General features: G+C 40.2%; 3 protein-coding genes across 10 annotated transcripts; all 3 read left to right on the top strand.

Annotated features, from left to right (window-relative positions):
- The first annotated feature begins 18,355 nt into the window (after positions 1-18,355).
- Positions 18,356-98,681, top strand: kif6 (kinesin family member 6). Of its 8 annotated transcripts, none has more exons than XR_013970314.1 (24): positions 18,356-18,511; positions 21,617-21,726; positions 24,072-24,146; positions 32,836-32,983; positions 33,132-33,241; positions 36,036-36,165; positions 40,406-40,612; positions 42,431-42,574; positions 42,847-42,933; positions 48,793-48,896; positions 51,759-51,864; positions 56,674-56,833; positions 65,232-65,420; positions 77,759-77,861; positions 81,512-81,567; positions 89,288-89,338; positions 89,968-90,055; positions 90,178-90,313; positions 92,036-92,118; positions 92,769-92,855; positions 92,978-93,082; positions 94,024-94,136; positions 94,911-95,018; positions 97,391-98,681. XR_013970314.1 is itself a non-coding variant. In XM_080871208.1 (23 exons), the coding sequence occupies exons 1-23, from the start codon at positions 18,452-18,454 to the stop codon at positions 94,925-94,927; spliced, it is 2,469 nt and encodes an 822-aa protein (XP_080727334.1). In that variant the 5' UTR covers positions 18,356-18,451; the 3' UTR covers positions 94,928-97,356. The 8 variants fall into 8 exon arrangements, 5 of the variants coding, with proteins under 5 accessions (XP_080727334.1, XP_080727333.1, XP_080727332.1 ...); XR_013970316.1 differs by lacking the exon at positions 97,391-98,681 and adding an exon at positions 96,516-97,354; XR_013970315.1 differs by lacking the exon at positions 97,391-98,681 and having other exon boundaries at positions 92,978-93,050; positions 94,911-97,357.
- Positions 98,682-99,797: 1,116 nt separating this feature from the next.
- On the top strand, positions 99,798-107,860 carry LOC308389709 (potassium channel, subfamily K, member 16-like). The gene is made up of 5 exons (XM_080871211.1): positions 99,798-100,717; positions 102,419-102,533; positions 102,615-102,781; positions 103,614-103,782; positions 103,882-107,860. The coding sequence occupies exons 1-5, from the start codon at positions 100,505-100,507 to the stop codon at positions 104,088-104,090; spliced, it is 873 nt and encodes a 290-aa protein (XP_080727337.1). The 5' UTR covers positions 99,798-100,504; the 3' UTR covers positions 104,091-107,860.
- Positions 107,861-109,488: 1,628 nt separating this feature from the next.
- LOC308389708 (potassium channel subfamily K member 17-like) lies at positions 109,489-118,691 on the top strand. Its single transcript, XM_080871210.1, has 5 exons — positions 109,489-111,701; positions 113,169-113,283; positions 115,846-116,012; positions 116,110-116,278; positions 117,881-118,691. The coding sequence occupies exons 1-5, from the start codon at positions 111,486-111,488 to the stop codon at positions 118,141-118,143; spliced, it is 930 nt and encodes a 309-aa protein (XP_080727336.1). The 5' UTR covers positions 109,489-111,485; the 3' UTR covers positions 118,144-118,691.
- The last annotated feature ends 3,205 nt before the right edge of the window (positions 118,692-121,896 follow it).

A 121,896-nucleotide genomic window follows, 5' to 3' on the forward strand; every position in this document is an offset into this window, starting at 1 on the left:
GCTGCCTGGTTTTGGACACTTTAAAGCCTCAACAATAGCATTTATCAACCGCCATGTACAAATACATCAATACTGTACTTGAGTAGAATTTTTGAGAACTTTGAGAGTTTGCTTTTTGCAAACTTTTTGCTTTTACTCCCCACATTTTAACAGAAATACATCTATTTTCTACTTTTCAGAATAAAAACAGTTATTTTTTGAGACATGTCAGATTTAAAAACATCAATGCCACATAAAAGTTATCTATCACCAGTGCTGATAGCACAATGATGAGATGAAAAAGAAAAAAACTATAAGATCTATGCATCATAACACAGTACTCTGAGTTTAAAGTAAATGCTCCTTAATATTCTTAAATTATTATTATTATTATTACTATTATTATTGTTGTTGTTGTTGTTGTTGTTGTTGTTGTTGTTGTTGTTGTTGTTGTTGTTGTTGTTGTTATATTATCTACTGTTATTATATTGTCTACTAAGCAAACTCTAATCCTAAATGGGTCACTAGTGATTAAGTGGATGTTAAATAAAAGGTCAAAAAGGAGAAAAAAGAGAAAGCATGCGGCTTACACCTGAAGGACGCCTTCTCACGCCTTCCTGTTACTCCTCACCTGACATGACTCAGATGAGTCACTCATTAAAACAGAGGCCCGGCTCTCTTCGACTGAACTGCATGCTCTGATAGATTCTGACTGCTGATATGACGTAGACTGTAGGCACAGACATGCAGAGTATCTGTTTTTCCATCTCTGATGAAGGGTGAAAGACAGAAGCAAAAAGTGCAGCTCAATTAGCTCTCCAACCAACCTCTCGTATTAGCTTTCAACGTGGAAGGATGCAAAGTCATCTGGATGTGCTTTTCATCACCCTTTCTTTTAGATTATCCTCTCTTCTTTCTCTTGCTTCATTTATTGTGATGACTACAGAGTCTGAGAATCAATAAGATAGCACTCTGTTCTATTTTTGCCTCGTGTGATACATTCCCTTTCAATTCCTGACTGTCATCAAAGCCTCTTTGCGTTTCTCTGTCTTTGGCTGCAGAGCCGTAGAGCTATTATCTTCTCCTGTTTATGGTGGAACACTGTGTGCATGCTTTAATGCGTGGGTTTCAAGAAAAAAATATCATTGCAGTGCCATTACATGAACACTGATTTGGGCAAAAATAATGATTCCTGATGACAACTAGAGAAGAAACTGACTTTGTCTTGCTGTAAAGCAGCATCCCACTCCACACTCTCTGATCTCTTTACTTTGGTCTGATTAATGGTGACACATTGCTGCCAATCAATGCACAAATCCATTGTTGTGACCAACTGTCCCCAGTCCTGCTTGTGGATTTTAAAGCATTATGTAACCAAATGGTCAAATGACACAAAGCAAATATAATTTTATTTGCATGGTAAAACATTTTAAAACCCTTTATGGTTTTCAGTGTGGTCCAACTATTTATTCTGTTGCCTTGTTTTGTTTTGGGCTTTTAAAAAAAAAAAAAAAAAAAAGCAGAATGTGTTTGGCAGCTACAATATCACCATGGACTCTCTGACATAACATGACATGGCTTGCCAGGGGTAATAGTGACAGCCCACAGGTTATTGCGTGAGGAGTGGCACGCAACAACAGCAGCCCTAAAGCTCTGACTATAAATAAAAGATAAAAGTAGTGTGTAAGTGGTTTATTAAGCCCTGTGTTTACTGTAAATGTTAGCGCTGTTTTTTGTTTGTTTGGTTTATTGTTATTGTTCTTGTTTTTGCTTTGAAATCAGAAGTGACCATATTTGGATGAAATGGTGAAGTGCTATGCTTTTAGCAAAAGCTAGCTAGCTTGTTTAGCAAGAGACGCTACACAGATACCTGCTAATTAGTGCTAAGTAACATGTCACCACCTGATCCGTACCGGAAACCCGATCCATACCACGCATGTGCAAAAGGTGTCCACTTCCGGTTGAAGCATTTTACGATAGTTATGGGTCAGAGTATCTGTTAAGATGTTAAGAATAATAAGTATGTCTTGAAACGTTTGCAATAATGAAACATTTCAATATAATGTAGACAAAAGCCGAAGGCTGTCCAAAATTCGTAGACTCCTCCGAATGCAGCCGACAAATGCGTCCTCCTTTTCCCCAAATTTGAAGGATGGGTCGGGTGTGTCCTTCGTGGCCCACCATATCCCAGAATTCATAGTGCGGCTCAGCCAAACTCCAGTTTCCGGCAATGGTGGCCGCTACTAAGTTTTAAAATTACTCTTATTAATCTTTCTGGGTCACAAAATAAACTTTTAACATATTTTTAGGCAAGAATGTGGGTGTGTAAACTTCAAATATCTGCTCGGTTTATCAAGATATCGCATATTTGCAAAAGTGCTTGGACGTTTTCGGAGACGTCTGTTACCCACCAGCTCGACAGCTAGCCGGGAGCTCGAGGGTCACTGGAGCCGCAGAGAACGGCACAACGCCCGGCACAACTCCCGGACTCCCAGATCACCGCGAACTTTCACTACTCAGGTTAAACTTAATATATAAGTCACTTAGACAACCTAAAAATGTTATTGTTGGGCTTTTTTCAGTGTTTTATTTGTTCGTGAGTAAATCAGTTTGGCTGAGATTAAAGTTATTAGATTAGATTAGATAAAATAAAACTTTATTAATCCCCGGGTGGGTTCCTCCTTGGTTTTCACACAGCTGAATAAACGTCAAACAGAAAACTGATTAAACAGAAGTGTGAGATGGTCGAGAATTTACGCCAGTGTCCTGTCATATTTTAGATAGCAAGGAGCAGACGGCCGATTTTATTAAACTCCACCGAGAATCTGAAGGCTAGACCGTCCAATTTCACAGATGTTTACTTCCGGCCTACCCGACCTCCTGAGGACCCGGCCCACATAGACCGCGAAGGCCGGGTCCTCAGGAGGATGCAGCCCATGAATTTGGACACAGCTACAAAATTTATTTGACCAAAACTGGAGCGCAGCATGCCTGGTAGTTTGTTAACACAAATAACTGCAATACAAGCCACATTATTTGTTAGATAATTGCATTTAAAATGCTAAATAAACAAAACCCTAACACAAATACAGTAACATGAATTCATGGCATTAACTACAAAGACCCAAACAGTTTTAGTAGCAGAGTGTAAACTGGTTTATTTCTAGGTGGCCCCTATAGACAAAGCAGGTACAAACTCCAAAACACGCACAAATTGCAAAACTCATGCAAATTCCGAAGCACGTACAAACTCCAAAACACATGCAAACTCCAAAACACACCGGAAGTGCTCCAGGACGCTAGGGGCAGTGTTGAGCTATTGTTACCTAGTGGCTACACAAGCCAGGAAGTACCAACGACCGGATTTGGTGTGTGGTAGTTTTTTGTTGTTGTTGGGTTTTTTTTTTTACATTTTTTAAAAAATTATTTGAATAGATATTAGTGTGGTTGTTCTATCCTTGCAGGTGTTTTCCACCGGTACCCAACTCTATGTGTTTGCAACAAACTTGCCGTTTATTTTGCAAATCGAGTTCAACACTGCCCCTAGCGTCCTGGAGCACTTCCGTTGTGCTTTGGAGTTTGTACCTGCTTTGTCTCTGGGGCCACTGTATATTTCTGTTATAAAGTTAGACATTGTAACATGGGAGTTTGTGGAGACTGCCTTACCTTTGGAGAAGATTTAGTTATTCAGCAGACATATTTGTTAAAATATGAATGTATGCCTTGGTCAGGATTTGAACCCACATTACATTATTGTTACATTATTTACGTGCCACGACTCCAAGCTACCCAATGCCAGGTCGCATAGAATGAGAAAAAAAAGCATCTGTGAAGGAGAGATAATCAACATTACCCTGACATCTGGCTAATGAGCATCCTCCATAAGCACAACCCAATCCCTCTCTTTGTGAGTCTTTAAGGGAGAGGTAACAGTTTGGCAAAGCAGCCCTAAAGCAATGAAGAAACAAACTCACAACTCCAATTTGTAAGTGCTACCACCACGCACACACTACACACAGGCTACATATACATTGCTGTGCTGTGGTGGATGGAGCGTGATTTACTGATTACCCACCACCTTTTACATACTTTGTGTTTATACGGCTAACATTTTTGTTTGACCCCACAGTTTAACATTTTAACATGGGGTCTATGAGGATTTTGGAGGCAGTCTCAAGTGGCCATTGGAGGAACTGCAGTTTATGGCAGCTGTTTCATTTTTTAGTTTTTCTTTAAACATGACTTTAAAGGTCGTTGAGTTCAGCAGTGCAGGTTAGTGAATTGTAAGTCTCCCGCATGAGGAGATTAATTTGGATCCTGGAATATCCTTGCCAGCAGGAATTTTTTGGACCTGCGGGAACTCTCATGACAAATTCCCACTCAACTCATTAGAATCAGCCAGCAAGCATTTCCACAGTTCTTACATAACACTGCACATGTGCTGGACCATCACCTGGACTTGGTTTGTGCTGGGAAGTGGACTTGGACAGAGAGCTGCTGGCTCTTGCCCATCATCACATAAAAAAAGGTGGAGAATGTGGATTTACTGTAGAAATCCTGCCCAGTATTTCCAACTCTTGCAGTTCTTTCAGAGTTTCTCATTCCAGCTGCAGATGTTCTTCTGCTGCTCTTTTCACCCTGTCTCTCGTTTCAAATCCATTTATTTTCCCTCCATTCCTGCACTCCCTATCCTTCTTCTTTCACTGCTGACCAAAGGTTAGAAGGAAATTCCACTTCTCAATAAAATCAGTATGTTTTATTGTACACACATTCTCCTCGCTGCTCTCTGACCTCTTGCCTCTCCTTTTTGCTTGACAGTGAAGTGAAGATGTGGGCTCGCTCAAAACCAAGTTTGTTCTATTTATACGGTGCAGTTAGAGCGGTTAGCTCTGAATTCAGAGCTCCAGGCCTTGGAGGGAGGGATTAAATCCACCCTCTTTACCCACTGCCAAGCATTGCCGGACCAGCAGGACCGCCCAGTTCCACTGTCCAAACTCCTGACCGCATGAATTTGGGGTGGAGAGTTGGAGCAGGAGGAAGGAATGGCCAAAAAGGAGTTGCTTGACAAGAATCTGCTCTAGTGTTTGGTCACTTGCGAGTGAAGTGCAGCCTTTTCCATGAGTAGAAACATCTTTTCCAAACGACGAGGAAGTTGAGGTGACTAAGCTGTTATTTACACAGATGGTTAAAAATGAATTACAGTGGCCTGAAGTGAGAGGAAAGCAAGGTTTGCTGGGCTGCAGTCAATGAAAATGCTTGACATAATGTTCATTATGCAACAACAGTCTAAAAATTCCCCCATATTGCAGGTCTTTTTGTCTTGGAGGTTCATATACAGTATTTCAGGAATGCAGACTGAAGTCTGATATGCCGGGGCCTAGCAAGCATAACAGAGGGCAGAAGCCTCAGAGAATAACACATAGCGAAAAGCCCTAAAGAATTCCCTTGGACGCAGCGACTGACCAGAAAACGGTGCACTGGAAAGGAAGGCAGGAGAGCTGCTGAAACCCCAGACTGAAATAGCAAAAACTCCACTGCTGAAAACGACACTCAACACTTTGGTTTATGCTCCATCTGGCCATAAAGTACTTTTAAATATATTTTTATGATGCACTGAAAGTGATATTGAAAGCATTTGAACTATATATATATATATATTTTTTTTTTTTAGTAACAAGGATCCATCCAAATGTACATCATTCAAAAGCAACTAGTAAAAAGATGTGAAGATGGGGAAATTCAAAACAACACAGACATTCATCTTATGTTATTAAAGCCAAATTAATACACACTTTTATACTGACAGTGGAGTAAAGATGCAATAGAAATTCAGAATCACTTGATTTTGCACTAGAGCGTTCACCCTGTTCTGCTGCAGGCATTTCCAAATTTTGCACAAGGTGTCCGTTGACAGCAGAGAATCAGATTAGAAATTAGAAATTAGAAATTGGAGCTCAGTCGTTCAGTTCTACTGTTCTACACCTCCAAATGAAAAAGAGCCAGTTGAAGTGAGATGCTTCCTTAGCAAAGTGACCAAGTGTCCCATTTTATGTGCAACTATGCAATGGCTCCATTGTGCAACTATGGTCTGCCTGCATTTCTCCCTTTCCTAGCATCGTGTCACACCAACCCTGTGCAGGTTCTCCTACAGTCATGAAGCGGCTGTGTGCAAGCAGGAGAGGACCCAGATGCAGACTCAAACGTGGAAACCAAAACATGAACTCAAAACACTGCTTTATTGCAGGCGTGGAAGATGTCCAAAGAATAAACTACACTGGGAAATGCTAAACTAAAACACGAGACACACAGGGAGACACAGCCATGAGGGATGACGCGACACAGAACTGAGGGAGACTCTGACATAAATACACAGAGAGCTAAAGAGGAACACAGGAGCACACAGGAGTATTGCTGACACGGATAACTATAACGAGACAGGGAGAAGAGCAAACACAACATGACGGACACTGACGGAGACTATCAAAGTAAAACAGGAAGTACAAAGACATAGACTGGAGAGAGAACACAGATGAGCACGAGGGAGAGAGGCAGACATGACGGGCTGGGAAAACAAGACGGAAAACATAACAGACTAAGGGAAACACTGTACAAGAACTCACACCACAAAAACCACAGACACACAGAGGGAGACACAGAGTGCAAAGACACAGGGGGAAAATGCAAAATAATCAAGGGCCTAACGAGGGAACATAACTACCCAAAATACAGAAATATCACAAGGAAACACAAAATGCTGGGCCAGAACAACCCAGAACTCTGACACCTACAGTACATTCATGAATCTCCCCTGAGGTCGTTCTCTTTTCTTCCTACCCTACAGCTCCATCTTCAAAATCATTTGTAAAGTATATAAAATGTCATCTGCACATGTCCAAACCAACTCAGCCTGACCTGAGCTGATATACTCATTTTTAATCTTGTCTATCTCGTCTAACATTTATAATCAAAAGTCAACACTGCAGAAGAGACACTTGGCTAAAGTCGGGCCTGTGATGAAAGCTCAGAGGCTGTCGGTGTGGATCGAATGCAGTTTAACTGCTTTTGCTGTGAGATGGTCGGGGAGAGGGAAATGTGGGTATCTCTGCTTAGACTACTATCCCTGTGACATGGACTCAGATAAGAGGCAGGAAACGGATGGATGGAAGGATAATATATAATGTTTGTTATTATTATTTTAGTGGTCTTATACAACATATCATCACTCTGTACTGGTATAAATCTACCAATATATATATATATATATATATATATATATATATATATATATATATATATATATATATATATATATATATATATATATATTAGAGATGGACCGATCCGATATTACGTATCGGTATCGGTCCGATACTGACCTAAATTACTGGATCGGATATCGGAGAAAAATAAAAAATGTAATCCGATCCATTAAATATCACGAAAGCACCTCACAAAACTTGCAACACGCCGTAACTCACCTCAGAACGTTAGCACGTCGGAGCAGTATGCATCACGTGATAGAGTGGCTGTGGCATGCAGGACCTGTCGGTGGTCTGGATAGCATGTGGAGCTTCGCTAGCAACCCGGCATTTCGTCTCCGACAAAGTTATCCCCGAGAGAAGTAAAGCAAGTGTGTAAGTCCATCTCTGAATGTTTGTAAAGCATTCCTGCGTTAAGCTTAACAAACGATATATGGAGCGACTGCCTCTTCTTGCTGCTACTTCAATCATGAAACTGCTTAACGATCAGCTGATCGGCTTTTCTGTCGCCAGTCGTGTCTCTAGTTTGCTTTTGGCCCACTTTGCACCAGAAAGAGGAAACCAGCGGCTGAACAACAGCAGCACGTTTAAGCTTGATCAGCTGTTGTTAGAATGTATTTAATATTACTTTCTACTCGAGGATCTTTTTCTACGTAGCTGACAGCTGGTAACTGTGCAGGGGCGGATCTAGCAAAGTTTAGCCAGGGGGGCCGATAGGGCATTAACAGGGAAAAGGGGGCACAAAGACATACTTTTCTTTCTTATTCTCATTTAAAATGTCTAGCTTTTAATAAATAATTATCTGACACCCAAAGTTTTAATTTGATGTAAAATGAATAGAAGTCAATTACTGTATATAGTAACTATTAAGTCTAATATACCCTAGTAAGCTATAGTACTTTTTCCTTTGGGAAGGTACCATCTGTGCAGTCTGCAATTTTGTTGAAGAAAGATGTTGAATCTATTTAATATTTCTTGAAAAATAATTGATTTCTGTGCATTTTTTTTCACACTGCATCAAATTAAGGTTGATTACGTCGATTAAGCATCATGAGGTGGCGCGTGAGGGGTGGTTCCCTATTTTTTATTTATTTATTTTTGTTGTTGCTGGGAGTTGGAGCCCTATTAGTTAGGTTGCTTAATATTTATGCTAAGTACTCTTTAAAATACCAGAATAGGGAGGATGGTGTAGGTTTAAGTTTATTAGATTGATCAGTATTGCTGAACTATGAAATTTTTTTTTTTTTTGCATACAGGTATAACAGAATAGCTTTAGTGTAGTTGTTGTTTTAAACTTGAGTATGAACTTATACAAAATGCAGCAAGATATTTAAAAAACAGTTTTGTTGATTAAAAAACACTATATCGGATTCATATCGGTATCGGCAGATATTCAAATTTATGATATCGGTATCGGTATCGGACATAAAAAAGTGGTATCGTGCCATCTCTAATATATATATATATATATATATATATATATATATATATATATATATATATATATATATATATATATATATATATATATATATATATATATATACATACCAGTTAACATCAGTATAGTAAAATAACAATGAATTAGGTCATGTTCACTATCTTTAAGTATAAATATAAATGTAGACAAAGATGCAGAGAAACAGAAATACTCAAACATGTCTGTGTTTGGTTCTCAGGCTACTGTAAGTCCTGTAAGCATGCAGTGGCAAGTAGAGTTAATGTCTCATCCACTTCTGTGCAGTCTACTAAAGGGGTTGGATTTGGATCAGGTACCGAAGCCGTGAGGCAAAAGAGAAAAAATATTCTTTTTTTTTTTTCACTGTTTTGCACGTAGTTAGGAGGATGGGTTTTTAAAAGGAGAAGCAAAAAATGTGAGCTGGATGTAACTCAAGGGAGACTGGGTGATATGATGGCAGGTCAAAGCCACAAACCACAGAGTTTGTCAGCTAAAATTCTCTGACTTGGAGCACACCTTTTTGATCAAGAGCCAGGGAAAAGCACTAGAGAGACAAAGGTGTTCAATGCTGGCAAAGATGACTGAAAAAACTGGTTTCCTTCTTTGCCTTTAAGGACCTATGAGCTTTGAAATGTGCTTGATTGAAGCATGTAGCCTGAGCCTGTGTCTGTAGCAAAACAACAGTCTGTACCTTAGTCTTTTCAGAGGCGATGACGCATGCATTTGCGAGCAAGTCTGTGTGCGTGCGCACGCATGCTTGCACATGTCAACTTGTGTAATCATCACTGAATCCACTGTGAAACCTGTGTACATTTTTATTGTCACTTGATCTGCCTGTGAACTCTGTACAGGAAATTAAAAATATAAAAGTGAAAAACACTGAAGCTGAGTTACTGGAAATCATTCATTAGAAAAATTCATTTTGCATGTATGTAAAACTGAAAACTGTTTAAAGAGTGTCCATCATTTCTTGAGAGCAAAAATGTGCTTGATCCGGACCTGAAGTCTGCTTCCGTGCGTCAGTCTCGTGCAGTGGCTGCTCCATTGGGGAGAAACCACAGCTATGTCAGCTGAAGCTAAAGACAACACACGGACCAAAGCAGGATATTAAAAAAAAAAAGAGTTCACAGCTCCCAAACAAGCCCAGTCCAGCCTTTGGTTGGTGTTTACGGCATGCACTTTTCTGTCCAGGAAGAACATTTAACTACACTGTATGACTGCTGTGCAGAAAGTGGACGTGGCTGCTTCCTTCTTGGAAATGAAAAAAGGTTGCATTTTGCATGCAAAGAATCAGTCCTGGAATCATAAGATACTGTTGACATATTTGTGAAAGAGTTCAGCTGGTCTGAATTGTCACTGCTTTCACATGAAAGAATCCAACTTCCTTATCTTTTTTTTTACCGCATTGAAAGCACAAGAGATTAGCAAGTGGGACAACAGGATTTCAGTAAGGAGTTGTCATTTGTAATGTGTCACACACCGTGATAAAAACACCTCAGTGGTGAAACAAGGGCCACAATCAGATTTCAGGAGCTGTGTGAGAAACTAGAATTGCCTGTCTCCTTCCCATCATGCCGACTCATACTATGTGCAGTGAAGACTTTAAAGGAATTTAATAGGGGGGTATTAAAGATCTGACTTCAGGAACATACCAAAGCTGAAATATGGCCAGAGTCTCTCTTTCTGTTCCTGAAATACTGCGACTAAAATGGTAAAAAAAAATATATGCTTTTGCTAAAATTTATGACACCATGAAGTTCACCTTTGACCTTTTGAATATCACTTTATCCTACCTGAATATTTAATTTCAGTATGATCTTAGAAGTAAAATAGCCTGGAGTATTCAAGGTTCAAGGTTCAAGGTTCTTTATTATTTGTCACATGCATAGTTATACAAGTATAACACACAGTGAAATGTAGCCTGACACACTCCTCGACATGTGCAAAAATTTGGGGGGGGGGTGTAGAGGAAGAACATTATATATATATATATACACACACATATAGTATATACACTGGGTGAATGTGCAGTAGTAGCAGCAAGCAGGTGAATTCTGTACATTAATATGAATAGATATCTGACTATTTTACAGGATAGACAATATAAACATATTTAAAATTAAAGGAATTGAAATGTACATTGAGCCTTGGTTTAGTGTCTGGAAGAGTCCTGTCTCAGTCAATTATAGATGATGTGGGAGGGCGGGTGTGTGCGTTTAGGGCATGGATGGCTTGGGGATAGAAGCTCCTCTTGAGTCTCTCTGTCCTTGCCCGGAAGATGCGGAACCTTCTACCAGATTGCAGAAGTTGGAACAGTTTGTTGCCAGGATGGGACGGGTCCTTCAGTAGCTGCGCTGCTCTAGTCCGGCATCTCCTGGTGTAGGTGTCCTGAAGCGGGGGGAGAGCAATCCTGCAGCAGCGTTCTGCTGTACGGATCACTCTCTGGAGAGCTTTTTGGTCCTTCACACAGCTGTTCCCGAACCACGATGTCATGTTCTGTGTGAGGATGCTCTCCACAGCGCCTGTATAGAAAATCCTGAGGATCTTTGGAGAGACCCTGAACTTCCTCAGTTGTCGTAGGTGATACAGGCGCTGCCTAGCCTTTTTGGTCTGGACCTGAATGTGGGCAGCCCATGTCAGGTCTGAGGAGATGTGGACACCAAGATACTTGAAGGACTGCACCCTCTCCACTGGAGCTCCATTGATGATAATGGGCTTGTAGTCTCTGTGCTGACCCCTTCTGAAGTCCACCACCAGCTCCTTGGTCTTGCTGACGTTCAGCTGGAGGTGGTTGTCCTGGCACCACGATGCCAGATTCTTCACTTCATCCATGTAGGCCGCCTCATTGTTGTTGGAGATGGCACCCAACACCACTGTGTCGTCAGCAAACTTCACAATGGTGTTGGAGCCATGGGTGGCCACACAGACTGAAGTGTAGAGGGAGTAGAGCAGTGGCGAGAGGACACATCCCTGAGGTGCTCCTGTGTTGATGGTGATGCTGTTGGAGAAGCACCTGCCCACCCTCACCACCTGAGTTCTGCCAGTGAGGAAGTCCAACACCCATGCACACAGACGGCTGTTAAGTCCCAGATCCCTCAGCTTTGTGAACAGTCTGCAGGGCACTATTGTGTTAAACGCTGAACTGTAATCAACAAACAGCATTCGCACATAGTTACCCTGTTTCTTGTCCACGTGGCTGAGAGTGGTGTGTAGGACGTGGGCGATGGCATCCTCTGTGGATCTGTTGGATCTGTAGGCGAACTGCAGCGGATCTGTGGTGTCTGGGATGGCGGAGGAGATGATGTTCTTCAGCAGCCTCTCAAACACCTTCATTACTACCGAGGTCAGTGCAACTGGTCGGTAATCGTTCAGGGATGAGGGTTTGCTGTTCTTGGGCACAGGGATGATGGTGGATCTTTTGAAGCATGTGGGGACCACAGACTTCGCCAGGGACTCGTTGAAGATGTAAGTGAACACACCTGCTAGCTGGTCAGCACAGCAGCGCAGCAGACGGCCGGTGATGCTGTCTGGCCCCGCCGCTTTCCTTGTGTTCACTCTCCTCAGTGCCGCTCGGACGTCATGCTCCGCGATGCTGGTCACCGGTCTCTCGCTGATGACGTCACTGTCCTCGGTAGTCAGGCGGTAGATAGCATTAGCCGCCTGGCTAACCTCGAAACGGGCGTAGAACCGATTCAGCTCGTTGGTGAATGCAGAGTCGGCGTTGATCGGCGCAGTGTCCCTGGCTTTGTAGTCCGTAATGGTGCGTAGTCCGTGCCACATACTCCGTGTGTCGCCCTGGTGGAAGCGGGACTCCACACGTTCCCGGTACCTGCGTTTGGCATCTCTCACCGCGCGCCGCACGCCGTATGAGGCCGCTTTGTAGGCGCTCATATCGCCAGTGGCGAGACCCGCGTTGTAGGAGGCGGTCCTGGCATTTACTGCAGTGCGGATCGATCTGTCCATCCACGGTTTCTGGTTTGGGAATGTGGTGACTCTCGCAGTGGGGATAATCTCCTCCGCTAGCATATTGACGAAGCATACTGCTACTTCCGTAAACTCGTTGATGTCGACTGCGCATGCTCTGAACATGTCCCAGTCTACGTCGTTGAGTGCGTCCTGTACCGTAGCTTCTGATTGGGCAGTCCACCGTTTTACTTTCTTCGTGGTCACGTCTTCCCTCCGTATGCTTTGTTTATACTGGGGAATGAGGAAGATGGCGTTGTGGTCAGACTTCCCAAAAGCCGGGTGTGAGACAGCTTTGTAGCCCTGCTTGTATGGCGTGTAGTAGTGATCCAAAATCCGATCCCCTCTCGTTGGACACGAGACATGCTGGTAAAAGTTTGGCATGACTTGTCTGAGGTTCGCTTTGTTAAAGTCTCCTGCTACAATGAGGGCTGCGCCCGGGTCCTTGTTTTGAAGCGAGCTCAGCACATCATGTAATTCGGACAAAGCCATACCTGTGTCCGCTTGGGGTGGGATGTAGACCGCCGTGGCGATGACTGAGGTGAACTCACGGGGCAGATAGAAAGGGCGGCACTTAATGCTCCGGAACTCCAGATGTGGCGAGCAGCCGCTGGAGAGAGTAGAAATGCTCCTGGCATCACACCACTTTCTGTTTACCATGAAACACACTCCTCCACCTTTGGTTTTGTTCAACTCTGCCATTCTGTCCGCGTGGAGCACAAAGAATGAATCCGACGGAGTTACGGCCTGGTCCGGCACGGTGGGGGTCAGCCATGTCTCCGTGAAGCACAGAATGTTGCAGTCCCTCATGTCACGTTGGAAGGTGACCCTTGCTCTTAGGTCATCGAGCTTGTTCTCCATGGATTGTACATTGGCCAGTAGGATACTGGGCAGTGGTGCGCGATGCGCCTGCTGTCTCAGTCTGTTCCTAATACCAGCGCGCTTCTTTGTTCTGCGCCTCGGATGAGCGGCCCATCCTTTGTTGTTCTCCGCGCCGCGTAGAATCTCTGGCGGCCAGGAAGGGTCAGGTTTAAAAGTGTCCAAGATTAGATGTGCAACCTTGGCACCGATGTTTACAAGTGATCCGCTGTCGTATACTATAAGACTAGAGGATTTTGGGATGTAAACCAGAGCAAAAAATAAGTAAAAAACAAGAAAAGTGGATAGTCGGAGCGGAGCGGTCAGGAAGGCGTCTGGACGTGGCCGCGCCATCTTGGAGTATATGTATACTTATGACCCAGCTTCCAAATAAATTGCTGGGTGAGATTCTAATAAGAGCTAAATTGTCAGGGGTGCCGAGGCAGGCCGTGTGGATTAATAACGGACCCAAGATGCAGACTGCTTAAGTGGAGGGTGAGCTTTATTTACAACCAGAGAAGTACAACAAAAAAGGGTGGCGAGAAACAGAACGGTAAAAACTCTAACCTGGGAAAACTAAACTAAACACAAAACCAGAACACGAACGAGGGTACCTTGCAGGGAGAATGACCAGGAAGCCGGAGGAATAAACACAGAATGGCGGCGGGGAAATAACGCAGACAAACCAGCAACTAACAGAGGCAGACATGAGGTTAAAATACACAGAAGGATAACGAGGAGATGAGACACAAAAGGAGGGCACAGCTGGGAGTAATCCGACCTGATGAGACAGGGGAAAAGTAAACTGAACACACTGAGAACAGACACGGACCTACAAAGTAAAACAGGAAACACATACACGTAATGACATAACACACCAACTTAACACAGACTGGGGGACACAGAACATGAACCATGAAACAGAAGAGTATAAACACCCAAGGTACCCAAAACCACAGAATACCAATAAACTAAACATAAATACGGAGTCACAGACTCCGGACTATGACATAAATGCAATGATTTACATTTAAAAACACGTTGAAATGAAAAATATTATTGCTTTTGAAAAGGAAAAAGTCAGGAGAGGTGTAAATAAAAGACTGGAAATGCTACATAGTACTAAAAGAGTTGTGGATTAGGCTTTGAATAATGCAGCACCTCATGTAGGCTGAGTCTTTCAGAAGTAACTATGAAGTTATTTGAATATTCAGGAATGATATTATCAGGTTATGTAATGGAGATTCCAACATTTAGGGTTCATAATCTTGTGAAAAGTTTCAGAGAATCTGGAGAAATCTCTGCACACAATTGGGACAAGCTGCTGAATTAAAAAAAAAAGAAGAAGATGTGACTGTTGTGGAAATCACTGGTTGAAAGATTTGCCTTACATGCTAAATCCACCCTCAGGAGGACACAAGCTTGTGTATTCCTGGTGCCGGTCCTAAATTAAGTGTAAATGGTAGGGTAACATCAAAAAAGGCATCCAGCATAAAATCTGTGCCAAATTAAACATGTGGATCCATCTGTTGAGGCAACCCCTCAGGAAATAATGGAGCAGATGAAAGTACCTGGCTTAGGAACACATCTAAAAACCATCATTAGTGAACACAGTTCGTTGCTGCATCCACAAGTTCAAATTCTACCACAAAAATAAGATGAGAAGGAAATGAGACCCAGAAATGCCACTACATTCTCTGAGCAAAGCTCATTTAAAGGTATACTTCATATGTCTGCCTTCACACACATATGAACTTAAATTACATCCTAGGCTTAATTCATAGAGTTTAATATATGTAGGGCTTTCCACCAGCTTCAGGAGTGTGTTTGAATTTTTGACTATTTTTCCAGAAGTGCATTTGTGAGGTCAGATATTGATGTTGGACAAGAAGTCCTGGCTCGCATTCTCAACTCTAATTTATCCTAAAAGTGTTCTGTCAGGTCGAGGTCAGGACTCTGTGCTGGCCAGTCAAATTCTTCCACATCAAACTTGCTCATTCGTGTCTCTATGGACTTTGCTTTGTGTACTGATGCGCAGTCATGTTGGAAAAGGAAGGGGACATCCACAAACATTTCCCACAAAGTTGGGGGCATGAAGTTGTTCAAATTGTTTTGGTATGCTAAAGCATTGAGAGTTTCTTTCACTGAAACAAAGGGGCCAAGTCCAACTCCTGAAAAACAACCCCACAACATACCAGAATTCGGACTAATAAGTACCGTCTACCTGGAAACCACCAAACCCAGACTCGTCCATCAGATTTCCAGAGAAAGAAGCGCGATTCATCAGTGCAGAGGACACATCTCCACTGCTCTGGAGTGCAGTCCTGGCATGCTTTACCCCACTGCATCTGACACTTTCTGTTGTGCTTGGTGCTGTAAAGCTTGGATGCAAATGTTTGGCCATGGAAACCAATCCATGAAGCTCTCTGCGCACTGTTCTTGAGCTTATTTCAAGGCCATATGAAGTTTGGAGGTCTATAGCGATTGACTCTGCAGAAAGTTGTCAACCTCTGCACAACATGCGCATCCGCTGACCCCACTCTGTGATTTTATATGCTCAATCACTTCACAGCTGAGACGTGGTCATTACCACACTAGAATTCTTTCACAAATATTTGTAGAAGCAGTCTGTATGCCTAGGTGCATGATTTTACACACCTACAACCAAGAATTGGAACACCTGAATTCAATGATTTGGATGGGTGAGTGAATACTTTTGGGAGTATAGTGTATACCCTCACTAGGATATCCATCAGATCTCACTGAATTACCCGGACTTTGTACTATGAAACAAGTTCAGCAATTTTTTTTTCTTTTTTCCATATTTGGCTTCACAAATAAGAAATCAGGCTAAGAGGTCACGTGAAGGTGTCTATCAACTCAACAAGTCAATCCATAGTTTCCTACGTGAAAGAGGCAGAGTCAGAAGTATGTAACCAATCATAAGCACGGACAGGTCTACTGGCAGAGCAGCAGTTTTTACAAAGGAAGATCTCAGAAAAGTATGAACAGGTTAAACACACAATACAGTCTGAAAGGAATTCAAACGCTGGAGACAAAGCAGCAGAGTGCGAGTGTGTGAAGGGAAAGGCATTAAAAGCCCTTCATGAATACAGTATGTGTGTGCATTTCCAGTAAAGCTGGAAAGGTTCTACTATATCAGTAAGCCCTACCATATTAATAAAGTTTAGCCTATTTGAAGTGAGGTGGAAAATACCAGCTGTACTTTACAAGTGAACAGCCCTGTCATCAGAGAATCTGACAAATTGCTTAAATCAATATTTAGAGATAAATAGGCATGTTTTTATTCTTTCAGCTCCAGCTTTGTTGTTGTTGTTTTATTTGTTTTCTTTTTTGTTTTCTAAAAGACAGTAAAAAGAATAATAAAAATTCAAGCCTAAATATATACTCTGTGCAAACTGGATATAAGGTGTGCAAGTATAAATCAGTATCATTGATTAGGATTATATATTAATGCTTATAGAGCAACACAGTTTTTTGGTTTGCAGTCAGCAGGAAAAAAACAGGGATAAAGTTACTACCAAGATAAAAGACAAATACTTTAGACCCTCATATGATTCATGTACAGGGGTTTCACTATTTCCAGAGATCTGACTGATCTGTAGGCGGTGATTTTGTTGATCTCTAACCTGATAAATAAAAGACCACTTTTTTAACACTAAAAACCATTGGTTAAATCTGAAATGATCTCATTTAATCCTGCTTTACCACAAGTCTCTGATAGCCCGCCTGGTGTGCAGCTTTTGGGTGAAATACCACAAACAGAAGGACACATATAGACTGGAACCCGAGACAGCTGCTCAGCGACCATCAACCCATCTCAAACCCATTTTCTCAGAGAGACCCGCAGCATAGTGAAAACCAGCTGATAAGCAAATCTGTGTTTCCATTAGAGAGAAGATCTCGTACTTATTCACAGTCACTAACAATACATCAAGCAAAAAATTCCAACCACAGCAATAAAAGTTAACCTGCAAAGCTTACATAAAGAGATGTAGTATAATATCTGTGCCTGAATAGACTGCTATACACACCAGGTATAGCAACTGCATTTGACTTCTTTGTAGCTGAAAACACACAGTGGGAAAACTGCAGCAGTGTGGTTGTTCACATTTCTCATTTTAACACACTCTGGTTTCTCTGATCTTTCATTTCCGAAAGAATCTGGTCTGTGGTGGATCAAAGAAAAGTTAGTGAAATGCTATGATTTGCTGCTACTTCTGGTCATGTTTTGTTTATGTGTAAAGTAAAAAACTGCAATGCAGCTTTATGATTACTTCCTATTTCCTCTTTATAAATCTATAACTGCCAGACTGGGCAACTGTGGTCACACCTATTTGCATTGTGACTAAGAGCCGTCGGCCTTATGTGTGGGGAGTGCCAACAGTGCTGAATACAATTCTGTCAGTATGCCCACTGAATGAGTCATTGAACCCGCGCCGACCTTTTGTCTTGTATATACAAAATGCATTCTTAGAGGAGAATAAGAAGCATCAGAGCAAAATGGCACAGCTGTGAATCCCTGTTTGTTTTTACCTGTGACTGTGCCACCTAATATATTCATCCACCACACTGTGCGCTACAATAACACCTATTCTTAGCCGCCTGACTCTTTGTTTTGTGGTTACACTTCCTGTATAACTATCTGAAAAGACCAAGAATTACATATTGTGTTACTGATTCAAAAATGTAAACTGTTTCAAAGTGAAATTAATTAAAACTGCCAGTCTGCGAAATTTACTTCAAGGGGGCATCTTGACATCAACAAATGATCTTTGTTGGCGGAACACAGTTGCCTAGCAACCAGATACAACAAACTCCTGCCAGCAGGACCGTGATGCTAACGTTAGTCAGATAGCTATCTGGCTGTGAGGAAAACAAACCGGTTTAGTTTCATTTTACCGGGGGGGAAATGGTGAAAGAGACGATTCAGATATTCGCTCGCATTAAACCCACCAAGAAAAATGTGGCGGTAAGTGCCTCACAGTAACATTTAGTCCAACACTACTGTGCTAGATTCTTTTGCTTAAACAAGGCCTTACATTAGATCATCAAGTCTTATCTACTACACTTGTTTTGCACTAACCTAAATCTATATATTACTTTTATATTAGTGGAGTAGAGTCCAATAAATGAACCAGAAAAGAAACAAAACAGTCTGAGAGACCTGGAGAACAACTGAGCGACAGTGTTGTTACTGCACACAGCAGGCAAACTAAAGGAAATCAGAGACGCCACTAAGGTGGATAGATACAAAGAAAGAAGAAAAAACTCGCTGGGTAAGTTTAGTAACATATTTGGGAAGTAGTTTAATCCTTAATCCAGTGATGACTCAAATGCTCTGTGTAACAGTTCACCTCTGTCAGGTGTAAAAATAGATAGTATTTTATCTTTAGGTCTAATCTTCTCTATGTAAGGCAAATAGATCTATGAAGCTGCTGAGTGTTAAGAAATTCAAAATTTTGGATGCAAGATAGTAGAAAAACTGTTATAGACATGAGACTGTGCACCGTGGACAAATCAACCACATGTATGTGGTTGATTTGTTATGTATAATGAAATCTGGAAAAGGCCTTATTTATTATTTTTTAAAAATGTTTAAAAAAACATAAACAAGATTTTGTTACTGTATAGAGACTGATCAAGCTTCCACGTGTAGTCACACAAAAACCCTTTTTAAAACAGTGGATTAAATTTCAAGAGTATATTTCAGTTTCTTGAATTCATTAAGTCTGCTGACAATAGATGCACATTACAATTCAGATAACGCAGCAGGAAAGACACTAAACTTCAACAGTAATACGATTTTTACATCTTTATGTTTCAAACAACTTGTTTAATACTAGAGCTGGTTTTAACTTTCTAGCTGGCACCGCAATAGGCCCAAAGGGTCCAGTTCGGCTCTCTGGATGGCTCTGGAAGTGTAAAAGTAGCAGTGAAATCATGAATTATTCAAGATAATACTTTTGTATTCCTGGTGCAGTGAACCAGAAAGTTTTTTACACTTCTTTTTAGTTTTAGTTCACCATAATAACCTTGAATTGCATGGACTCACTAGTCAAATTTAATAAAGAAAACACAAGTTTTTTTTTGATTTTCTCACAAAATAGATGAATATATAATAATGATTATGTTTTATAAAAGGAATTAGTACCCAGAAGTTAGGTTGCACTTGTCTGTGTGTATGTTTGTGTTTGTCTTTTATTGACTAGTCTTGTGGGGTGGGGATAAAACCGATCATCACTCTGTTCCCACGTGATTTATGGATCTTGAATCCCCTGCCGGAGGGCACTGGGAGGACAACAGGCTGCTGTTTGGATGAGTTGAGTCCTTTGTGCCTCTCAGTGACTTCCTGAGGCACAGCTGGGTGCAGGTCAGGCAGCGTGCGCTAACTGCTGTGCTGTGCCATCCACACCAGCCTCTCTAGGGCCTCAGCAACCCTTTATCAGGTGGTGAACAGTACCAGGTGGTGCCCTGATGGAAGTCCCTGAGCATATGAGGCCTCATAGCAAAGGTTGCAGAAACACCTGAAGCTTGTGGGCCTGTTGCAGCCCTATTCCTACCGGAAATCCTATTTGTTCTATACATGTGCAAGAGGGCTTCTTCCTGGTCTTGCCTTTCACAATAAAAGTCTACAACACGTACACTAGACTTGCAGCATAAACAACTAAATAAAAACAACAAATAGAAGAGGATTCAGTGATTGGAGTTCTAGCTGTGAAACAGAATATCCAAATATTGTATGTTTAATATTTGGAACTAATGAAACAGTATGTCTAAAGTTTGTGGTTTAGATTAGTTCAGCGCTATATAACAATATGGATGTGAACATAATGCACAGAAATAACTGAAACAACAAACTGCCCCAGTGCAAACTGGAGGTCGTTGATCCTGAGATTACAGAGACTGATACCCTCTGCACGATACCCTCGAAAGCCCTCTCCAAGTCCACAAAACACACTAGTTGGTATGGGTATAAAAACTAATTATTACAATCATTCTAAGTAATGATGTAATATCTTTATAATCTTTTTGCAGAGAGCTTCAGACTCAGCATGATGAAACATGAAATTATGAGCCAAAAGGTATAATCAGCCAACTCACTTGGAGTTATTTTGCAATAAAGTACACACCTGCTGTGAGATGAATGCCACACATATAGATAGATAGATAGATAGATAGAGAGCGCGCGCGCGCGAGAGAGAGAAAAATTAACAGAAAATGTTTAACTAGTTAAAAAAATAGGAAATGATAGTCATTGCACTCCTGGGAAAATCATTTTCCTCTCCTTGTTTTATTGTGTGAGCACAGCAGCTGGTGGAAACAAATAAGCCTATTTCTTTAAGGTTTTCTGTGGCACCCACAGTGAAATGAGAACAGCTACCTCCTGGGGGCTTTTTGAGGTTTGGCACATGGAAGAGGCAGTACTGCAGGCGGAGTGACAGTGAAAAACAATCCAGTTATTTAGGTCTTATCTTTTATTCCTGCAACCTCAGGGACTTGTAATTGCATCAGTGTCCATTGGAAACATATGCCAGAACATATGTTGAAGCTTGAAGCTGAAAAGCGAATGGTAGGAGTGTTTAGGCTGACCTGACTGACCTCACTTTCAATACTCTATATTGGTTTAATGTTATGCCGTTTTTCCTCGCCTCCTCGCTTTGGCTTCAGCTTCGGTTAGTAGAGGTGATTTTGCAGGGCTTGCCAACACTATACGCTGATCGTGATTGCTTGTTCAGTTCTATTTGTTTCCACAGGATATGAGCGCCATAAACTCCACCCTTTTATTTTCAGGGCTCGCAGTACCCAAGCCACAAAACGTCTAAACGTATATTTTAGACCTAACATGATATATTGTCTTTGTGTTTAACTTGGGCCGCATGTATGGCTCCACATACCGTAACAGCATGCACACTGAAACATATAGAAGACTACGAATTCCTGTGTGGCTACTGAGCTGGAACATAACTGCCTGTGCTTATAATCCGTCTGCATAGTCCTGTGGTATGATATAGAAGTCTTTAGGCCTTCCTCTGCTATATAAAACTGACTCTGCTGTTGTCTTTGGCTCCCTCAGGTGTACTCTGTGGACAATGAGAACCAGACAGGTTCCTCTCTGGAGTTTTTTGTGCCCAAGGACCTGGCTGATGGCTTTGTTAACAACAAGAGAGAGTGCTACAACTTCAGGTATGTGACAGCCAGAGATCAAATGGTATTGTTGTAGGGTCTTTCTTTGAACAAGAATCGGTGAAGTGCTAAGTTATCAAACAAAAGCTAGATAGCTTGTTTAGCAAGCTGCATTTATAGACACAGAATCCTGCTACTTAGTGATAAGTAAAATCCAAGTGTGCCCTGAGTAACAAATGCAACCCATGTTATTTGTCATGTAATTGGATTAAAAGGTACAACCAGCACAAATAGCACAAATTGAGAGGTCAGTTCACTGAAGCTTAGCGAGCTAAAAAAAAAAAATGAATGTAGCCACCCTGACATCACCTATCTTTGTGCTTTGAAACTGGATGTGACAAAGGAGGGGCGAATCTGCTCACCCTTTGCAAAAATAGGCGCACTTTGTGCTCATAGAATAGCGACTTGTCAGTCATACATGACTCTTTCATATGCAGTCTATGGTCATATTGACCTTTTAGCTCCTAATACTGCAAATTTGGGCTTTAAGAGTTATATAATTTTTTTTTAAAAGAACTAGTGGTTGCATGTTACAGTGGTTAACCCATTACCGTAAAGACCCCCGTTTTCAATACCATAAAATCTGTACCAAATCAAATATGCAGATCCATCGGTAGAGGCAGCCCAATGGAAAATAACAGTAGGGGCAAAAGTACATATCTACTTCTAAAAAAAAAAACATTAAAGCTATGACAAAGAGAGTTTATTGCTGCTATAACGCTGGCAATTTAACACTGGAGTCTATGGGGTTCAGCCTCAAGGGGATATTAGAAGACCTGGAGAGTTTGTCATTTCCACAGTGGCTTCATTTTTAAACGTGGACGTTACTGCTTGGTTGTGTCTGTAATAAAAGTCAAATTAGCTACAGTCTGAAATAAGGGCATGACATTAAAAATGTCCAAGAAAAAAAAAAATTGAAATAGATCGTGTGAATAAAGACAACACACAGAATTCAAGCTCTTAATGTTGCACAAGAACTTTCCCGTGAATAATTCATCCCCCAGTCCTGTCAGTGAAGAGCCAGAACATCTGTTTAATGCTGGTAGTGAAAGCTGCAGCCTTATATACCCTCTGGGCAGGGCTCATGCCACGCTTCCAAGCCCTAAATTCACAGTTGGGGAGTCAGACAGCACTGGACACTCAGAAGCCTTGAAAACCACACAGTCTTATAATAGCCTGTGGAGGTTCCCTTGTGCCCTTATAGAAATAAAATTTCCACATTTAACAACCTTCCTGGGCGGATTCCTCGCTTCATCTCTCTCATCTTACTGTGGGATAAAACATGACGGGCTGTGACTACTTTAGAAAACAGAATGACCAAACTCCTCCTCTTCCACTCAGGAAACTAAATTCTTGCTGCTTTTTGTGCTTATTCAGTTCTGCTGTGGGTACATGACCCCAGATATACCAGCAACATATACAGCACAAGTTCCTGCTTTCTTGTGTTTGTTTTCCTGTTGTCACATTTACATATTTTAGATTTTTTTATATATATATTAGTCAACAGTATATATACAAAATGCTGGTTTCATTTATTAAGAGAGAAAAAGCTCTCCGAATGTACCTGTGCCTGTTTGCTTCAGGGCACGGAATTCAAGGTTTCACCAATTATGGCAAGTCGTCGAGAAGCAACAAAGCAGCAGTTCTTTTTATAAAATTGTGTGTTCGTTTTACATCAGAAGTAACAGCACAAAAGGTTTGGCATTTGTCTCGTCAGTCCACAAAATGTTTTTCCAAAAGTCTCGGGGATCATCAGGATGTGCTTTGGCAAATGTGAGACGAGTCTTTGTGTCCTTTGTGGTCAGCAGTAGTTTTTCATGGAGGCCATTTTTGCACAGTCTCTTTCTTATTGTTGAATCATGACCTTAACTCAGACAAGTGAGGCCTGCAGTTCTTATATTAATGATCTGGGTTCTTTTGTGACCACCTGGGTGAGTCATCGATTTTGAGTAATTTTGGTAGGAGGGCCAATCCTGGGAAGGTTCATCTCTGTTTTAAGTTTTCTTCCAACTTATAGATAGCCTACTTCACTGTCAGACAACTTCTATTAAAGTGATTTCTTAATTCAACAAGTCGGGCAGTAATCAGGCCTGTGAGTGGTTAATGAAATTGAATTCAACTTTCCCAAAAACTGTGATTAATCAGAGTTAATTTATGATCTAACAAAGGTTTGGATAATTGTCTACCCCTTACTTAGAACTCAGGAAGACAAATAGTTTTTTCACAACTCTGCCTATATTAGACTCGGGGTTAAACACCTGGGGTTAAATACCCCGGGGTTAAATACCTGTTATGCCAAGTTTATCATGGCCGTACCACCTTTTTTACCTCTCACCTTTTTCCAGGTTCCAGAAAGTGTTCGATCAGGTCGCCAAACAAGAAGAGATATTTGAAAACATCGCCAAACCAGTTGCAGACAGGTAAACTTTAAGTGGACGTGGCACTCTAAAGAAAGTTGTTAAGTGTCCATTAGGTAATTATTTTAATGTATAATTTTGCTATGTTATTTACAGATTGTAAAATAAAAAAATGGCACTGTAAGTGAGAAGACATCAGCAGGATATTCACTTCATGGAGGGATTGTTTGTTTTTTTGGAACAAATCCAATCCCACACTGTTTTTCTTTTACCAAATCTTAACCAACAGTAGATCGCCTGCTAACACACACAAATTTCAAGTTATCTCACAAAGCAAAACACTTCCTTGAATGGATAAAGTTGGCTGAATTGACCATTTTCAAATGATTTTATCTGCTAATATTGTGAAATAACTAAACCATCAGGTTAATGTAGTGTCGCTACGTTACAACAACTTGCTTATCTATTGCTATAAAATCATATGAAAATGCTGATTGCCAGCAAGGATCAGTTTTTTAATTGTCATCTTTTCAAGCTGTTGTAGCGCCACTGTCACTCTACTCAAGAATTTCTGTGTCTCTGTGCTGAGAAATCATTGTAACGCTGGTAAAAAACTGACTGTTATGGCCCGTTTAGGCACGGCCAGACCACAACATAAAGGGTGATCCATCCCCGTCCAACCCCAAGCAGCACGTCACACACTTAATATTTTGTGACAGTGATTTATTTACAATGAGTGCAGTTAAACAAAGGAAGGCAGCATATCATAACTTCAGGGTGAACCCAATGCCAAAACAACAAACAAAAGGTAGCCTATCTCAGGAATAAACACAACTTACCTACTCAAAAGAACTAAACCAAACGACAATCACTTTCCTCCCTGCCTAACAAAAACAGGAGAAAACTGATCGAACAAAAAGGCGGTCCACCCCTACATGCTCTTACATTAACCAACATAGTGACACAGTGAACGGTCTGCCGGTTGGGTTGGGCCGAGGATGAATGACCTGGCAGTCCCTGGCAGTCTCTTCTTATCCACTGCCTCCCGGTCCTCAGCCAATCGGTGCGAGCCATCCACCCTGGATGCACCAATCACGGAGGAGCACCTGCACACTCAAATTTACATATGATTACGATCACAGTCATAACACCCCCTTTCCCAAGAATTAACATTACCCCCAAAATGTTTAATTCAAGGAGAAAGTGCTCTAGACAGAGTATCAGCCAACACATTCTCTTTCACACTGACCCTTATTCTTCGTTTGATGTCACATTTGGTGCATGCTGCTGTTTGTGAAAGTGACAGTAGCGAGTATGAACTAGGTGTTAATCACTTAATGGTACAAAGCAAAGCTATATAGCATTTATATTGCAATGGCGGTCAACAAGGGGGCAGTTAGATAGTTGTAACTTGGCATCTATCTGGTATTCATAACTTCATCGTGTCCAAGTAAACTTTGTTGTCGTTTTACCATTGCGCTGATGTACAAGTATGCAGTATATAGCATACAGCTAACTTCGAAACCGCAGCCATCGCTGTCCACCTGTCCTGTGCAGTGTTCCTCTCTGCACACTGAGACCACACATGCTTCAGAGGGCCTTGTTGACAGGAAGTGAGTAGGGCTTAAGATGTAAATGAAGGGTGTCTGTGATTTTTGGCATGCTTTGCATACTTAAACCACTAAGTGGATGGAACTGGCAGGCAAGATGGCACACTGTGCCATCATGAATGTGAGAGCATTTTCAAGCCACAGTACAGAGCTTCACTGTAAACTGTAGCTGATTCATTTTTATTTTGACTCCAATATTGAAGACAGCATTCATAGAACAAGGCATTTATCAGCAGAGCTAATTATTTTACCTGCACTATTCAGTTCCCTTGGATTAATTAGCAATTACCTTTTCCGGCTCAGGTACTTTAGAAGCCAAGGAAACTCAAATCGTGTAGCCTGTAACAACCTAGAGTAAGGTTACCTTAAGTGGAGGTCAAATGCTAATCCAGTAAGCTAATATACATTCCAATAACTTCTTAAAAATAAAGCTGAAGTAGCAGAACAGAGTAGAGCCCAGCCAGTGTAGGATTTTTAAGACTGATACACAGTATCAGCTGAATTCCTTTTTCAGACACACACATAAACCCATGTCTGATTTGAATATTTTTTATGTGTTGTTATTTGTGTACTACATAGTGAAACTATGTAGTACACAGACAATGTACGTGTACAGTAAGAGACACTTACTACATGAATGTTATTGAGTATTTTTGTAAAAAAAATAAAACATGTATTTAAAAACGTACTTTGATACCATTTTTTAATGGATAGTAGTAGTAAGTATTAAGGCTTAGATAAAGTAACTACGATAAAAAAAGAAGAAAAACAGCTAAATAGAATAGAAGTCAATGAAAATGAAATAACTGGAAAAAATAGGATTATCTCATATCGGGCTTTAATTTAAAAAATGATCATGCATTCATGAAATAACCTTATTTGTTGACTTTATAGACCATTTTGTCATCTCCCACAGTGCAGAATGGTACCTCAGTGATAAACTGCAGTTTCTTGCTTCTTTAAGACTCCTCTAAATACACACTGTGTCTTACAGAGCTTTACCCCCTGCCCGCTCTGACATTCAACACAGAAAAACAGCACACAAGATGGAATTTACTTGGAATTTCCTGTCATCAAATGCAAGTCATGCTGTTGTTATTGTTATGTGAACAAGATTCTTCCTCTCCTTGTCGAACCCTGTCCTGTCTCAGTTTCGTTCCTACCATCACTGGTCTTAATCACAATAGAAGCTATTTATGGACTCCCACAAGTGCTTTGAATTATCTTTGCCATTAGCAGACATATAAACAGCACAGTCAGATGTCTGGATTGGTTGACTAAGGATATGGATGCATTTGACCTGACTCACGCAGGTTATTAGGTTGCTCTCCCCACGCAACCTTTCGACAGTTTCCTCTGTGTTCTTGCATATGGTAAAAATCTAGTTAAAAAGTTGCAGTCACAGCCCGGCTTTGTGTTGCTGTATCAGTTTCAAGTTAGCATCTTTTAGTTGTTTAGTCTTTAATCTGATATCAAGGAAGTCCATTTGTAAGTGTCTTCATGTTGGCAACACCCCTCGGCAGTTATTTTGGGTTAAGTTGACCCTCCAGGTGGAGAACCAGTTGGCAATTTAAGTGATTGCTGAGACATACAATTGTATCAATAACATCAAAAAGAGATTTAAAAACTTTTTTCCCAGCTAATGTGACTTGCTGGCTTTTACAAGTATGCAAAAAAACACAAAGACTCATCTCAGTCTATCAGTCAGTATTCTTTCCATATATGTAAACATACAGATGTTTATTAAAAAAGCAAGACAGTAAGGGCTTTGTTTAAAAACTATCAGGGAAATGCAGTATCTTTACATTAGTAACTTAATGTGAAGACATGGCTTTATTCCAACTAGTTATTGCTTAGCTGTCAGACTTGAACCCAGGCGGCTGCTTTTTAGCCATTCAGCATGTGGTCGTCTGCTCACCCACTGAGCTAAATGGTAATGTTAATAGACAAAGGCCATCTACCCAGGAAGCTAGCAATGATGTGGAAACCAACGACCAGAGAAAGTAAAGTCAATGTCATTAATCAGTCCAGACAACAGTGCAAAATAAGTTTGCACAATTATTAAAACTCAATTACAATTTTAATCTACCACAATTAAATTATTAAAAAATACTCAAAATGTGTGTCTCACCAATAAAATTCAAACCAAAAACAAATTAAGTGCTCCCCCAATTACCGCCTGACAACGTGCCTGTCTATCTCAGTCACAGCTCTTGTGAAGCTTGACATTTTCTGGATCTGGAAGAGTAACACTATGCTTAATACAACAGATATCAGACCATCAAAAGAAAAGTCAAATGTCTAGCAAGCCAGCAGGCGATGAGGTTGTCCCTGAAAACACATCAAGGTCTGTTAATTGGAAATCAAGAACACAACATAGGCTGAGTGCTGTAAAGTTCTGTCTGATTTCCAAAGGAACACAACTAACTTCAACTTCTTGAAAACACAACATAAACAGCAGCATAATGAATGCATGAAGGCCGAGCAATGGTTGCTAATATGAATCATCTAACATCAACTCAGACGTACATAAAAGTATGTCTGAGCAGCATGTGAGCATCTAGTGCACAAGCACATTACAAACACATTGCATGTGAGTAAAAACAGGTGTCCAGTAAACATAATGAGTAATGCAGGCTTCAGAAAAATGCTGCTGCACATCAGTCTCGGAAAGGTTATAATGCCATTTCTAAAGTCTATCATTCTACAGTGAGAAAGATTATTCACAAGTGGAAAACATTCAAGACACTGGACAACCCCAGGCTCAGCTTCTTGTTTTGCTTAGACAAACCGCACAAAGCTGACTCAGACTGTACAGGTATCAGTTAGTTGAATGTTAAAGTTCATGGAAGCACACTGAACAACACTGAACAAGCATGTGTTGTTTGGAAGGGAGAAAGCATCTTTTCTCTAAAAAGAACATGGCAGGTTTAGGTTCGCAAAGTTCCATCTGAACAGACCTGAAAATATCTTAGAATTGAAAAGGGTACCTTTTTTTTTTTTTACTGTGACTGTTAGGACTGGGCCATATCATACCATTCACAGTAATACCGGTATAATGTTGGGCAACAATAAGAAAATGAAATATCGCGATAGAGTATGGGTAAAAAGCGCATGCGCAGTGCCTTTGTTTTCGTACGCACATGGCGGAAAAAGCATGGCGGAGAATTAGAAGGGTGAAAGCAGATCGTTGAATGAAATAGATGAACCAGAATTGGTTGTAAAAATGCTGCAATTTCAGTGGTGTGGAACTGGTTTGGCTTTCATCCATCAGATACACAACAAAGCACTATTTTTGGTAGAGCGTGCTAGCGGGCGATCGTTATTACCGTGTTTTTTGGAAAATACACTTAAAATCAATCCTTTGATTTTTCTGAAAATCAAGAGTGCCCCTTATAATCCTGTGTGCCTTATGTATGAATTCTGGTTGTGTTTACTGACCTCGAAACGATTTTATGTCGTACACGGCGCTCGAAAATCTGTCAAATGTTTTAGTACGACTTTGCTAAGCTACGAACTCGCACCGCTTGATGGATTGTCGGAGCATTACGGCTATCGTAGGCAGGAGCCTCGCGGAGTGACACGTACTGTGCTTCAACATAATATTACAGTATTGTGTGTGTATAACCTCTTTAAGTTTTGTGGATATTATACATGGTTATGCTGAGGATACGTACGCCCAATATGAATTTGCATTTGCAGTGTTACATTTTTATATAACTTTAATGCACACAAAAACAGCTGCTTGTTTAAGTGAAAATGCATTGATTTTTTTTTTTTGCACTAATAAAGTTGTGGAGTTGTAAACTAGTTTGTCTAGTGTCAATTATATCGTCAGTTATATCGTTATCGCAAATTTTCAAATGTATATCGTGATAAATATTTTTGGTCATATCGCCCTGCTCTAGTGACTGTAGTAGTAACTGTTCCCTCTCTGTGTCCCCAGTCAGTTGTGTCCCCATGGCTGTTTCTCCCCCGGCCTAAGTGTTAAGTCCTCGTCTCCATATTTGTTGTGGTTGATGTTTTATTTTGATAGTCCCATGTTCTGCGTTTAGGGTATTTAGTTTTGCTTCCTCCCTGTCTCCTTACGTCAGATTAGTTCCAGCTGTGTTTCCCTCCTGTTGCACATTCCCTCATTACCTTCTGTGTATATATTGTGTTAGTTTCCCTTTGTTTGGTCGTCTGTTTGTCATGTGTCAAGCTCAAGTCCCCCCATGTTAGTTTTGTGTTTGTTTTCTCCTGCCTTTCGTTTTTTGTTTTTGTTTGTTTTTTGCTTCCCAGTTTCTAATAAACAGCTCACTCTTTGTGGAAATCAAGTTTTGTTTTCGCGTGTCTGCTTTTGGGTCCACACTTCAACCTTCACATGGTCTTGACAGAGCACAGACCTTGACACAAACAAAATATTTAGCTAAATATAAGAGATAAACAGGCGAAATGCTAGTGAAAAGGAAGTTAACCTACATGAAGGTATTAAGCTGACAGTCATGGTTAAAACGATGAATGGTATTTAAGAAACGGTGATCGTTGTTATTCTGTTTCATTCAGGAATTTGCAGCAGTTTCGCTGTTGTTGCACTAAAACTCGGCTGCCTATCATCTCGGCTAGCAGTAACTGTCAGGTTGCTGTTTTGGTTGGTGCTCTGTCATACTTGGCACACTTCAAGTTTAGCCAAAAGCTCTAACTCGTTTACTTGCACTAAAGTCTGTGTCTGTGCTGTGGTGTAACTGGAACCAGTTATTTCAACTCCAGCACAGTAGCTTAAAAACAAACCAGCATTAATAGCTCCACAAGGGGATGAGCCAGTGAAATGATGTCGGGCTGACACGTCAAACCCTCTATCAGGACAGTAATCTATTTCACAAGGCTGTGAAACCTGCTGCTGAAGTTCAGTTAGGGTCTGTTCAGTTTTATCTTTGCACCTGAAGAGGTTGGACACACAGCTTCGCATTTAAACAACAGAAAGAACAAGGATCTTTTGAGCGATCACTCTCCAATCTCCAGGAAAGTTGAGGTGTAAACAGGAACAAGCATTGGGAAACACCCAAGCCTCAGTGGCAGGGCCCAGGCCGCATCATTAGTACTGACATTAAGCTAAACACTGAGCCAGTGTCTTTTCCCCACGCCTGCCAATCACTTCCATGACTCACAGTAGATTAAATGGACGCCCGTTGGCTGACCAACCAACCGCCGTTCTCATAAGTGGACCCAGTGTTCTATTTTAACTGAGATGCAGTTTTTTCCCTCGCCCTTTTCATACAGGGTGTGGAACACAGGGAAGGAAACCCACACGTTGCTCAAACCTTGGCTCGCCTACACCATTAGAATAAGTGCGAGGCTTAAGTTCGTTTATAATTCATCTCGAAAAATATAGTGTAAAGATATCCTTTTTCCTTGCTATTGGCAGAGTCAGGAGCACACAGGATACCCACACCTTTGATCCAAGCTCGCGTGTCAGAGGCCCCTCTGTCATTTTACCATTACTAGCTGGTTTATTTCCAAGAAGACACAAAATTTGTTTTGCCTATAAATTTTGTCTCATGTGAGCTCTATCATTTTTAGATGTTCATTTCATTCAGACAGATCTGAATACCATTGGTTTCCATGGCCCTGAGCACGTGCAGAAGGACATTTCTGTGCCAAACCAAAATTTACCGGACCTGCTACAGCTGAGTGGTTTTGGGCTCTTTCTGTCACTCCACCACATTCCTCCTTCACCGGCAGATATCTGTCGCCATTGCAGTTCTCTGCTCGCCGTCGCCATCCGTTCCTGTGGATTTGAAGTGTCACATTCAATTAACAAAGGCCTCTGGTGTCTGCTGAAGAGTACAGTCAATGGTCTTTTTCAGATTTAAAATGCTGATGTCATTGGAGGCGTATGAGCAAGAACTGGTGACATTTAGGGAAGTCCAACCAAATCCAGTTTTATTTATAGGACCAAAACAGCAAAGCAAAGCAATGAAAATGACAAGAAACAAAAGGCAAGAAGACACCACTCTCATTCTGAGTTAAAAGGCAAGGAGCAAAAAATGAGGGGATCTTCTGTGGCTGAAAAAACTCAGTTACCTTTTGTTTTGAGTCAAGCTTCAGGGACTGCAAGGAGCAGCTGGTCCACTGACCTCACCGACCTCAATGGGACTCTTGCAGTCAGCAGCTTACATATGTAAGTTGGTGCTGATCTATTAAAAGTTATAAAAACAAATAATAAAACTTAAAATGGGCCCTAAAATTAATGGGAAACCAGTGGCAGGAAGCCACGATGGAGTAAATGTGCTCATGTTTGTGTGTACCCGTTAAAAGATGAGCATAACTGTGAGCATTACTGAGGTTCGTTACTGCTGATATTATATACAGCTGCAAAGGGCCCAGGTCCAAGAGAGGCGCGACACAACCACATCTGGAAGTGAACACAATAACCTCAGTTTACTAAAATTTGAAAAATTTAAGGCCATCAGAATTAGAAACATCCACATTTGGCCAAGACAAGAAATTTGAGTCCAGTTCACTTTGCTGTTCTGCACTGGGTACCAAGCCCCAAGTGTGATCTTGTTCCTTCCAGAGGTCTTTATAAAGGAAAAGTGAGAGTACGTCAGTGGGACAGGACAGGGTGGGCTAAGTTACAGTTTTCTTTAAAAATGAAAAAGTATTGTTCACAGGTTTGTGCCACTTGTTTCCAGACTTCAAAGTGGACCTATTCTGGTCATTCAGAAATATATTTTTATGGCTAGACTCTACTAGAGCAACTCTGCATGATTTACAGTTCAAGAGACAGCTGTCATTTAACTTATACTTGGCCCTTCAGTTCACTCGATAAAGCTGTTTTAGCTTTATGTGAATGATGGCCTTCATATTGATCAGATGAAGAAACTATTGGGAGATATTAGTGCACTGTCCACCACTATCATGTGTTTTGAAAGAATATATTTAATGCCAAGGAGCTTTCTTTTACTTTAATTTGTCACCTGTGTTTATGTATTTGTGTGCCTTCAACTTTTAGAGAAAGGAGTCAAGCACAACTTGAAAAGTATAAACATGGCATTAGTGATAGATATTTAATGGCTCATTTACATGGTAGTACTTTTATTTTTTGACTTTAGCTTGAATTATTCGCGAAAACTTTGCTAATAATGTGGGTGTCTTTGCAGTGTGTTGGCTGGCTATAATGGCACCATATTTGCATACGGCCAGACAGGAAGCGGGAAGACCTTTACCATCACAGGAGGGGCTGAGCGGTACAGCGATCGTGGGATTATTCCTCGCACCCTTTCCTACCTATATGAACGGTTCAGCCAGGTCAGCAAACTGTTGTTCATTTGCCTGTTTTTCAGTTGATTATGTGCAGAACATAACAATCGTCTTTTTACCCATTATTATTATTATTAGCTTCAGAAAAATGTCAAAAATATGTAAGTCTTTTATGTGATTTATTGGTGCTCCACAGGACAGCAGCATGGTTTATACCACACATATCTCTTATCTGGAGATCTACAATGAGATGGGATACGACCTTCTGGATTCCCGACATGAAGCATCTCGACTGGAAGACCTACCGTCAGTGCCCATTTTCTTATTTTTAAGCGGTTGCACATGTCAACAACTAGGGTCATATGGTGTATATTTTAACTTTAATTTAGCCACCTCAGCCTGGCTCACAGTTATTGTGTGGTGAAATATGGAGACTCTAGTGTTTAGCAGCCCACTATGAACTGCCAGCTGACATAATGAGGCTGTGGGACCGCAATGGATGTGGTCAACCTGGTGGCAGACTGCAGGAGAGCAAAAGAGTCATGTGGATAAATAGTTTTTCAAAGCTGGTCATTGCAGCCGGTCTTTTTTTGTCCATCTGCCATTTGTTTGCAGGATTTCATGGGCTCTTTTGTTGCTTTACTCAGAACCTTTTTCTTGTTTGTTTGTTCCTTTCCGTCGTGATCCTCTTTTTTACTTTGCCTCCATCTTTCTTTGCAATCCTAATTTCCATCTGTCTAGACGCTGGTCTGTGCATTAAATTTTTTGCCTATTGTGTTTGTGTCACACACAATATTTATATTCATTCACTTTATTTTACCTTTAGTGGGACCTTCTGAGGTATTGCCATTGAACCCATGATAGGACTTATCAGTAGTTGTGACAATATTGTACCTGGCTCATTCCATGTAAATTGAAGCACATAGTCAGGGGACTAGGTCTGCGACCCAGTATTCTCTCTATTGTTTGTATTTTCTCTCCTCTGTGTCCCTCTCTCGCTCCCTCTCTCTGTCTCTTGTGTCAAGCTTGCACGTCCCAGTTCATGTCTCTCCATGTTTCCTCTTTTATTTTGAAAGTCTTCTGTTTCCATGTTCAGTGTGTTTAGTTTTGCTTCCCCTGTGGCATCTTGTTCATTTGTGTCAGAGTTGTCTCCCCAGGTGTGTCCACTTCCCTCATTATCCTTCTGTGTATCTAAGTCCTCTGTCTTCCTCTGTTCATTGTTGGGTCATCTGTTTACTTCATGTCAATTCTTGTCAGTTTACAGAGTCTTGCTTTCTACTTTTCATGTTCATGTCAGGTTTAGTTTACTTCACGTCCATGTTTCACATGTTCCTATTCAGTTTCATGTTCTCGTTGTCATAGCTGTTTATAACAGTCTTTCTATGACATTTGGTATGATGGGATATATCCTAGATTCAGTAGAAAATTGTACCAATTAAGTGTCCATGACAGTTACAAAAGCGGGCATTGGTACCTTGGGTGCTTTCTATGTTTTTACTGAAGAATTTAAATAGGAATTTAAATGGGAATGACGGTACAATAAAAGTACGGAGACGGAAAGAAACAACTCGTGATCCAAAGCATTCCATATCATCTATCACACATGGTGGAGGCAATATTATGGCACTGGCATGCCAATGCAGCGGAGTGTTTATTGATGATGTGACTGCTGATAGAAGTAGCAGGATGGATTCTGAAGTGTACAGGTCTATGCTCTTCTCAGATTCAGCCAAATGCTGCAATCTGATTGGACAGTGCAAATAGATAATGGTCCAAAGCAAAGTAGAGAAGCTACCCAAGAGTTTCTCAAGGCAAAGAAATGTGATGCTACTCAAAGGCCAAGACAATCACCTGATGTTAACCCAGTAGAGCATGCTTTTCAGTTTAAAAACCGAATGCAGAAAGATCCACATACAACAGGTAACTGAGGATGGCTGCAGTAATGGTTCAGCAGAGCAGCTGATTTCACAGGGTTTATGTATGTAACTTACATTTTACTTTAAATTACATTTCATGCAACTTACGGCAAAACTATTATTTTTTGCTACCTTAGACTGAAAACAGTCGGTCTTGTGCTTTTGCAACTTAAAATCTAGAAGAATCAAGGCAAATGTGTTCCTGCATGTTCCTTTTTTCTCAGAAAAGTTAAGTAATTAGGTTATACCCATGTAGAGGCAAAAATAGACTTTTACTGTCACCTCTGTTTCTGAGAGTGTTATCCAGTATTTTCATGTACTTGCTCGATTTAGGTTTCTCCTCTCCATTCACAGAGAATCCAGCTCAAGGTTTAGATACCCACAAATCACAGTCTTCTGGAAATAGACAGTGCCCGTCGTTAACTGTGCTCTGGCCACACTTGCTGATTCAAGGAGAAGCTGTGGCACTGACTGATGTCTCTCTTTCACTGCCTACAGTACCCCATTCTCTTCTTTATTTATTATTTCCATCGCATACTCAGTTTTCCGCCCTCTCGATGCCAGAAGTCTGCAAATTACCTTAATCCATTCTCGGTTTTTGTAAAAATACAATAAACATTTATATTTCGGGTTGGCGTGGCTGTTTAGGAAAACAACCCTGCCAGGCCACAGCTTTTAATCACATTAAGATTAATTCTGTTTTATCAAACCACCTCAATTGCCTACACATGTTAGTATAATTGTCTGCATGTGTTCGCGTATCATTCCACCCTCTTTGACATGTCAGTCTAGTAGCCATCGTGTCACAGCCCCTGTGGCAGGATGGAAATAATGTGGTGAGATCACAGGGGTTCCTTAAGTGCACCGTATTTCAAAGGGTGCCTGATGTGGGCAAGAACCAATCACCTGTTTGTTTTTAAAAGCAAGCCCTGTCTGTTATCAAATCATGAACTCCCAGATAGATAAAGCACAAAGTGGGTCGCAGCCCACACTGACATGCATGTGTGGTTTGTTTGGATTCAGAGCTGAGCGACGCCTGGTGAAGAGAGGGAAATGGATGACATAACTCAGATAATTCTTTTTTTGTAATTGCTTTGCTTGGAATGATTGGGGGTTTTGTCTGATTTCTGGTCATTTGTCTTTGATAATTCTCCCCATTAAAGATTCTTTTTCTGTTTTTTCAGAAAAGTAATGATTATGGAGGATCAAGACCAAAACATCCATCTGAGGAACCTGTCCCTGCAGCAGTCAGTGAATGAGGAGGAGGCTCTAAATCTACTCTTCCTTGGTGACACCAATCGTATGATCGCTGAAGTAAGAGCAAAAAGGGAAATAAAGGCTTCTGCTTTTTAATTTACATGCTATGAAAGCAGTGTTAAGAATTAGGATTGTAGGCAGCATACAAAAATATCGCTAACCACTACCGGGGTAAGCAGCATAAAAGGCATTTTTTTGTCCACAAATGCAATATGCGTTCTAAAAGGTACCTTAAGACCCATCTAAAATATTATTTTGGTCCCATGTGGTCCTTTTTACCGTTTTTTTCCCCAGTAAAACCAAGCATTCTCTCTATAATTTATGTTTATGTTGTGGTGTTGTTTTTTTCCACACTCAGACGCCCAGACTCCCCACGCTGATGAGACATGCGGTGGGTCAGCTTTTGCTTTGCAACCTGAGCTTTGGAGCAAAAGGCTGATCTCACCTCGTTTGCTCGTTTCGGTAGTTTGTAAGTAAATAGCAGACAGTAAAAGTGAACAGGATAATCAGGTTTCAAACAGGCTCTTTAGTCTTAATGAGAATGTTGAAGTGTGCGGCTGTGATGCTATCATGAAACAAAACCAAAGTAAAAAAAATATAGTAGATGTTTCAGGATCTAAGATTGAGTTTCTGGAACTTTTTAATATGTTTAGTAGGTAGTGTTTCATACGAGTATCACAAAATGAGGGAAAATATGAACATCAAATAATGCAGTTATTCCACTGAGCCTCATCTAGACAGGAATTGTAACACAAACATGTGAGACAGAGAGAGCAGCACCAAAGGCATTTAAAAACCACGAAACAAGCAAAAGGTTCTGCAATAAGGACATTAAGGATTCAGCGGAATTAAAAATACAAGGGAAGAAAAAAAAACTAGAAACAATAAAAATACAATTCAATACAGCACCTGCTCGACTATGACAAGAACAAGTCTGTTTGGCAACAGACGAGGTTAAACATAAGAGTCTAGTAATGAGATGGACAGAATACTTGATCACAGGTGAGACTAATTCAGCAGAGGTTATATTAATGGCGGTGGGACAATCACAAAGAGTGGAAAATAACTCTGTATGTGATCTTTCCGCGACCCCCTCAGTGTCAGAGCCCGGACCCTGAACAATATTACATTTGTTTTGCATCTGTTTGGTTGACACGCTTCCTATGTCAATTGCTGTGAAACCTTCAGGGATATTTCAGTGCAAACACATTCTCAGAAGTCTCATTATAAAACTTTTAAAGGGTTGCGATGTGCAGCAGGGGAGACCCCACCGCTGTCCACCCACATTCAGACTTTTGTTGACTCGTCCTCTTTGGGACTTCATCACAGGAAGGTTTCTCTTGAGCCTGAAGCAAACAAAGAACCCTCCACATGGTCAAATGGTCTCTGCCAGAATCAAGTCCTTGCTCCATGCAGACCCTCCAATAAAGCAATGCTTTCTTTCTTCTGTTACTCCCAGCCATGTGGCTAATAGATGACACATCGGATCACATCGCACTCCACAGGCAGTGAGCTCACTCGGTTTGAGACTTTACAATCCCCTCCACAACTTTATTGAACAGGACTTAAAAAAAAAAAAACACACCTTAGCTTCACAAGGAAAGGTTTCCTCTCATTTGCTCTTTTCTGTTTCGGCTTCACATCGATGTCGGACTTAGACCTCTCCTCTTCTCTCAGATTTCCCCTCCAACTTATGGGGGTGAGCTGGGTGCATAGAACCAGAATAGAATCCAATCAGAATCAAAATTATTTACATGTTTGTACACAAATAGCCAAATTTCAGCTTCCCTCTCAGTATTTTGGATCAGCAAACTCTATATATTTAGCAGTTTGTAGCACCACTTTCTGTTGATCCCCTGCGACACTGTGTGTGGTTAGTGTGAGGTTATCATAAGGTCTGCATGTGTGAGAATAAAGGACATGACTCCATTGAGGACAACTTGTACTTTACTGATGTTACTCCATAGTTTATATGTTTTGAATAGGGATACTTTCCCCTGTGGACACATTGTTTATAACTATTAATATCCATTGTGTCCCCAGTGTGCCTGCATGCTTATATGCTAAGTTACTCTATGACTTCTGGAACTATGATCCATCTGTTCATTCATCCATCCTATCATCAATCCATTTCCCTCCTGTCGGGAAGGGGGGCTGAAGCCCATTCCAAATGCCACAGGGCAAAAGACAGGATATAACCTGAGCATTTATGCTTTCTATATTTAAACATCTTTAGCTTGCTGTGCTTCTGCAAGCCTCCCTTGTGCCAGCTTCTCCCTGTCTTGCTTTTTCTGATTTAATAATCATCCTTACTTATCATTTACATCACTGCTCTGTTTTCCACCTCAAGTTTTCCATCTGTCTACATGGTAGGTCCCACAACATATATCCATATCCACAAGACTACAGATGGAAAAGGGTTCCTGAAGTAAATTCTCTAATTTAGCATGGACACACTATCCCCAACCTTGACCCATTATGCAAAACTATTAGAAATGCGATCCCAGCTCAACATATAAGAGCTGCCTCACGTTACTTTGGGGATACAATATGGAGAAAAGAGACATGTGTAGAGTGAAGGGAATTTGCACTGAGGAAAGGGATGACAGCAGAGGGTTAAGATAGTGAAAGATCTGTCACTAGCTGTCATGACTAGAGATGGCACGATACCACTTTTTTATGTCCGATACCGATACCGATATCATAAATTTGAATATCCGAACATCCTTCTTCAACAAAATTGCAGACTGCACAGATGGTACCTTCCCAAAGGAAAAAGTACTATAGCTTACTAGGGTATATTAGACTTAATAGTTACTATATACAGTAATTGACTTCTATTCATTTTACATCAAATTAAAACTTTGGGTGTCAGATAATTATTTATTAAAAGCTAGACATTTTAAATGAGAATAAGAAAGAAAAGTATGTCTTTGTGCCCCCTTTTCCCTGTTAATGCCCTATCGGCCCCCCTGGCTAAACTTTGCTAGATCCGCCCCTGCACAGTTACCAGCGTCAGCTACGTAGAAAAAGATCCTGGAGTAGAAAGTAATATTAAATACATTCTAACAACAGCTGATCAAGCTTAAACGTGCTGCTGTTGTTCAGCCGCTGGTTTCCTCTTTCTGGTGCAAAGTGGGCCAAAAGCAAACTAGAGACACGACTGGCAACAGAAAAGCCGATCAGCTGATCGTTAAGCAGTTTCATGATTGAAGTAGCAGCAAGAAGAGGCAGTCGCTCCATATATCGTTTGTTAAGCTTAACGCAGGAATGCTTTACAAACATTCAGAGATGGACTTACACACTTGCTTTACTTCTCTCGGGGATAACTTTGTCGGAGATGAAATGCCGGGTTGCTAGCGAAGCTCCACATGCTATCCAGACAGGTCCCGCATGCCACAGCCGCTCTATCACGTGATGCATACTGCTCCGACGTGCTAACGTTCTGAGGTGAGTTACGGCGTGTTGCAAGTTTTGTGAGGTGCTTTCGTGATATTTAATGGATCGGATTACATTTTTTATTTTTCTCCGATATCCGATCCAGTAATTTAGGTCAGTATCGGACCGATACCGATACGTAATATCGGATCGGTCCATCTCTAGTCATGACCCTAACAGTCAGGTGTCTGCACTTTTATGCCGAGAGTAAGTCAGAGTCAGAGCAGCTTTTTTAGACTGTCTATGGTGATCTTTTTTAGCAGTGAGAAAAAGTGGCTCATGTCAATATCTTAGATGACTGAGAGTTACAAGATGAGATGACACCTCCTTTCTAATTAAAAGCTGCTTAATAAAACCTGCATCATGTGTTCAAACTGCAAGAAGTGCATGCTCAGCGCTATGTCAGTGAATGTCCATTTCCTCTGTTTATTCTGTCAGCAATGCCCTCATCCTCCTCTAGTTAATAAAACTTGTTTGTGCAGAGTGACTCATGCTCTATTTCTGTTTCCTTCTGGTCTCAACCTGCTTTCTGCTGTTCCAGTGGCCTTCTGAAAATCAGCCTCAGCTTTTGTCAAGCCGCTACCATGTGTTCACCGCGCATTGGTTGCACATGCTGTGACTTTGATCTATAAATGAGTGGGAACAAGAAAAAAATAAGAATCAAAGGGAACGTGTTTTTTTGTTGTTGTTTGAATTGGAAAATACCAGAAATGAAGAATTAATTCCCCCCTTTGTTTTTCTGGTTTCACCACGTGTGCCAGTTTATCAGGATTCAGGATTATTACTCTCTCACAAACCTGCAACTGCAACATTATTTTAAAATCTGTTCTTGTCACTTGACCACTTTTGTCATCCTCAGACTCCCATGAACCAGGCGTCCACTCGTTCCCACTGTATATTCACTGTGCACCTATGCAGGCGTGAACCTGGTTCAGCCACCCTGCGGCGATCCAAGCTCCACCTGGTGGATCTGGCAGGATCGGACCGAGTTAGCAAGACTGGTTTAAATGGGCAGCTGCTCACCGATGCAAAGTATATCAACCTCTCTCTCCATTACCTGGAACAGGTAGGCTCTTTTTTTTCTTTGTTATATATTAATACAGATTAGAAAAAAGAAAAAAAAAACATGTTTAGTGTAAAGATATAATCTATCAGTTGGTTTAATGTTTGTTTTCTTGTTACTGATACCAAACAGAAATTTAGCTCTTTCCCCAAGGACTTCAGTTGCTTCATTTGTACTACTCCCTGTGAGTTAATAACATTGACTGGATAAAAAAAGATGGAAATAGCCACTGTGAAATCTCCCACTGATTTGTGAAGGCCCGTTTTGAAGCCCTGGGCTGACTCAAAGACACTGTGCACTCATATACTGAGAGTGGCTGCAGTGTGTTTCCTATGATATCGTGCACACTCCGCCAGGTTGACAGTTTATCCCTGGAGATTTTGCAGAGTACTGCAAAACTAGTAGAGAAATAAATTACTTTCTACATCGAGTAAATAAGTAGTGTAGAATATTGCTTTTTTTAAAGAGTAACAATTGATGTACAATTCATTACATTGTTGAGAATGGAGGCAGTTTGGTTAGCAAACTGCATTCATAAACTGAACAGATGCAATGCGCAGACACACATATTGAGTAACAGGTAACAAATAAAGGACTAATAAAATGGTTGAATTTTACTCACTAAACTGAAGCATAGACTGCTTGGATGCGCTATACCAGCGGTCCCCAACCCCCGGGCCTCGGACCGGTACCGGTCCGTGAGTCGTTTGGTACCGGGCAGCGAGAGTTGAGGCTCAGGTGTGAAATGTATAGTTTTCAGGGTTTTTATCGGTTTTCAGCGTTATTTTGTTATTGTTTTTATTGTTTACTCGGTTTTCCTTGGTCTTTTCACGTGTGTTATGAATAAATTTTCTTTTTTTCGGTACCGGTACTAGTTTTATTTTGTTGTATTTATCCGCAACACCTTAAAGGCCGGTCCATGAAAATATTGTCGGGCATAAACCGTTCCGTGGCGCAAAAAAGGTTGGAGACCGCTGCTATATACCACAGATAAGCCATTGAAAATGCTCCAAATGGCATCAACTGCACACACACGCACACACACACACACACACACACACACACACACACACACACACACACACACACACACACACACACACACACACACAAACACTGTGTAAAGATGTAGTTTAATGGCCAAACTAATGGATGAAGGGTGGCAGACTGTGTCAGCACACCTATCTCAGTTATCCATGTTAAGCAGTTATAAATAATATTCACTTGCAAATGTTAAAACGTATCCATAGAGGTCAAAAAAGAGGCCAGGCTTTAAATAGGCTCTTTAATGCTGTAAAGTTGGAAATCTTAACATGAAAGTCTAAAGGGATTTTGGAGCCAGCTTCAAGTGGCCATTAGAAAAACTGCAATTTTTGCCACTTCATCAGTGGCTTAATTTTTAAGCTTTTTAAGCCCATTGGTAATAAACCCAACAATGCTACTCAACACATGACTCTTACCCTTTTTCTGTGTATGTAGTCTTTTAGTCTCTGGCCCATATTTGTAGGATTTGGGCGTGGACATTTCCAGTCTACATATTAAAAAGCTAAACTGTTGGCTGAGAATGCCCGATTTTTGTTTTCAAGCTTTTTGTTTTGCAGTTCGTCCCTCGTCGGCTCTTCATACAGATGTATATCTGATTGGCCAGTAGAATTCTGTAAGCAGCGTACAGATAGAAAGGTCTCATGTAGTGAAGATGTGATTAACACTGTAGAAATAATGCAAAAATAATGGCAGCCTTTTGAATCATGAGCCGTGTGCCAACTTTTCCCTGGTTTGCGTGGTATTTCTCAGTCATGTCAGCACTTTTCTCTTCCTCAGGTCATCATAGCACTGTCAGAGAAGAATCGTTCCCATATTCCCTACAGAAACTCCATGTTAACGTCTGTTCTGAGGGACAGTCTTGGGGGCAACTGCATGACCACCATGATTGCCACTATGGCAGTTGAGAGAAGGAACCTCGAGGTAAGCATGGTTACAATGAGGACATGTTCAGACACAAGTCTCTTAGATTCCCTCAAAAAACAATACTTTATTGTAGTTTTAGGACACTACTTTTGTCGGTGGGCTTCGTAGAGAAACTGTTGTTACCTTTGTTGAGTCTCTGCATGCATTCCTTTGAGGAAATGTACAGTATCACATGATTACTAAATTATGGTGTAATCAGGGGTATTCATTTTTCCCCCTCCTATTGACAGATCAGATCACTGACAGATTTTTCAAACTATTTTCCTCAGGAGTCCATCTCGACGTGTCGCTTCGCACAACGTGTGGCTGTCATCAAGAACGAGGCGATACTGAACGAAGAACTGGATCCTGCGCTGGTGAGACAATCAGACGCTCTCGCTGCTTCGCCAGGCCCTCGGAATTCTGACGCTGAGCTGCACAATCACACCACAGATCCATGACTTAATGTGCCGTTTTATTTTGGCCAGACCCTCCCTTAAGCTTCCAGACCTTAAATTGATCGGCAAATGAACAGCAGTGAGAATCCAGTTTCTAAACTAAGTGTAACCCACCATGTGCTTAAGTGTCCTCTTTGGGTTTCCAGCACCAAGTTAGTTTTTCCATTGTGACACAGTCAGTCTGAAAGAAGCCGTTTTCCACCCTCAACATGTGGACGCCCGTCCATCTTGTGATATTTAGACTGCTCACACGTCCTGTTTGCAATCTCTCTCTGTCTTGTTTACATGCCTCCAATTCTGTTATGGCATATTCTCTCCCAATAATTCCCAGCCTCTTGAGAAAATATTCAGCTGGTGTATACATATGTCCTTCACACAGTCATGCAAGGAAGCAGAAATTACACATTGCACTCCTCACTGAGTAGTGTTTCCCCAGATGTAGTTATGAGGAGACTTTTTTTTTTAAACCAAGAGTGGGTAGTCGGCTGAACATCATTATTTTTATTTGGTATCTATATATTTGGGATTAACTAATAATACTTTTTCAGGGGTGGTACTGGTAATTATTAATTTAGCAAGGAATAAGCAATACCTCAGGAAGTTTTGAATAAATTCTGATTAAAACTTGTAGGGGTGTAGAGTGGCAGCCCGTTCTCACTCCCGAGGCATTATATACTGACGATTTGTCAAGTCCCGCGGCGTTCCTGAGGAACGTGAAAGGTGACCGTCCGCGTTCTTATGCTACATGCCGGGTTATGGATGAAATCTAGTAGAATGACAGTCCCGCGGTAATACACAATCCAGCTATGTATTTCAGCCCTAACCCTAACCTCATCCCTAAAATACACTCATTAATCACATACCTGATAACAGTTCATTTAATTTACTTATAATAACAAAGCCTACAGGGGATATAAACTCTACACAAATAAGTAGCAACACAGGACAAAAACTAACAAAAAAACAGGGCTCATCAGGAGGAGAGGAGTGCCTTACAGTGGACACTATAAATCAGGGGTCCCCAATCCCAGTCCACGAGGGCCGGTGTCCCTGCAGGTTTTAGATGTGTCCTTGATCCATCACAGCTGATTTAAATGGATAAATTACCTTCTCAACATGTCTTGTAATTCTCCAGAGGCCTGGTAATGAACTAATCATATGATTCAGGTGTGTTGACCCAGGGTGAAATGTAAAACCTGCAGGGACACCGGCCCTCGTGGACTGGGATTGGGGACACCTGCTATAAATACACAGGCAAGAACATGAGGGTACGAGGAACAGGTGGGAACACAGCTGGAAGAAATTAGACCTAAGGAGACACGAGGAAACGCAAAGTCAACACACTGACATAAGACACGGACCTTCACAATAAAACAAGAAATACACCTGGCTCAAGGGCACAGACTTGAAACTACACAGAGGGGACAGAAAACAGGGACCTGAGAACTAGAAATACAAAACAAACCATCAACCTATCAGTCAAAACCTAGAAGAAAACAAAGCTCAATGATAACACAAAAAACCAAAATGCTGGATCACCGACCCAGGATCATAACAACTATTAGCTTAAAAGGTAATGCAGCCTAGAGACTGCTTTGAGCTCTTGGGGGCTTTTTTGTTGTTATTTCATTCACTAATAATAGGAAATCACATAATCACAGCCAGGTTAACCTCTGGCACGATGCCCCTCCTTCACTATTTGTGGTAAACTATATAACACTGTTCTTAACAAAGCTACTCTTTGCCTCACAGAAATAATTTATTTAAATTCTCAAAAACAGTAACAAAATAGTAATTCTAGTTATACTAGATACTTTGGAATACCTGTCACACCTTCCACTGTTGCAGTTTGCAAACCTGGTAGTTGTTAAAAAGGCCTAATGGGCAGATATATGGTAGCGAGTCATCACTCCTGTATATACTTCCTCTGCTCCCAACCTATCGACAGCTACTGTATTACTGCTGCTGCTAAGAGTTGGCTGGCCACTTGCAAACCCCACAGAGGTATTTTTAAGAGAGTCTGCGGCCGGCTCAGTAATTGTGACAGTGTCTGGCTGCTCCCAGTCGGGTCCGACACAGTTACAGCTCCAGGCAAACCCAACCTCCATGGGCAAACCTCTTGTCTCTGTTTATGGATTTTTAGTGTATTTCTCATTTTATGTTCATTGCTTCTGTCTCATCTATCTCTCGGCCCAGTTTACTGAGGAAAATGCAAAGCAAGCAGCAGCGCAGCATGCAGAATAGAGTGATGTCATTTATTGTGGTTTGGGGGGGACACACTGACTCCAATCTTTGGCCTGCCCCGTCTGAAGGCGCACTGTGTCTTGGAGTCGCTGGCTTTGGTGATTTAAAACCTGAAGTTTGCTTTTCACAATGATTTGTCTGGTCCTGGTCCTATACTGTAGCCTGCAGGCTTCAAATCCTGAGGAGCAGGAAACCAGCCAGACCAGACAAAACACTGAACACGTCTCTCACTGACAGGCAAAGAATGAGGTGTTGAAAGTGACCTGTGATGATGATTAAGTCAGCCACAGTGGCCGCACCATATAAGGCTGCATCGGTTAGTTCCTCTAAGAGCACTGATGTTGGCGTTAATCCTTCATTTAGACCCGGCTGATCCCAATCTGCATTCATCAGTGGAGATTGTCAGCAGCTATTGTAACAGTCACATCGCACTGATGCATTTATGTGTTAATGCTCCCATTATTTATATTTCTTTAATTCTTAAAAGGGTTAAAAATGTTGGCTTGAGGTTATGCATTTGTGCAGAGGTTAACTTAGGGGCCCTCTTAAACTTAAAGCCAGTATTCACAAAAACGCAAACAACATCCAGCTTTAAAAGACAGCTCTGATTAGCTGTACCCCAAGTTGGTGCTTTAGTAGTATACCCCTTGGGTTACTCGTACTCCTGCTTGGGAATCACTGGTTCAGTGCAGTGCTTCTTGTTTTAGTCTGTAATACCAAAGTAGTGCCATATGACACAAGAAATTCAGCCCATGTGTTCGCATTTTGTTGTGGAGGATGAAAACCTAGCACACAGTTAGTTGTAATGGGAAATTTTGCCTAATCCTCCTTTATAAAAGAGGCCCCATAATAGCAGCATGTTTGTGAGTGGCATACTGCGTAACGCTGCACATATACATTTTTAAGGTGTAACCTGTGGTTATATTGCGGGTTATACTGCAGTGCTTACACTTTAGTGTGGGTGGTTATGTGCACAGGATAGAGGGTATGTTTTCAAGAAGAGGAGGTATAATTTAAAGTTAGGCCTGTTTAATGTTTCAAAGTTAATTGTGTTTGTCAGTACATAGACTGTGACAGACATAAAGGTAGAGAGAAAGAGGGAAAATGAACATCTAGATGTTTCTTCTATCATCAGATTTGTGTTGTTGGGTTTCCATAGGGTTTGCTGACATCATCAGTCACATGGTTTGAGTCCGTTTTTATTCAGAGCCTGCCCTGAAACTGTGGTGCCAGTGTGGGCTTGGCGCTCTGAAATAGACTGCGCAATTCTGCTGACCAACAACTGGTGGGCAGCTTTTGGGGATGCAGCTGGAAGAATTACATCAGACCACGAGCTCCAAAAAGGAGATACAGGGAGCGGCTCTGGTGAAGAGTGGTCAGATGTGGTGTTTGGTGTTAAAGCATACAATAAATACAGGGATGGGATGATGTGGGGTGATCGAGGTTGAAACAGCAAAGTCACGCCTTTCCAAAAACACACAACAGATCTGTTTCTTTTCAGAAGCGTCTCAAGTTGTGTTCGAGTGTCTGGCTGCTTTGGCTTTTCAGTTTGAGGTTGACACTCAGTCTGACCTTTGTCCTTGATTTAATTCTCACTGACCTTTAACTCTTTAGCAGTTCTGTGTCAGGAGTGGCACTGACTAACACTTGCACACAGTCGCTAATTTCTATTCCCTTTGCTCTTTGCTGTTGAGATATTTAAGTAGGATTTACCCTTAAGTAAGGGGGTTTTAGCAAAAAGAACAATGGCCACTTGTGTTTTTAGAGGGTTTAGTGTGTTGTTTCATTTGGGGATTTATGTAAAATTTTTATTACAGTGGGTTTGGCTTCATTTCAGTAATTTCATGATCCATTGACTTTGACTATTTTCCCCACCATTAACATGTAATTGCATGTCTCTGTTTTTCTCTTTTGGGACTGTTTCCTCTTTTTGAACAGATTTCCAGTGTGTAAATACCAAGTTATTGAGCCAGTCATTCACAATGTTTTTGCTGTCCGGATCTACATTTTCAGTTTACCATAGCACTTTACGTTAGGTCGTGGCACATGAGAATTGGACTCACCTCTGACCTCTTGCTCATCATCCTTCAACCTGGTTATTTTGGAGAGCTCTTCCTGTTAAAAGGAGTTTTTCCTTCCCACTGTCCCCAAGTGCTGCTCATAGGAAATCACCTGATTAGTGTTCTTCTCTCTGTTTAATATTGTACTGCCTATGCACAATGTAACTGTTGTGGTGAATTGGTCCCATGTCATTGCATTATTACACATCTGCAAAGTAGAGGTTCTTTTTTTACTTTTATAGAGAAACACGGTCATAATGGATAAAAAATGAATTTGCTGCTGATCAAAGTATCACAGAGTCAAATGTTTATCTATCTTTTGGTGTTAAGATGATGCAAGCATGCAGTAAAATCTTTTGTAAGTTGTAACAATTTGTTCTCTTTCTGCACACAAATCTTTTCCTCGTGTGGAGCCAATTCCCTGATCAGTCTGACACTTTAAGGATAAGAAGCACATTTCCTGTTTAAAATGTTTTTGTGGGTGATTGGCAGTATTAGTTCAGAGGACCTTAAACGATTAACCAAATCATGTCTCATCATACCATTATCCCCAGTATCACCAGAGTCACTGGTATCTCGCGTTTTAGTGAATTAATCAGAGTTAATAGAGCATTAACACATTCATGAAACCAAGCTGAACTGACACTGTCCCATGAGATGAGCAGTGTCCAAATCTGTGATCACTGACTGACTAATCCTTTACGTGTTAGGTAGCCAGATGGCAGTTAATCCTCTGCTAGACTGACACGAGGCTGCTTAGACTGACCTCTTTAGGCATAGAGCCTTTCAAAAGAGGCAGACTTATCTCCAGAGAGTAAAGGTTGTGGTGGTGAATTCACTTTTATCTTTTGTTATTGAGCCTCTTTAATCAAAAAAATCTCTCTAGGAGCCTTGGTTCTCAGTGATAAACAAGCATACTGCTGTCAGTGTAAATCACTCGAACGAGGCTTCTTGCTCTAAATAAAAACACCTTTTTTGATCAGTAGTGTTTCTCAGGCTTATGATTTTTTAAACATTAATATAAATTCTTCTTGTAACTATTTTTTTCCCAAACCTGGCTATCTAAGTACTTATTTAAGAATCCGTGTCTGGGCTTGGTGTCATACTTTTCTTTTTATACGTATATATAGAGTAACCAGACCCGGACAGCCAGCAGCCTGTTGGCTTGCTGAGTCCTTACCAAACACGTGTGGAGAGACAGCCACCGTTGAGGTTTAATGCTATTTTGTGTTTTGCTTTCTGCATTTTTCTTCTTCGAGTATCCACTTGTCTGGAATCACTTAAGTTTGACCTCAGAAAGCATCAGCAACATAAGCCGCAAGATTATTTTCAGCAGGATTGTCTCATCAGTTGGCAGCAGCTGGATAGTTTCTGTCTGCACGTGCTTGTGTATGAGCGTCTGTCTGTGTGGAGTACTGTACTTGCAAATGTGTGCATTAATCCCCACTTTCTGTGTATATGGTGTGTATTTCAGCTGATAGCAAGTTTGAAAAGAGAGATCCTGTCTCTTAAGGAGGAGCTGGCCATGGTGACTGGAGAGCAGAGAGATGACCGACTAACTCCAGAGGAGATCCAGAAGTACGTCACCTCTACTTTTTAAAGTCCTCGTACTTTTAATCGTTGCATCGTCAGATGTTGTTCTCGAGTTAACTAAGAATGTAGAGCAGCTCAAACGTGTATCCAAGCTCCACAGACTGTATGTAAAAGATGGAAGTAGCCGGTGTGACGTCACATAATGATATGTGGGTTCTGCATTAGTGTTATCACCATCATCATGTTGTTTTCTGTGCCAGAAGATGATCAGATGAAGATCACACAGACACAGATATTGCTAATTAGTGCTTAGTTAAAATCTTCGTGCCATTTAGTTTCACTGAGTCAGATATGACCATATTTGGATTAGAGGGTGGAAGGTTAAGCGCAAACACTAAGCGGTTTTGTTTGCAAGCTGCATCAACAAACTGTATAGCTGCATTCTTACCAACCTTGAGACCTCAGAATTAGGGAGACATTCAAAAGGGCTGTTGGGGGGGTGGTATACATATACATATATATACAAAACACTTGAATTTTACAATGTTTATTTATCGGATAAAATAAGTTAAATGACACCATTATCATTGTCCGGCCGGAAACAGCGGGGGTGTCCAAATTCAGAGGCTGCGTCCACCTGACCGGACCCGGCCTTCGCGCTCTAAGTGGGCCAAGTCCTCCGAAAGCTGGGTAGACTGGAAATGAGTGACGGTGAAATTGGATGGTCTAGCCTTCAGAATTACATCACGAGATCTTTCGGTGAAGTGAAACTCTGCCGTCTGCTCCTTACTATCTAAAATATAACCAGACGCTGGCGTAGATTTTCGACCATCTCACACTTCTGTTTAATCAGTTTTCTGTTTGACGTTTATTCAGCTGTGTGAAAACCCCGGAGGAACCCACCTGAGGGATTAATAAAGTTTTATTTTATCTAATCTAATCTAATAACTTTAATCTCAGCCAAATCGATTTACTCATGAACAAATAAAACACTGAAAAAAGCCAAACAATAACATGTTTAAGTTATTTAAGTGACTTATATATCATGTTTAACCTGAGTAGCGAAAGACCGAATTTGAAAACAATGTGCTGGGAGTTTGCTGTTCTCGTCGGCTCAGATATTTGAAGTTTGCACAGCTACATTCTCGCCTGAAAATACGCTAAAAGTAAAAGAGTAAAGAGTAATATTGAGCTAAGTAGCTGCAGTAGTAGTAGCCATTGTTGGAAACTGGAATTGGCTGGGCCAATCTGGGATATAGTTTTTCAATTTTGTTGTCCGAGTGGAAAATCGGGAGAAAATCGGGAGAAATTTGGGAGAATCGTGGTGCTGGGAGATTTTCGGGAGGGGCACTGAAATTCGGGATTCTCACGGAAAAATCAGGTGGGTTGGCATGTATGTATAGGTGCTACACAGAAGTACAGGTACCTGCTAATTAATGCTAAGTAACAAACAATTTCATTGTTTCATCAGCCCCTAATATTATAATCAAATTATTATTATAATTATTAATTTGATCATTGGAGTGGAGACCAAACTATTTTCTGTAGTTAACTGTGAACATGTCTATTTCTGATGTAAAGCTGAATATTTAACATTGAGGTCTGTTGGGATAGTCGTTTTGCATTTCACTGAAGCGTTTCCTTCATTTTCAGGCCTAGAGAGTGCTGTGTTGATCCTCAGACACACAGAAAAGTGCAGAGTATACTTTATGAACTGTAATTTGTATTTGCAAAGCTCAAACCCACAGATTCTTAAGGAAAAATGTCTGGTGATTTATAAGTATTTGGGGACTGCCTAATGTGCGTATATAACTTATGGTGCTGGCTTCACATTGGTGCTGAATTGAAGTCTTGCTCAGTGCGGCTTAACCAGATCTCATGGCGTTTCCCAGCGCTGCTTTATTTCTGCTGCTGTACTCAAGTGGCAGACTGACCCAGGCAGTCGGGCAGGGCCAGGGTTCAGACCAGAGGTTTCATGGAGGATTTGGCAGATTGCTCCTCAAATGCTGATGCATTTCCCATGCCTTCGCCCCCACAGTTCACCCGTTTTATTATTTCCTCTCTACCCAGGTGATTATCCTTGATTTGCCTCTGTTTGTGCCAAACTCACACTGGGAATCTTTAATAGTATCTATTATGACCACATTTGCTGGAGTTTTTTTGTTGTCGTTTCCTCTCTATTTGATGTCCCCACTCATTTCCTGCGCTGATCGATTGCACATATCCTGGGTTATTTACTGTCACAGTTCCAAACGCACACACACCCTCGGGACTGCTGGGCTTTTGTGTTTCCAAAAGACACTTCTGTGTCAGTCCACTTCTATACAAGCTAAAGTCAAAGTAAATGTTTTAACAAGCAGTGTTAGTTTGCTACACTTGCTTGATAACGGCTCACATCACACACAGTTGAGCCACTTCTTGGAAAGTTTCCGATTCCAGTGTGTATTTCTTTCCTCTTGCAAAGTATTGAACATTGCATCCAAGGGCATTCTTAAGGTTCATGAAACCACTGATGTCTTGCAGGACCCTGAAACAGGACCGCTGCGTTTGTTTTAAGTCCTTCATCATGTAAACCTTGCATGTTCTTGTGTTGAACAAAAAATAAAAACCACACACTGTCGTGTCTACATTGGATGGGTTTGGGCACTTGCCTCCTGCTCTTTTCCTGTGGCCGCTTCCAGATCTTGAAGAACTAATGTTTGGACTATCGTTTAATGATAGTTTATCAACAGTCCGGCCCAGTGGAGCTGAAACACAAGTTTAAGTAAATAGTTTTCTTTGACCAGACCCACATTTTAAACTACTCAAATGTATATCTTAACTGTTTAAGTGCTGAGTGAGGAAGAATATAAGAGGGAGTGTGGCACTGCTTAGATGGTCTCTGTGTGTTTATGTGCACGTGTTTAGATTGGAGGAGCTCGTTAAGGCTTATCTGGATGATCCCGATCCAGATGTGACACTGTCACTGGGACCAGACATGAGAAAGATCCAGCACTGCTTCTCCCTGCTAAAGGTAATGTATTCACAGTAACCTATGTGTACAGTCTAAGGAGCTTGGAAAGAAAGTGACTGACTTAAGTTTTGTGAAGACACTCACCTCTCATCCAAGAGGCTTCTTCAGTTTTAAAACCAAATGGTGGAGAGTTTTAAACTCTAGTGGGGATTGTCCCTTAAGAGTGTTGTTGACCCATTATTGATCATCTGCCTTGTCACATGACCCAAGGTGTGAAACAAGGCATCGGTCATTACCCGTATTATTCGGTAAAATCACTGTGAGACTACCATTACTTGGAGGACTGAGAATCTCATATCTCGATTTAAGACATCTATTGTCCCGATAACGATATAAATCACAAAAATTTTACATTTTCTGTAAATTCTGTGAATCTCGGGCAGCTCGATTTGTGTGTTTCCACCTGTGCGTCGTGTAGCTGGAGTCGAGTGTTTTAACCGATGCATGAAACTATACATCTTTAGACAAGTTGTAACGGCCGCCGTTTTCTTTGTGAGTATTTATTACACAGCGTGCTGCAGGGAAAAGCCTGTTCTAACGTCTGAGTCTAAGGTTTATTTTGCTTCTCATCCATAAATACTCTGCATACTCTGTCACGCGATTCAGTTTATTTTGAAAAGTCTCAACAGGATCTTGAGCTTTATTGTGAAAGGTTTATGTGGAATATGAACAAGGGGACATGCAATGGTTTTACCGTTGTTGTTGCTAACGACAACACATAAAAACAGGCGCTTGTCTGTCTGTAGTGTGGTTATATTAAATATAAAAGAAAGAGAGAACTTTAAGAAATGAATATAGCCACTACAGTGACCATCAAAACGATGAAAAAATATTGCCGTAAACAGTTTATTTTGCGACACCGCGAAACAAATGATAGCGTAAAATGAAACAATAGACGTTTTTATATCGTCATCCAATATATATCGTTATATCGACCAGCCCTATAATCTGGTGTTAATGTCTTTTTTAAAATTAGGTTCTTTTGATTTGAGCAACAGATTTTCAGTGAATTCATCATAAATTTAATCATTTATTTTTTGTCATGTTTGTTAAAATATGCAATTATTTTACTAATTTGATCACACATTTCAGTTACTGAATTAATGAAACCACCAAAATTTTTATTTCCCACCATTCATCACCTCAGCTTTGACCAGGTGACCCACATCTTCTGAACTGCTCGCCCAGCTGTCACCCCCTGAGTTATGGTTGAAACTTATTTAAATGAATTTCCTGCTTTCAAGCAATTAAAGGCTCTGTGGAAGGTTACTAATCAGAATTTTATCACTGTAATTTCACTGAAATAGCCAACATTAAAATCATTAACTAGGAATGTATTGTATGTATTGTATTGTACGCAGTCACGGGAAATATCTTTTTGGTATTGTGTGTGGCTGCTAAATCTCACTCTGAAAATGTTTTACTTCTTAGTGATGTCAGATTTTACTCAGAGTTGTTGATTTTGATGGCTGAAGGCTGATTTTCCCATAGCCTGGCTAAAGTCTGAAGACAGAGTTTTGCAGTTATTTGCCATTTAATTAGATCCTAGGTGTAATGTTGACACGCCTCCCTTAATGCACGTCTTTAAGTTAAAACTTTCCAAGAATTTCCACCTGATCGTAGCAATCAACCCATCTGAAAACTCATCCATGCCATTTTCTTTCCCACTCACCTAACCCGAGTCACTAGAAGGCAGCGGCACTGCCATTTGAAGATGTGTTGTGTATTTTTCACAGTTTAATGAAATTTTCTAGCTACATGAAAGTGATGGCCCTGTGACAACCTGGGAGACTTTTCAGGAGGTCTTGATTACTTTCAACAGTGAATTAGATAAGCAGTTAAGGAAACAGTTAACTGAGATCAAACATATTTACATGAAATATTAAAGTTGATCTCTTCGGCTTTTTCTTTATTTCCCTTGATAATCCTGTTCCAATAGTAGATGCTCTTTTCCAACATGGTCAAAGTTTCACATAGTAACTGCTCTAAATGCTCAGTTTTACACCGTTATTTTTTTGTTTTGTTTTTTTAAATTCTTGGCTACGTATTGTGTCACAGAGTGGAAATATCACAGCAGTACGGTGGCCCTGAGAGGCCAAACGGACTGCAACTTAAGAAAGCACCAGCAATAAGAAAAACGCTGTTTTTCTCTCCAGAAATACTTCCCTTGTGCTTTTGAAAAATCTGTTTTTTCCTATTTCCGTTTTTGTTTGTTCTATTTTTGTTTTTGTTTTTCCTATTTCTGTTATGTTTTGTGTTCTTTTACAGCGTTTTTCTTATTGCTGGTGTTTTCTTAAGTTGCAGTCCGTTTGGCCTCTCAGGGCCACCGTACAGCAGTGACCAACATAACATTAAGAGCAGATTACATCCTGGCTACTTTTGTATATTTACTGTCCTGTAAAAAAGGTCATCTTCATTGTTTTCTATGGAAGTTAATCAATAATAATACTGCAAAATGTATTCAATTTATATTAGCAGTAGATTTGCAATAGAAATTTATGAGGATAAGGATAATAATTATAACTTTAAACAAAACTGTTTAAAACACACAGTTACAGAGTGCTTTATAGTTTGGATTAAAACCATACATTTGAGAAGCGTACATAACAACTATACAGTACATTTAAGCATACAGTCGAGGATGTGTTCCCACATGCATTTACGCTTACCTACAAACATTTGGTGTGAAACAAGGGGTTAATTAAAGAAGAACTAACCTGTAACAATGAGTTTTCGGTAGCCCTTTATATTTACAGTCTTAATCTGCAAAATAATTGTTAACGTAAGCTTTAAAATAAATGTAGTAAATACTGGACATCCTGCATGCTACAGGTATCTCAGATAGAAAGAGAGAGAGGCAATCTTGTTGGTCAGAGATTGTGTCAAATAAACAAGTAGTTTCCATAGAGAAAGCTTCTGGTTTTAACTTGTTCTTAATTCAGATTGTCTGTCATTATTTTAAAATAGTGGGAGTAGCTGAAAAGATTGCATCTATTCATGTTCAAGCTTGTTGAACATGAAGCTTGAAGAGTGCCATGTTAGTTGAAGTGATCTGATAAAGGGCTCTTTACCTGTGGAGGTTTTGATTGTGATTATAGTAATGACACTGTTGCTGTCAACTCTAGAAAAAATAATCTCTTTCGCCGTTGCTGTAGCACCGCCACCTGTTTGATGCTTGTGGTATTTCATAGAGGAGAACCTGCAGCTCCAACTATGACAATGTACTTTTAACTGCTGGTGGTTTTCCCTGTAGATGCTCACTGGGCTGCTTCCTTTAAGCCTTTTTAATCATACATGTGCTAAATATACTTGATAGTCGGCATTCATCTACAATCAGTGTTGACTTCCTGCTGTGTCAGTAAGGTGGCTATCAGCCTGGCACTGGTTATGTTGTACCCTACAGAGTCACATATCTCTGGCTGTGAACTCCGATTGCTTTTCAAACCTTTTAAAAAAGGTGACTTAAATGTTCTAAAAAGTATAAATTCATGTGTTTAAAAATGATTTAAAACTTTTGAAGGAACACCTGTCATGACCTTATGTCCAAAACATTTATATATGGTGTTGAAGCGATATCAACTGAAGTTTAAATAGGGTTGGGTTGTACTTAAGTGCAATACCAATTTGTATTACAAGATGCTACACTGTGTTAATACAACATTTATTCAACCGTTAGAAACATTGATTTTCAGTGAAAACAGGCAAAAAAAGCCTTTTGCTGAAATGCCGGTAGCTAAAAAGAAATACCAAAAACATACACAATAGTGAAGGTGGTTGGTGCTGCCAGGTGGTGAAGATTTTAGATTGATCCTTCAATCCCAGAAAGTATCTTTAAAGGGAGGGGTTCCTGAGACGTTTGTTGAAATAAGTATATCAAAGGGACAGCACAGGTTGAGTTACTTGGAGACAAAGTTAGAGAGGCAAGGCGGAGATGGTTTGGACTTGTGCAGAGAAGTATTGTTGTATTTAATATCTGGCAGCTGGTGCTCAGACTGAACTAAACACTTGGGTGAGTTGTTGTTAGAAAATTTGTGTTTTTACAGTTCTTTTTGCTTTGGCTATCTACTCAGTTTGCCCTTGCATGTTGTGCATAAAATGTTTGTAGAAAAGTTCTCATTTATGGAGAAAGTCTTAGGCAATGACGTGCTGCTGCTGCTGCTGCTGCTGAGCAATGGGAAAATGCTGCAGTACTCACGTCGTCCCTGGGCTTTGGTTTGGTTGAAGTTTGAGCAGCCACCAGAAGCTGTTCCAGACCCCACTTGAATGTCTGTTTATCTCTCCTTCAGTTTGTTATGATCCGCAAACTCTATCTCCCGTTCAGTTTACATTCCTCTGAGCATCACCCGAGTCGCACTCCAGTGAACCTGTAAGAGTTCGTCCGGTTTGAATTTCATTTCATTTCATTTGTTCCCAGCGCTGATTGTCACCATTTCAGGCTTTTGTTCAACAGTTTATCTTTTGTGTTTCTGTGCCACAGTGATGACATGAAACTGAAAAGTTATTTTACAAGCCTGGGGAGCATCATCCTAGCGCAAAATGTTCAGGGTCAAGCTTCACTCCTCTTTTGTGCCTTCTGCATTTGCAAAAATTACATTTCCCCTAATATGTTTCAGATTTAAAGACCCTGTCTGAGCACCTGTGGTAAAAAATAAATAAATCACGAAATCTTTATTGTAACTGTCTTTGTGTGTGTGTGTGTGTGTGTGTGTGTGTGTGTGTGTGTGTGTGTGTGTGTGTGTGTGTGTGTGTGTGTGTGTGTGTGTGTGTGTGTGTGTGTGTGTGTGTGCGCGCGCGCGTGTGTGTGTACAGGTAATTATTTGGGACAAAAAGGGAGGAAAAAACAGATCCAGTGATGACAAAGCAACACCAGCAGCAACAGGGAGGGAAGAAGAAATTCAACACAGCCACCAAAGTGCAGGAGAGGTGGCCAAATTAAAAGAGATGCTCGGGCAACGTGATAACGAGATTAGTATCCTTTGGCTTGCTGCAGCTAGCTTACTTCAGCTCCAGTTAATCTCTATAAAGAAATATCTGATATTTCATACCGGAAGACTTTTTTCTTTCTGTTTCTAGTCTGTGTTTTATTGATCCATCATGTTTGGGCATTGGTTGCACATAGATCAAAGCCTGTGTGGAGAGGCAATAAGGGATTGAATGTTCTGAAGTGCAATTTCAAAACCATCAGCTACCGTCTGACTTTTTTTTTTTTTAACAATCAGCGAGGCACACAGAACACAACGTCTTGGCCTACATTTCTGTTCTCCGTTATTTTGATATTCTGGCTGCACAAGAAAACTTGGCAAAATTGGCTTTTGCATCCACAAGCTTAGTCATTAGAATAGTTGCCAGGTTCCTGGACTGAGCGTCAATAAGAAGCAATAAAAATCTGATTGTACTAAAAAATTGTTTTACAAACAAAGGAAAAATAATTAGGGACCTTGGTATGAAACATCAAACCTCTTATGTGTTTTAACTTATTTTGACTAACTACCTATCCCATATGGTGAAATGACTGTTTTTACCCAAAATGTACTTTTCAAAGATCTCTCCTGTGAATTATCAGGAAAGAGAACAATCATCCAGGGTACCATTGCTTGTTTCTGCTACTCTGCGTCTTGGACATTAAATTGGTGCAGTTTTGATGTTGAAGCTATGATGTATCCCATGATACTGAAGTTCCAAGTTGTTATAGGAGAAATCAAGCTGAATAAAATCAAGATTTTGGCTTTAGGCTGTGAGACTTGGAGCATGTCTAAAATTGATTTGGTTTCAGTTTTTAATTGAACTCTTTCATCTATTATGAGAATCAAAAATGCTGGAAAAAGTACCATTAAAACAACTTAAAAACTGAAACTTTGACCCATTTTTAATTACTTTGAAGACCTGTAACTTAAAAAGGTAAAAGTTTGCATGGCTTCATTAAATACAGTAAATGCACTGGTACCTACAGTGGGGCAAAAAAGTATTTAGTCAGCCACCGATTGTGCAAGTTCCCCCACTTAAAATGATGACAGAGGTCAGTAATTTGCACCAGAGGTACACTTCAACTGTGAGAGACAGAATGTGAAAAAAAAATCCATGAATTCACATGGTAGGATTTGTAAAGAATTTATTCGTAAATCAAGGTGGAAAATAAGTATTTGGTCACCTCAAACAAGGAAAATCTCTGGCTCTCACAGACCTGTAACGTCTTCTGTAAGAAGCTTTACTGTCCCCCACTCGTTACCTGTATGAATGGCACCTGTTTGAACTCATCATCTGTATAAAAGACACCTGTCCACAGCCTCAAACAGTCAGACTCCAAACTCCGCCATGGCCAAGACCAAAGAGCTTTCGAAGGACACCAGGAAAAGTATTGTAGACCTGCATCAGACTGGGAAGAGTGAATCTACAATAGGCAAGCAGCTTGGTGTGAAAAAATCAACTGTGGGAGCAATCATCAGAAAATGGAAGACATACAAGACCACTGATAATCTCCCACGATCTGGGGCTCCACGCAAGATCTCATCCCGTGGGGTCAAAATGATCATGAGAACGGTGAGCAAAGATCCCAGAACCACACGGGGGGACCTGGTGAATGACCTGTAGAGAGCTGGGACCAAAGTAACAAAGGTCACCATCAGTAACACACTACAACGGCAGGGAATCAAATCCCGCAGTGCCAGACGTGTTCCGCTGCTGAAGCCAGTGCATGTCCAGGCCCGTCTGAAGTTTGCCAGAGAGCACATGGATGATACAGCAGAGGATTGGGAGAATGTCATGTGGTCAGATGAAACCAAAGTAGAACTTTTTGGTATAAACTCAACTCGTCGTGTTTGGAGGAAGAAGAATACTGAGTTGCATCCCAAGAACACCATACCTACTGTGAAGCATGGGGGTGGAAACATCATGCTATGGGGCTGTTTTTCTGCCAAGGGGACAGGACGACTGATCCGTGTTAAGGACAGAATGAATGGGGCCATGTATCGTGAGATTTTGAGCCAAAACCTCCTTCCATCAGTGAGAACTTTGAAGATGAAACGAGGCTGGGTCTTCCAACATGACAATGATCCAAAACACACCGCCCGGGCAACAAAGGAGTGGCTCCGTAAGAAGCATTTGAAAGTCCTGGAGTGGCCTAGCCAGTCTCCAGACCTCAACCCCATAGAAAATCTGTGGCGGGAGTTGAAAGTCCGTGTTGCTCGGCGACAGCCCCAAAACATCACTGCTCTCGAGAAGATCTGCATGGAGGAATGGGCCAAAATACCAGCTACTGTGTGTGCAAACCTGGTAAAGACCTATAGTAAACGTTTGACCTCTGTTATTGCCAACAAAGGTTATGTTACAAAGTATTGAGTTGTATTTTTGTTATTGACCAAATACTTATTTTCCACCCTGATTTACGAATAAATTCTTTACAAATCCTACCATGTGGATTCATGGATTTTTTTTTTCACATTCTGTCTCTCACAGTTGAAGTGTACCTCTGGTGCAAATTACTGACCTCTGTCATCATTTTAGGTGGGGGAACTTGCACAATCGGTGGCTGACTAAATACTTTTTTGCCCCACTGTATATAGCACTTTTATACTCGAACACAGATTCATACAAGCTCTTTTTTGCTATACTTTGTCTAACAGTCAGACACACACTCACTCCGATGGATGCATTGGCATTAACTGTGGGTTCAGTATTTTGCCCAAGGATACTTTGGCATGCAAACTTGAGGAGCCAGGGAGCAAACTGTCAACCTTCTAACTGGTAGAAGATGCTGAACATCTAAAACAATATTAAGTCATAACATTTGCTGGCTTCTTACTTCTTTACCTTACAGCAGGGGTGCCCAATCCCGGTCCTCGAGAGCTACTGTCCTGCAGCTTTTAGATGCATCCTTGTTCCCACACACCTGAATCAAATGAATGGCTTGTTATCAGGCCTTTGCCAAACATGATGGCATGCTGAAGAGATCAAACCATTTGATTCAGGTGTGTGGGAACAAGGATGCATCTAAAAGCTGCAGGACGGTAGCTCTCGAGGACCGGGATTGGGCACCCCTGCCTTACAGTTTTACTAACTCATTCAGGAGATAACTCATGTTAGCACACCCACACATGCCCAGACTCATCTGTTTTGGAAGTGACAGTTATATGTCAAGATGCTACATGTAATGATATTTATTTAATGCATCAGTAGGGAAATGAGGCAAAAATCACCTTGACTGGTGAGCTGTATTGACCTGATAGGACTGCGTGCACATTTGGTGCAATTTCAAACCACAGAGATTCAGATCCAGATGTACAGCATCTCATTCCTCTAATATACAGCTTCCACTGTTCACGCTTAGCTGAAACAAGAGTTACAGTGTTTAAGGAAATGGCTTTTTTAAATTGGGTGATAATGGGTGGAAAATAAATTGAGCAGAGTGGATTTCAATTTAAATTAGTCTTTCTGCATCCCACCTCAGCATTTAATCACACTTACTGCTGATAGTAAAGCCTTCAATAGGAAAAAGGTCTTTATAGGAAATGTGTCTGTGTTATTGCACGGTTGGGTTACTGCACTTCTGTGAAATATAAGTAGGTTAACATTCATCACTAGCACACCACAAAAACACAGATTCTAATGACTGCTGTTAATCATAATTACTATTAATCATAATAATGGTATTGGTGTGTGAATACGATATTTCTAATGGCTTTATGGGATTATTCCACCCTCAGCCCCTTTTGCTGTGGCTTGCCGTTAGATCACTGCACATTAGCTGGAAAATTGAGACGTCTGCTTGATTATTTAGCCAGAAAATTCGCAGGTCTCCTAAACAAATCGAATATTATCATACAGATATTTTACCGTAGTATTTCTTGGACCTGTTTTTTGGAATGTAAATTCCTTTCTTCTTTGATTTTTTTCCCCCTCAAATTGTCACATACTGGTTTTCACATGATGCACGTGTAATTGCCAAAAGTGCCCCTGTACGTGTCTAAAGGCGCATATTACAGTCACTAATGTACATGATCTCCTGACCATGTTGCCTTCTTTCATTGTGAAGTTTGTATATAAGGTTGCAGTAGCCTAAACTGTCAATCCTTCAGTCAGGGTGGTCTGTCTGCACTTTGTAACATTATAGTCTGTAAGAGTGACATTATTTCCAAACAGATCACTAATAACTATCTAGATTTCAAACCTGTATCCGCTAGCTAATTACTGTGCTGCCCATGTCTGTATGAATGTCCTATGCCCTTGGCTCTACAGCGACACTGAGGAGTCCTCACAGGGTTTATTATGGGAAAGTTCCCAGTAAAACAAAGGGGGGGCATCCTATCTGCAAGAGTTAGGGCACCTGGTTTTGCTTAGTTGACTCTGCAAGAGTGAATAGATATCCACCAGTAACATGATGACAGAGAAGCAACAAACATAGCAGATTTTAAACAAACGAAGAAAGCACAGTGGTTAGGGTGACAAATAAAACAAGCCGATGTCAAAATGACAAGGTTTTCTGAGGACAGCTCATGTGGTCACATTGCACCTTAAAAACGATGACTAAAAAGGATCGGCAAATTTCAGAGAAATCTGAATTTATGAGATATAAAACAATAGAATTCAAACTTCATGCTAATGATCCTATAGAGAAAATATTGACCTGATTTCTGTGGGGCTTGAATATCCCGAGTTTTCCTAACAGGAAAGTGTTATTAATTTATTTATTTATACACTTTTTTTTAAGCAAAGTTTATGCTAGTTAAACTCAAAGTGTATATATTGTAGTTTATATCAATGCATGCTGACACACTTCTCTGTCATGCATTGTGCCAGTTTTTCCATCTCTACAGCAGCTTCTCGGTGGTCGGTCATCTAAACTGACATCAGAAAGTCTGGATTTAAGCCACATGACCTATCCAATACATGTTCTACAATAATCAAAGTGACAATTGGGTGGCTTTAGCCAATTAACTCTCACCTTTTCTTTGGTAATAAGAAATTTTGTGTCCTTGACCTCCCAAATTGCAGCATCCAGCTCAAAAATACTTAGACCCACCTGTAATTTTGTGCACTTCATGGCTGCAGTGTAAAAAATAACCTGTGAACTGTGATGAATTGTGAGCTGTATGAGCGACAACATCACTGACAGTCTCATTTGTGACTCAAATACTGTGGTGGGTGATGATATATATCAAAGGTGTTCAAAACTTGTGTAAAGCTATACTCAGCTACCACTGAACATAGATTAGTTAGACCTGGGTGGTGTATCGTGTTGAGATCTCATGACTTATCTACCCAGAAGCAACATGGCTTCACTGGTGTAAATACTAAGCCCTCAAAGCATCATGTATTACTACGTGGAAACAACCAAAAAAAAACCTCTCATGTTAGTATTGTGCATTAATTTCATTCCTGATAGTAACTATAGTCTCTCACTTTGTATCTGTGATAACAACTTAAAATTGACAGGCCTGTGCTGATGCCCTGTCTTTGTTAAAGCAGTACCATAGGGTGTCACTTATTACACATTCGGTGGAGAACATCAGCTTTTGATCATTTATTGTACTTGGATTAGTTTTACGCTGTTCAATTCATCCAAGATGTTGTAATTGGAGCTGTTTGGGTCTCCTTTTACTTAGGTGAAAATGTGAAAAATATCTTTGGGCTAGGGCCATTAAAGCTTGGTTGGTTTTGAGCCCAGAGAGGACTCGGTTGCTTGGTCAGGAAAATATCATGGCTCCAAATATTTTACAGAATGGTCATGACCGAGCTTTAAAGAAACTAACACTTCATTTTAGCAAGAAACAGAAATATTTGACCCGTTTGGGGGCAAAGCTGGCCAAAAGATACGAGTTCCACTTGCTTGCACTAATTTCCTTTCCTTGAATACTGTCATTGTATTCGTAAACGTAAAGAGTAGGGAAACAAATTGTTCCTTATAATTTTTATTGCATACATTGTGTGGTACATTGAAACTGGAGTAGTTTGTGGCACCATTGAGAATGAAATCAAACATCTGCCATGTGTGGCAATTTTAAAGGCATTTTGTGTATTTCCTGTAATGTCTGGCTTGTTGGAAATTATATTAGAGAATGACTAAAAAGCCGAGGAGGAGAAGAACATCATGAGCTGAATCTAACCGCAGCATTTTCACCACATGGCATGCGAAACAGCCCACAGATCTCACGTTCTTGCTCCTATAGAAGTTTTTATCTCCACTAGACTTCTGTGGTAGTTTTGTGCATAAATGAAGATATCAGATGCCAATAATGGAAAAACCTGATGAACAGCGGTTTGAAGTAATGACTTGTTTGAATCAATGACACAGGACCCACAGAAACAGGCTCTTTTTCTGTAAATGTTGGCTACAGTAGGTCATTTGGAAGTGTGTTAGGTTTAGATTTTGGCAGTTTTGAGAACACTGTATGTTTTATTTCAATGGAAATTGTAATTAGAGACTACTTCTTCATATTATTGTTTCCACTGACATCCCCTTTTGTCATGGCTGAAGGGAATAAAAGTTAAGTTATGCTGATTTTGTCTTTAAAAATCCCCCCGCGGTTATAGTCTGACTATAGTGAGATGTCTGCAGATCTCATTGTTAGTTGTGTGACTCAAAATTAGGGGTAGGCAACTCTTATTTCATGCTGACTAATAAATTAGGGGAAGGGCCATTCACAGGATAAATAAATCAAAATATGGTTACACGTTGAAATGAAAATATTACTAATATAAAATAAAATCCCTTTAAAACAATTTTAACTATAAGGATAACTTTCTACACTTTTCTTTTGTAGTCAGTGACTGCAGGAAGTCTAGAACCCATGCACATCAACTAATGCTGTTTTCCCCCTTGAAATGTTCTGCCAGGCCTTCACTGTAGCAACCTTTGATTGTTTCCTTCTTGTGAGTCTTTGAGTATTAAAGTAAATAACTTTTTTAAAAAAATGCTCTTTATGGTTGAAATCAGATGACTGACTTGGCCAGTGTATAATATCTAATTTCTTTGCATTGAAAACTCTTTGGTTGCTTTTGCAGTATGCTTTGGGTCATTATTTATTTGCACTGTAAAGCGTTGTCTAATCAGTTTTGGCAGCATTTGGTTGAATCTGAGCAAAGGCTATAGGCCTGTGCGCTTAAGAGTCCGTGTTGCTGCTTGAATCAGCAGTCACATCGTCAATAAACAGTGGCCCATTTCCACTGGCAGTCATACATGCCCATACTGTAATGTTGCTTCCACCATGTTTGATTGATAATGTAGTATGCCTAAGATCGCGAGCTCTTTCTGTCTTTCTCCATACTTGTTTTCTTCCCATTATACAAGTAAATCTTGGTTTCATTTGTCCTTTTTTGTAAAACTGTGCAGACTCTTTTCTTTGTTTTCTGCTAAACTCTAAACTGGCCTTCCTCTTCTCAGGTCTTTCCATTCCCGTTTCCCCTTGTGTATTCTCATTGTGTTCCCATCTTATCTCTGTTTTTATCTTTTGTCAGATTCACGTCTTAGTGTGGGTCTCAGTCTGTATGTGCGTGTGTGTGTGCGTGCGTCTAATTACTGTTTTAATCTGATAGTCTTATATCTTGTGTGCTTCATATTGAATTTTACTTCCCCTGATATGCTGCAGCTGTCTTCCCTGGTGTTTTCAGTCTTCCTAATTACTTGCTGTGTATTTATTGTCTCAGCCTTCCCTTGTCCCTTGTCATGTCCTCACCTCACATGGTAGTGTGTTTCTTAGCTCTGTGTTGTGCTGTTTCCCCCCTCAGAGTTAATTCCTAGTTTAACATAAGCTTTTCTTTTTGTTAACCTTTGCATTGCCAAAAATAAAGCAGGCCATGAAACTAATGTGTCCAGTTAGTTTTGAGCCCATTAAAAGGGACGCATTATAAAAACTGCTATAATTCCTAAATTATAGGCCAGAGGCCTTGTCCAAATACTTTTGGACCTAAGAGTAGTCAGCTCGAACCAGCCCTGGGACAAGATCTAAGAAGAGTCAGTACAGTCACTCAGTTATTCTCAGTTATACTCTTGAGCAGACAACCACATCAGTGGGAAAAGACTCCCAAGAAATTCTTGGCAGTGTCATCTCTGCAGGCTTTTGGCTCCTCTCCACTGACTCATGCCAGACATTGCACCTTCCCGTTTCTCTAAGGTCGGATGTCATTTAGGAAATCTCTACAGAAGCACAGCCTTTATCAAATAGCACAGCCTTTATCAAATATTGAAACATTTGGGAATACTTTTATAACAATTTTGTCAAAAATTAACTCTAGAGCAGCTACCTAACTGTCCTCATATATGCTTGACATAAGTTCTTTGATTTGTGATCTGTCCAATTGAATTGAGGGAGATTTTCTTGCAGTATCTTACCTCCAAAACAAAGACAAGTGCATTCTTTAATTCCTTGCGACAGGCATCCTAGTTAAGATGTTGAAGAAGGAGAAAAAAAGAGCCCAGGATGCTGCTGCTCAGCTTGCAAACATCACCAACAGCCAGAGTCAGAGTACATCGAGTGTGTCCACGGTGGAGCTGTCACAAGAAGGAAGTATGGAGACCATCTCAGCAGACCACAGAGGACGAGCTATACAGTACATGAAAAGAGGTACGTCAACCTCAAGGTGTTCCCCTTTTCTTAAAAGGCAATATTGAAAGATTTGGCATGTTACTTGTTACATATGCAAAATCGTGTTTGAAAGACTGCTGATATGTTGTGATATAGAGTCAAAGTGTGAATCAGGTCCAGCTTCTTTCAGATGTTTTTTCCTAAACATAGCAATTTCTGGCCTTAAAATGAGGCCATATAACTTGGTTCAACCAACTCAAAAGGAGTTCATTGAGCCAAATTATCAAAAAAAAAAAAAAAAAGAACAGGTAGTACAACTAGTGGTATTTAAGAGGGACTTATCTCAATAAAAGCTGTCTGTACTTTCAAGGAAAAAATAACATAGGCAAACATTCTCTGATGTAATTCCTTTCTTGTCTAATGTTCTCTAGATTTTTCTACTTTCAATAGAAAATGTCTTTTTTTAATAGTATTTCTACTATTTAAAAAAACCCAAATTAAAAGGGAAAAACATCCATCAACTAACTAGTAATGTAACTGTTTGTAGAATGGAATGTTTTTAGTCCAGGCTGTTAGAGGCCTGTTAGAGACAGTTTCATTGTTTTACATTATGTTACAATATCTTTAAAAAGCATTTAATACATGAAAAGAGTTTACCGTATTTCCCGGACTACAAAGCGCACCTGAATATTAGCCGCACAAGCTAAAATCAGGGGAAAATCCTGTTTTGTACATACATTAGCCGCACCTGACTAAAAGCCGCAGGTGTTTCAATGTTGACTTATCATATGTAAGAGAATATGCACAAAGGGAATTGTCAGGAAAGAGATGGCTGTTTGGAGACACACCCCTTTTATTAATATTTTGAAAAACAAGTTATGGGTACATATTTGCACATGTAGTACATAACAGTAACCTACAGCACACCAGAAAATAGATTCGGCCTACCTTTTAGGCTCAGGTGCAGTGACACGGCTTTAACAAGAAGAAAAGTCAGTCATTCACCATCTTTCTCTTCTTCCTGCGCTCTAAAACCACCAAAGTCCTCTTCTCCAATGTCGGAAACGAACAGGCTCAGGATGGCTTCGTCATCCACTCTCCGCTTCTCTCCTTCGTTGTCACTTTCAAAACCAAAGAAATCCTCGTTGTCAGTGTCAGAGTCGAACACCCTCAGAAGGGCCGTGGCGGTGTCCTCCTCTCCATCATGCAGAAGTCCAGCCCTTCAAAATCCGTTGGTGATCGTGGATGTTTTCGCACTTTTCCACGCTGTCAGAATCCACCGGTGGAGTTGGGCATAACTTGCTTTTCGCAAGTTTATCGCCGCTCGTCATCCACGACTCCCGCTGAATGCGTAGCGCTACTTTGAAGTTTGTTTTTCGCGCTACTTCGTACGGCACTACGTTGCCTGGCGGATGGACATGTGACTAACATACCACTCTTGAACCCCGATCCTTCCGCCAGGCAACGTAGTGCCGTACAACAGCGGAACAAACAAAACAAATCGTCTTATGATATGACAAAAATCATGGAAAATCCATAGAAAAGCCGCACCTGACTAAAAGCCGCAGGGTTCAAAGCTTGTGCAAAAAGTAGCGGCTTATAGCCCGACAATTACGGTAATCATGTGTGTGTGTTAAAGTATTATGCATTTCCAAAGCATTTCAGTGTTTCTAAAGACAAGTGTCCACTTGTCCACATGTTGAGAGTGAAACCAATGTCATTTTTGCATTTGGTGTGGTATTTGATATATGTGAGCTATCAGTGCTCAAGACTAAAAGTAAGAAATGAAAACTGGCTGGGTAATATTCCTCAGAAATAGAGCTGACCTAGTACTAATGCTGTTCACGCTTACCAAAATAATCAGAACAGGTCCTGTCCCACATGGACTAATAAAGCACTGTATGAATTAAATCAAATTTTCACAGATGTTGACTCCATTAAGCGTCACACTCGCTCTTTTTAAGCTTTGAAAAATTAGGTGCTAAGCCTACAGACAGGTGATCTCTCTCGGTTGGAATGTAGGCTGTTTTTTGTGGTCTTAGATTTTCACTGTGCCTTTTGTGTGTCTCTGGGCCATAACAAATTCCTGATTTGTGGATTTTACTGCATGGTAAGGGTCTGACATACCAGAACCCTTTTCTTTATTTCTACACAATGCCATGAGTAGGATTATATGTATTAAAAGGACAGTATGGTATTTTAAACCTGTAATTTGTTGCTGGTGAAAAGCTAATGGGTTTAAAACCTGTAATACTGACTGGAACGTGAAGCCGAGGCCGTGAGCCAAGACTTCTGCAATGTAAATACAAGAGACGCTATGCAGATGTGACCAGGACACTAAACCTAGACTGACAACTTTTGAGAAAGCATCCACTTAATTTAGAGACAGAATGTCTGTGCCTTTGTGAAGCAGGTCAAAAAGGGTTATTCCAGAAGTCCTGCTCGCAGTTTTCTACATCCAGTTCATCCTCAGTATCACGAGAAGCTGCCAAGCCAGATGAGCTTCATGATTACCTGATTAAAATATGTTTAATCTCCTTTTCAAGATCGCTGTCTCTTGCTTGCCCAGATCTCATCCAGGAAGTCCCGATTTGAATATTTGTATTCTGCGCCCACGGTTCTCAAAGTCAAGCATGGTACGCACATTAACAAACAACACCCACGGATGACGGTGATAGGAGCTCTTGCTACAAACAAGCAGTTTCCAATTCTGAAACCAGTGACTCAGCTGAGCAGCGAGAAAAGAAGCATGCGTGTTGTGCACTATAAAACTGTCTTTCAGGGTGAGGTTGTCAACCGACATCGAAGAGTGGTGCTTGCCATCAAATGCTTGTACAAAACACATTGAGAAAGGCTTTTTTTAACTACACTAACACAATCTTCACAGGCACCCCTGAACCACTTGCCAAATTTGCCTCCCTACAACTTTCTATACTTCTGTGTAGATCCAGAAGAGATCCAGCACACACTGCACAGGCACAAGTATGAGTGAACATTTGCAGAGTGAGCAGCCATACTGTCCAGAATTGAACAAAGAGATGATCTTGAAATCTAGATTTTTTTTAAAATAGATCTATCCAAGAATTTTTTGATCACATCTTGTATAATCTCTTTAGTCTGGGTCTCCTCCCAACTGACCATCCAAAGTTAGACGACTAGGAGATATCCTGATAAGATGAACGTGTATGTATCAGTAATTATCTCACGATACTCAAGTTCTTTGGCAACAACTCTCCTCTAGTGCAGAGGCAGCTGTCCATTCCTGTTTTTGGATGAGAATCATGGTCTCCCATTGATGGTGCTAACTATGTTCTGTCACCTCATTGTCAGCTTTACAGTGGGGCAAAAAAGTATTTAGTCAGCCACCGATTGTGCAAGTTCCCCCACCTAAAATGATGACAGAGGTCAGTAATTTGCACCAGAGGTACACTTCAACTGTGAGAGACAGAATGTGAAAAAAAAATCCATGAATCCACATGGTAGGATTTGTAAAGAATTTATTCGTAAATCAGGGTGGAAAATAAGTATTTGGTCAATAACAAAAATACAACTCAATACTTTGTAACATAACCTTTGTTGGCAATAACAGAGGTCAAACGTTTACTATAGGTCTTTACCAGGTTTGCACACACAGTAGCTGGTATTTTGGCCCATTCCTCCATGCAGATCTTCTCGAGAGCAGTGATGTTTTGGGGCTGTCGCCGAGCAACACGGACTTTCAACTCCCGCCACAGATTTTCTATGGGGTTGAGGTCTGGAGACTGGCTAGGCCACTCCAGGACTTTCAAATGCTTCTTACGGAGCCACTCCTTTGTTGCCCGGGCGGTGTGTTTTGGATCATTGTCATGTTGGAAGACCCAGCCTCGTTTCATCTTCAAAGTTCTCACTGATGGAAGGAGGTTTTGGCTCAAAATCTCACGATACATGGCCCCATTCATTCTGTCCTTAACACGGGTCAGTCGTCCTGTCCCCTTGGCAGAAAAACAGCCCCATAGCATGATGTTTCCACCCCCATGCTTCACAGTAGGTATGGTGTTCTTGGGATGCAACTCAGTATTCTTCGTCCTCCAAACACGACGAGTTGAGTTTATACCAAAAAGTTCTACTTTGGTTTCATCTGACCACATGACATTCTCCCAATCCTCTGCTGTATCATCCATGTTCTCTCTGGCAAACTTCAGACGGGCCTGGACATGCACTGGCTTCAGCAGCGGAACACGTCTGGCACTGCGGGATTTGATTCCCTGCCATTGTAGTGTGTTACTGATGGTGACCTTTGTTACTTTGGTCCCAGCTCTCTGCAGGTCATTCACCAGGTCCCCCCGTGTGGTTCTGGGATCTTTGCTCACCATTCTCATGATCATTTTGACCCCACGGGATGAGATCTTGCGTGGAGCCCCAGATCGAGGGAGATTATCAGTGGTCTTGTATGTCTTCCATTTTCTGATGATTGCTCCCACAGTTGATTTTTTCACACCAAGCTGCTTGCCTATTGTAGATTCACTCTTCCCAGTCTGGTGCAGGTCTACAATACTTTTCCTGGTGTCCTTCGAAAGCTCTTTGGTCTTGGCCATGGCGGAGTTTGGAGTCTGACTGTTTGAGGCTGTGGACAGGTGTCTTTTATACAGATGATGAGTTCAAACAGGTGCCATTCATACAGGTAACGAGTGGGGGACAGAAAAGCGTCTTACAGAAGACGTTACAGGTCTGTGAGAGCCAGAGATTTTCCATGTTTGAGGTGACCAAATACTTATTTTCCACCCTGATTTACGAATAAATTCTTTACAAATCCTACCATGTGAATTCATGGATTTTTTTTTCACATTCTGTCTCTCACAGTTGAAGTGTACCTCTGGTGCAAATTACTGACCTCTGTCATCATTTTAAGTGGGGGAGCTTGCACAATCGGTGGCTGACTAAATACTTTTTTGCCCCACTGTAACTGTGCGTTCTAACAGTCATATTCAGAAAGGCAAAAGGACTGCATTAGATTCTTAAAACCAACACCCTCCTTACTCTGAGTGTGCCCTGAGATCCTGTCTATGAATGCCAAATACGTAATTTGTTTGTAGTTCTCAATTCAAATCCAAAAATGTATGCATAAATACATAAGTAAATATGCCAGAGGATATTTACTCTTTCGTTTTGGCAAATGTGTACATAATAAAGAACCATACTGTTTTACTTAACTGGCAGCCTAAGCGTGGTTGACAGCCTTTATGAACTAAAAGTTTAAAGATACATGATAACAATGACCCAAAGGTGGCAGCTTTAGAAGTAGAAACTTCAGCTGCAGCTGAACTTCTTTAGACATAAACTTGGTTTAAATGTAAGGGGAATGCTGAGGTTAAGCAAGTTAAGCTTTTGGATGAGCTCTCCAGCCAAAGGCGGCATTTATTTGGCTTTTCCTGCTTAATTTTGGTTAAGTGGAGCCTCGAGTGATGATGAACTTGAGCCTTTGTAACAAGCTTGGTCATAGCCATCAGGCTCGGTATGAGCCAGAAACTCATCAAACCAAGCCTGCGCTCTTGTCTCTGCTAACCACAGCTCTCTCATCCTCTCTGACATTTTTGTGTCATGGTGCCCAGTGCAGTAATAAGACCAGAAGAGCCTGTTTGAAAACAAAATACACACTTCAAGTCTGTCCATAAAGGACTATAGAAGTAACAAAGACCATGAACAGGGGTTTTTAAAATCACTGATAAATGATGTTCCATATGTATTAGATTATCTGATATGCAGTTAACATTATTATATGGGCTGTCACAGCAGAAGATTTGTTTTCATTTGGCCTCAAAAGGCCATTTTATTTCTTTCTTTCTCTCTTGTGAGACATGAACTTCCATGGATTCTGGTTCCTCTTAGTTTTACTTGGGCAGTCCATCCAGGTATATTAACAGCTGTGAAAATAAATTTAATGAACATAGATCATTGCAACTACAGCTGATCCACAGCTGTCATGTTAAAGCCTCCAAAATCAGTTCTATTCAAATTTTCACATCAGAATTCTGCAAACAATACCCACAGTGACAAAGTGTTTTCTTGAGGTTCGCATACTTATTGTGCATAAGTATTCACAGCCTTTGCTCAACACTTTGTTCAAGCAGTTTTGGCAACAATTACAACCTCAAGTCCTCAAGCTTGGCACACCTGTTTTTGGGAACTCTCAGGCTCCATCGGTGCTCAGATATTTTCTGATCTCTCCAGAGCTGTTCAGTCTGGTCTCTGGCTGAGCCACTCAAGAACATTCACAGACGGGTCCCAAAGTCACTCCTTTGTTATCTTGACTGTGTGCTAGGGATGTCTGTACATTGCTGTATTCATCTTTCCCTCGAAAAAAAAACAAAAACAAAACATCCCCACAGCTTGATGGTGCCACCACCATGTTCAGTGTAGGGATAGTATTGGCCAGGTGATGAGTGGTGCCTGGTTTCCTCCAGATATGACGCTTTGTATTCAGCCCCAAGAGTTCAGTCTTTGTTTCATAAGGTCAGACAATGTGGTTTCTTATGGTCTGAGAGTCTTTAGGGTGCCTTTTGGCAAACTACATGTCGGTTGTCACAGTTTGACAAAGTTTTAGTGGGGGGTGGCTTTCATCTGGCCACTCTACCATCCAAGCCTGATTGGTGGAGTGCTGCAGAAATGGCTTTCCTTCTCGAAGTATCTTCTTTTCTCCACAAAGCAACGTTGGAGGGATGCTTGTGCCAGTAAGGGCATCTGGTGTAAAAATCTGTGGCAAGTTAAATATGAAAATTTAACCACTGTGGTTGACCCCTTGTAAATGCATGGAGTATTTTTTCTACAGTCACCTTTTTCAGTCACTATGTGTTTATACACCACTCTTCATTTAATTATTAGTTATTATTAATCTCTCTTGTTTTTTCTTTTGTTCCTTTTGCAGTTATGTTGTTGCAGTTTTTAATAATTTCTGGCTCTTTGCCACAGCATGTCTTTGTCTTGTCTTCATCCACTCATCCCCAATCGGTCGCAGCCCATGGCCGCCCCTGCCTGAGCTTGGTTTTGCAGGAGGTTTCTTCCTGTTTAAAGGAAGGTTTTTCCTTCCCACTGTCATCAAAGCGCCTGCTCATAGGGGGGCATGTGATTGTTGGGGTTTTCTCTGTTTTCTTTGTATTATTGTCGGGTCTTTACGTTACTATATAAAGTGCCTTGAGGCAACTGTTGTTGTGATTTGGTGCTACATAAAGACTCAGAGGTATGGTGCTACATACGTCTGAGTCATCATCGGTGACGACCTAAGCAACTTTGTAGCATTTTGTACTCTTTGTAGAAGAAAGAGGCACTTCTGGTTTACATCAGAAATAAGGAGGCTGCAGCATTCTTGCCTCAAGAAAATAAAATGTGTGCCCTTTTCCAGGCTGGAGGATTATAACAATGGTGGACGGCATGCTGACCAAGACTGATTTAGCATTGCTGTGGAGTCACAGACTGAGATGGTGTTTGTAGATGACTTCATTCTTAAACCAGACTATATAATGACTACATTTTTTAATTTTGCCAACAGTATTAGTACTGTCCACTCTGTTGTGGGGAAAGTTGCACACCCCCAGAAATCTCCAGATCCTGCAGTAGTTACACGTCCACTCAGGAATGTTCAACCAATTTTCTCACACTTCATGAGAAATTCCTGACTCTTTCAGCCTGATGCTGTCCAGGGAGACTCTGTAACTTTGGGAAGCACAAGACCACACTGAGTACTTACAGGAGAATCAGAGAAGACATTTCCTACAGTTGTAATGCTTTTTATGTGGAGCACAGGTGGGGTCAATATTTATTTATTTGGTTTTTTTAGACTTTGGTGTTCATGCTGCATTTCTACAAAGATTTATGAGGTCCATTCTTTATTCTCTGTTTAAAAAGAGACCATTTCTGAGAAAAACTCTCAAACTCTGAGATTAGATTTTTGAGGGAAAATGCACAATATTTTGTAGATTATCTAGAAAAAAATATACAAAAAAAGATTACACTTTGCAGTCAAATTCACTAAGGGAATCCTGATAACTGTAGCTCTAACTCTAATTTCAAGCTTTAAAGAGACACTGTCATAAAATGGGTGGATTCAGAACATAATTACACACTGAATTAGACGAGCTTTGTGCAACATCTGTTGTTTCTGCAGTTTCATGCAGTAAAACAGCAGTTTTACAGAGGCTGGTGGATTAGAATTTCAGCTTTTTATCTTTATTTATTTTGGCTTTCATTTTTCTAAATGTCCAATTTTTTCATGTAAATTGAAGTCTAATCTTACATATCTCATCCTTTTGTTTTTCAGAATGTTGCCTCCCTTCATCTGTGTATTTTTTATTATCATTATTATTATTATTCATTTCACAGGTTTTCTTCCTAATAGTTACAATTTTCATATCAGAAAATGTCGGATTTATTCCTACTTTTGCCTGTGCCTTTAAATATATATCTTTTAGAAACCTCCTTTTCCCAGTTTGTTTATTTATTTATTTATTTTCCATCTTTAGAATATTTTAGGATTTTTGAATTTTATTATTAGCTGACAGTTAACTTTTTGTATAGCTTTATTTATTTATAGTATCTGTTTTTTTCCTTTGTATTTATTTATTATATATGTTCTTATTCTTTGCAAAGCACTTTAGCACTCTTTCCAATAACCTTACTATTTCTGTTGTTACCTTTATTTAATATGCCACAGTAGTAAATCAGTACCTAACTATTGAATTTTTAGACCCATAGATTTAAAAGTAACGCATTGAGAAAAAAGGATAAGAAAAATACAGCTGTCCTTGTGCGTCTTCTTATGTGTGCTCTAAATACATTTTTTATGAAATACACAGAATGAGCAGAATACCAGAGGGACACACAGTTGACGCAGTTCTTTAACAATAGAGCAGATATCATATGTTTCTCATCTGCAGCGGCTGGTTTCCATGACCCACTTGGAGACTCAAACTATATGCACATTAGATCATTGTTCTTTATTCTGTCTTAATTTAAAACAAATGCGCTACACTTATCATGTCCGCATGCTCAGAGGGTCGCTGACTGTTTATGTACATTTCAATTAGGTCTAATCTTTGGGTCCTGCTGCTGCAGTCGCTGGATAAAAATCACTGTCCCCTGAAGATGCACTGTAAATATAATGATGATGAACTTTCCATGGAAACCATTTGTGATGATTGAAAGCCATACTGTCAGACTCTGTTTTTTCCTTCTGTTCTTGGCCTCCTAGCTCAGCCAACACATAATAGAACCTGGACATTAGGAAGGGTTTTCTGATTACCACTGTCTCTGTAGAAGCACTCTGCGCACATTACGTCATAGAGCTGGATTTCTGCTGCGTTTGCTGTACAATGAAAACAGGACTAATAGGAGTGTTTAGAGTCTTATGAAGGTACAGATGTACAGTGTCTCCTTCCTGTTCTTTTCATAGAGCGCTGATAGAAAGACAAGGTGTTCCTGTTGTGGCTCAGACTGTTAAAGAATTGAATTAACCAGAAATGAGACGAGTCTTAAGTGAGAGTTAGATCTTAACGTAAATCCGGCTAGCTTGTAATGAGACGCTGATGATTCTAGCAGGCCGTCCACACGTTTCTGTGATCTGGACCAAATGGAGACACCTCAGTGAGTGAGAAAGTGCAGTAGGAACATAAAATTCACCCAAAAATAATTGTGAAAGCTCCTAGCTTCTTCTCTTTGCTGGCATTTCACCTCTAAAATTTGTTGAAGCAGCAACAACAGTCACAACACATTCAAACCTCTGTGGTTTGTCTGCACTTGGAGCACGGAAAAGAAAAATGAGGTAAGTTGGCCTGAGGACCGTGTGATCTCATTACCCCACAAATTCTGTGAGCACAACATAATATGATGTTATATCACCCTTAGATATTCCTGGAATGCTGCTTTTTTACAAGAGTCGACCGGAGTGCATTTCCCCTCAAGATCCCCTCATGCTGATTTGTAGAGTTTGGCTCTTGTAGCGCACGTCTAAGTTGGTTTTAATCAGGACTTTCCAAAAATAAAGAAACAGCATTCCTAACTGTCCCACGATTAATCTCACATGAGTTAGTGTCCTGTGTACGAATGTCTTTGGTTAGAACGGATAAGTCCACAGATTTAACGGGGGGTGCAGGGATTATTGGAAATCATGGTGGCATTTTGGATTTTCCAAGGAACAGTTGGAAAACAGTTGGTAACAGAGAGGAAAACAACAACTTGTTTTTCGCCTTCTTAATAAAACAGAAAAAAAATAGAGTGAATTCCAGTCACCATGATACATGCAGCACTTATAAATAATAAATAGCTCCCAGTCATTTAATGTCTACATACAAGTTTAGCTTTTTGTGTTAAACTAAGAGAAATAAAGTTTTTACAACAGATTTATTATCATGTAATAGCATGAAAAATAACAGTGCGCTAATTGTAAGATTTTTCTCTAATACCAATATAATCTGTACTGATAAGATAAGATAAGATAAGATAGAACTTTATTAATCCCTCGGGTGGGTTCCTCTGGGAAATTCGACTTCCAAAAAGCACAGCAACGACCGAAGTTACAGTTACAGAATTGTTATATATATATATACATATACACACACACACACACACACACACACACACACACACACACACATATATATAAATACAGAGACAAATATAAATAAAATATACAAAGGGGATAAATAGAATAAATAGGAATAAAAAATAAAAAATACAAGTGAATTGCACATTTCAAGTATTGAGTCTATTGCACTGTTGACTATTTACAAAAAGTATTGCACAAGGTATTGTACAGTGAGGTGAAGAGGCACTACAGCTTAGTTGTTCCCCCCTCCTTTGTCCTCCTGTTTCCCCTCCCTCTCCCCTCCAGAGAGGAGTTAAACAGTTTGATGGCGTGTGGGACAAAGGAGTTTTTAAGTCTGTTAGTTCTTGTCTTGGGGAGAAGCAACCTGTCACTGAACAGACTCTTCTGATTGTTTATGGCCGTGTGCAGAGGATGCCCAGCATTGTTCATAATGTCCATCAGTTTCTTTAATGTCCTTTTCTCTGCCACTGTCACCAGAGTGTCCAGCTTCATGCCAACCACAGAGCTAGCCCTCCTGATCAGTTTCTCCAGCCTGGATGAGTCCTTCTTTGCTGTGCTGCTCCCCCAGCACACCACAGCATAGCATGATCTCATTGTGTTATTTAAGGAGGCAACAGAAAAAAATCACAGTTGACTGACTAAGATTGCAGTGTCAGTATTTAAGGTCAGGATGTGAACGTCACTAAAGAGGAGCTCTACCAGAACCTGACTAAAGAGCAGGCAGACTACTGTCTGTCACACATGAAGCCCTACCTCGACAGCAAGGGCCGCGAGCTGCCGTCAGCTTTCGACTTTGTCGAATTCACTCGCTCGCTCTTTGTCAACTGATCCTTTCCCCTTTCCCCAAGTAATCCAAACCATGCAGTGACATATTAACGTTATCTTGTGGATGGGCTCTTCTCAAGGATTTTCTTAGGTCGAGTTTGGTCCGATTTTGGTGTCTTCTTTCTGCCATATGATGACAATTGCCTCTGCCCATCAGGAATCTCAACAAGAACTTTTATTCAGAACTATTTAACCTACAAATAAACATCCTTACTTTGCTAATGTGTTTATATTAGTCTAACCATAGCTTTGTAGTTAGACTCCAGGTGCATTTGGACACAGAGATGGTGCATAATGGTTACCACACAGATGCTTCTGGGTCATTTCACTCCTTTAGGAACCTTCCTGAGAATAAAATTTACAATCCAGCCTTTCTAATTCAATCGCATTTTCAGAAGGAGACCAAATCAACGCTCTCTGCTGTGTTGTGTTTTATCCCCTTGGTGGAAGTGCAGTATTTAAAGCAGATGTGTACAGCTTTAATAAAAACTTGAGCAGTGAGCAGGAAGTTCAACATCATGTTTCCTGATGTGCGATGCACTGCTGAGGTTGAGCAGCGAGGGGTGGGGTATATCCGCTATGTAATCTTGACATGTTCAGAACTGCTGTTTATATTTGTGTTTATGTTCTCGCTAATCATCAAATGCCGCGATAATCAGCCATATCAGTAGAGCTCTGTAGCGCACATCTGGCTCCCAGACTGGAGTAGAGTACCGGTGAATGTGGGAACATGTTCACATTTGTGTGAATGAGAGAGTGAATGAATAGTGGTATTGTAAAGCGCTTTGGGTGCCTTCAAAAGCGCTATATAAATACAATCCATTATTATCCATTATTATTTGCACAGCAGGACCTGGCATGAGTGCTCAAGTTAGATGATGTTTTTTACCGTGGAGCTGCTGATATACACAGTGTTTCTGATTCATAAAATAAAGCACACTGTGCATCTCAGTGCTGATTTTTATTCTCTCTCTTTCAGGCCCCAAGCTGTCAATGGGAAAACAAGAGGCCTTTGAGATCTTCATAAGAGACCATGAAGACCACCTAACCATTGAAGACAACAAGAGTCTGCTGAAACAGAGGTTAATGACTAGTAGAACAAAATATTATCCTGATAATGCCCAAATTAAGGCAGACTACTTCAACGTATAAGCAGTACCACAAAGTTCAGCATTTCAAGGATATCGTTTTCTTCTCGGGCACCTCTTTCTCTAACACCAGGAATCAGTCTGAGTGGTCACATGAATGTGGTTAACAAAGTCACGTTCACTCAGGAAAATGATTCTTTGCCCTCATAAACACGGAGCAATAGTTTTGAGTAAAATTCAAATTACATATACAGGGAGTAGGGATGGGTACCGGTGTCCGGTGCCATGATGGCACCGGTTCTGACATAAACGGTAGTAACCAGACCGAAAAGCAGCGCACATTTCGGTGCTTTATTTCGGTGCTTTTTTTTCCTGAGCTGTGATACACTTCTAGCCAATCATTTTACGTTTCCGAGGATAGTAGGCGGGGCCAGGTACGTACGTTCTTTTATGCAGAGCTACAGATTAAAAATGCCCAAAGGCGAAGCGGTCAAAAGTCTGGCTGTACTTCACAGCAAAATATGCAAACTCAGCAGCCTGCAACAAGTGCTTTAAGCTGATACTGTGATACTGTCAAAGGAGATAACACCTCGAATCCGATGAAACACCTGGCGACGCATAGCGGGTTTCTTTTTTAAAAGCCGAGAAATGCGCCGTATTTGATGGCAGCAGCAGCCGTTCTTCTCTGCGTGAGTAGCTTAATGTTGTTCGTGTGTAATTTACGTTGAGTAGGCTAACCACGTTATTACATTAATGCACGTAAGGTGAACTAGCAAACACCGTCGTAGTTACATGCGGCTGTCTTCTTGTTTGATGGCAGATACTCCCTTCACCCTGGCCAAAAAGGCTAAAATGACCAAAGAAAAAGTGGGAAACAGCTAAACATGAGAGGTTTTTGGACAACGTTTGTGTTTTTTACATTGTTTAAGCACTGCTTCCAGCCAAGAGTGATACCATATATGCCCCATAGCTGCAGAAAAGGCTAACATTGTTATCTTTTTACAAAAAACCAGCTGAATATGAGAGGTTTTTGGACCAATTTTGTGTTCTCCATTCTTTAAGCACCGGTTTGAGCACCGGCACCGTTTCAAAAGTACCGATTTGGCACCGGTATCAGATAAAACCTAAACGATACCCATCCCTAACAGGGAGTGCAGAATTATTAGGCAAGTTGTATTTTTGAGGAATAATTTTATTATTGAACAACAACCATGTTCTCAATGAACCCAAAAAACTTAATATCAAAGCTGAATGTTTTTGGAAGTAGTTTTTAGTTTGTTTTTAGTTTTAGCTATTTTAGGGGGATATCTGTGTGTGCAGGTGACTATTACTGTGCAGAATTATTAGGCAACTTAACAAAAAACAAATATATACCCATTTCAATTATTTATTTTTACCAGTGAAACCAATATTACATCTCCACATTCACAAATATACATTTCTGACATTCAAAAACAAAACAAAAACAAATCAGCGACCAATATAGCCACCTTTCTTTGCAAGGACACTCAAAAGCCTGCCATCCATGGATTCTGTCAGTGTTTTGATCTGTTTACCATCAACATTGCGTGCAGCAGCAACCACAGCCTCCCAGACACTGTTCAGAGAGGTGTACTGTTTTCCCTCCTTGTAAATCTCACATTTGATGATGGACCACAGGTTCTCAATGGGGTTCAGATCAGGTGAACAAGGTGGCCATGTCATTAGTTTTTCTTCTTTTATACCCTTTCTTGCCAGCCACGCTGTGGAGTACTTGGACGCGTGTGATGGAGCATTGTCCTGCATGAAAATCATGTTTTTCTTGAAGGATGCAGGCTTCTTCCTGTACCACTGCTTGAAGAAGGTGTCTTCCAGAAACTGGCAGTAGGACTGGGAGTTGAGCTTGACTCCATCCTCAACCCGAAAAGGCCCCACAAGCTCATCTTTGATGATACCAGCCCAAACCAGTACTCCACCTCCATCTTGCTGGCGTCTGAGTCGGACTGGAGCTCTCTGCCCTTTACCAATCCAGCCACGGGCCCATCCATCTGGCCCATCAAGACTCACTCTCATTTCATCAGTCCATAAAACCTTAGAAAAATCAGTCTTGAGATATTTCTTGGCCCAGTCTTGACGTTTCAGCTTGTGTGTCTTGTTCAGTGGTGGTCGTCTTTCAGCCTTTCTTACCTTGGCCATGTCTCTGAGTATTGCACACCTTGTGCTTTTGGCCACTCCAGTGATGTTGCAGCTCTGAAATATGGCCAAACTGGTGGCAAGTGGCATCTTGGCAGCTGCATGCTTGACTTTTCTCAGCTCATGGGCAGTTATTTTGCGCCTTGGTTTTTCCACACGCTTCTTGAGACCCTGTTGACTATTTTGAATGAAACGCTTGATTGTTCGATGATCACGCTTCAGAAGCTTTGCAATTTTGAGACTGCTGCATCCCTCTGCAAGATATCTCACTATTTTTGACTTTTCTGAGCCTGTCAAGTCCTTCTTTTGACCCATTTTGCCAAAGGAAAGGACGTTGCCTAATAATTATGCACACCTGATATAGGGTGTTGATGTCATTAGACCACACCCCTTCTCATTACAGAGATGCACATCACCTAATATGCTTAATTGGTAGTAGGCTTTCGAGCCTATACAGCTTGGAGTAAGACAACATGCATGAAGAGGATGATGTGGACAAAATACTCATTTGCCTAATAATTCTGCACTCCCTGTATATACAGTAATGGACTTCTATACATTTTACATCAGATTAAAACTTTGGGTGTAAGATTCAGATAATTATTTATTAAAAGCTAGACATTTTAAATGAGAATAAGAAAGAAAAGTATGTCTTTGTGCCCCCCATTTCCCTGCCCTATCGGCCCCCCTGGCTAAACTTTGCTAGATCCGCCCCTGCACAGTTACCAGCCGTCAGCTGCGTAGAAAAAGATCCTGGTCCAGAAAGTAATATTAAATAAATTCTAACAACAGCTTATCAAGGTTAAACATTCTGCTGATGTTCAGCCACTGGTTTCCTCTTTCTGGCGCAAAGTGGGCCAAAAGCAAAGAAGAGAGACGGACTTGGACAGAAAAGCCGATCAGCTGATCGTTAATCAGTTTCATGACTGAAGTAGCAACAGGAGAGGGAGGGAGAGAGAAGAGGCAGTCGCTCCATATATTGGTTGTTAAGCTTAACGTGGGAATGCTTTACAAACATTCAGATATTAACTTACACACTTGCTTTACTTCTCTCTGGGATCACTTCCTCGGAGATGAAATGCCGGTTTGGTAGGAGGCTCCAAATACACACAACCGCTCTATCACATGAGCACACTGCTCCGTGCTATGGTTATGGGCCGAGTTACGCTGTGTCGCAAGTTTTGTGAGGTGCTTTATTGATATTTAATGGATCGGGTTACATTTTTTATTTCTCTCCGATATCGATCCAGTAATTTACGTCAGTATCGGACCGATACGTAATATCGGATCGGTCCATCTCTAGTAAAGACACATTATTGTTGTATTGTTTTTCAGTGGATTTTCTATCCTTAAGAGATGCCAGACATTTCCACAATCCAGATGTATAAACAGCACAACAGGCCAGAGGAAGCATATGTAAATGTGATTTTGGGGGTGAACTTTGCTTTTAATTCTTTGATTCTTTTGAACAGATCAGCAGAGGCCCGGAAACTTGGAGAGGAACTGAATGAAGCCAGAAACAGAATCAGTAAGTTTTCTCATTCTTTTTGAAAAACACATTGCACTCAAGAGCTGCGTAATGTTCAGGTGCGCAGTCTTCTGTCATAGAATAGAATAGAGCCCTCTATTCAAAAGAAAGATATAAATAGTAAAGACATCATCAGGAATTAATAGCAAACAGAAGAGAGGGATATATACAAAACAAGAGAAAGGCACACATCGGAGAGCAAATTGCTGGGAAGCAGTGCAAAAGGACTTGATCATCCTAATGGAAACTGAGATACAGTTGATAAGACGCTCCATTGAGTTCTGTGGTGTGTTCTTCTGTGTTTACTTTACCACACATCAGCAGCAGAAGAGCTAACATAGCATGAAGCAAGCTAAGACCAAAGAGCGAGCAGTTTGGAGGTTCATGCTGCGATAGCAACAGCCTTTCGCTATATGTTTCAAAAGGTTTTTCTTTTTCTGTGTGTTTGGAGATACAGTGGTGTAAAAACAGTGCTTGCCCCTGCTCCTCACATGTAGGTTTGGATTTTTCCCCCTTAATAAGAAACACCTTTATTTAGAAACTGCATTTTGTGTTTACTCAAGTTATCTTTGTCTAATAGTAAAATTAGTTTCATGATCTGAAACATTTAAGTGTGACAAATATAAAAAAAAAATAGGAAATAAGGAAGGGGACAAAGACTTTTTATACCACTGTATAGGAAGAAGCTGAAAGGGCGTTGATTTGATGTTGGGAAGCTTCTGTTGTTACTATGGCAACATAACGTCCTCAGCTTGATTGATATTTAATATTTAACTAGTTTCATATTTTACTTCACCTGTTTCTTTCTGACAATAGGCGACAATAATGCAGTTTTATTTTTCTTGGATTTGTTGTCTTGTGTCTTTACTTTTGAATATTTCCCAATTTAGTTATTTTGGCCAGTTATTTTAACAAGTTCCATATTAATACATTTGAAACAGCCTGAAGATTTCCACATTTGGATTTCCGGTTACTGAAGATTCCAACCTGTGCTTTTTACTTGGCTGTCACTCTTGTGCTGTTCTGTGTGATATCCATAACGGGTAAACTTGGCATTGGCTTAGGCCAAAGCTTAGTGGTTCTAAGCCTTATGTTGTTAGTCTGGGACTATATTCACTACACAATGTGTGTCTTCTAAATGCCCACAAGTGACCCAAAGTGAAGATTAGACAGAGACTGTCTCATTTGCACTTTGTTTCTTATTTCCAAGTAAATATTTTTATTTCTGGATTCTAATTGAGTCATAATTCAAAATAATTCTTATGTATTGTAAACTTGGTTTATGAGTTCATTCTCTGCCTGAAACAAGCTGAACTAGGAGTCTGTCATACTTCCATGTAACACGACATTCTATGACACAAGATGAGGCTTCCATTAAGAACAACGCTCTGAGAATGCAGAGCCTTTTGAGGAACTGAGCTAAAAGAATTACGTTAAATAGCAACAGACATCTGAAAACATTCCAGTGATAACTTTCTTGATGTTGGCTAGATGCACTGAGTCTTCTTCTTCGTCTTCTTCGTCTTCTTCTTCTTCGTCTTCTTCTTCTTCGTCTTCTTCTTCTTCACTCACTATGTGTTTATACACCTCTCTGCATTTAACTATTAGTTATTACTGATCTCTCTTGTTTTTTTCTTTTGTTACTTTTGCGTTTCTTTATTTTTTGCTTTTTTTTTTTCCATTTCAGTTTTGTGCAGGTAAAAAAACCCCTTCATTTTAAAAACTCCTAGAGCTGTTCCATACAGAAAAAAAAGGAAAAGCAGAGAAGGTGCACTTTAATATAGAAATCATAAAAGATGCCTTGTTAGAAGCTCAGTATTGTGTCATAACCTGCTGCTGTTTACAGAAACACTAAAAGCCGAGTCCTGTCGCCGCTGGCAGTGAGTTTAAATTATATTAATGTTTGGTTGAACTTTCCAGTAAACTCAGAGCAGTTAAAATGTGTTTTTATCTGGTTTGCGTTTACTACTGCAAGCTACATTTATAAATTTCCCTGCTCTGTCTGTGGCTCATTTCACATGCCGTTGAAATGGATAGGTTTACACCAACGCCTGGCATCAGCGCTGCCTCCGAGCACGCTCAGTGGTTTAGTAGCATTTGCCCGTTAGCACCACACATGCCAGTGTACACTTATCACCCTCTGAATTCATTTTTTTTGTCTTTAGCCTTCACTGCATGAGGTGCTGACACAGACGAATCTGTCACATGTCATGCAGAAATCAACCCTGACAGCATGCAGATTATTAACTCTTTAAATGTGTTCTGCAGACCACACAGTGAGGCTGAAGCGAGGAAAAACTGGATTTTTACTAATTTATCCACATTCCTCATCTTAGTCAAACATCTCAATGCTGTCAAAGCTTATTACATTTTTAGGTGCACAGAGCTGCATTCTTCCTGGATGAGAGATGGTGTTTTTAGTGGCTGGAGAGTGGCTCGCTGTGTTTTAATGCCATCTTGGAGGGTTTGCTCGGAAACTTTACACCACCTGTGTCTCATGGTTAAAGGAGAACATGGAAACTTTTAGGATAATATGAGGTGCTTTTTTCTAAAGGACCCAACTTGAGGGTTAGAGGAAGCATCAGTCTCTAGTTTATGCTGTATTTCTTGGCCTCACTATGACTCTAGAGATCAGTCCTACTGCAGAGACGCATTCTGAAACCATAGGTCGAAAGAAGAGATTTCTATTTAGAAAGTCACAGATGCACATCTTCTGTAGCAGGAGTATGAGACTGATGTGATTCTGAGCTCCCACTAAAGCAATTTGTGTGAAGTGGCGAGAATGAGAATCAGTACCTCAAAGTCTGAGACCGTGGTTTCATGGCTCCAGAAGGCTAAGCTTTTGATACACCTGTCAATCTATGTTTCAGTCATCATCGGTACTTGAGATCTGAGCAGTAGTCAGGAAAGTGAGCTCATGAATGCAGGTTTACACATAGGGTGAACAGTTTGGACATCAGGATGGAGCTCAGAATAAAGCTATTGCTCTTCTGTTTCTTTGGAGGTTTTCTGAGCATTCCCAATTTGGAAAGGGAGAAATTATATATGTTATCTGGATTGGGAAATTCTTGGAGGAACCAGAACATTTTGTTAGGGAGATGGACGTCTGGAATATCCTGTTTAGTCTGTTCCCAATGCTACGCTGCTATAGATACTGTATGTGCAGATTTGACCTAGATCAGTAAAACCACTGTATAAGAACGTAGATTCTGAACATTCTTATTTATTTGAATTTACTGTAGAAGAACCCCAGCTGTCATAGTCCGGGAGTGTTGGTTTTGGTTTTTGTTGGATTTTTCTTGGATTACTGTATTGATTTCTTTTATTCTACCAGATTGCAAGCTTTTCTGTGACATCTTTGAGTCTTTTCATTCTTTGTTTTACTTCATAGTTATTCTGGTGATGCCTTTCAGTTTTCCTGTGTTTTGTTTTATGTCTCAGTTTTGTGTTTCTGTTTTCTGCAGCACAGTAATACTTTGCCGTATTTTTACAAGGCAGCTACAGTTCCAAATGCATGTTTGTGGAGGCAGGAGGTTGTCCTAAATCAAAATCAATAGCGCTTTCTGAATATTCAAGTGGTTTGGTTATATATTTATTCCTGAGAAAAATTTCTAAATTCCAGATTTCTTATATAATGTTCCTAGAAACACACACCTGTTTTTACACCAGTTTTGGTGGGGCCGTTCTGTTGTTTCTTACTTTGTTGAGGAATTTGGGCCAAGCATGTGACACCGTCTTTGGTATCACTTTGATTTCACCTTCGCTGAAGTGACCCACAGATGCAGGAAAAATGAGTATGGAGCCGGAGATGTGCCACACTTTTTAGAACAAATACCAGAAGAGAAATATTGTAGTCTTTGTTAACATGAGCTGCATTTTACTGCGCTGACTGTTTCTGTGATTAATTCCTGTGCTATTAGCCGTATATTAAAGTGGTTTATAAAAAGTCCATAGTTTAGGTCAAAGCCTCAGTCAACAGCAGCATGAACCCAGCTGTCCTACAAAAATGGAGAATGTTTAGTGCAGCTCTCTGTTTAATAGAAACAAATCTTGCTTCCTGTGTTCTTGCGGTTCTTTATTTGTCTTGTGAATTTTAAACATTTACCAGATTACTTGTGGATATTATTCTTCATCTACACATAGGTCAGATGCTGGAAAGCTGGGCTGCAAGTATGGTGCTCAAATCTCACCTCACTTTGGTATTTATGTGGCATATCACATTCAACCTCCCGGCCACAAAAATCACCAAATATTTATTGAGGCTTGTAGCTTGAAACCAGCCTTTAAAGTCGACAGCACGTCTACTGACGGTGGTGTGGGGGGGAAACCCTGTGTGGTTTGGAAGAGTTTTTGGTGTTGAGCTCACAATCTTGTCCTGGATGGAGAATAGAAGCACTGAAGTCTGCACCCCACCTTTACTTGACAAATATCCTGGATTTTTGTTGTTGTTTTTTTGGTCTGTTTTGGGACTTGAACTGGCTTTTGTGACCAAAAAGTTTTGATTCTTTTTTATTTCTCTGATCATTGCTGGGACAGGTAAAAAAGTAAATCTGTTGTACATTAAACCTTTTGAAACCAGAGTCATATTGGGTATATGGTGTCTCCTCCCTCCCACTGATACCCTGCAGATCCTGAAGAAATAAGAGATATTTGTCCCTTGGCCAGTATTCAGTCTTTTACTGTAAACACAGTTCACACAGTCACTATTGAACATTTTCTATCTCAAACTTTGGCTGCATTTATGGTAGGTGTGGTATGGTATTTACCGGTAGTTGTTTAGGTTATTTGTCTAATCCTGGTCAAAATCATTGAATCAGATTGTCTGATTCAGGCACAGACTGTACATAAAAGTTAGATGTAGCAGTGGTGCTGTCACCTATTGTGTTGTTTTGGAGCTTTTTACCTGTTGCTTTCTTGTTTTTTGATTGTTTTTGTTTTTTGTGTTTGAGCCAGAAGTGACCATGTTTGAATGGGACACTGGTTAGCTTGGATGGCTACATGCAGTTCAGTTTAATTCAATTCCATTCAATTCTATTTATATAGCGCCAGATCACAACAACAGTCACCTCAAGGTGTTTTATGTAGTAAGGTAAGACCCTATAATAATACAGAGAAAACAGTCAAAACCCAAATAATCATATGACACCCAATGAGCAAGAGCTTTGGCGACAAAGGGAAGGAAAAACTCCCTTTTAATGGAAGACGCCTCCGGCAGAACCAGGCTCAGGGAGGGACGGCCATCTGCCGTGACCGGGTGAGCGGAGGAAGGCAGGAGACAAAGACATGGATCTATAGACAGTAACTTTACCAACTAAAACTGGAGCATACTTAACATATTTCTTGGATTGTCTGTAAATGAGCCATATTTTTGTCCGACAGCTGCATTAAAAGTATTCAGAAAGGTGTCAAAAACACTGGCTGCGTTAGAATCTACGTCCCTAATAATACAAACTTTATTCCTTAAAAGAATTTAAACAAGTAAGTTTTTTTTAAAAAAGTTTGTTCTAGGCTGCAAAGATGGTTAGTTCAGCTTTAAAGTTTGATTTGTACCATAGGAGTCAATACAGTACTCACTTTTGTAGCCCACCTCAAGTGGACATTAGAAGTACTGCAGTTTTTGTAGTTTATTTTTCAAACCCATTTTAAAGAGATCGTTGCTTGGGTGCAGTCCATGAGCCTTTAAGAGAGATGTGTGACGAGTTTACACAGAAGATATTTGGAAAATTTATGGCTAAATAAAAGGGTGGGGCCATGCAGGGGCTTCGGGCGAATATAACAGATCTGTTAAAGAATACTTTGGCCATGACCATGTACGGATCAGAGTGAACACAAAAGCCAACCAAAAAAAAAAAAAGTGCTTTTTATGTTGCCTTCACGTGCTCCCTGCCCCTTTTTTGTACCCTGTCATCATAGCGTGGTCATGGCATAAATATTTTTTAATCCTTTTATGTTATTATGAAAGGGGTTGTGGGTCATGTTTGAGAGAGCTGTGTCTGTTAGTGAAGTTTCAGGCTGCCCACCTCACCACAACGCGAAGCCACAGGGCGTCTCAGTACAACTACATTTTCAGCTATCCACACACAACCCAGCTTCATACTCCATAGGCATTTGGAAAAACACTGTCATCATGGGCACACTGTGTCAGGGCTGCTCATTTGTAATGTTTCACATCATCCATTCATGTGTCTGCTGTCTACTGAAACCCTCAGAAAAGTGGTCCTGGAAGACGAGCTGGTTACACGGGCACTTTGCAAACAGATTTAAAGTATTGCACAGGAGAAAGCCGAGCAAGAGCTCTAATCCAACCATTTTGTGGCGTCATGTGAGGTGTTACAGAAACCCACCCCCCTCCTCCCCCCCACATACTTCATCTGGATTTCCCATTTTCTGATTTCCACTTGAGATAGGGTTGTATTATACAAAGAGCTGCAGCACAGCAGCGTCTATAAGTGAATGACACCTGTGGGACTTTAATGGAAACACCACAGAAGATACTGCCATTCAACACTGCTTTTATCTCGTAGCCTGGCTCTGATCTAAACATGAAATAAACATGAAATTGTATCCTGTGTTCGTCTTATGGCAAAAGCATCCCTGGACATTTTTTGTCCCTTTACTTACAACTGTCTTCTACTACCGAAGCGGTTTATTAGCAATTTCTCCAACAATGTAATTAAACACTTCAGTTCAGCAACAGTAAATGACTTGCCCATATGTAAAGACTGCACTATAGCCACGAGAATCAACATTCACCCGAATGCCTCCTTCTTGTTGCTTCTTTGCTTACTGAAGACTTCATTTAGAGGACTATGGAAGTTTATAAATCAGCACCATCTTGACTATTGTTCTGTTTTGATTTATTTCCTGCAGTACTGTATAGTAGATAATCATAATAAACTTGGGAAAATTTTCAACTTATGAGGTCATTGTATATAGAAGTAATCCCTGTGAGGCCTCATACTCCTCCAAACACTGTTTCACAGTTTTTTTTTCTATTCTTGGCTCGATATGATGATGATGATGATGATCATATAGATATTAGGCAGAGGATGAACTGAGGGGCTGTACTCACGCACTTTATAAGATAAATAAGGTAAATATGAATTATTCTGAATTGTAAGTCATGCAAAGCCAGTCTAGTAGAGTTCAAGAGTAAAAATAAGAAGTTAGAAATGTGCAGAAAAGGTTAATCATCTGGAAATAAATCATAGGTTCAAATGTCTAAGAAGAATAGAGTTTGACAGGCCAACTCCAGAGGGAGCTTTAGGATTTGCGTGAGATTGTTGATTACAGTTGAATTACAAAAACGAAGTGTGAGATTTGAAAGAACTGTTATGGATAGAAGTTTAGCTGGTGCCACTCTCAATCCTAGGTAAATTGGGAGAGAGCTTTCGGAATGTCTTACCAAATCAAACATGCCGATCATCAAGAGTAATGTTTGAAATAATGTTTTTTCTTCTGGGTTATAATGAGGACTCCCTGTATTAGGCAGCACATGGGTTTTAACCGTTTTGCATTGCAGGGGTTTTAAGTAGGTGAATGACAATCCAAAATGTTTCTTCATAAACAATGTCATGCATTTACTTGCTTGACTTTTATGAAATCATGTGGAACCAGGCGACTTTTTTTAAGTTATGAAGCCCAGTGGCCTTGGAGATTGATGTGCTTTGAGTCTCTTGATGGAAATTAAAAAGTTTTTTTGTCGTTCTCCTTCTCTCAGCTGAACTGAAGAAGCAGCTGGATGTGCGGAGGAGACAGAGAGCCGCTTATGGTAAAAATTATTTATAACTTCTGCCCACACCAACATCTAAACAACAAACATGTGAAGCAATTAAAATTCACCACATTTCTGCACATTTCTTGCCTTTGCATTGGGATTGCAGCTTGAGGAAGTATCAGGTCTTTTTATTATCATCTTTTTGATATTGAACTCTTCTCAAAACAGGATGATAAACGCTGAGCACATTGTGGCCCCTTTTCAACTGTTACTGGTGGCCACTTCAAAGCTTTTGCAGCAAGCCTCAGTGAATGAAAGCTTACTGGCCAAAGACTGGGCGGCTCAGGCTCTAAGACGCCTTCATTTGCTCCATTCTGACTGTTTTGATCAGTGAGATAAAACCTTTGATGGGGAAACCTGGTTCTAAAGCATGCAAACACCTCCCACCCAAAGGCTTTTCTTGTTATTTGGAGATCCGCATCAGAGAGCTCTTCACAGCAGCCTGGTTTCCATTATCCGAGGCCAAAAGTTTAAATGCTTTCTTTGAAGCCAATGGACTCATGACACACACAAATTCTCAGCTTCTAATCTTGCACTTGTCATTTTATATAAAACATGACCATGTTTCTTTTTTGTTTTTAACTCCTTTGTCCTCTCTGCAACCTATCAATTCTACACCACAGGTGTCATGGAAAGTCACACAGGGTCTGAGGAGGAGTTTGACCCAGCTGAAGAAAACCTCTGCAAGCACATTGAGGAAGAAAAAAAAGGGTGAATTTGTAGTGCTTTTTAATGAATTACTATGGCAGACCCTGCTTGCATTGACTGGATACAGCAGATCCTTCGTAACGTGGATAAAAGTTGAATTCAGTACCGTTAATTTCTCCTGTCAGTTACAAGAGCATCGTTGGCCGTCTAAAAGCGCTGAGGACCGAGATTGAGCATCTGCAGCTGTTGTTGGAGAGGTCAAAGGTCAAGCTCCAGAAGGACTTCCATAAGTGGTGGAGCCAGGAAGCTTCCAGTCTGCAGGTGGCTGAGCTTACCTTCCTCTACCTATCCATGTGACAACACCACATAAAGCATCTGGGAGCCTGATGTAAAGTCCAGGGAAGAGTGTTAAAGACGTGTTTGACATTAGCCTTGTCTCTGGCTTTTTGTCTTTCTGTTTATGGATGTCTTCTTTCGTTTGTTTTCTGAATGCAGGGCTCTGTGGTCGTGTAAGTTGATATGCATCTGTCTTTGACTTGTGGGGCCTTTATGGCACCAGTGTGACCCTTGCAGCCTCTGTTCAACATCATGCTCAGTCGGTCCTGGGGGGAAGATATGTAGGAGGCAAATACACACAAAGACATTTTCATGGAACTCTTTGTGACCCAAACAAGAGCCTGGAAAGCAGCTTAGAGGAACAGCAACAGATGATGGACAGTCCCAGCAGATAGCATTAACAGGAACAAAATGTCACACAGTGGAGGCAGCCAGCTAAACATAGTGGAGAACAGTTGCCATAACGCTATAAATATTGCATAAATCTTAGTAGCTAAAGATTTAGCTATTGAAATTGTTGGCTAACAGTCTTTAACAGACATGTGAAGAATAAAGTTTCCATACAGCTATGTACTGCTTCCATAGGAATTCAGAGGCTAAATAGCTGATAATCCAATTCACTAATTAATTATCAGGATGTGTGAGCAGGTTTATAAAAGCAGGAGCCTTGGCATTTTGCCGTCTGGAGCATTCAGATGTGTGTCGGGACAATGCCACAGTGTTCGCAGAAGTGGACATCCCAGGAAATTCACCCCAGGTCCGGAGCACTCAGCGCTCAGCAAAACTGTAAAAACACCCAAGAGCTACATCTCAGTCAAATGTGAGACCATCTGTCTCACAGCTAAAGCTTGGTTCAAACTGGGTCACAGAACAGGACAACGATCCCAAGCACAGCAGCAAATCTGCAACAGAACGGCTGAAAAAGAAAAAGCATCGCGGTGTTGCGATGGTCCAGTCAAAGTCACAGTGAAAAAGTTCACAGTATAGATACTAGAAAAAATTCAAATATAGTTCATTCAGTTGTACCTTTAACCAACTTTTGAGCTTTTACCGTATGATGTGTAAGTACTTTACCAGTATCTACATGGCTATATCTGTCTGTGATCTCTGTGGGTAATAAGAGATAAGTCTTGTGCAAAAGTTTAAAGAGAGAAAAGCTGATAAAATTTCATGTCTAAAACCAAGTTAGACTTGTCTCTCCACTTGCACGCTTTCCTCAGCCTTGATGGCTGTCATGTGGTTGGTTTCGGAAACCAACTGCATAGAAGATGTTAGGCACCAACATGTGATGAGCAGACGTCGCTGGCTGCCGCTCTTTGGTTTTGATCTTATGAATGGAGAAGAATAGCTCATTCACATCTGAGAAAAGTTTGGAAATGTGTCACTGAGTGACGAATGGGAAGCAGAGGAAATCCAACAGACGGGCCTTACACATGCAGTTTGAGTCCACAAAGCAGGACGTCCTTTTTCGTGCCTGTATATATTCATCAGCTTTGTTCACACGTTTATTGTTCTGCACACATGTGATCGCTTAAACTTTGTGTTATGACAAAGCCAGAAGACACAAAATACCTAAGGTTGTCTGGTCCTTTTAAAGAGAACTATGGCCACATTGCATTTAACTGTTACCAGGCTGGCATGATGTTGTTTGTAGAGAAGTGGTACAGAAATATTTCAGTAAATTAACTTTTCATTATTTGTAACCAGGAGTCAGAGGCTGCAGCCCAAAGTCACACTGGGACACTGAACAGGACCATACAGCCATCTACACCTCGAGCTCCGGGATTTGGGTGAGATTGCTTTTTGCCCAGCCTTGCAAAAGATGTAATAAAGGTCTGACCAGTTGGCTGGTATGCACTCTTAATATTAACTGTGTATTAAATAGACATTTTTAGCTTCTATTCAGCTCATACACGTATAAAAACTAGCGAAGTTATAATGAGAACCACTCTCTTTTTACTGATTTATTAATAATATTATAGTTTCCTTTTCATTTCCGTGCCTGAACACTTGATTTTTAGCCAGCAACCTGCAGCTTGTTTCTATAAAACCTTTTTTTACTTTAATAAATAGCAAACAATTGCTGGAACAATGTTAAATCAATAAAACAATGTTTTTATGTGAAAGATACAAACAATACTAAAAGACCTAAACTTCATCACAAATGTTGAAAATGATTAAAGAAATTATTAACCACCATTTTTTATAAGGAATATAGTACAAGAACTAGAAAAATGGAGCTGAGAATATGGCAGCTTTAGTTTTAACTCAGTGAACTTTGCAGAAACTCCATTAACAAAATGTTGCTACAAACTATTTTTGTGTTGTAGCGCCCTCTGGTGGTTGGCTCATGTACATGCATACATTTCCTACAGATGATATAATGTTCTGTGGTATTTTGTTGTCAGTCTTCATGAAATACTCTTCTAATTTTAATTAGGGCTCCTGCTCTCAGCAGTACTGTGAGAGACTCGCCAGCAGGCCGACACCTGAATCCAGATCCTTCTATCTCTGCTCAGGAGCTCAGGTCAGCTACGCTTCACTGATCCTCTCATTTATTTGCTCTGGGTACTGATGGGTTATACTGCATGTAGCCATACGATATGTAACACTATATATATACACATACACTGATTCTTTGAATTTCAGAAGTTTTACCCTTGAAAGCAAACCTCCAGGACCAGCTGTGCCAGCGTGGCAGAATAACCCTGTGAACAGGAAGGTGACAGACTTCACCCCTTCTTCTGAGTGGAAGTATGTGAATCAGTGGCCTGGAACAAAGGTTGACAAATATTACAATCAAAAGAGGAGTTTTAAACTATTTCTGGCCAAAATAATCCTTTGGAACAACATATTTAGGCCCTACAGTGTCAGTGACACAGTCTTGTTAAGTATAACTTTGTATACATGTTACTAAAAAATATTTTTTCTTTTGTCACATGTAGCTACGTGGGGGTTTTTATGATCATTATCGTGTGCCCTTTAACTTTGAATCTTTATTATTAACTTCAATCTTTATTATGTTTTTAGTTTTGATGACATCGTTGAACTAATACTTACAAATAAAATGCTTACATTTCTTAAATCTCACAGGAGATCCTGTGAGATTTAATACAGATTAATGAACATAATTATGGGGGTGCATGTATTTTATTGTTTCACTTGTAAAGAATAAAGTGACAGAGCTTTATTTCCAGTATATTCTCAGAGTTCTGCCATTTAACATGTTCAGAGGAACTATTGACTTCACTCATATCTCTTTAGAAATAAGAGACATCACAGTCCTTGTATTGTCTATTGTTTATTTTTTACATTTTTAAAACAAACTGAAAGTTCTTTGGATTTATTGTCAACATTTTGAAGCACTTAAATCTGTATATAGACGTGTAGATTTTATAGATTTGCAGTGTTTTTGTTTTTTTTCAGTCATGAGCACGGCTATGATTTTTTATATCTTTGTGAAGTAATGTCTACAAACTGTGCTAACAAATCAAACAGGCCTCACTGCTGCCTGAGCTACCTTTTTACGATCACAGTTAAACACTCGTGCTTTTGTTCCACCAGCAGAGACTGCATTGTTACCTGTTTCTTATAAACCTCTGGATTACGAATAGTCAAGAATAACAGGACTGCTGGGTTGTTAAAGCAATGAATGATGATGGCTGCCTGTCACAGTAACTATTCATACATTTCAGGACCCTCACCTCTGCCACAGTCTCATCCTCTATTCCGCTGACTGGAGACCAGCAAACTGATGCTGACATCCTGGCTTTTATCAGGGCTAGGCAGAATCTCGTCAGCAGGGCAGGTGACACACACAGATACACACATGCAAAAAACGCACCTTAAGCACAGTATGCATTATGCATTCAACACCGCCCTCTGCTGGCCTGACAATAAAGTTTAGCTTCTTTCAGGACTTTTCGTAGCTTTCTTTATCCTCGTTTTCTGTCCACTGAGGGAATAAAGAGACTTGTTGCTTCCACTTCTCTGTCACAGTGTTGCATTATGGTCACAGACAGCATACATATATGGTGGACACTCCTTTCACAAAGCCCTGAGGTTTATTACAAACCTTACTTACCAGCTTACATTCACTACAACTTAGGGAGCTAGTCTTACTGAGCGAATTTGAGGTTGAATTAATTCAATAATTGCTTGAACATTAATATTGAATACAGTATTTTTGCTGTATGGATTCATGTGTGTTACTTGAATGCTATCTCTCTTGGTCACGACACTGTTGCAAAAAGATTTTTAATCTCAGGAGTTATCAGGAAAATAACTGCTGACTTTCTTCTTGCTTGTTTTCTTGCTTTATTAGTTTATTAAACTGTTTTTCTTCGTCTTTTCTTCCATCATTATAGCTTTCGCCACTAAATGTTTACTAAGTTCTTTCCTCAACTTTATTTGGGCACTACCAGTGTCAATTTTTACTCTTTCTATATTTATGTATACGTCTTCCCAAAACACCTTCCAAGACACTAGTGCGTTCTGGGAAGTGTAGTAACACTAGCAAAGGCATTTGAACATCGACACACAATAGCTTATTCTAACTTTTTCTTTGTTTTCTGAATTTCAGGCAAACATCAGCAGTGATGTGTTTCAAGTTTGACCTCCACGTGTCACGGCGAGTGAGATGAGCCGTGTGGAAAATAAAGGAGGATCCAAACGCAGGCACTTGGTAAAGGTGTGATGGTGGTTTATTAAACACAAAATAAAAATGGACAAAAGGCGAACCGAACAAAGACTAAACTATACTGGGAACAAACTGAGTACAGAACACGAACCTGAACATGAACGAGAGCGAGCAGAAACCGATTGACAGCAGGGAAACACACAGATGAAGCAGGGTGGATACACAGACGAACCAGCAACTACAAACACAGAAGACACGACTTAAATACACTCAAAGAATCACAGGGAGATTACACACAGGTGGGAGACACAGCTCGGAGTCATTAACGAGACGAGAGGTAAAACTGAACACACTCACATGAGACGCAGACCTTCACAATAAAACAGGAACAAGAAACCATCACACTAAGACGCAGACTCGACATTGAGAGACAGACAGAAAATGACACATGGAACTAGACATATACTAAGCAGACACAACCGAAGAACAAATCCTAAACACAAACAGAAACATGAAACTCTAATAATAAACATCATAATCATCATCATTAACACAACAAGAGAACAAGAAAACAATCCCTGATGCAAAATTAAACCAAAATATAATAAACTCAAAATACTGGGTGGAAACTGACCCAGAACCGTGACACCACGTCTACCAGTTGAAATAATTACTCATGACCCGGTACATGGGTACTAGGCTTCTCCAAGAAATACAACACACACACGCACACACACGCGCACACACATTATGCCTGCTGTCAAATGTGCACACTCAGTTACTGGCTTCTTCCTGGTAATGACGTGATATAATGGTCATGAGTGGAAATCACAGCCTGCTCCGACTGTTTGACAAATTTTGTCTCAAGATATCAGAAGAAGGAGTGGCCAGTCGGAAGCCGGCTCCTCCAGTTTGTGGAAGTAATGAATCATAACTATGTAAATGATGCAGAAACAAATAACTTTCATATTTCCATCTAATTTTACTTTATTCAAAAGGGGTGTAAAAGTGTATAATATCAGGACATTTCCTATTTAAAATGTACAAAAAAAATGAAGCAGAATTGTGCAATGCTATGACACACACTACTGCTGTTCTTACTTCTGAGTTTCTTGTTTTGTGTATTAGTTTTAAACTCTCCACTCTGCCTGCCTTGTGATTTAAAATCCACAGATCATAGCTGTTGATGCACAAAGCTCATTTTCTTTTGCCATTTATATTAGTAATAAATCTTTTTTCATGAGTGCTTCCTTATTTCTCTTTGATAATATGTAATAGGTGTAACAGTGGCTTTTTTTCACTTTGGAATTTAACTGGAAAAGTGGAAAACCACTGTCAACTATAGTTCTAACAGCTGTACTGAAAAAATTAGAGTATCTCTTAGGTCTCCCTGAAATTTGAAGATGATCTGTATGAGATCATATAAGCAAAAACAGTTTTTGTGCAGCAGATTTAAAATTACATCAGGCATTCACTCGGACCCTCAGATAGTCTCTCAGTCTTGTTCTCTAAAACTTAAAGACTTATGAGAGCCCGATTCTCCTGCAGAGATGTTTGCTGCTGTTGCGTCATTTCCTGGCGACACTCTCGTTGGACAGCATTGAACGAGATCTACCTGTTCTGGACCATGATAACAGTATTCTGGCTGATTGGAGCTGGAGCGGACCTGGCTTATCGAAGAACAAAAAAAGCGGTTACAGCTGTTCAAAACCCCACAAGGTTGGCCAACACGATTGACCATGGTCAAGCCGTGAGTACTCAGACTGTGTTTACTGAACGCAATATTGATAAGATCTTGGAGAAGCTCACGGCTCTGCATCGGGAATTGAGAGACCTGATGACCAGTGATGGACATTTAGACCAAATGCGAAATTGGAATGCAGTTGTTAATTTGAACCCAAATAACCATCTCCTTCATGCAGCTACTCAAGACTGTCAAGGCCAAGACTGCCCAAAACAACAAATTTCCCTGATAACAGGACTGTGTTTTGACTATCTGCTCCTATACTTCAAGGTCACCTGCATCACCTGGAGGACTGTTGACTTTTGCTTAACCGGGTGAAAGGACACTCTTTCAAGTTGAACACTGGTTACACACACACACACACACACACACACACACACACACACACACACTCTCAAATCTCTCATGTACACAGACACACACTCACCCCCCTCCAAATGCCTCCGAACCTTTACTCCCATCCAAATTAGGCAGGCAGATCTGTCCAGCACTGGAAGACTGGCAGCAGGACTGGGCTGCTGTCTACATGGGTTGACTCCTGAGCCCCTCCTTCCCTTTGCACCTAAAGCCACCTGTGTCTGTATTCACCTGTCACTAAGGAAGCCACACCTCTAATTAATGTAAACTTTAGGCCTTAACATGTTAACAGGCTGTAAACATATCTATTTCTGCTATGAAGTTTGACATTAACATAGGAGTTACTTTTGGAGCCAGCACCAAGTGGACGCTACAGGAACTGCAGCTGATCTGAGCTGCTGTTCAGGGAAATGATGCCAGCATGCACTGTGCCAAAGGTAAAGAAACACCCATGGAGAAGTGTCCAGTCGGTAAAAAGCTCTATTCAGATTGTGTTACAAACTCTTCTTGTTGGATTCTGAACTAAATAGTTATTATTAGACACAGAACAGCGAAAGCTCTTGACACACCCTTCATTTCTTTATATTATACTTTCAAGGAGGAATTGAGAAATTGTTGTCCAGTCTTTCTGAAGTTCTTTCTGAAGTTTTTTTGTGGCCATTGGCTATTTTTTCACTCCAGTAATTCCTAGTTAGGTAAAAGTTTGCCATGTCTTTGCATGGTGTGCAGTGTGTCCTTAAAGATTTTGAGGAAACTAGACAAGCGAAGGACAAAAGAAGTAGTGCCAGGCCTAAAACCTATAGCAGGTGAACACTATCTGAAAGTCGTGTCCTTTGAAAAGAAAAATCCAGAGCTGATTGGTAGCAGCTTCCTCTTTCAACATGACACTGATCCCAAATTTCAAATGCTAATGTGAAAGTATGCATGTAAAAATATAGAGTGAAACACAGTCAGTCATGTATTAGCCTGCTGTGACCCAGACCTCATCATTATTGAAACAGTGTGGGATCATCTACATCTGCCAGAGAACAAAAAAAGCAACCACCATCCAAAAAAGAGCATTGGATGTCTTTCAAGTAACCCGTAGAACTATTTCTGAAGACTCCATAAAAAATTGACAAGGAAGTTTAAAATAGAGAGTTCAGGCTGTGTTCAATAATTAAGGTTTTCTTACTAAATACCGACTCATTAGACAGTTTTTGTCTTATATACTGTCATTACATGCATGTTTCTACACGTTAGTAAATCACTGCACCTATTTCCACAGTAAGCAACGATAATATAAGTTTTAACTTGAGGCTTGTTTACTGCTATCTCAGGGAGATTGTCAGGTTTGAAAAAAAAAAATCAATATCTCCATCAGCATCAGCTAATAAGCTGTGTCTGCCTACCTAGCTACCTCAAAGCCATTTGTCCAAACAGAGACGACCTGTCAACAGGTTTACATGGCTTTGCATCAATTTGTTTGACACATGCACGCTTTGCATCGAGGCTGAGTGGCTTTGGAGCAAGGTCCTTTTTCGGTCACGTCATTACACCTGTTATTTCCCTCGGGAACATCACTTCCGATCACTGGGTTCACTGGTAATTGTAATAGAGAGGGTGTTCCCAGGAAGAAAAACTGCCTAATTAGAGCTGAAGCATTTTTTTTTTTTTTAAATAAAAATAAAATGTGAAAACTGTGTAAATCTGCAGAGAATACAATAATCTAAAGATTGATCTAAAGTTGGTCATGGAAAAAAAATCTTCTGACCAACAATGACATGCATTTTTTCTTCTTCTTTTACACCCCCCACCGAACACTTTAAGGGATGTGCTAGGATTGCTGCACTTCCCAGAATGCACTAGTTCCTTAGAAGCTGTTTTACTTTGCGTACACTGCTCATAAAAAAGGACAACTTTTAAATTTTAGTATAGCATCAAGTCAGTTAAAACTTTGGGATACTGATCTGTTCAGTGTCTGGTTTTAACTAAATTAAGAACAGGTGCACTGTATGAGACAACCCACAAAACAAGGAGGAGATTCCAGTAGACGGGAGGTTAGTCTTGGAGAGCTGGATGGGGGTATGGAAGGTCCTGAACCTATCAGCGGGACTGGTATCTGCTCCTTTGTGCAAGGAAGAACAGGCCAGAACCCTACAAAATAAACTCCAGCAGGCCAGACAATCAAAAACAGACTTCATGAGGTGGCCTGATGACACAATATCCTTTAAAGGGCCCTGTGCTCCCTGCACTGTGGATCCCAGTTGCTCCACAGACTGTCCAGGAGCTCAAAGATGCCCTGGTCCAGATCTTGGAGGAGATCCCCCAGAATACTATTTAATTATGAGCATGCCCTGATGTTGTCAAGCATGCATATAAGAACATGAGGACTGTACAAACCACTGAGTCCCTTTAACTTGCTGGAGTGAAATCTCAGAAAAATGGTCTGAAGCATCATTTTTTCCTGCTTTGATTTTTGGAGTAAGATCAGTATACTTTCCTAGTGAGATTATGGTCTTAGTCACTAGTGTTATTCCAATGAAATACAACATGATGTTCAGTTTGTAAATGATGGTACTGTTATGTAAAGTATAAAGAGGATAAAAGGGTGGTGCTCCTTCATAACCATGTAATATCAGTTCAAAATTCAAGACGACAAAAATGTTGAACTCTTGGCTTTAAAACAGGAAATCACAAAACACTGGGTAACATCCAGTCCGTTTTTTATATGACAGAAACCAAAACAGAGCAAATATTTGACATCTGTTTGATTAATTTTTTCCAGATGCCTCTAAATAATTGGTAACCTTTGGGTGTGTAAGCCATATATGCCTAATGGTTGATGCTGTTTTCTTGATGTGTTGACATTTTTTTTAATTATTGTAACCTACGTGACTGAAAAACTAAATCCTGTTTAAGTTTCTCCTTAATAATCATAATGAGCACAGTCAGAGCCGAAACTTGGAATAGGCATGTGGGGAAACCCAAAGTTATAGAGGTAGGTGAGTCTGGGCTTGTGTACAGGCTGGGATCAGATGGCCTGTGCTGCCGCTGGTCAAACATTAACTTCTGTTATGCTGACAAGATGTTGCTCCCTTATTAGTGGAAACAGTTGGAAGTGTATGTGTGTGCCCAGATGTCACTAATGGAGGTGAAGTAAGTTTGGCCATTACCCAGATAACCCATAAATTTACAGGACTCTGACCAAGCAGAATGAGACCTGATAACCTATCGACTCAGAGCTTCACCAAACATTAGCCTGCCCTCATCCTGCTGTGATGTAGAAATGCTTTCTCCTTAAGCAAACCGCTTTCGTTGCCTGTTTTCAAAAAGAATCTCACGCTGAACGAGGGTTTGTCTTTCAATTCTTTCTGAACTAAGAAAAAAAACAACCAACTCCTCCAACAAGTTTGTTGATTGGTATCGTATCCTTTCTGTTGGTGGCGGGAGGTCAATGGCGAGCTTTCACGTGGTGCGGGTCAGAGCGAGCTGGACGGCTCTTTTGGCTCTGTCCCATTTCATCTACCTGCTGGCTGGAGCCACCATCTTCCGAATACTGGAGCGAGAGGCCGAAAACTACAATCGAAACCATTTTCTGATGGAGAAGTTGAATTTCTTAGCAAATTACACCTGCTTGGATGGAGACGCCTTGGAGTACTTTGTTAAGGTCTGGCATTTATTACACTGTCAGCATGTGTTTGATAGTCCCAACTTTACCAACACAGTGATGGCAAGGCAACAGCAAGGCAATTCAAAGTGCTTTACATTAAAAGATAAAAGGTACTCATGTAAAATGAGCAACATTACAAAAATGTAAGACCTTCTAGATAGAAAATAGACTGAAATATATGTAATTTAACATAAAATAATCTGAAATGAAAAGCAAAGAGAAAAAGCCAAAAATGAATGCTTCTTCTCCATAGTTTTAAATCATAGTTTTAAAAATGATGTGGCTGTGGCTCAGGAAGTCATCAAGATACTTAACCCTGAGTTCCTTCCAGTGCAATAATAAATCATTAGATAAGGCACTTGAGTATAGAATAAAGTGTGTGTATGTGAGTTGAAGGCTTGACAGTAAGTAGCTTTGAGTGCTCATTTTGATTAGAAAACTGTAATTTACTTGCCTGGCTACTTATCCTAGGAGACTGTCACAGACAACCTGATGGGTCTGGATGGTTAAGAATGTACTGGGAGGTCAGTAGTGCTTCCAAAAACAGAAAGTGAATGAACAATTGTATGATTATGGACGCAGTTTCTTGCTACACCCATACCCCTCACATCCACAATGTAGCTAATAAGACCAAGCTCTTGAGCCGTACACATACATGCAGGAGACTTTAGATTAGATTACATACACCTGGTTGGACCCACTTTTGCCCTTTTTCTTTGTGATATAGACTCAACAAGTTGCTGGAAACAGTCACGAGAGATTTTGGTGCATGTTGACATGATAGCATCACACAGTTGATGCAGATTCCAGCCCACTATATCCCAAAGACGTTTTATTGGATTGAGATCTGGTGAGGTCATTTGAGGAGAGTGAACCTTGGTTATAACAAATGCTTTCTCACCACTCTCCAATCAGTGATCCTGGAGAGTGGATCACTGATTGTCAGCAGTTTTTAAAAAATTCAGGCCTCCTTGCCTGGCTAATTAACTCATTCACTGCCAGCCATTGGCAGTGAATGAGTTAAACCCATTGACTCATTCACTGCCATTGACGGCTATAGACGTCAATGGCAGTGAATGAGTTAATATATGTGAGTAGTTTTTCTACCAATTTTAAGTTTGTGCTGCATCTTTACATTATCAGACTCTACCAAAATGTGTTCAGCATCAGATCTAGTGCCATGATAAATGTCTATCAACACCATAAATGTTAATAATGCAATGAACTACATATCTAGTGATGTTACACGAGAATCAATTATTACACTACAAGCTTTTTTAACATCATGACAATAACGCTTTTAGAAGATGCAGCCTTAAATGCATCTCAACGGACATTAATCAGTTAAATTATGTAAAAATAGATTCTGCTGTTGTCAGATACAGGACACAGTGAATACAGGATTATAGCTGCTGGCCCCACCATTATGTTAAATACATGGTAATAATAGCTGACTGTAACCTGACCTAATGAGTCATTTAGTGTGTTCTAATCTAAAATATTTGCCAGTGAGATTACTGGCTCCCTTTAGTGTCATGAGTCATTAAATGTTCAGGCACATTTAATCCTGATTTTACTATCTCTGTGCTTGCATTTGTGTGTGTGTGTGTGTGTGTGTGTGTGTGTGTGTGTGTGTGTGTGTGTGTGTGTGTGTGTGTGTGTGTGTGTGTGTGTGTGTGTGCGCGCGCGCACACACAGGTCATTTTATATGCCAAGAAAAATGGAGTAAATCCTTCAGGAAACTCCACAAACCCCAGTAACTGGGACTTCAGCAGCTCCTTCTTCTTTGCAAGCACAGTCATCACAACTATCGGTGAGCACTTTCACATTTCAGTTTTCCCATTTGTGGGAAATGCCTGCCCCGCTTAATAACGGCTCCTTATCTGGTTCACAGGCTATGGAAACCTCTCCCCAAGCACTGTGTCTGGCCAGGTGTTTTGTGTGTTTTATGCTTTCTGTGGGATTCCCCTGAACCTGGCCTTCTTCAAACAGCTGGGGAAGTGTTTCACTATCCACCTGGGGAGGCTGGAGAAGGGACTGGTCTCAGTTGTTCCTCACAAGGTACCGCTTCATGTCCATTAGCTACAGCATGGAGTTAAATTTTTTTAGGGATCACATCAAATCAAAATTGTTTATAAGCACATTTAAAGCTAACATAGGTTGGCCTATTATCTAGTACAGTCTAGTGAAAAAGCCAAAGAATAAAAATGAGGTGTTAAAATGTCCAGTGTTGATGAGATTCTGATGTGAAGAACCTTATCAGCACCATCAGTGGTCACCACGACATAAAAATGACATGTATAGAAAGAAACTTCACCAACTTTCCAGCATTTTTGTTTCTTTGGTAAACTAGCTGGGAGCCCATGTAAACAAGCAATACAGGTGATAAGTGCCCTCACACTTTCACATACCACTTATTTTCCTAACCTTCACCAGGTAACTGCTGGCCAATCTAGGGACAGGGTTAAAGTTTGGTAAACAATCACATCTTTTTATAGATTTTGCGCCTTTTGGAACACCGAAGTGGAAAAGCTTTAAAAAACAAACAAACTCCTGGCTAAAACCTCTAACACCAAAATGTTTCTTTTAGCTTCTGAAACTATACCTTTTTTAACAGCTTTGACAAAACCTAATCTTACACAGCTCCCATGTGAATTGGCAGATATTACAAGCCAAGCATCACATTTCTGGACCTGCTTCAGATACTGAAAGCAAATACTGGCTTAAACAAAAGATTACAGAAATACTCTAACTACTCTGTTCATTTGTTTATCAAATACTAAAGTGCTGCCAAAAAGACATCAACATTTGTTGCATTGATTGGATGTGTAGGCCACAGCATGCTGATAGCCTTTATCTCTGTGTATAATATCAAACCTTTTGTCCTTTGCAGCAAGCATTTGAGGCTGTTGCAGCGAGTTTGTTCTTTATCGCTGGCACTTTCCTGTTTCTGGTCATCCCCCCTCTGCTGTTCAGTTACGTGGAAGGCTGGACATATGGCGAGGGCTTCTACTTCGCCTTCATTACCCTGAGCACCATTGGCTTTGGAGATTATGTGGTGGGTGAGTAGAGAGAGCAAACAAACAGCACAGAAGTCAACCTAACCTTTGTGATTCTATCCAGTGGACTGTAAAAGGCATTTGGACGTAATGTCTTTGCAGGTACCAACCCTGGAAAGACCTACATCTATCTGTACCGCAGTGTTGCAGGCATTTGGATCATCTTTGGCCTCGCTTGGCTCGCTCTCATCTTCAACATGGCAGCTAGTATAATGGAGCATGTGCTGGACCAGACTTACCCGAGCCTCAGGAAACAAAGGGAGGCAGAGAACATGCCATCCAGTGAAATAGAAGCCACATCAAAGATCTGAAAATGGACTGCAGATAGCACCATATACAGTGCGTAAAATATATTTAGCGAGACTGTGCTAAAATAGACAAAGCAGGATGACTTCTACCTCATTCAGGCCACACAATCGGTGCTTTAAATATTTGCGTTGAACTGTCATAAAATGCAAACAGTTCACACAAATAACACTGTTCTAATTAATTCTAATTATTCTCACTGAGAGCAAAATGTTTTACATATTATATACAAAGTGTGCTCAGAAAGTTATGAGAACAGGTTGACAGAAGGGGGAAAAAAATCAAAAGCCTGACTTCATTTAAATGTGGCCAATCTCCCATTCAGCACTATTTTCTCATGCACCTCTGGACAGATTTTAGATCTCATTGCAGAAGTCTTCTCATTTCCCTTTCCCCCCTTTATTTTGTGATCTCCTCCAGTTTGTCAAAATCAAAACTTAATGGAAAATCTGACAAGTGAGTCAGTTGGCATCTTAAGATTGTGCAGGTGTTCTTGCACACAGTTCATGTTTTTGTCACATTTCCTCCCTCACAATAATTGGGATGTTCTTCCAGAACTCTGCACTGATGGGTCCAACCTGAAGGGAACATTCATGCTGTAAAACACTAGAGGCAGTGTGAATGTGGTAACAATGCCATGATATTTCATACTGCACTCATGGTAGCTCCCAAGTCCCTACTGGGTCAGCTCACATTTTTGCCCATGTTATTCCATGTGTTGGTATCAGTATAGGTTAACATCCCTCCTATTAGCGCTCTACTTAGCTTCAGCTCTGAAATCTTCAGGAGTACCACCAGTGTGATTGGTTGGTAATGGTTCTCCAAGAACTGACTGCCATTAAAAAAAACAAAACAAATGTAAGTATGTGACTTGCAAAATAAAAAGTAGCCATTCTTCAGAAACACAAGTTAAGAAGATCAACTTTTTCAGTGTTAGTCATAAAACAATTAAAGGCGCCGCCATAATGAGCTGACTCTCAGCATTAGAGCCTTTCTTGTTTTGTAAACATTATTTCAACATATTCTTAGATGATCTAGTAGAGAATGTGTTTACTCAGGCGGAAATCATGTTTTCTGCTACACGTTTGTGTTTTTTATTAACTCTTGTGTGTGTGCGCGTTTCTCTGAGAGCATGTCTGCATTTGTGTAGTGATGGAAAATTCAGGTGAATTGAATGCAGAGGGCTATCTTAGACAAACACATTAATCAAAATGGTGAAGTGAGCTGTAAAAAAAAAAAAAGGATGGCTTTTACCTGTCCCACTTTTTAGTTTGTTTTAAATCCATTCAACACTTACTTATTTTTGGTTATGGAGCGGTTTGGTTTCAGAGACCCTTTTATTCAACTGATTAAAAATTTATATTATTTACTTTCAGCAAGAATAAAAATAAATGGGAGCTTAACTGGAGTAGTGGACTTGCAGAGAGGATGTCGGCAGGCATGTCCGCTTAGCCCAGCCTTGTTTGCTTTATTTATTGAACCGCTGGCGCAAGCTATTAGGGAGGATGAACAAATTAAAGGGATATGGATACGGAATACGGAATATAAAATGGGTTTATTTGCAGATGATGTTTTGCTGACCCTCACAGACCCAGAAAGAAGCTTACCTAAGTTATGGTCAAAGATGGAAATGTTTGGAGAACTTTCCGGATATAAAATAAACATTCAAATAAACACAGGTGATCACATACAATTATGTACCCACAACAAAGATCAAAAATCTGTCTAAATTCATACAAATAAAATAATTAAATATTTAGGTATTAAGATTCCCAAAACACTGACAGAAATCTGTGAATTAAACTACTCACCAATTACAAGGGAATTGAAAGAAAACATTCAAAGGTGGAGCCTACTGCCACTTGATCTGTATAATAGGATTGACCTGATCAAAATGAATATACTTCCGCTACTGCTTTTCCTTTTTCAATCTATACCAGTACACATACCAGCCAAACAATTTGCGTTATGGAACAGAATGATTTCGGATTTATATGGAAGGGCCGTAAACCCAGAGTTAGGTATATAACATTGCAACTACCTAAGGAAAGAGGTGGACTTTCCCTCCCAAACTTAGAAAGTTATTTTAAAGCAGCACAATTAAGATATTTAATTTATTGGTGTGATCCGTCGTACGAAGCAAAATGAAAATATTTAGATGTGACAAAATTAAAATTACCACTACAGACAATACTAGGAGATAAAAAATTATATTTGGAACAGAAAAATAATTTAAACGAATGGACTAAAACTCCTTTAAAGATATGGTTTGATGAATGTGAAAGTCTTAAATCAGGAGCTGGTCTCAAACAACTCAGATGGGTCACACATGATAAGGAATTTATCCCTGCACAAATAGATAGACGTTATACAACTTGGTTAACAAGGGGGATCGGACCATTTTGCTCATTGTTAGGAAAAGAAGGATTACAAAGTTTTGAAAAATTAAGAGACACCTACGGTTTGGAAAACCAAGATTTTTTCAGATATCTCCAAGTCAGGTCCTATTTCAATAGTAATATAAAAACTACAGAAGAACATAGTGAAGGCCTAGTCCCCGTTATAAAAGAAGCTTATAAAGGTCAGATTAAAAATAAATTGATTGCTAAACTTTATCAGAACTTACAATCACTTAAGGATCAATCAACCAATTATATCAAAATTAAATGGGAGACGGAGGCTAAAATCAACATATCAGAGGACAGTTTGTTAAATATATGCAGGACACAGATGGAAACTACTAGTTTGGGTTACTGGAGGGAATTCACGTGGAAAAATTTTATTAGGTTTTTTATAACACCCAAAATAAAATACAAACAAAAAGGTCAACTGACAGATGGACAATGCTGGAGAAACTGTGGGGAAAACATGGCAGATCATTTTCATATATTTTGGAAATGCCCAATAATCCAACCATACTGGAGTGAAGTGGTTGAATCAATTTACTTGGTGACTGGTCTCAAATTAAACTTGGATTTCTGTACTGTGTATTTGGGCGATATCCCATCAGCAGCCTCCTTAAAGGACAAATATTTGATAAACATCCTGTTGGGAGCGGGCAAAAAAGCGCTTACCAGAAGGTGGCTGGAGAAAGAGCCCCCAACAAAGAAAGATTGGATAGGAATAATGGAGGAAATATATAGAATGGAAAAACTTACTTTTTTTTTAACCTCAAAATGGACCAATTTCATAAAAACTGGAGGAAGTGGGAGAGATTTGTTGAAGGTGGTAATGTGGGATGAGGGGTGGTGGGTTATATAACAAGAGCTTAACTAAGTATTTTCACGCAACTACTGAAAGAAGGAAGGTCTGCTAAGGACGTGGTCACGTTTTTTTATAAGGTAGCTCATAAAAGAGACTGGAAATACCCTTCCGAATATCATCAGGGATGGACTGTAAAGTGCTGCGTGGACAGTAGCAAAAACCTGACGACATGGGACCTGTAAAGAGGTGGAGGGGAGCTCCCCCAGACCGGGCAGATCTGAGAGTTTCACTGTGCCATTATGTTATTGTCAGTGCGTATTATGTTTGTTTGTTTGGTTGTTTTTCTGGGTTTTTTTGTTGTTTGTTTTTTTGTTTGTTTGTTTGTTTTTGCTGTTTTTGTTTTCTTCATGTAGATGACTGTCATAATTACAAAACTTTCAATTAAAAAAAAAAAAAAAGCTTCAAAAGGAAGTAAAATGAAAACAAGGTTGGTTTCAGATAGCTGACGTAAACACTAGCACACAGCTGGAGCCCTCAGCCACCTGTAATTCAACAGTCTGTAATTTAAAAAACTAATAATAGAATAAACTACCCCCATATATTTGTATATGTATAGATGTCCAAACAGGTTTTTGTACCAGGTTGAAAACATGGTTATTAGAAAAAAGAAAAAAAATAAATCCATTCAACACTGAGAAAAAAAAAAAAAAAAAAAAAAAAAAAAAAAAAAAAAAAAAAAAAAAAAAAAAAAAAATAATAATAATAATAATAATAATAATAATAATATATATATATATATATATATATATATATATATATATATATATATATATATATATATATATATATATATATGTTTGTGTTTACGTCTTTTTTTGAGAAGGTTGGCTTTTTTTGCGCTAGATTCTGAAGCTGTAGGTTTTGTCTCTCTCCAGCCAAAATTTATTGAACCAGCAGCAAAAGAAGATCCAAACTACTCTTCACATTTCGCTTCACATACAGTGGGATGCATAAGTTTGGGCAACCTTGTTAATAGTCATTATTTTCCAAATTTATGCACCTGCCTGATTTTGTTTAAACAATTATTGCACACTTTCTGTAAATCCAATCAACTTCATTTCACTTCTCAAATATCACTGTGTGTGTCTCCTATATGACATATTTAACTGACATTTTTTATTGTAACAACCAACTATTTATACAGGAAAAATAATGACTATTAACAAGGTTGCCCAAACTTTTGCATCCCACTGTAAACATCGTCGTGAATTCCCTCTTACTTTTGATGTTTTGCTTCCACCACGATAAAAATAAATAAATAAATAAAAATCACACTTCATGCACAGCTCTCTCTCTCCCTCTCAGTGTACTTCAAGAACAGTTTCCCATGTCAAATCTCTGTTTTCTGCATTATTCGCTTGCTTATTACCCACCAGTCTATGTACAGCGCTGTCGGACGCTTTTTTTTAACTCACTTCCGACAAAAAAAAAGTCTCATTTCTGCTGTTTAATACTGAAGAAATGCAAACTTTTTAAAATTACATGAAATTGCAAAATGATTAGTTGTGTCTCTAATTAAACCTCTGTAACTTTGCTCTGCTTCACTTCAGCAGCATCAGGTAATGTTACTGCAGAAAATTTTAAGGTGGTTATCTGCTATAAAAAAGCCAGGCCAGGAAAATCTCCATGTTTTTCTGTGTTTTATGCTCAGTTACTTTGACACAAAGACATCTGATGTGATGCATTCACCTTTGATAAAGTCTCGCAAGCGTCAGCTTTCTTTTTATAGATATAAAAATATGGATATGTCCTGATAAATGATCAGAATTATAATATTTCTGACTGTCTGGGGCAAAATTTCCCCGATTCAAATGGAATTGAACCGGGACCTTGTGAATCTGAATCGAATCGATCGTAGAAATAAGCTATGATCACCCCTCCACGCACGGTGGCACTGTCACTTGGTCACTCTCTACGGTAGAGTATCACTTCCTGTTTCGCACATAGTTGTATTTTTGTGTAGCAATTTAATTAAAAAACTTACAGATAACAGATAACTTCTTATTTCACGGTGTAATTTCCACGTGCTTAATTAGCAGCACACTCTGTGTATTCACTCGCAAAATAATGTTGACAATATTCACTCACTGGTCTTTAGGGTTTCGCTAGCTTACCTTAGCTCGTAGCCGACTCGTTAGCGGCATGGCCTCTTCACCTGTCTGTTCTTCTGCTCATTGTGTCAGATGTTTAGTTAATCATCGGCCTCGATACTTGTAATAAATGTAGCCTATCTGCAGCTCTGGAGGCCAGGTTCACTGAATTGGAGACTCGGCTTCGCACCGTTGAAAAACTCGTAGCTAGCCAGGCCCCTGTAGCCGTTAAGGCAGGAGGTAGCGTAGGCCCCGCTAGCTGACCCCCGACAGACTGTCCGAGCAGCCGGGGAAGCAGGATGGCTGACTGACGGCAAGGAGGAAGCGTAGTCTTAAACAGAAACCCCTGGTACACCACCAACCTGTTGGTGTCTATGTGTCTAACCGGGTTTTTCACTCCGCACCACACGTGCCGGGGATCAAACTCTCGTTTTCACTGCTTTGCAGATGACACCCAACTTTATCTATCCATGAAGCCAGAGAGCACACACCAATTAGTTAAACTAGTTGGCCCTGAAAATCTTAGAAATATGGTATCTAACCAGATGCTTACACTGGATGGCATTACCTTGGCCTCCAGTATCACTGTGAGGAACCTTTGAGTCATTTTTGACCAGGATATGTCCTTCAATGCACATATTAAAGAAATAAGTAGGACTGAATCCAAAGTCCTGCTCCTCACATAAAGGTCTTAAACATAGAGGCCCCATCTTAACTTAATTACCTTATAGTATATCACCCCACTAGAGCATTTAGCTCTTGTACTGCAGGCTTACCTGTTGTTCCTAGAGTAATAACAAGTAGAATGGGAGGCAGAGCCTTCAGTTTTCAGGCCCCTCTTCTATGGAACCAGCTTCCAGTTTGGATTCAGGAGACAGACACTATCTCTACTTTTAGTTAAAGTTACTTAAAGTTTAAACTTTCCTTTTTGCTAAAGCATATAGTTAGGTGCTGACCCTGAATCCTCCCTTGGTTATGCTGCAATAGGCGTAGGCTGCTGGGGGGTTTCCATGATGCATTGAGTATTTCTTCTTTAGCCACTTTTCTCACTATGTGTTAACAGACCTGCCTGCCTTGAATTATACTTGTTATTAATCTCTGGCTCTCTTCCACAGCATGTCTTTTATCCAGTCTTCCTACTCTCACGCCAACCAGTCGCGGCCAATGGCCGCCCCTCCCTGAGTCTGGTTCTGACTGAGGTTTCTTCCTGTTAAAAAGGGAGATTTTCCTCCCCACATTTGCCAATGTGCTTGCTCATAGGGGGCCAAATGATTGTTGGGGTTTTCTCTGTATTGTAGGGTCTACCTTACAATCTGAAGTGCCTTGAGGTGTTTGTTGTTGTGATGCGGCACTGTATAAATAAAACTGAATTGAAGTGAACTGAGAATTTAGCATGGGAGTCTATGGGGATTGAAGACAGCTTCAAGAGGCCATTAAAGGAACTGCAGTTTTGTCAGTTTTATGACGTCTTCACTTTTCAGGGGGGAAAGCAGAATTCAATGTCCAATTTTTAAAGTATTTTTAATGCACTGTGAGAGCTTAAGTAGATTTAAATAAATCCATTATTGTATCTTTGCTAAATTTGATGTATTCTAATAAAAGCATGGTGTTGAACCCCCCCCCCAATCGTAAAATTGCCGTAGTTTTATTAAATACATGTTGAAATACAGCCATACAAGCACACAACCTTGAACTATCATATTTGTGAATGACTGAATGTAGTGTAAAGCGCTTTGGGGTCCTTAGAGACTGAGTAAAGCGCTATACAAATGCAGGCCATTTACCATTTGTGCCATTCTCTGTAATATTAAGGTAAAAAGAATGAATCAGCAAATTCTACATACTTGGTCTGAAATGCTAAGATTAAGATTTTGTCATGTGCCTTTTCTTATTTTGTCCTTCTGGATTTGCATGGCAGGCCTGGTGTGATTGAAACAGTAGCACAGGTGGAGGTTCATTTGCCTGCAATGCAGCACGAGAAGCCAAAAGCAGGTAAAGCCTGAGCAGTGTCTGTCCCCGGCTGCATAGGTTGAGACATTTGCCAAGATGGGAGTAAAGGAAAAGTTAAGTGTGATGCAGATCCCCTCCATTCTTGTGCTCGGCTTTGTTTATGTGGCATATGTGCTGATCGGTGGGGTGGTTTTCTGGAAGTTGGAGGGAGACCTCGGAATGAAGGACGTCAGCTACTTGCGTGAAAAAAAAGAAAGGCTCCTTAGCACATACCCATGTCTCAACCAAGCTGGCCTGGAGGCCGTAGCTCAGGTGAGAAACAAAAATGTGGAAATGAAACAAACTTTCTATACATATCTGCAATTTATGATTGCGCGTTTTGATAGACCTTTTCTGCAGCTTTCTCTACCACTGTATTTACATCTTAACCACAACCATAATGATTTTGCATTTTTATATTCCTTTATGGCGACAGTCCACCATTGTGGAACATTGAATACATTGACAGAAGGAACTAATTTATTACAGTTTGCTTTTTGGAACTATTCAGTGATTAGATCTAAATATATGCTTAAACTGGCTTAGTATATATTGATATGTTGTTTGTGAACTTTGAAAATGTTTCCTACCATAAATTTGTTAATTTACTTCAACACATTTTTATGTTTTTTGTTACAATAATTTGACGGTAATTTGTGGTAATTTTACACTAATCAATACACTGTAACTATACGTAATAATTATATTTTGTTCATGTTTGCTTGTTTGTTTGATTTTTATTTTACTCCTGTATGGATAAAAGTCATTGTTATCTATAGTTAATTGCAATGTTTTACAATTGCTGTCATGGGTAAGGAAAATTGTATAGGTATGATAAAATATTATTAGAGCTATTAAAACGTTTGTACCATCAAACTGAGCACACATTGGTAAAACGCTGCCCCCTGGTGGTGAAAGTTGAATTACCTACATTTTGAAGAGGGTAATTCGAAAAAGTACATTCAAAATAGATGTGCAGGATGTTTATGTGCTCAGTCTTTTATACCTTCAGTAAATTATTTAAGTGACTGGCAACAGTAATGGGTCAAAACAGGTGAAAATGAGCCTGAGTTATAAACATGTTTTCATGTGACAAGGAAAACAAGCTTACATGCAAATAGCAGCTCCTTCAGACATTCCCAGCTGCACTTGCTTTGCCTGTGAATTTGACCAGACTTCATTTATGAAGCTTTACATTCTATACTCAATTCCCCATGAAACTCATAAACTTAATTTAAAGGTAGAAAGTTGTCCTCAAAAATGAATATTATACTGCATGTAAGAGTAGAAATGGTAATCCCAATGTAATAAATGGCTGAAACCTTCTGCCTGTTGATGTAAGCTGCTTTGATTTGCATTGTGTCAAAGCAAATGCAGACAGCTTGTAAAGTTGGTTTGTTGATTGTTTTTAGTTGCTAATGTTTTTATTCCATTCTTGCCATATATACATATATATATTGCATTTCATATCTTTTTTTTTTTTTTACTTTATCTTAATTTTAACTTATATTCTTATTGATTTACCTTCTGCTGCTTTCTGTCTGATAGCAAGGTCATTGTGTTTCAATACCTCTTTAACAAGGTGGACCAGTATGCAAAGCAGTTACGTAATTGTGACTCATAAGATCTTATGGGAAATGTTCCTGTCAGGTCAAGAACTAGTGAAAACCAAGATAAAAATGTGGGCATTATTATTTTTATTATAGTTATTACTTCTATTATTGTTAATTTGTTTTTCAGGTTGTTAAAGACACATCAAAGGTGGGCCTGAGTTTGAAAAGCAACTACACGGCAGACGGCTTCTGGAAATTCACCAGCTCAGCTGTGTTTGCTGCCACTGTGGTCACAACTATAGGTCAGCTATGAGGGAAGGGAACAACCATATATATATTTTCTTCCCATTCTCATTTAAATGTTAAATGTTTTTCCTTTATTTTCATGACTATCTCCATTGTAGATTCTCACTGAAGGCTAAAAACTATGAATGAACACATATGGAATTATATAGTAAACAAAAAAGTATGAAAAGATTCAAAACATGTTTGATATTTTAGATTCTTCAAAATGGTTGCCGTTTACTTTGGTTACTGCTTTGCTCACTCTTGGCATTCTCTCAATGAGTTTCATGAGGTAGTCACCTTAAATGCTTTTCCAACAGCCTTGAAAGAGTTTCCAGAGATGCTGAGAACTTCTTGGCCCTTTTGCCTTCACTCTGCAGTTAATGTCATCCCAAACCATCTCAATTGGGTTTAGGTCAGGTGACTGTGGAAGCCAGGCCATCTGGTGCAGCACTCCATCTCTCTCCTTCTTAGTCAAATAGCCCTTAAACAGCCCAGAGATGTTTTGGGGTCATTGTCCTGTTTAAATATGAGTGATGGTCCAACTAAACGCAAACCATATCGGATGGCATGTTGCTCCAGGATGCTGTGGTAGCCATGCTGGTTCAGTGTGCCTTTTATTTTGAATAAATCCCCAACAGTGTTACCAGCAAACCACCCCCACACCATCACCCCCTCCTCCTCCATGCTTCACCTTTTCTGTGTCGCACAAAGACACGGCGGGTGGAACCAAATATCTCAAATTTGGACTCATCAGACCAAAGCACAGATGTCCACTGGTCTATGTCCGTTCCTTGTGTTTCTTGGCCCAGACAAATCTCTTCTGCTCTTTACTTTTCCTTAATAGTGGTTTGTTTGCAGCTATTTGACCATACAGGCCTGTTTTGCACAGTCTCTGAACAGTTGATGTAGAGATGTGTCTGCTACTGGAACTCTATGTGGCATTTATCTGGGCTCTGATCTGAGGTGCTGTTAACTTGTGATTTCTGAGGCTGGTGACTCAGATGAATTTATCCTCAGAAGTGGCTCTTGGTCTTCCTTTCCTGGGGCTAACCTCATGTGAGCCAGTTTCATCGTAGCGCTTATGGTTTTTGCAACTGCAGTTCTTAAAGTAATAATGGACGGTGGTTCCTCTTTACTTAGCTTATTGGTTCCTGCCATATGAGTTTTTATATAATCTTTCTATCAGTTTTTATCACTTTTGTCATAATACATAATTCCATCTTGCTTCATATAGTTGATGTCTTCAGTATGTATCTACAGTGTAGAAAGTAGTAAAAATAAAGAAAAGTGAAGGGGTCCTCTTCACCAAAGAAGCAAAAATGTGAAGGAAAGGGACAGTGCTACCAATATCTTGGTAAAATGTCATCCTCTACCTCCTCACCTCAAGCCTGATCTCCTGAACTAAAGCCAGGGCTCTAATACATGACAGCCTGCTTACATGTGCGCATTCATTCTTGAAATTCTCGCTGTTACTTATTGTCAGCAGATTTAGCATGTGACTGTCCGATTTCCAGACAGCTGACAAGAAGCCCACTAAACAATAACAACAACTGGTTGCAAGCTAATGTTATTCCTGCTAATATTATAGGCACTTTCTCTCTGAGAAACAGATCGATTACATTGTCACATTGTATGAGAGTTTATTCATGAAGTGTCAGAGTACAACAATGTAAGATCTATGTCAAAGACGGCTTCACTGCAGCTAACAGCTGTACTTAACAACAGAAAAGTTGTCGATCGTGGAGAGTTGGCAGCTTGTCTTGTAATCGGAAGGTTGCTGGTTCGAACCCCGGCTCAGACAGTCTCGGTCGTTGTGTCCTTGGGCAAGACACTTCACCCGTTGCCTACTGGTGGTGGTCAGAGGGCGCGGTGGCGCCAGTGTCCGGCAGCCTCACCTCTGTCAGTGCGCCCCAAGGCGGCTGTGGCTACAATGTAGCTTGCCATCACCAGTGTGTGAATGTGTGTGTGAATGGGTGGATGACTGGTTGTGTAAAACGCTTTGGGGTCCTTTGGGACTAGTAAAGCGCTATACAAATACAGGCCATTTATTTACCATTTTAGTATCGCTTTCATTGGGCAGACGTTAACTTTACTGACTCATTTTGGACTCCTTTTGCAAAGTTTTATAGCCTCTTATCGTGTAACTAGTTGAGCATCTCACCCGGCATTGACAGCTGAGGTAAAAAGTGGCCCGACAACTTAGAGAAAACTCCCGGGCAGATCTGGTCTAGAGTCACTTTGTTATCTGAGTGCACTCACTACCAATGAAACCTAAAATACCAAAAAAATATTTAAAATATTTGACTGTATTAGTTTGTGTAAGTGTTATTTAAATATGTTCAAATATAGTGTGCACAAAAAATGTTGTTGTTTTTTTTTTTTAACAAAGATAGCAGTAGAAACATGCCTTTATGAGGTACAGTAGCCCCCTGCACTTGCGATATGACTGCGATCTACAGACATCTAATTGTGATATTTTGAACACTATAACTTTAAAGGTTTGCTTTAAACAATGCAGTACACCCCTCCATAGTACCATTCTCCTTCCACCACAGTAACAGTTTAAAGTTTTTCAGGTTATGGGAACATATGTCCCAGCACTACAGGTGGCCAGATCTTCTGCGTGTTCTTTGCGCTCTTCGGTATACCACTCAACATTGTGGTTCTCAACAGAGTGGGCAAGTACATCCTAGCCATAGAGAGGAACATCTCAGACTTCTTCGAGAAAAAGACTAGTCGAAAAGTAAGGATGTCCTGATTTTAGATAAACCTTTTGAAAAGGAGCGATTATTCTGTAGAGGATGACTAACACTGCTTCTCTTTCCCATGTCTTGCTGCAGACATGTACCCGCTTTTTCATCCACTTTGTATGTTACATCTGCGGAGCGGTTCTTTTCTTCATCATGCCCATGATTGTGTTCAAGCAGCAAGAGGACTGGACAAATGCAGAGGCCATCTACTACTGCTTCATCAGCCTCAGCACCATCGGCTTTGGAGATTTTGTGGCAGGTAAAGCAGAATTGTGTTTTTTGTTTAGAACAGATGTGACACCAATCGAGTCAAGAAACAGCATGAAAAAAGAAGTGCTGTGGTGTAGATGAGTACTAAAACAGCTTGCACTTGAGCAGCAGCTCCAGGCAGACTAAGGGAGCTTAAATAGCAGTCCTACGTAAGACTTGTCAGCATTTGCTCGGTTTCTGCAAGATAGAATTGCCTGTAAAAATGGAAAGTCATACCTGATTTCGCAATTTAAGGTCTCATATTTAGTGTGAAATTTGTATGCACCTCTTGGCCTCTTCCGGTCCTATTTTAACACATTGACATTGATGGTAAAATCATGGGTAAATATTAACTTTAGAGTCAGAGTGGCCTGACTTTAAAATCATTCAGCACTGCTGATCAACACTGGGTCTCTAACATCCGCCTATAATTTTAACAAAACTGTTACTCCATAATTTTTATCAACATTCACAGATATCATTTCATTAATTCTGTACTTGTATATTCAGAATTCTTGTTGGCAAGGAACCAGATCTTTGGTACTTGGAGCTTCTGGGTTCCTGTTTGCAGTCCGTGTTTTACTGACTAATCTGTTTGAGCCTGTTTGAGCAGGCTTTGTTTGTGCACAGATAAAAATGGAATGGATAACCAGTAAAGTATCTTTATACTTTCCAGTTCTAAAAAAATGTCATCTGCATTCGCTGTCCAGAACAGGAAGTCTCGAACTCATTCATTGGCTAAATCAGTCACTCTAAGAAATTACCAATACAAAGTGGATGACAGATAATACATATAGTATATGTATTAATAGTGAACTGTAACCCAAATACTATTAGGATGATGTGGGACAACATCAACACGGGGATATGAGACACATCAACATCCCAGTGTTGGTGTTGTTCCTATATCAACATAATAATTATGGGCCAGGATCAATATTGCAACTGACCACTTCAACTATCATTTGCTAAGGAGTTAGCTAATGCTTTTAAAAACTATCACTATAAAGCCAACTTGAATACTCTAAATTTTCCCTTTTAACGGGAAGAGAAACAACAGAAATGTACTGGCATGCCCTAGTAGTGTATAAACACATTGGAAATGAAAACAAGTGAGAGAAGAAGAACTCTGTGAATCACATTAAGTCATGCATCAGTCTGAGCCTATAAAAGAATAGTTGACGGATGGTTTAGGGCTCTAACTGTAAGGTTTATTGAAAAAAAAATCTAAGTTTAATATTAAAGCTGAGTAGAGTTTCTGGATCCAAACTTAATACACAGGAGAAGAGTCTGATAGGTGAAAGCTCTGGGTCCCATTTTACGTTTAGAAACTTGAGCACGCTTTGCTCACCTTTCACCCTGCTTATCAAATTTGCATCTATGCAAGTTGATTCTCTTCTCTGGAATCCAGGGACATCGTTTAGGAGGAAGTTAGAAGAGGACTTCTAAGAAGTGATTTAGGAAAAGTGGTTCAGTGGTGCACAGTGAGAAAACCTTGAAAAAGTATAAGCCACGTTTTAGAAATGATCGCATTCTGATCACATCTGTTTTGTATACTCGACTCAAACTGAATTTTATCTTGTAAAATCCCCAAATCCTTTCTTCTTTCCAGATAGCAATCCAGACAAATATTACCCAAATTGGTACAGCTTCCTCATAGCCTCGTGGATCTTCTTTGGCATGGCCTGGCTGGCGCTGGTTATCAACCACTCAATCGAAATCCTGGAGCGGCTCAACAACTACTTTAAAAAGCAGTTCAAAAAGAATGATAATCAACAGGGGGATGAGGCAGACGGTACAGCTGATAAAAACCCAGAGACACAGATGGAGGAGGAAGACGAGATCACCCAGCCTCCAGTTACTGAGTCCACCTAGTTATAGAGTTACCTACATCTGTTTGTGGTGATTTGATACGTGCCTGAGTTATTGTTTGTCAGTTTTAGACATTTTCTCCGTAACTGCCACTAAACTATTGGCTCATTTTTGTTGAGTCAGGTTTATGTGACAGCAGCATTCACGCACTGTTTAAGTGCCTCTTGTTAATCTAAAACCCTTTAGATTAAAGTTTAGAGAAGGACTCAGCACTTCTGTCCGTCTGTGGTCTAGTAGACAGGACAGTCAGCCTGTTTCCTATACTTAATTAGCTGACCACAAGTCATTTACCGACTCCGTGGCACCAGCTTGGCTGTAGTCAAAGCCACAGTCTTTTAAAATGATCTACTTTGTATGGTATAGGGACTCCGTGGCCCACAGAGGCCTGGGGATTATTATTATTCAGCATATTTTAAGAGGTGGTGGAATTTCCTAGGTTATAAAATACAGTGAAGTAAATTAACTGGCCTTACAGAAGAGCAAGAGAAGGAAAATTTATTTCATTTGTCAAGGTGTAAAAAGTTTTTGTCTTAAGTATTGTTTTAACACTTCCAAACCAAATTAAAAATATTTATTAAAAGGGACCTGCTCTGCTTTTCCTTATTGTCTGCCAGACTGCTCTAACTGCTGAGGTTCACAGTTATTCTACTCTTAGAACAGAAGTCCCTCCAACAACCGCCTCATAATGCATTCAGACAAGTGATCGATGCTGTTAATTACAATAAAATCCTTTTTGTTTGTTTGTTAGTTTTTTGCAGCTGCAGTCAATTTCTATACTGTGGAATTAAGAGGAAGTAAGAGTTACCATCGGTTTTAACAGCTGCCTGGATGGTCAAAGGCAATATAAAAATACAAACAGAACAATGTAACAAAAAGCTTTAGCTTCTTTAGATCCTTAATGTGTTTATTTACTGAGGGAGAGAGATGGGAAAGTTGCATTTAAATAAAATATAATCTTCCTTACTGTTAAATGCAAAACCTGCAACGGGCATGGTTCATTGCATGAATTTAGTTTTAGATATGTCACATTTCAGTCTACCTCTTGGGATCTGGGCAAGGTTCAGATAGTCAGGGAAGTTTCCTCACTGAGTTTAATTTACCCTGAAATATCAGTAGGGATAATTAAAGCTGGACAGATTAATCCATTCCATAGGTGAATAAAACTGATTTACTTTATTCAATTCTGTAAATTAAGATTGCTAATCAGAGTAAAATTAAGGGTCACCATGATTTAGTTTGCATTAGTTACAGACATGAGTAACTTTAGACTTCACTAACAGGAGTCCTTTGTGAAAGCAGGAGTTGCTTTGGATAACCTTTCCATTAGGAACATGAATGGACAACATGAGCAGCTATTCAGAAAAATTATTCCTTTTTCTGTAAAGTTGCAACCTTAATTATGAAATGTTTGTAGGACCTGCATGAAACAGCACGGTAAGGTTTTTTAGTCTATCTTCAGGGTATTGTAGCTTCACCACAGCGGACATATGTCAGTATAATTTAGGAAATTTCTGAAAGTACTGTCAGATTCTCTGAACTTCTTCATAAATTCTCCTTCACATCTTGTCTTCACTTCATTTTAAATGGAAATAAAAGTGATTAGAAAGACGAAACATGAGTATGGGTGCAAGTCACATCTATGTCTATGTCCACTAGGTGGCGCCGCTGTACCAATAGTGTACAAACTGGCTGTTAAAAACAGAAGCAAAGCAACAAATACAAAGTGCGGAGGGAAATTACTGTCAAATTAAAGGCAAACAAACCAAAACACATTGGTTTCCTCACTTCCTTTCATGCTTTCTATGCTGCCATAGCACAGCATACAGTATCGGTCAGTATCCTAATGTTCACATACAAAGTCAGCACTGAGGAGGAGACAATGAGAAAGACAGATGGTGGAGAGGAAAACTGAATGCGTGGAAAAGTGTTGGCATTAAAGGTGAAGGATGGAGGTGATGGAAAAAGGATAAATATCTGAGGGAAAGTGAGAAAACCCCCAGAGGGAGAGGAGGCAGTGATGTTTTTTTTTTCTGCAAGGAAAAATCAAAAATAGTTGGGCCCCAAACTTGGAGCCAGAGTTATGACAGCTTCATGTTAGATCATCAGTTTTTATTTTTAGTGTTTGTCATACAGTTGAGATTAGTTTAAGTTCATTTCCAGAGTGAGTTTTTGTCCCCAGTCCTACTTCTTTCTTTCCATTGCTGGTCCTGGTGCCTTTTGAAATTCAGCCCACATATGTTCGCATCTGAGAACCAGTTGTTATGTAATGTTATTATCAGATGGTATCACTTTATGGTCAGGTTTATGTTGTAATTGCATTTATTCATGTAAGGAAAAACACAAAATCCAGCATGAGCTCAGATAAAATGGAGAAAAGTCTCAGGGGTTCTGTGTTGCCTAGTTACACAGATGAAGACACGATCTACTCTTCTTCCTGTTATCTTGGTGTGGTTCACGTTCGTGTGTCACCTGGTCACTGTAGTGAAAATTTCAAACAGTGTTTTTGGGATTATTTTTTTTTAGGAATTATACACATCTCAGTGATGTTACTAGCAGAATAAGAACAAAATCAGATGCCCACAAACTACTTGATTTACAAGTAGTTTGCAATTCATCTGTCAGCTAGGGTCAGCTAACACTGGCCAGAATGTTGGCTATATGTGTAGCCAACATATGAGACAAACAAACAAAATATGAGACCTATTTTTCCCTGACACAAACCCTCTGCTTTGGTTAAACAGTAAATGTGACATCAAACTTCGGGTTTGTGCAGATTTTATATATGACTGAGATTTTACTGTTATGTAAATACTGTATTATGTGCTTCAGTGTAAGTGATTAAATCTTATAAATCATTTGCTTATATTGCTTCCTACAGCACAAACAAGGCTGCAGGCTGCAAAAACCAGGTGACACTGTTATTATAACCGACAGCAATGTGAACCTGAATATTTCTCAATGGGATACACTGCTGCTAAGGTTTGACTTCTTTATTAAACGTGCAGAGGAATGTCACAAACCTGCAGACGTTTTAATATCCACTTAAGGCTGGCTCCAAAAGTGAGTCAGTTTCCATAGACTCCCATGTTAACACATCCAACTTTCAGCAGAATTGGATTGGTACCCATACAACACCTTGCTACTCATTTGAGCACTCAAAGTGCTTTCTTACTACAAGTCTCTTTCACCCAGTCTCCTACACACATTCATGCAACACTTTTATCTATTTCTGAGCACTTTCACACACGCTCAGGCTATGATCCTGAAAAACAATCAATCCCACTAGTGGAAGTTAAAGTTGGCTCTATTTAGTTTCCATTTACCTTTTATTGTTTGAAACTATCCAATTTCAGTTTTGTTTACTAGTTTATGTCTTAGTTTTATTTTTTATGTTAAATTTCTTTTGAATAGAATAAATAATTTCTTGACACGAAAGCAGGCTGAGGGGTGGATGCATACATGGGCAGCTGTAGCTCAGGAGGTATCCACGTCTAACAGCCTGAAGGTCAGTGGGCCAATCCCTGCACCCTTAAAGCTGCTTGTTTTTATTACTGTACATCATAAACATTAAGCTGATTCAGTTTTGCTTTTGAAATTATTGTAATCTCATTATATCAATGACAAGATTTGATTTTGGATTTAGATTGCAATGAGCTATGCGAGTGGCGCTTTTGGTGGAATTTTTTAACAGAGCTTAAATATCGTTTTTGGCCCTAAAAATTTCAGGCAACATCTACATAGCAGCTGGAGAAATAC

This window comes from Rhamphochromis sp. 'chilingali' (genome assembly GCF_963969265.1).
Source record: "Rhamphochromis sp. 'chilingali' genome assembly, chromosome: 21".
Lineage (NCBI taxonomy): Eukaryota > Metazoa > Chordata > Actinopteri > Cichliformes > Cichlidae > Rhamphochromis > Rhamphochromis sp. 'chilingali'.

Bases quoted from the DNA above. Each gene is read 5' to 3' on its own strand.
- LOC308389708 (XM_080871210.1), top strand. From the start codon at position 111,486: ATGGGAGTAAAGGAAAAGTTAAGTGTGATGCAGATCCCCTCCATTCTT. The intron at 111,702-113,168 runs GTGAGAAACAAA...TTTGTTTTTCAG, and splicing joins GCCTGGAGGCCGTAGCTCAG to GTTGTTAAAGACACATCAAA. The intron at 116,013-116,109 runs GTAAGGATGTCC...GTCTTGCTGCAG, and splicing joins AGAAAAAGACTAGTCGAAAA to ACATGTACCCGCTTTTTCAT.
- kif6 (XM_080871205.1), top strand. From the start codon at position 18,452: ATGGTGAAAGAGACGATTCAGATATTCGCTCGCATTAAACCCACCAAG. The intron at 56,834-65,231 runs GTATCCTTTGGC...TCCTTGCGACAG, and splicing joins GCAACGTGATAACGAGATTA to GCATCCTAGTTAAGATGTTG. The intron at 92,856-92,977 runs GTCAGCTACGCT...TTTGAATTTCAG, and splicing joins ATCTCTGCTCAGGAGCTCAG to AAGTTTTACCCTTGAAAGCA.
- LOC308389709 (XM_080871211.1), top strand. From the start codon at position 100,505: ATGGCGAGCTTTCACGTGGTGCGGGTCAGAGCGAGCTGGACGGCTCTT. The intron at 102,534-102,614 runs GTGAGCACTTTC...TCTGGTTCACAG, and splicing joins CACAGTCATCACAACTATCG to GCTATGGAAACCTCTCCCCA. The intron at 103,783-103,881 runs GTGAGTAGAGAG...ATGTCTTTGCAG, and splicing joins CTTTGGAGATTATGTGGTGG to GTACCAACCCTGGAAAGACC.